Source organism: Dermacentor variabilis, chromosome 7 (assembly GCF_050947875.1).
Source record: "Dermacentor variabilis isolate Ectoservices chromosome 7, ASM5094787v1, whole genome shotgun sequence".
Taxonomy (NCBI): Eukaryota; Metazoa; Arthropoda; class Arachnida; order Ixodida; family Ixodidae; genus Dermacentor; species Dermacentor variabilis.
In genome coordinates, this window is record NC_134574.1 from 144,709,519 (window position 1) to 144,815,959 (window position 106,441).

Below are 106,441 nucleotides of genomic sequence, written 5' to 3' on the forward strand. Positions count from 1 at the left end.
CATGCCGTTGCCGATACACGGGATGGGCCTTACGGGCACGATCGCGATCGAGCTTACGATCGCGTACGGCAGCCTCTTCTTCTGCCGTGCGATGCACCCGCGGCCTACCCGTGGTGGCGGCCGGGAATGCATCGCGTGGCGCGCGTAATGCAATGCATATATGCATTGCATTACGTGTACATACAACTGTGTACATGTATGTATGTACACAGTTCGTCTGGTTAGCGCGCGTTTTCCCATTGGTCGAGAGCATGACACTGTTCCCATTGTTCTTATCGGCACAACTGCGAATGTAAAATGTAGTTTTCTACGCAGATGTGCAAGTTGGCTTTCCTGCAGTGCGTTTTCGGCGCTCACGGACGAATCAGTGAGACATCGAAAGCTTCGCTTTCAAAAGACCTTGGTATTTACAAATACGACAAAAAGGAAATCAGGGGGGAAAATCTGTACGATAACACAAAGCACAGCGCCTTCCTATTTGAGGCCAAGAGTTGAGTGCCTGTAAGGACGAGAACATACCGGAACAGATATTCGCAACAGGATGAGGTATGTGTCGCCGCGAAAATTCGGGACAACTCGGCACATCCTCGTGGAATGCGAAGGTTACCACCCAGCGAGGTACCCGTAAGTGTTATAACTTCCACCTTCCAGAAGCACTGGTATTCAAAGCGGATGGAAGCATTAACCGCGGTCAGGAGTCGACACAAGCAATAGACACTTCGAGTATTGGTGGTGAAAAAAAAACGGGGAATAGATTGATAGAACCGGAATCACTACAAGCACACGTTTACTGTAACAGGTAGAAAGAGGTTTTAACGAAGAGAGAAAACATTAATACAAGATAGGCAAAAGACTGGGATAATGAGCATGTATAGCACATTATTAGCTCAAGGAGGCTGTCAGTAAATCGTCATCAGTTATCAGCACGGAGGAAGGACCAAATAAACTAAGGAGCATGATATGTGACGCATCTCCGTTACTGCGGCGAGCGTAGGCCTCGACGTAACGGAGCGAACGAGCGCAAAAGCGAAGGATGAAAAAGCGAACGCGGAGCGGGAGATGAAAGACGCGAGCCGCGAACGGCGGGGGCCAATGAGAGCGGTCCCTTCAGCGACGTGCGCGCGGGAAACTGGTGTCACGTGGACCCGCCCGACCGCTCGATGCGTACTCGTATCTGGCCTCAACCACCGCAGCTGAATAAAACATTGCAACGACATATGGTTCGCCCTCACGTGACGCTCCTTGAAGTACCTTTTTAATATTCCGCATAATTAGCTAATAGATCACTTACGAAAAATTTTTAATATTCCCTTTAGGACCAAGCGCGTTTCGTTACGTTGTAGAGAGGATTCAATTTCTTGTGGCAACGCGCGTGCTGGGTCGTGACTTTTTTTTTCGGCGTTTAAAGAAATCCCGGGAAATACGAAACAAAACCACGTGACTGCGCCCATGCGCTATCTTATTGCAGCGCTCTCAACCATGATTCGTGCGAGAGAACCGTGCGCGCAGACCGTGGCGAAGTACGAGACGGTCATTTGAGGGATCTGGCGACGTCAAGGGCCGCGCCTCTAGGCATCGCCTTCACAGTGCGTCAGCACCTTCCACGGCGGAACGCGGAAAAGGTGGGCAGCCCTCTTTGATAAGCGAATGATCCGCGCGTACGGTTCTTTCGCTCGAAGCGCGGTCGAGAGCGCGGCAATACACCCTAAAAAGTTTACACCCTTTGGGGTATGTATCTGCCACTTAACAATGCACTCCAAAAAAGTTTACACCCTTTGGCGTGTATATACTCAACACAACAATAATCGTAATCTGCCTTGCTTGAGTTTCTAGAAAACGCCACGCCCGCTACTTTCCTTTCGGCAATGCTGTAAGGGTTGGGGTCGGCATGAAATAGATGGTAGCTGGCCCATGCCGTCGTCCAACGCATCCACGCTGAGGACATTGTTGAAGGGAGAGACTTGTTCTCAACGAGAACGAGGAATATGGGATTTATTTACAGTATCTACATGAGAACGTTACAGTTCATCAGTGTAGCATGACTGAAGGAGGAATGCATGCTGAATCAGCCGACAACGACTGCTTAAATACACTTTGTCCTCCCTAGATCCCTAGGTGAGGGAACACGGCCGTTCAACATACGACCAATGGGGGCGTCCAAAGTCATCGTAGACGACCCGCATTTGAGGGGGAGGGTTTACACACTCACTTCCGCACGTTTCACAGAACACACCGAGGTGAATGGGTTCTCACAGACAGACGTCTTGACCCGAGCAGGGGCCTCTTTGATCCCAGAGCTGACCCCGCAGACAGTGGCCGCCGCGTCTGTCCATTGACTGACGTCTTCTGCGGCCCGTGAGACCGCACCGCAAAAGTTCTTCCAGGAGTTCCCCTGCTCCAAACAAACCGTGACGGCGAATCCACTAACAATACTTGGTCCACCGACCGCGTCTAGACACACCGGCGCCGTACGGCTGTTGACACGGCGCATTGTCGTCTTTACAAAGCGAGTCGTCGCAGCGGGGTAGGAAGGCTTCGGAGGTCGCTTCTCCGTAGATCGCCAGCCTTCGCAGGCCGATCGTAACAATGCTACGTCATGCTGATAATGCTCATGCCGTTCGTTACTGGGAAGTACCGCGCTCGCAGCGTTAAATAAAGGAAATGCGGACAGGACAGATGCCGTTTATTGTTGCGTGGCAAGATACGACTCAAATGGTGTAAACGTTTCTTAGAGTGTAAGATAGCGCAGGAGCGCGGTCACGTGGTTTTATTTCATATTTCGCGGGCTTTCTTTAAAAGCCGAAAAAAATCACCGCACAGCATGTGCGCTACCACCAAAGTACGGCTCGGTCGTTTCTGAATCCCCTTACAACGTAACGAAAAGCCTTTGGCCCTGAGGTGAATATTAGAAATTTTGCATAATTGATCTTGGTTAATTAATATGCGGAATATAAAAATGCTCTAAGGGGCGCCACATGACAGCAAAAGCATATGTACCCTGTATATGGCTCTCAAATAAGCTACTAATATGCCAGTAGGACTTCTGCAAAACCCTTGCAAATAATGTAACAAATTCACATCATTTGTAAATTGCTAAATCAAGTTTGTCCGCTTTGATTGCTCTAACGGATGCAGTTTACAGAACTCCAATATGTGTTCTTATTAGAGAGCACCACCAAAGTATGGTTCGGTCGTTTCTGAATCCCCTTACAATGTAACGAAACGCCTTTGGCCCTAAGGTGAATATTAAAAATTTTGCATAATTGATCTTGGTTAATTAACTAACTATGCGGAATACAAAAATACTCTAAGGAGCGCCACATGACAGCAAAAGCATATGTACCCTGTATATGGTATGTAAAATGTAATTAATTGTAAACTTCGTGCTTCCATTTTTTCTACACTTACCAATCTTTAAAAGTTTCTTTTAAGAAATTCGGGCCCTAATTGAAAATTATGCTTCCGACAGACACTAGAATTTAACATTCTCTCTCAAATGCAACAAATTTCATTAAAATCGGCCCAATGGTTATCTCAGAAAAGCGTTTCTGTGTTTTACATGTACTTGAATAGGCGTACTTGAACTTGAATAGCTAAATCTTCCTCTTAAAGGGGCCCTGAACCACTTTTTGTCGAAGTGGAGAAAGGCATTTGAAGTGAAAAAAATTGGAGGACGCTTAAGCTTCGCCTTCAAGAGTGGAACGCGACAGCGTTCCCGTCGACCCGCCAAAGGGTGTAAGACAATGCGCTACGGCGCAGCGATCACTTACGAGGCGCCCCGCATAGGACTGCACCCACCAATCACGCGGCGAGCGCCGAGCAACGCAGCGTTCGGCGCGGCAACGCAACGTGCGCCTGAGCAAGCGGAACGAACCAAATAACTCGCTGTCTCGGAGGGGGAAACGATCTACGCGAGCCAATCGTCGTGATCGGCACGGACAGCCGAGCCGCGACGCGCCTCGCACCGGTCCCCGCACAGCCCTAATGCGCTCAAACGAGACGAAGGCGAGAAGCGGGCGAGTGGCGCGCCACCTGTCGGGGCAGCGCCGTACATTGCGAGGAGGGGGTCTTCCGTGTTTGCCGCAAGATGGCTCTGCGTGTGCGCCAAGCGCAGAAGAAATGTAGCGGAAACGTACTTCGCTATGCGTTTAACTGCTACTTCTGCAATTTACATGCTCGTAATTACCGATATACACAGCAGTATAACTTTCTACGGCACGTTTTAAAGAAACACCGCATTCACCAGAGGCGCTTTTGTCCCACTTTGAACCATCGAACTCATGGCTGAGTGGTAGCGTCTCCGTCTCACACACCGGCGACCCTGGTTCGATTCCCACCCAGCCCATCTTGCAAGATGTTTTCATTTATGAATTGCCTTCCGGGATTTTTCGCTCACGGACGACACCGGCTTTTCTGCGAAACGAGCTCCTTAACGCTCTCGCGGTAATGGGCAAAGTATTTCATAAGTACTTTGCCGCAAAATAGTACTTCAATGCGTACTCCCAAGCTACGGTGGAGTGGGGCGTGCCCACAACGCTCCGCCTTCTAAATGCCATCGTGGCGCGCAGTTCAAATTTAGTTTTGGATGTTAACGTAGACCATTAGAGGTTGGATTGCGCACCATTTAGCGAGACACACAGAAGAGAAACACACACCACAGAGCGTCTCGTCAAAATCTTGCGCAATCCAACATCTCTAATGTTATACCAACACGCCCAGCCTTCAACCTTGGCAAATTAACCTAGACGAAAGTAGACGCCACGACTTCCGATGTTGGTGCCTACGACACGCTAAACGCAAGCCAAACGCGGTTGTCCCCAGCGAGTCACAGTGCGCTTAGCCAGCGGACTCGTGGCGGCACCCCGCGGCAGCCGCGGTATCTACGCTACGTAGCAGACCGCAGCTACCAGTAGCAGCCGCGTACGGAACAGGTGCACTTAATTCCGAAGGGTAGGCAATGCGGCCGCTAACTAGCAGTGCAACATAATACTGATATCAAGCTAAATAATTCATGCTTGACAAAACAGCACCATGAGAGACAAGAGGTACGTAAACAGCAGTTTGTGTTGTTCTTTGTCCTCGTCTGTTTTTGCGGTTTTGTTACCTACGAGTGTTCACCAACTACCCAAAGTTTCCCCGATACTGAAGCTAAATAGCATCGATCCGTGGCTATCGTATAGATACCACTAGCCCAATCCTCAGTCCTGTCGTCAGTTATGTTCTTCCTTTAGCCATGAATCTACATTGGTTAGTACAATCGCAGAGAGGACTACCTAGCATGCAGTCGAGTAGCCCACCTCAGTCTCCGAGAGTCCTCTGGCCTGCTCTAGATCCGTAAACATGAATGGGACTCTGCGCTTGGCTATCCACAGCTTGGAGACAACTGCAGCAATGGCCGGACTTTCAGCACTGGCCCAAGCCATTGGCCCAATTTCTCAGGCTAGGCTTGTTTCCCCGTTTCTCAAGAGTTCTCATGAAAACTGTCAGTGGCAAAAGTGACATTGCATGACTAATGGGCGCCATCACACCCAAGCGTCAAGATGTTGAGGCAGGCCACTGTAACTGCCCGTTGCCAACTTCAGCTGCAGGGGAAATCTCTCGATCACTTTCAACAGTATCACTTTTGCGCGAAGTAGTACGCCGCACGTTATATGATTCGAGCGGTTTTACTCAACCAGCCAATCGGCATGCACTAAAAGTGATACAGCCGAATCTCGCTAATTCGAACATTCGGTTTATTCGAACTGACGTTGTGGTCCCGTCAAAGTTCTGTGCATTCCAATGGGCGCAAACACCCGGTAATTCGAACCCGCAAGAATTTGCGACGGTTAATTCGAGCACACTGCGCTCCGACAACGCCTTCAGCAGCGCGCCAGATCACGTGGCGGCGCCTTCGACCATCATTCCTCTGATCCCGCCATGGAGAAAGAGCTGAGGAGAGACTCCTCAACGCCGCGCGCAAAGAAAAAAAAAAAAAGCCGTGGCGGAAATTTGTGCGCAGGCGTGTGCACGCATCACCGCTTACTTCTGTTAGTGTCGCGGCACCGCCATGTGTCCCGTAAAGTCAATGTAAAGAACGTCTGCAATTTCGGCCGCAAAGAAACCTTCGCCGGCTGACTTCCCAGTCTCTTTGCCATGACCGCAGGTCCGAAACAGCATTAATCGAAGCCACCACCATCGCCATTTTGATCATAGCGCGGTCTCGAGCCGGCGCTCTCGCACGCAGACCCTCTGGCAGCCGTAGCCAGGCCGCGGTAACGCTAGGCCTAGCTACTTCGACGCTCGCTACCAAGCTTAGTGCTGTTCGGTGCCATGTTTTTCATTTAAACAATTCGCCGCTGTTAGCAATGGCGCCGACTACGCCTTCGTAATCCTCGCTAATGGCTTCGGAGCACGGAAAGCATGGCGCGTTGCATAATGCTGGTTCCCGAAAGTCAACTTCGCCCAAATACAGCAGTCTTGCATGGTGAAGCATACCAAAAGTTCGGAGGGGCAATTGTCACGGGTCATGGTAGGTTTCCTTCACTTATACACGCGTGCACCCGCCTTCTCCTGTCGCAGTACGAGCACCAACACGCCTAATAACTAATTTGTTAATACGTCTCAATAAATCTTTTAGAACTTCCAACTCGTGTGTTAGCTCAGTGCACATGTGCCAGTGCAGGTAGGTCCTCCATTACATTAACTTCCTTTATTTCGAACTTCTTTTAATTCGAAGAAATTTTCGGGCCCCTTCGATTTCGAATTAGAGAGATTCGACTCCGAGAGTCACTGTCCGGGAACATGTCCTTTGGTAAGTCGCGAGACGACAGTGAATTGAACCGGGCCCACTTCACCGCACACCGGGCCAAATGTTGTACAACTCAGTTGTGTTCAAGAATTTCTCATTTTGTTGTCAACACACCGCAGCAGGCAAGACTACAGATTCTGGTGGCAAGGCATTCTGGAATAAAAAAAATTATAAACTGCTCCGGTAAGTGACCCGACAGTTTCTTTACTCAAACGGGTTCCCAGCATGTCTTTCCTTCCCTCTAGCATTTTAACAACACACAGAAAAGCTGCAGAGTGAGTGTGCTTAAGTGTTTTGTCTTTATTTTCCTTCGGTAATGATTGGTGCCCATACAGACACACCTTGTGCACAGAACTTCCTGGCCCACGGATACACACGGTCGTGCAACGAATGACTTGGTCGCTCCGTCACCAGCTACCACTGTCGAGACATTTTTATTTGCAGAGAGCGCACACTGCTACAACAGACACCGAGACCCTCTACCGGACTTCAGCCCGACAAGCAGGTAAGTGTTCCAGCTTCATCCGCTCAGCCAACATGGTCAACAGCAACGCAAGCAGGAAGCCTTTTCCTCCCTTCCCCAGGCAGCAAAAGAAGCTCAGTTGCTTGCTTGTGCAACTCTCCCACAGTGGGTCAGCAGCACAGATGAACTACGGCCACTGCAGTTGCCCACCTCCTCAACCATGCAGAGGAACGCGATGGCGGATGTTGCTAAGCGATCACAGAGTTGACAGCCCATGGTAGTAGTGTACAGAGTCAACAAAAAACTCCAAAAAACAAGTGTCAATAATACATGCACAAGAAAAAACAGGATCTTAAAACTCTCTTTCAACAGGAACACATCATTTGTGTGCATAGCACAGAAGACTGAACACCTGACATACATGCTGACTAGATAAGGGCACTGCGCCCCATGCGAGGGGCAGCCGAGGGAGCAGCAACATGTGCGCAGCACTGCGGCACATTCAGTCTGAGTCATCACTCGTGGCAGCAGCGGCGACGGCGGTAGCACTTGCTGGCGGCTCGTATGGGGCAGCCTGCTGAGCTACGGCAGCCAGACTAGAGATTTCAGTCTCTGAGGGGGGCACTTCACCCGTCTGCAACTCCAATTCCACCCGGTACTCGTGCTTGGACGAGTAGCGGACGTACTTCTCTGGGGGATTCTCGTTCGACACGGAGATAGATCGCACCGTGGTGTGAGACACACTGGTTGCCGGCATGGTGAACTCGACAAAGACGTATTGCTCGAATGAGGCGGGGATCTGATCAAAAGAGGTCAGGTCCAGCCGTAGCAGGAACAGTTGACTTGTGTAGGCACCTGTAGCAAAAGGTTAAGGTTTAGAGCGCTTGCAAGCGAATGTAAGTGCCCTACCTATGCAAATAAATGGTGTTGTACTCACTGGGCATGCTCTGTATAGAGCTTGTATGGCTTATGTACAATATTTTAGCCTATATCGTTTTGACAACTTTAACCTACGTAATGTCGACACATGCTAAGACTTTCAAGTATGCCAGGACCACGGAGTAAGACATTTAGGAGGGGAAACTCCCGTCAGCACGAGCGAGCGCGACCAGATAAGGTCACAATTGTTGTATGCGCCGACGGGGCCGTATACAGTGGCAGCGCCATGCGGCGCGTCGGAGAAGCCGCAGCGAAAAAAAAATAAATGCAGCGCCTGGGCAGGCGGCTCCGGCGCGCTCTAAACGGCGGCAATTTCTTTCCAGGCCGCCAGCACGATAACGGCTCCACGGGCTTGTGACTTTTTCTGGTCACCGCAAACAGCGGAGTTTCCACTCCTAAATGTTTCTTGCTCCGTGGCCAGGACCCATAGATCCCACTGCAGCGCTAGCTATCCTGGTGGCTGTGCTCTCATTATCGATCGACAATAAATGGTGAATTAAGCTTTTACTTCCTCTCTGTTCACCTGAATTACAATCAAGGTGGCTAATGCACCCATTCCCAAGACCGTTTGGCAATTCTAGCATCCGTAGGCCTGACAAAACATGACACAAATAGCAGGAGATGTGCAAATGGATTGTCGTGACTAGGACAGGTTTTACAGGAGGCTCCAGATGTTTTCCTGTCTGCTAAGGGTTTCTTTACGTTTGCACCTCCCCAAATTAAACTAAAGGTCTTCAAAGGTGCATATCATGACCTCTCGCAATGTGCCTGCATTTAATGTATGTAAGGCACCGAGAGCTATTCTAGAACTGTATAATAACCAATCAGGAGTCACAAGCACCACCAGAAATTGCATAAATGGGCATATTTGTGGCTGGCTTGGAGAGCTTAGCCACTTTTACTGTAAACGACACCAAGTTGTAGAACCCTCTTTGAAAGCTTGTCACTAAGTTTTCATAAACTGACTTTTCTCACAAATAATGGACCTCAACGGAGATCAAGCTACGTGGCATTGCCATTAGGGGAAAACATAGCCAAGGAAGATACTAAACAACCTACATACAACTGGTATGATTACACCTTGCCTGCTGAAATGGTTTACCAAGTATTGCTCTTTGATGCTTTATTTTTACCTTAACTGTGCTTGTGTTATCAGAAGTAGAGAGAGACTCATTTAAACACAGAGCTCGTAGAAAGCACATGCTGATGATCAAAAATGGACACAAGATCATACGTCACTCACCTTGACCCTCTTTGGGCAACCGAGGAATGCGCCATACTACTGCCTTGTGGGCGTGCTCGTATTTGGCCTGTCCTGTTGAAACTTCTATAAGGCTAGTCTCCAATGGCTGGGCTGTGCCCATGATTCGCTCCAAACCCTGCACAAAATAATTACAGCAGAACTCATCGCATGATGACTGTCGATGGTAATGCAAATCAAATCAAGCCATGTAGCGACAGACCACATTCCTGAAGTCACAATTATTAAAGTGGTAATTCTGAGACTCATTACTATGGCTATATGCCAAATACTCTGATATAGCCCCACTTTGCTATGGCACTCACATGCCAAGGTCGTGCCGATGAGCATGGAGGCATGACGACAACTGTATGATGCTGAAGCAGTGACAATGGAATGACGAAAAAGGAATGATATTGATCGAATGCCAATTACGACCATGATATAATGACGACAACGTAATGATTATGACATGATAACAACCGGATAAAGAAGCGGGAATGATCACGGTGGCAAGACCAAGACTGCATGACGATGACGGTATGACAACGGATGAATGATAGTGCTTGCGTGATGAATTATGGCATGAGGACTGCGGCTTAATCATGATTGAATGACGGCAGCATGATAATGCCACAGTTATGAACAAGGAATGATAGTGCTACGGGATAGTATTTCTAATGACGAAGAGCCGAGCAGTAAGAAGACGACGACGACGATTAGAAGCTAGCGCGGGCTGTTGCCTCTTGGCCAAGCGCAGCGTATTTTATTGTAAATATACTTGTACATAGCTTTTCGCCTGCGTCTTCCTCTGTAACAATATCGACGGATCGATGAAGGTTGTATCATGATAGCATGATGATAACAGGATGACGATACTGAATTGATGATGATGCTGAAACGACAGCGTAACGATGACGGCATGACGACAATGGTATGACTATGGGAGCATAATGAGAGTTGGATGTCAAAGTTATAATGACGACAATGGGACAACCATGACAGTATCCCAACAACATGACAATGAATACATGACGATGACAGCATGACAACGAACACATGACGATGACTTCACGACAATGATAGCATGACAACGGCACAAGGACAATGGTATGACCAGAGTTGGGTGATGAAGCTGGAGTGACACTGATGGCACAACTACGATGGCATTACGACGATGTTCAGACAATGGCAGCAAGATAGCGATTGTCCGAAGAAGACGGCATGACAAGGGTGGCACAATCAGAATGAATGACAACTGTATGGTTACATTTCATTGACAAAGGAAGACTGATGTCAGTGGCGGCAGTCCTCCTTCCGTCAGGCAGCATGACAATGGGATGATGTTACTGAAGTGATGACAAGGACAAAATGACAGCGTGATGACTGCGCAGCCACACTGGTGTGATAACGGCACGATCAGAGTCAGACGACAAAGCTGGTATGACAACAATGCGACAACCACGATGGCATCACCAGCCCGAACATGTACTTAGTGGCCCAAGTTATTAAACAACTTGGACCACTGTGTTGGAGGAGAAGGCGCGACGATGACGGTTCAATGACCACAACAGCATCACTATGGTGGTGTCGCATTGAACGTACGATGACTGTATGACGACGACGGCATGACAAACGATGGCATGCATGACCAGTGTCGGATGACAAATGATGTCGATGCAACGACCACGAGCCCGTACCTAGTGGCCCAAGCTATTAGACAACTTGGGCGACTGGGTCGGGGTAGGAAGCATGACAAAGATGGCATGATGAGAGTAAGGTATCGTGAAGGTGGAATGACAACTATGGAATGACCACGACGGTATCAAAACCAGGAGCACATACTTACTGGCCCAAGCAGGTAGACAACTTGGGCCACTGGATCGACGAAAGAGGCTAGATAGATAGGCTCTAAATGGCTAAGTAGCCAAGGAATGCTATGCACATTAAAAGGTATGAAGCAGACACTTGAATCCCACGAACAATCTGACATTTCTAATCCATTTTTTTCCATGGCCAGCACTAAACCGGCCAGTCCAGAAGAGGCCAGAGTGCAGGTGGCTGGCACTCTGCTGGCCACCTTTCGAGTAAACGTTTTGACAAGCTTTTCATAGATGGCAGCACACTGCAGGCTATTTTCTATTTGTTTTAGGTTTCACACTATATAGGTGCATACCTGTCCACACTTTAAGCAGAAGTTGATAGTAAAACAACAGAAAGCTCCCCAATTGTCATACTTCTGTTGCTGTAGCTGTTACAACCAGAGAAAAAGGCTCGAAAAAAAAAGTGCACAAGCTTCTGAGTGTGGGCCCACCTTTTTATCATATACCAGTGAACACTAACAGAATCTTTGAGGTCGTGCTTAGTTTTCAAGGGCCAAGTCAAAAAGTCCAAGAAGGCATTCTGAGCGCAAAAAAATGCAAAGCTTTACTCCGTTGCTCCTGCATGTTTTAAACTTTTTGTACTCACTTTATATTCTTTTTTACTGCATCTGATGCAAAAACCTCCTGTAAAAAAATTAACCAGATATCTTGTAAATGTGACGTCTGTAGCAGAATTTACAGCAAACTTTCTTCAGTGCGGAATATGCTGAAAAGAGAAGGAAAATGCATCGTGGAACACCAGGCGTTGGGAAGCGCCACACAGGCGGCACCGAAGGGGTTAAATGATTGCAGAGACATATTTTCAAAGTTGTAGAAACTCTACCACACGCATCTCACCTGTAAAAGGATGGTACATAGCGAGTACAAAGGTTGGGAAACAACTAGTTTTCATTTGATACTAAAGTTGGTCTCTAAACACTGCATCCAGCGTTGACATTATCGTGACACAGCAAATTTGCTGATGTCATGTAGCAGTAAGGCTAGGCACAGTGATGCTGCTCAAAAATATATACAAGGATGTGGCGTTGGGTTCCCTTTTAGCTATGCTCGCATGTGGAAGCCAAAGAGATATCAAAAATGGAATGAGCCAGTGATGTCACAACACATACATTTGCCAGACTAAGGAATCAGTTCACAGAAACAAGTGCGGTCGAAGCCACGTACAACGATCCCACAGATAACGAATTATCGGTTATAACGACTACATTTCACTGCATTCAGTTTTTTAACCCCGTCTATTGAAACTGCGTCCATATACAACGAAAATTTTCAGAAATGCAGTACTGTTGCAACACTTCGAACCCGGTCATGGTAAAAGGAGCACGCACACGAAGATCCCAAACATCAAAGCGCTACCAAACTGGGCGCATAGCAGCACACCACATGCTCCAGTCTAACTGCAATGAAGACCAGCAAGATGAGCGAGCACAGCATGCAGATTTCTGAAGGCGCATAGAAAGTCTCTTGATTTTAACCATGGTAAGATAACCATTCTTTCAAGGCATGTCTTTAGCGTGCTTCAGGGCGAGGCAGTACAGTGTACGGTGGCCTCCAAGACAGCACTGGCGCACACGCTGGTGCTATCTCGAAGGCCACAGCTTGCAGCACTGCGTGCAAACCTCGGAGGCTATGACAGTGGCACTCTCAATTTTGAGCAGTTCTCCATGTGGCACCACATGCACTATGCCTATTCGGACGATTTGGACCAACGGTCACTAACGTGTCGCTATCTCATAGTTGCTGTCAATATGTATGCCGCCCGAGCATCACATGACAGTAGCATGACATATGCTGCCACGCAAAGTTGCAAAGAGTCGGCGGTTACAACACCTTTATTGGAAGATCGCAGTTCGTTGTCGCTTCGCATATGTTGTTGCTGACGACAGTTTGCAATGCCATTCTACGTTTCGAACTTGGTACTTTTTTCAGCCGAAGCGATATATAATACATAACTTCGTGGCTCTCACTGCGCACATGGCTGAGCTGCAGCCGTATAACAGCAAGAAGTTTGCAAAATGCCAGTATGCTACAGTAGTTCCTGCTTCCAGCCAACTTGAACACTTCACTATTGTATGCAGAATTCACTTGTGTCCCACTGATAGCAAAATATATCACAAGCTCTTGAAGGAAACATGGTGGCAGATGCACTTGTAGCATGGTAGAATGGTAGGTAAAATGGTAGGTATAGGAACTGGCTGGGTGCCATTTCGAAGGAGCCACGACAATGCTTCTTGTTTTTTTAGACGATGCTTTTAATGGAAACTTGCAGTTAGATGCAGAAAATAGCTGGCAACAAAAATGAAGCTACTGAATTTCCTATTTTCATACCAAAGTGGTGTTGAATCGTAAGTGCCCACGCCAGCTAGTGTCGTCCTTCGAAACTTGAATAAATGGACAAGTCCACAAATGACGAACTACTGGTACAACAATCAATTTTCGCTGAACTATTCAGTTTGTTATAAAGGGTTTCGACTGTGCCATAATAAATTATATAGGGTGCTCTGGTGTCTGCCAGTGTCATAGCCAAGGATTAGAGTGTTCAGACCTTCATTTCACGCAATAAATTAAGTAACAAGTCAAAAATTTTAGGTCAGTGCTTCTTCAAGGATGGGTAAATGACATTACGATAACTTCTCCTCCAATTCATGAAATAAGACTTCCACAAGAATACCCCTTTGGAAAACCATGTTGCCGGGCGATTTGGTTGAAGACTAGGGGGGTACCCATTAGTATGATGAGAAAACAAGGACATAAGCAGGAGGGAGTAGGAAGGAACATCTTTAGTACATTGGGCCCCTTTAATACTTTCACTCCTCATCACACCAATAATTTGTGTCACATTGTGCACGCCTGTCAGTGAGGGTTTAGTGCCTGCTCTGTTCCTTCCTAATCTCTCCTAGTAAAGTGTTTCCTTGGCGCGCTAATATGCATCCCTTTGGAGTTGTGTCCTCTCTTCCCTAACACTCGAGGGACCAGCACCTGTCAAGCACAGGAACCACATGCGTGGACGCACCTTTATCTTTCCGGGCCTCCTTGCGGCCGACTTGAGGGCCCCATATCGGAAGTGCTTCTCCACCCTGAACAGGTAGACCCAGCACTCTGGAATGGGGAATCGGATCTGGACATCCTCGCAGGGCACCTGGCCATGCTTGCGACTGTGGTAGCCGGGCACTAGGACATCCGCACGGAGCTCCACGTGCCTTGGCGACACCCGCATTACGACCTTCAGCTGCACGAAGAAGTCGACCCAGCGTCAAGACACTATCTGGCAAAGGAAAGACAACGATACACTAAGGGGTGTGTATCGTTGTCGGAATACACCCCTGATGTTTTTACTTGGTTGCACTGAGAACCCTCTCCTAAGTTAAAAGGTTGCGAGTAGACTGGGTGCTGTTCTTTTAGAATGACAATAAATATATTATCTGGCAAAGCGTCAAACTGTTTTCCCCCATGAAAACAGAATTGCTATTAAAAGAGAATACCAGAGATCAAATACACGCAAGTTCTCATGATAGATATGTTGCCAGCAGCATGCTCGTGCAGTGCAGTAGGTGGAATACCATTGGAAAACACAAGAAAGTTGTATTTTCAACCATAATGCGAAATAGTGAAGCAGTACTATATGGTGCAATATTACATGCCACATGTCTTGCACTGTTTCATGCTGTATTGGTCAAGAGTACCAGTTGACATAACCAGCAATCAGCCAAGCTGAGGCGCGCAGACTGTGGGCCTCAGGTTCGAAGTGGCACTCAGGTTCACTGGTGACCAGCTGTTCACACAGGTTTGTGCACTTAAAAGACACATTGGCAAATGCTCACACACAGGTGGAAAGCTCCTAAAAGAGCTTGCAAAACACTGCCTTAGACACTTACTAAGTAGTAATAGTGCTACATCAGTATAGACTGATAAAGTATTCTTTCAAAACTATTCTTACCCACTTGGGAGAATAAGAGTGTTTATTATTACTGTGCAAAATGAAGGCCAAACGTTTTAAAATTTCATACTATGCTTGTGTGATGTGATTTCGAGATATCTTCCCACTTATAAGCCATTTTGGCACAAGGATAGTTCTCGAAACTAGTCTGGTTAGCTCTAGTTCCTTTAGTACGTAATGAATTCCTTCTTTATCAATAAACAATCATCTATGCAGAGGACACAAGGAGCACAAGGGCAAGGCAGGAGGCCTCTGCCCTCATGCTCTCCACAATCTTGGCTCGAGCACATCTCAAAATTCGAAATCCAAGACATCACAGCGAGCTGGAGCTGAAAAGGGTTGTTATCCTCATCCAATACGGCCCATACCGACTGTGGCCTATACCCAAGACTTGAGTGAATAAAGCTAGAAGCTAAATTTCACCTGCAAATTTGCGAGAACTGGTAAATTTAATGTGACAGATATAACACAACAAATGACATAATCTGAATTGAAATATCACTACTCGTATTTCGTTCTTGTGCCCTTTTCTGCCTCGCCAAGGCTCCTCTCGTGGTAAGAGTGGTCATTTCACAATTGCATGATTCACCATATTTTACCCATATCTAACGCGCACCTTTCTGCACTTTTCCTGATACGAATGTTGGGGGACATGCTATACAGTAAAACCTCGTTAAACCGTACCCGCTTAAACAGTAGTTTCGGTTTAAAAGTAGTAAAGTCAATTCCCCGACTCAGCGGCCATTGAACATAATGTATTTTGTATCCGCATAAACCGTACCAGCTTATTGCGTACGCATCGGTTAAAACGTAGCGTTTCCACTTTTCGTCGCGCAAACACGGCGGTGCGTCGTCTCCATTGGGCGGCCCGGCAGAACAACAAGCCTCAGAGATCGGTACAACGGCCTCCAAGCGCCCAGTGCGTTTGCACGTGAAGCCGCATCAACATCAACATCATTTCGACGCCGCATGGACGCCGTGCCAGAGAGCGTTGTGGTGTCGTGCAAGCGAGGACTCGCGTCATGCCGAAGCTAGGATACGAAGCTAGTGCCAAGCATGCCGAAGCTAGTGACACGAAGAAGTCGGCGCTGGCCCGCGACATGGATCTGCTGTTGACTACAGTGTGTGGCATTTGGAATGCGAAGTTGCTCGGCAGCGCAGCTGCGACCCCGAAGAGATGTCGGCTACGAGGTTCGACTTTTCACCATCGTTGCCGCTGTTGTTGCCGAAGTGTCAACTAGCGACAGTGATGAGGACGACACGGAAAGCGACAGCACGGGCTATTCAGGCCCGACAGTGGCAGAAGCTGCGCGTTACGTCAGCCTCATGAATGCGATCGTCGCAAGGAAAACAGGGGCGCAATAACGTAACTATTCCAAACGAAAAGTTTTCCGAACTCCGGCACCCGGCAATGAAAAAGGCGCCCCGGGACTTACGCAGCACTACTGCGCGCGTGCACGGAGAATACGTAACGCCAACGAGGCATCTGCCGTGCGAGTGTTTGCCGAGAGGAGGGGGGCTGGCTCAGAAGCTGGCATGCAGCTTCAGTAAGTTTGAAGCCGCTGTCGTCGTGCTAGGCCGCCGCGACATCAAACGAAAATAACACTTACGTCCCGCGAAGTGAATAAATACTGCATGTTTTTTCTCCTTTCATTGCACTCTCTCCGAGTTCGGTTTTCGACAGGTAAGTGGGCGCTCTCATGCTATTTCGCTTAAACAGTACTACCGTTTAGTACGTACTTTTTCCGAGCTCCGGCTGACTACGGTTTAACGAGGTTTCACTGTAGTTTTCTTTTATAAATCGGGCCCCTGTTACGTTCAGATGCTCTTTTACGTTACTTTAAACAGTGAAAATTGCGTGCATGTTAGATTCGGGGGCACGGTACTAATGCGAATTGATGGCCTTACTTTAAGCTCACAAAAATTGGGTGCGTGTTAGATTTGGGGGCACATTAGAATCGTGTCAATACAATATCAATGCCGATTAACGGTCGTATGCAATATCCTCACTTCAAAGCATTGTTACGACTTACAACAAGCATCAAGCTGAGCAATGGCTATGCAAAACACTTCTGTTGCCTTAACTGTGGCAAAATTTTCAAGCATATAGTATTTTGCTGAAGCACATAACTGGGCAAAGCATGTAAATGAGTTTTCTGTATTACTGGCATTGTAAAAGAACTACAAAATTTATTTTTACCTTAGTTATTTTTTTTCTTTTTCAAACATCATTCTCACATTTTTATTGTCTCTTTTCTAGCACAAAATATTGTTCGGTGACTTCAGTCTACACCTGTAGAAAGTTCAAACAGCAGAAGTACTTAACATTTGAACATCTATAGTGTGAGTGGAGCCACGAGTGACAAGAACAGTTAAAAGAATGTTTAATGAAAAGGGAGTCTACTAAAAGAAAAGTGTGTCCTTTTGCTTCGGTTCCATGTCCACGTCTCTCAGTGTGATCACGAATTCCACTGAAGTGAAGAGGGCAAAACGCAAGCCGCGTCGAAGGAAGCAGCTGCAAAGTGCGATCATGCCTGGCGGAGTCCTTGCTCATGCTTCTCGCTCTCTTCACCGTAAAACTTGTTGCTGGGCAAGTTGGTTGAAGTCAAAGGAACGCACATTAGTGCAATGTGGAAACAAAGGCTTAAGAAGATGGGAGCATGAACCATTGTTAACCCTTTCAGACGCCACTTTATCCCGTTGATTGAAAAGTTGATTTCACCACATCTCTTGCATCTTCTATCTTCAGAACCGTAGAAAGTGTACAGCTGCAGAAAATATTTAGAATTTTTAATTGTTTAGTGAGTTTTGTCAAGTTTAAAACATTTTGACTCCATTCGAGAACTCACAACAGGCACACAGAATATGAGAACATGTACTATTTCGTGTTTTGAAAAGCTTGAAAAGCACTCATCCAGCCAATTGAAAATTATGCCTGATGCATGACTGTAAAAAACAATGAAAGAAGTGAACCCGCTACATACTGAGACAGAGTAAAAACACCCAGCCGTCTACCTTCCCACTCATTTTGCTAAAACATTCTGCACATTATTCAAAGTTGGAGCACAGTTCCAATAGTAAGTGTTTCAAAATGTATGAAACACATTTTAAATACCATTACTTTCATCAGTGCTTTTGCTATTTATGCACTCTCCTGCTGTGCACAATTGTATAGACAGCGTGTCAAAGGGTTAAAGAACAATGGGTCAAGTGCACTTAGAATGCCTGCGAGTGCGAGCTAGTGCTTTGCGAGATTAAGATACTGGTAAGAAGTAGTGACACGTTGGCACGAAGATTGTTGGAGGCTCCTCGTTTTAATGAATAGAGGCACAAATTGCGCCATTTTGGCAGCATGTTCCAACTGTTTTGACACGTTGCTGTGATCTTTTCACACAACCGCTGCATGCATGTGGATCTGGTGTGTCCTTTGACTTCACTCTCTGAATAAACCATTGACGTTTAGCACCCACCTAGTATCCTTCCTACTCCCGTCTTCACATTTTGTCTCCTCGTCAAACTAAAATGCATCCCTTACTCTGTTCCCTCACTAAAGCATTGGTGGAGCATTCGTGCTGCCATGGTGACGTTCACAATAGTAGTCAGCAGACAGAAAATACAGTCCTAAAACACTATTTGCTGACTGCCAAGCACAAGCCAGCACCAAGGCCACGCTCATTCCGGAACAGCAACATTCTCTAAATGCCACTGCTGCAATAATCGCAAGTGGCGTCATGGCAAGCGCTAACAAGCCAGGCTGTGCAGACCCTCACCTGCAACGGTAGTTCCCGCGCTTTCGGTGGTCGAATCCGAAACCGCATCAATTCAAACAGGCAGGCATCGGGAGGGTGCAACCTGGGGGGCAGCAGGGTTTTCAAAAGTTGCAGTTAAGCCCATGCACTCAAAGGGACAGTTAGTAGTCGCAACAAACGGAGCCAAGTAGTATAGCCAACACGTCTTAATTCGAACTCGGATAACTCCACAAGTTACAGTTAATTCATGCAAATCTCAAAACTGATAGACCCGCAATGCTTTCACAGAACATTGAAGCTCCTTAATCCTTTGCTGTGGACGAGTCTTACTCGGTTAAAAATTTTTTTTGCAATTAGTGCCAATGACGACGCCCATGTGTTTGGGCGCTCTTTCCAAGTGCCAGTAATGGCCAGGCTGGTTCAATTCATTTTGACATTCTGGCGAGTTCCCCCTTTGACCACTAGACCTACAGACTGTTCGTCTACGTTCATGTGGTAGAGATTTAATAAATGGCGCCTGCCAGTCGAGTGCCATCGCGCTCATCACGATAGTGCAGCTTTCATTTGATTTAGTCATCAAGCTCAAAAGCTGATTTGCTTCTACACAAAAGCATTGACAGTGACAGCAGTGTTTTCTGTGCTGTAGACACATCCAGCGACTCTGATGTAACCGATTGATGACAGTTTTGATACAACGTGGCAGTGAACAAAGTTAGATGGAACCTTCTGCCAGCGCCACCTCATTCTAAATTTGCACATTTTCAGACAAGTTGAGAATTTACTACCCCGATGTCATATATATTTCAAACCTGGCAAAAAACTTAGCTATGCAGATGTGCACTAAAAAATATAATTTTCGGAACAGATTTTTGGATTTCTTGCCAGCACTCAAGGGTTAAAACTGGAGCAAGGTTTTACATTAATTTGATTGTTTCAAGCACTTTCGCACTTCCCTCCCAGAGCAGAACACTATGACCAACAAATGGGTGAAAGGGAAATCTGGAAGCGGGGAAGGGGGGGGGGCAGTCATAAGAAATGTATATTCATAACATGCAGACATATTTGATATCGAGGCTGCTTTGTATGTCTGACCGGTGCAAATATGAGGTTGCACAATGGGAATACTAGTGATCTTGAATGTCTGCCTGTGGGGGATTCCCTGTATTGAAGTGCGACCCACAAGTGGTGGTACGAACACCGTCCACAGCTGAAAGAACTCGCAACAGATACCGCTGAACTATCTACGGTCCTCAGCAGCTTGAAATAACACGTGTTGGCTGTGCACAGAACCCACATCACAAGCAGAAGTGCAAAACATACAATTTCGTTCCCAAAAATAAGCTAGTATTATGTTGCTTCCCAAATTAACTAGCTTTGTCTGACTTGTATTGAGGAACAATTCACTGCCGTGACCATTACAGTGCAAATGTTCAAGGAGCCTTCCATGCTTTGAATCATCTTAAAAGCTTGTTTTCAGAAAAATGTATTTTCTGATAATGAAATCATGGGCATACATTCCACAAACTGATCTTCAGGCTGTAATGAAGTTAACTGTAGGGCAAAGGAAACTCCAGGAAATTTCCAATCACACTCCAGCCCTTCGCCACTCAGGCCAACCTCACACCTTTCAAATTTCTCAATATCACCACATCATGTAGTCTTCTGCTAGCCTCAAATTGAATTGAATTCTGGGGTTCCACATGCTAAAACCACAAGTTGATTATGAGGCATGCCCTAGTGGGGGACTCCATATTAATTTTGACCACGAGGGGATCTTTAATGTGCCCCCAACGCACAGGACACGGACGTTTTTGCCTTTCATGTGACCGCATCAAAATGCAGCCGTCATGACTAGGATTCCATCCCATGACCTCGACCTTAGCAGCACAACACCACAGACGCTAATCTACCCCGACGGGTTCCGCTACCCTCGACTGCTTCCTGTTTCTTGACACTCATTCTGCTATGCTCCAATAACCCACAGCTTTAACGGGAGTCATTGCAGTCAGTCTGCTTTCCTTTTCCACACCCTTAGGTTTTATGAAATGCCTACAAGAAAGATCTTCCAGCTTGCCCAAGTTTTGTAAACAGCGTGCCATTCGGCCAATGCAGTCCTCATGTTAATATATGCTTCAGGCAGGTGTTGTGTGCTTCAACTGCTCATCAACCACTCCTACTTGACTCTTGCCATTTGCAAGTTATAGAAACTATCACACACTTTTTGCATGTAAAAGTACAAGACCTAGCAAGTATGATGATCGGGAAATGATCATAATGGACCTCAAATTTGATTCCAAGGTTTTTCTGGAAATATCAGGCCCGGCGCCTTGATATCAACGTCATTGTGACGACATCATAACACAGAGGAAACAAAATGTGCTCTCAACATGCTGCAATAACACTAAATGTGGCGGCGCTTCTTGCGAAAGAATAAATGAGTGCGTTGCACGTTTCTTATGGCTATGCCCGCGAATGGCAGCTGCGGCGATAACAAAAACAAAATGAACCAATGTGTCGTGGCCTCACATTAAGTCCCATTAAGGCTATCACATCACCAAAACCAAAACCAGAACTGGTGAGCAGAAATAATTTGGCCAATTATTTCCAAATGCTTGCCAGTATACTGTTTATAGAATCTGGACCTTCATTTAATGAAAAAAAAATTATAAGTTGAAATTGTCATGTCTTTGAAACAAGCTTCTTCAACTTGTTGTTTGCCAGACTATGCTGGAACTCTCACTAACATAAAAGGAACGTGTAGAAGCATGCAAAAGAAAGACTGCAAATGCATTCGCAAGGCATGCCATTCACGAGGTTGACAGCTCACATGCCATGCAATGTGCCAGAGGCAAACAAGTCAGAAAAACTCACTTGATGATGCGGTTATTCTCAAACTCCTCCTGGAGGACGCATGAGTGGAACTCGCAGTTTTCCAGGCGGATCCACTCCTCGGTGACCACAGGCATGATGTCGTAGCGGCCCACGACTTCCTTGCCCTGGCGGGTCAGGTCGTTGATGCCCACCTCGATGTCTGGCATCCCTGGGTCACACAAGCATCGTTCCAAGCAGACATCAAACTTCCACACCTTTGCGCAAAGCATCAGCAAAAGAAAGGAACTAACGATCCATGCAGCTGACAAACACACCATACAGTCAGACCCCTCTCATCACAGGTCGATGTGAACAGGAATGATTCCTGAATGTACCGCATTTACTGTAACCTACACTTTGTGGGGTCCTCTCACACCCGTACTCTTGGGACAAAGGAACGACAGTACACAGTATGCAAACACTCACAAGGGCATTTATTGCACCTTTCATAAATCAATGCCTGCTAGCCGAGTTGCTATCCACAAAACATGCCGATGGGCGCGCGACAAATCCAGAAGTCTGACTCACCGCGACCGGAAGCGAGCGAATATGTTCGCCCCATGCTGGATCCCAACGCCTGGTCCTTCGCGTGTATGGTCACGCGAATCGTGGCGCGTTCGAAGGCGGCCACGCGAGGCGGTCTCGCAGAAGCATGGGTCGCCGCGCGCCAACCCGCCGGGGAAGAGGGTCGCTGCACGTGCGGCACGACCGTCCCGCTTCCCGTCTCGGACCCAACAGCCTGAGCGCCTTGTCTCCCGACGCCCGAGTAACCCCGCAGCGGCGCGACGCTCGCGCCATCTCTCGCACCGCGCTTGTACCACCCGACCGCCGCGGGCGCCAGGCCACGCGGCGGGCGAAGCCGCCCTGCAGGAGACGAGCCATGCGGGAAAACTAGATCTCAGGGGAGGCGTGAGAGTCACGCATCCCCACATCCCCCCAACCTTAAATCACTACATATTCCGGCGAGACATGTGACACGGTCTAACATCAAACTGTGCTTCGCAAACAAGGTAGAACATTAAACAGTGGTCGCGCCGAAGAAATGTCCGCACGCTGTCCATAACATGCGAGCCGACATTGTCCTTGGGTGCACCGCTGGCGTCCGCCGGTCACAGCGGCAGCTTTGCAGACTCGACGGCACGATGCCAGGCCAGGACTCCGGAGACGACGACGCAGTAGTCGGTACGAACAAGCGTCGCTCGCGCCGACGCGCCCTGCTGGGAAGAGCCGCCGTAGCTGTCGGTGACCGCCGGCTCTTTTGTCCGCCACCGAGGGTTGTGAGCTGGATGCAGGAGGCCGCCGAAGCCGCCGCGCCGAACTGGCCACAGCATCACCATCGCCCGGGGTGGCTCGATCGTAGTCCGGGGCAGCAGCAGACGATGTGCAGGTGACGGCAAACCAAGGGTGACTCCAATCACGCTGCGTAAACTCAACACACTCGGCAAACACTAAAGTAGTGCAAGGGAGAGGAATTATGCATGCGCATCGCCCACGTGGTACGATGTTCAACTCGGCTAGCAAAAGATCGGGCAGCTACTCAGATGCTAAGTTCACGTGAACGAAGCTCGCTTTCTTGAGTCGAACGAGTAATTTCAGTTCGTGCGAGGCTAAATAGAATGAGGGAAGCGAATTGCAACACCTCAACGCCACGGTCCACCAGGTTGTGTCCCTCCACGTGCGACAGGCAGCTTCGTAAAGCCTTAGGCCTAAAGCGTCGCTACCCTGACAACAACCGGCATCCAAAAACAACACCCAAAATGGGCGCAAAACAGGCAGCCGCGAGGAGACGTTAGCTCTGTGAGGTAGTCCTACTCCGCTCGGTGCACAAAGCATCCGAGTTGACGGCGCCCACCGTCCCAGACGGTGTCGGAGCGCCCGGTGCCAGGCCGCAATACCAGTCAGCCCGTAGTGGCACCCGTGGCCCGCGGCCACCCGGCTCCCAGAGCCGCGACTTCATCCGAGTCAAAGAGATAGAAGAAGCTATTTACATAAGAAATTCGGATCACCCACGAGGCTTCCGTACTCACTCGCTTCAGGCTTGCCACTGCTCTGCGGGCGCTCAGCCTCGCTCTCCCAGGATGCAGACCACGTGGCTCTCGTACCGACGAATGCCATTAAAAAAAACACTTGCGAAAAGGCTTAGCATGTTGACATGTTCAAACACACTACAGCCACCATCACCTCGCTCAAGAAAGCACACCGCCGACGCTAGCGATCAAAATTCGCGCTAGGCCTACGCTTCGGTTCAAACAAAGGTCTCGAACGAAGCAGAGCTGTTAAAACTATCGTCCGATGCCCCAAGAGGCCCCACGTTGGGCGCCAGATGTGGGGTCCGATGTGGGAGATACGGCGTTCTCCTCCGTGCTCTTGGGACAAAGGAACGACAACACAGTAGTGCAAACACTCACAAGGGCATTTATTGCACCTTTCATAAATCAATGCCTGCTAGCCGAGTTGCTATCCACAAAACATGCCGATGGGCGCGCGACAAATCCAGAAGTCTGACTCACCGCGACCGGAAGCGAGCGAATATGTTCGCCCCATGCTGGATCCCAACGCCTGGTCCTTCGCGTGTATGGTCACGCGAATCGTGGCGCGTTCGAAGGCGGCCACGCGAGGCGGTCTCGCAGAAGCATGGGTCGCCGCGCGCCAACCCGCCGGGGAAGAGGGTCGCTGCACGTGCGGCACGACCGTCCCGCTTCCCGTCTCGGACCCAACAGCCTGAGCGCCTTGTCTCCCGACGCCCGAGTAACCCCGCAGCGGCGCGACGCTCGCGCCATCTCTCGCACCGCGCTTGTACCACCCGACCGCCGCGGGCGCCAGGCCACGCGGCGGGCGAAGCCGCCCTGCAGGAGACGAGCCATGCGGGAAAACTAGATCTCAGGGGAGGCGTGAGAGTCACGCATCCCCACAACTTTAAGAGAAAAGTCTGTACCCTTTGGGACCTACCTTGTCACCAAACAATAACCATCTACCTTGCATGCCTGGAATACTCCCAGGTCATAAACAGCATGTGTATTAGGACGTCGCATAGCATTGTTAACAGGAAACGAGCAAGCAGAGAGTTTTCAAGAAAGGAAATATAAACAAGACAGATGAAGTTTACTGTTTGGGGCCAAGATATGCCCAAAATCATAAGAACATATTTTATGGTGCATTTAGCCTGAATCGAAAGTGCACCAAATGTTATAGCAAGAAAAAAGTATATAGCATGTCTCCAATTCTCACTATCAAAAACAGAAATATTCCTGGACACAATTTAAGTTCATAAAATTAAAGTTAGGTTATACGGACTCTCAGACTGGTTTCATTGGTGTGCATATTTTATGTTTCAATGCCGAACACAAGTGTATTTATATTCTTTTGTTTTCATATACAATGGACTTCCATTAATTCATACCGTGGCACCCATACATTTCTATCAGCTCAAACTTCTGTTATTTGGATCTCAATATTTACCTTCGCCAGATAAAATTGAGCTTGACTGGTCAGCTTCGCCACAATGCAATTGTATTATGCGGAGAAGCACACAAGGAATGAAAAGCGGCCACTGGTATGGGACATAGAAAGCGTTTCTTACTTGTACAGCTGCGCATGCACCGTCTCCGGTGACAGTAAGAGCACCTACATGCCTAATCAGCATACTGACAGCCATTCAGAGCTGTTTCTGATGTTGCTGTGGCAATTTGTGCCCTGGTTTCCTCCCACCATGTGTCTAATATATGAGACCGTTAACGGAGCCAAGTATGTGTTCTTTAATTATACGCAGACGCACGCGCCACCTGTGTTTTGGGAAAGCTAGCGAAAAGGAAGGCGGTAAGATGAAAAAAAAGTAACTTGCGAAGCCGTGGAGACACTTAAAGCCAACAAAAGAGTGAGGGTCTATATAAAATCCCGAAGGTTTGCCAGTAAACTTACTAAGTGTATCAGTGCTTGCACTGTGACCAGAAATGGCGCATGTGGGTGCGTGAACTAAGGAACACATGCTATTGCGTGTGACAGTGACAATTTCTCGCTTGGTATGCTTCACCACGCGATATGTATTGCGGCGAAGCTAACGTTAAAGAGAAATAGTGCCAAGTGAACCAATGGCATGTTCTAGCGTTTTTTCTGCCTTTTGTTTAATTCGACCCGTTGGATAGTTCGACCAGTTGTGCCGATCCCATCAGAATCAAATAAACGGAAGTCATCTGTATTCTGTCCTTGTGTTCTGACACATTATTTGTACCACTCTGCTATGACCCCTAGTGCTAGAGCTAGCAGTATTTGAAATAAACAAATAAATACATAAATGAACAAACAAACAAACAAACAAGCAAGCAAACAAGCAAATAAAACATGTCTTCCATACAATCCACTGTGTTTGATATTCTGCACTTGAATGGCTCTGCAACAATTGCATATGGAACAGTTGCCAAAAACTTTGTAAGTTCATCCTGTGATGCGTCCAAGTCTCCTGAATGCCAAAAACGCACGATGCAAAATTGCTTATTTTTACAGCGAAGCTGGTGGCCTTTTGTTGGTCGGCATTTTTCGAGTCCGCGTTCTTGGGCAAAAAATGTGGGCCAATCCTAGAGGTAGTGCAATACTGGGCCAACCCGCAGCGGAGTTCACGTGAAGCAGGCTTCAAGCACATGGCAAAGTTAAGTAAAAAGTGCATATATTCTTTGGAATCAAGCATGCAACATATAGTACTTTTTTTTTTCAATAAAAAACAAGCATAATACAAGCATCCGAACCACATACTTGATTACTAGCCTGCGAGAAGTTCACAAGGGCGTTCTAGGCTGTTTCTGGATGCATGCGTCCACAGCATAATGCATCGAGAAGCGGCACAGAACGCCCTTATGAATTTCTCACAGGTTAGTCATCAAGTATGTGGTTCAGATGCTTGTATTGTGCTTGTTCAATATCGGGCTTGTGTACTAGAGGTCCTGTGTTCGAAGCCTGCCGTTAAACATTTTTAATAATGTTTATTTGTTCATTACACAGTACTTTATTGAAAATGACGAGTTTACAAAGCCACAAAGTACCTCGAAGCAAGAAGGATGAAGCTGAGGCAAATCCATGTACTTCCCATAATTCCAATGCTGGCTGAACCACCCCGACTGCAGCTCCCACAGACACTCCCGTTGCAGCACTGCTACAGGTAGGCCGTGCGGAATTAGGGCTCCCGAGTCACCACAGCAACCACAAAGCGATTATCACTACCATTACTCTAAAGTCATAAAACCTTTAATACACCCATCCGCAGGTGTAGTGGTTTTGTAACAGCTTCTCTGGACATCCGTTTCCGCAGGGCCGGGATGGGGAGTCAATTTTTTTTAGTGAGATGTCATAATGAAAGCGGCCACATGGTTATGGCCAGGCTACACGATGACTTGTTCTGTTGCCATCTTGCGATGACAATGCCAATGATGCTGGCTGTGACAGTAGGCTGTTGCCAATGCCACAAATGCAGTTTCTGAATGCAATGAACAGGCAGCTTTCTTGTCTATTTTCACAGCTAAATGGTGCATGTTATAATTGAGTAAATATGGTACGTGAGGCGAGGGTGAGAGAATGCCTAGAAAAATAGGGTCCAGGATGTGGGGAAAGAGGGCCTATGGTGCTATGGTTGAAGACATACATTTTGGTGGTTTCGTCAGATGAGAACAAAGTGTAAAAGGGGTCGCACATGCACTTCATTGCCATTTTGTTACCTGCTTTGTGTAACTGCTTTTAAATTCCAAATATCCGTAAACATACATTTGCTCATAGCACTATGAAAAGTATTTCCAGGAGAGTGCAAAGTAAGCAAAGTAGAGGTCAGGGATGAAAAAAAATATAAGGGCAGCTGCCCAACCTCTCCTGATAACAGAAGACTGCAAAAGAAGAGCATTAATCATCCGACACTGCAGCCATAGTTACAGCCATGAGTCAATCCGTTAATTGTGCAAGCATAACCAATGGCAAATGCTAACAAGTGGAGTTACAACAAATAAGTGAAATGGGCAGGTTATGCAATGGCCATTTCAAATTTCTTCATAACACCACTAATGATGACTGGTGATAAAAATAATGAATAGGTACAAATGGGCAAATGGGAAGTGCATGTAAGGGCACTACAGAAATTAGATGGAGAGAAGAAAACATGAAATCCAGAGGCACATAAATGGGTTCAGCTAAGACGGGGCTAGGAAGTTTGGAGACCTCTGGGAGAGTCGTCTGTGCTGCTGTGTTCATGAAGGTGATGGTGAATAAGGGTATTAAAACGCAAGTAGTATGGCAGGAATTATTCGAAGCAACAGGTGCATGAAGCAGCTAACCTGTTCTTCCTCTTCTGCCCTTACAGCGACTGGACATATTCCAGCTTGCCCTACTAAAGTACCACTCCTGCAAATTTCACATCCTTTACGTATGTTTTCTGCACAATTACAGGAGAACCCTGCTGTTATGTTTCTCGTTCATACGCTTTCCAGGGTAAATTGTCACTAAAACCCAGTCCCTACAAAAGGCTCGTAGACAGCTAGATATTATAATCCCTTCTGATACGTCGTTGTTTCAGCAACATTGCTGCATAAAGCATGTTGCAACCTTGGTGTATTTGGTGTATAAGTGTGCCATCTATAACATAATAAATCTAAATGAAAAATGTCGACCACTTTAGACATCCTAGCTGTGCAAATGCTGACCACCACCAACATGCACTTTTGATGCACCACAGTCGATGTGGGAAATTTCCTAATTTCGGACAGCTTTGACGATTTCTGACTTCGTCTGCATGACCACATGCCAATTTAGCCCCAGAAATGAGTGAAAATAGTCACGCTTTGGTTTTATGTTGCTGGCATGGTCACTGGCCATGTTGCTGGCTCCTCACCGAAACCAAAACAAGTGAAGCCTAGTCAATCCAGTAGTCAACGACTGCGCCCAAATTACCCTAACAGCAAGACAAGCTCAGCCACCAAGCGTTCAAAAGCTGCATCAGCTACATTTACTCTGTTCAGAGAGTTCGGATGGGAGCAGCATTTTTCATTTGAGTGTTAAATTGTCATATGGTCCTGGGCAACCTCCTAAAGCAGTTTCAAGTGGTGCGAAGTCTACTCTCAATGCCTGCATCGACAAGGGTGCTGATTAAGAGAAAGAACCACCGGACAATGACTGTTACGGAGAAACGCGCAATCATTCAGCTATCGGAGCTCAGTCGACTTCGGTCATGTAGCCAGGGGATGCAGTGTCAGGGCATGCATTGACAGCCCTTTCATCTATCCATAGTGACAGCATGAGAATGGTTGAAATAGGGACTGACCAGGTCGCAGACAAGCGTAAGTACGCACAGTAACGTGCAGACAAATTTGGGCTGTATTTTCAGACCATCACTTTAGAAGATGCTGCTTTCAGTTTTGTAGCAACAGGCACATCGGCTAATGACTGTAATCCTGGCACTGCGATAAGACAGCGTGCTTGCGGCTGTGCCAAAGAATGCCACTGTTCGTAGACACCAATGTGTCCAGCGCTGGTCCCGCAAAAGTGAAGGTTTCCCCAAAAGTGACCTTGTCTGGCAAACAGAGTACTTTAGACTCCTAATTATTGGGAGTTTTAGGTAGCTACTGACAAGTCTAAATAAGCTGCCAGTGACTGTAAATCCTTTAGAGGCTGAGCTGTGTGTAGTGTTGTTGTTTTAACATTCAACAGCACCTTAGCATAATACATTTACCGGGTATTGCATTTTTTTCTTGCAGCACCGTGGGAAAACATATTAGAGGGGTTCTACTGTATACCTGGATTACAACTTATTGCAAGAAGTCCATCAATGCAACATTTAGATATACTACAGAAAGCTTATGAAATCCGTACACTGCATAGAGAATGTTTAAAAGATGATATTTCACAACTATACAAGGTAACTCTGCCAATAAGGCAAAGTGCCCCAGTGAATGAATAAAATGAAGAAGCAATAGGCAGTTTGCAACTGCTTCAGATGCTCGTACATCTCTAAAGGGCATACACAAGGGAAGTGGCGCACTCACCAGTAACAAATGCAAGGAAGAAGACCCGCACACGAGCCTTCTGCTTCCACACGTGTCCCGTCTTGTCCTGCTCAACAATAAACTCATCCTGCACAGTCACCTGGATCTCTTCTGTCTTATACGTAAGTGCTCGGTCTCGATGGATCTGTAGCCGGAACAAGGCATCCTCCACAACCTGCATAGTGTTAGGCTGCATTAAGCTCAGCTGTTGCACGATGTCGTTGTCATCATCATCCAGGTCACCATTTCTTAAAGCCACAGCAAGTTGGTGGTGTGACCATCCCTGTAAGTTGACCCACGGCAAGGGCTTCTGCCACACTAGTGCCGAGTGAAACAGCAGTTGAAGCAGCAACTTCTTTACGACAGAAAAAGAATGTGCTATATCCACTGCTTCACAAAGACAACAAAGCAATTGTCAAAGCAACAGCTTGTGAGATGAAGGTTCTGCAAAAAGCCACATTCCAGGCCTTTGTGGCTGGTCACATATGCTAGCACAGCAGAACCTCATTATAACATGGTTGAACCAAACATGAAAACACCCTAATTTTATTCAATATTTGTTATAAACATATGATATACTTGTTAAATACTGATATCAGCAAGAAACGCCATAGATTTACATTGTTTTGTCCGATAATTCATTAAAACTATATTTGTTACATCGAGGCTTGACTTTACCGGTGCTAAGTCTGAAATCCAGGCTGAGCGCCCAACCATGGGTTATGTAGAGCTTTTTTTCTCAGATCTGTACCCAATAAACTTACAACACCGACTGAACTCACCTCCTGTACCACCTTATATTAGAAATATAATTTTGCACTAAGCCCAGTCTGATTTTTATACATGCCTGCAAGCTGAACACTTTGCAAGGGCTCGTCCACTACAGTGAGTGCACAGTTCGCAGTCACTTGCACCAAAGCTAAAAAGCAAGTAAGATGTTACTGTTTTCTATTCCCCATCATAAATGGATGAGAATGTGGTACTTCTTTAGGGAGCATCCTTATTTGTGTGTGCTTTGTCTTCGTAGCTTTCCCTTCATTGGCTTAGAAAGTTGTCCGCGAGCATAGCTCAAAGTTAGAGCACAGCAGTTAAGGACCACGCAAAGGGTAATGGAATGAAGAAGTAGGCATAACGCAAAGGGAGCGGTTTGGATCAGAGAGCGAATGGGTATAGCCTATAGTCTAATTCACATTAAGAGAAAAAAAAATGGAGCTGGGCAGGTCATGTAATGCACAGGTTAGATAACTGGTGGACGATTAGGATCACAGAATGGGTACCAAGAAACGCAAAGCGACAAGGTGGGGCGATGAAATTAGGAAATTCACAGGCACTAGTTCAAATCGGTTGGCACAGGACAGGGGTAATTGGAGGTCACAGGAAGAGCCTGACCTGCAGGCCTTCGACCTGCAGTGGACATAAAATAGGCCAGTGATGATGATGATGGTGATACTAGCACAGCATGCACACTGTGGAAGATGCGAGTTTGGCTCCCACCTATGGCTGGTTGTTTATGTCCACTTTCATTTGCCTTTTCCTTACTTCTACGTTTCAATCAAAAAGAGAGCCGTCAATTTCCCCCATGCTTTCCCTGCCTTCATCGTCTCTTGGCTTCGCGCAGTTGCATGTAACACACCTGGCAGAAGCTCTTGAGGTCCTCGCAGCTCTGGGTGCCCAGCTTGAGCAGCTGCGAGACTTGGGGTGCGTGCTCCAGGGGCAGGCCCAGCTTGGCAAACTGGCCAACGCTCGTGATCTGGCCCTGCATCACCTTGGAGATCTGGCCCGGACGCACACCCACCCGCTCCTTATAGAACACATACTGCAGCTTCACCGTGAAGATCTTGCCATAGGCATCAAACTGCTGGGCACCCATCTCGGACAGTGAGTAGCAAGCCTGCACATTGGTCATCGTCGTTTCGTATAGCAGAGGACAACCTCCCAAAGAACATAGCGCATAACAGCTGGTAGACAAAAAAAAAAAAAAAACTTTTTTAATGTATCACTGCTTGAACAACTAGAATAGTACAGTACAAGTTCTGTAAATGGAAATCACCAAAACAGAACAGCCTCTAATTTGGTTGGTTTCTGTATTTGGGTGTTGCAAAAAAACCTTCTGGCAATGGGATCCATAACTTTTATAAATACAAATATAGCTAAAATAGAAATGTAGCATGGTCATGGTGGTGCAGTGGAGACATGATGGCATAGACTCATACCTAAGTATGAAATACCGAAAGGTATACATGCAAGCAGAATCTTTTTGACACTGCATCTAACACACAGAAACCTTCTTTCAATAGAGAGCTTTAGATTGGCATTCAGAAGCAAATGCAAATGCCTTACATGCATGGAGAAGTACTACCATCCTCACTGCACATGCTCTGTATGCTACTGTATCCCTCTGGCTTACATATGCTAACATACATTTGGCGAGATTAACCTACATAATTTTCACATACGCTAAGAAATAGCATTGTAAAACATAACGGCACCCATGGCTCCCACTTAGTGCAAATTGTCTCAACAGCTTCACTCTCGCTATCGCTGATCATGAATAAATGGAGAGTTAAGCTTTAGCTTCCTCACAACTTGACTCGCAAGTTATGAGCGGCTAGCATGCCCGATTTCTGAGGTCATTTGGCCATTCTGGCATTTGCAAGCCTGACAAGACGCCTCGGCATAGGAATGGCAGGGTTTTGTCTCGGACAGGTTGGACATGCACCAGGTGGCACATCATCCACAAATGTTTTAGTTACATTTGCTTTCCCGTACATTAAGCTAAAATGTCCTCATTGAATTCTCACCACAGCATCATGTGAAGTACTTGCATTTAATATATGTAAGGCACCGAACGCTATTCTAACCTCCATATTCTAGAATGCTTCTCCACTCAGCACTATGTCTTGACTCAAGGAAATAGATGGCAGTGCCACCCTTCGATAGTAGTGATCACTGCTCTGCACTGCAACTCCATGTCAATTCTTGAGAAGTGTAGTGTTTTCTCTAGCTGAGAGGTGGCGCTTTGCACAACTCCATGGAGTGGAGGTAGAGGATCGAGTCTAGATTCATTTGAAAATACGAGGGTGAAACTGTCTAATGAAAGGCACTATCCAATTTAGCTGCTGGCATCAATGTATCAGCAGTGCAATATCACCATGAGATTAGTCCTAACTTTTTTTTTCTTTTTTTTTTTGCAAGGTGGGCCTTAACAAGAATGTTCCTGACATCGTTGAGCACACTAACACAAGATATCAGCACCGGCAATGACTTACAACACTAAAACAAATGGTTTAGCTTTCTAATGTTGCCACATAGGCGAAAAGATGTCAAGAGCAGACTACTGACATGTTTGATGTCCACTAGCTGAGCGAGGAAATGGTAGGACAAATTGAATTTACCGTATTTTCCTGTCTGTAAGTCGCACCTTTGTATAAGCCACGCCCCTCTCGAAATGCCAAAAAATCGTATATAAGTTGCACCGGTGTATCAGATGCACCAGTTCATTCAGTAAGCAATTTTAAAAAATGCAGTGCCGTTTCTCTTCATGAACGCAGGTCACGCGCAAGCGTATCGGCGCCGTTCCTATAGAATTGCCAATGATATGGACACTCCAAGCACATTTGTGTCGTCGTGGTCGCCGCAATGTTTCTTATAGGGTCCGTGGGCGATAAAATTGTCCCTGTGCACCATGTGCTGTATGTGCGAGTGAAAGCATGCGACGGTGAGCCGAACTGCGCGCAAGGGTGGAAAGCACCGTATCTTGAAAGCGATCTGCAGATGCGACAACTTCAGAGTCTGTCGACTTGAAATGGGCCTGCTACCACATGCGTTGCTGCTCAATCCTTCTCGCACGGCACTTGGCAACTCGATCACGAAAAGAACCCGCTACCTCCATAATGCGCACGCAACCCATAGAAACTGCCGGAGGTGGTCAATCCAGTGAGCTTCGCGTGGCCATTAGCATTCAACCCAATTTTGACAGCATTCTTATAGGGGGAAAAGAAAGAACATATATAAGTCGCACCTTTTGATAAGATACGCTGCCGAAAAATTAAGAAAGAAACACGGCTTATATACTGGAAAATATGGAAAATATACTGGAAAATAGCCCACCTTTCACATCAAGAAGTCACCATTTTTATATCAAGAAGTGACTGCAAGCATTACTCAAACCTGAGCACAGCATTTCCTTTGTTATTAGAATGAAACAGCCTGCAGTATGATCTGCACATGAATGTAAATGCCTTCATATTAAAAATGCCATCATTTCCCCACTGCCATTGGCATGGAAGAAGGTGTTACAAACAGCACCAACAAAACTGAAGGAAATTTGCCACAGGGCAAGAAAAAGTAGCTTCTCGAGGGGCAAACAAGCAAGCTCCACATCAACTGATAGTTTGAATGAGCAACTACAGTATAGCACTGTGATTGTAAGTGGCAACTTACCTAAACTTAGTTACACCCCCCCCCCTCCCACAGTGCTTGAAATGGCTTTTGACCAACCTTATGATACTCATACTGTGGATTTGCAGTATCATGTTATGTGCTTCAACATTTGAACATCTTCCATGGCTTTCTTTAGCATGAGCGCAAGAAAGATGTGTGCTTAGATTTGGGAAAATACAGTACCTAACATTTTCAGGCATGCGAGCATACTTTCACAACATAGTGATGGCCAGCAACCAGTCAGTGTGAAACTGCATCATGAATCTAATGCTTTACTGGGCAAACTTGTGCCAAGAAAAGCAATACTTAAAGCACAGTAATAGCGGTGAGCCCAATCGTTGGTCATCGAAATCTGACCTACAAGTCAAGCACTCATCGGCTATTTACACGACTCATTGCACACTCCAGCGTAATTTCTGGTGTTCACGTACATTTCAGAATGTACACCACTATTCCTGTCATGCACACAATGTGACTAGAAGTGATTCTTTTGCTACAGAAACGGCAGCAACATTTGGGAATGTTCCGACACATACAGGCGCGACTTGGACTGAGCAAAATCTATTTAACAGTGGTCACCCAGTGAAAAACGGGCATCCAAAAACTATAAACAATGTGTGCGTGTCAGTATTTGCACTGATTTCTCACCTGAAGCGGAACCTCTTGGAAAGGGTCAGCATCCTCCCTGCTGTTGTGTAAGTAGAGGATGTTCTGGTCAGTCATGCGCACAAACACTTTCTTCCAGTACCGGTTGCCCGTGATTTTCTTCTTGTTCGGATGTCGTAGCATCATCTCCCAGCCGTCGCCTTCAAACTTTGGCCGAAACTCCTCAAGTGGCTGTGATGTATCTTCATCGAAGAGTGGTGTCGATGGACTCTCCGCTGATTCGCGCTGCATGGTCGCGGCATCTCCCAATGCCGGTGTGGGTCCCACCTCGTCGACCACTGGCTCATCTCGAATTGCTGCACCCCGGTCGAATGGGTTGAACCGAGACCGCACGGGTGACTTCGGTGGCGGCTGCAGCTTGGGCGGTGGCTCAAGACTGACCAGATCCGGTGCAGCGACCTCCCGCATTTTCGGTCGGATTACAACAGACAGGTCAGGTCCCACATCATCATCGTCAAACGAATCTTGCGAGACTTCCTTGACAGGAGCCTTTGGAGATGCCTTGGGCTGCGGTGGCACCTTAGGTGCAAAGGGGTCAAAAATGTCCATGCTACCGAAGCCTGCATCATCATCTTCCTGCAGCGATTGTTGGTCGAGGTCGTCAAATGCGGGTGCCAGGGTGGTGTCCTCAAATTTTTCAATGGCCTGCTCAAATTTTGCCGCGAATGCTTCAAAGGCAGTCGTATCTGTGAAGGGAACAGCATTCTTTGCAGGCTCAAGCTGGATGCTGCTTGTGTCAAAAGGGTCAGGACCAGGTGGGGGAACCATCGCAGCAATGTTGCTTGCACTGAAAGGATCATCATCGGTTGCCATTCCAACTGCAGCAAGGATGTCGCTAGTGTCGAACAAGCTGTTGCCACTTGCCAAGGCTGGAGCGGCAGTGCTACTTGTCTGGAACGGATCATCGCTCGCTGGTATGACAGGAGCACCGAAGGAGCCATTGCTGAAGGAGGCATTAGCGACAGTCGTAGCAGGGTCGGCTGCATCACTTGTATCGAAGAGGTCATGACCATCACTCACCACGGATGTAGTAGCAGTGACATCAGCCGTATGAAACGGGTCACTGCCAGTGGCAACCGAAGCATTTAAACTGCTAGTCGCAAAGATGTCGTTACTGGTCATTTTAGGCTGAGCAGCCACTCTGCTTGAACTGAATGGGTCATCACTAGATGGCGCAGGTGGAGAAGCAACATTGCCTGAATGAAACGGGTCATCAGAGGCTATCACAGCTGAAGTAGCACCTGAATCTTTTCCGAAGAAATCACACTCTGAAGATGTAGGTGGCACTTCACTGGTAGCAAAGTCTGCAAATGGCTCAGGCTTACCATTGGCTGCAGCAGGTGCTTCCTGTTTTTCGCTGGGCCCAATGTCAAACGGGCTCACATCCTCCCTCTGTGGTGTGATGCTGGCCAGAGCAGCTGGAATGGGCTCCTGGCTCTCTCGGCTGAGGTCTGAAAAAGGATCAAATGAGCCAATAGGCTCCACAGGCGAGCCTCCAGCTTCCTCTGGAGACGTGTCAACAAAGGCGCCTCCCGAAAGTCCACACTTGTCGGGTGAGAGGCCTTGGTCAAAGCTTGCCTTGCCAAAAGCAACCTGGAAGGCATCCGGTGCCGTTTCATGCTCACCCACAAACAGGTCTGACACAGGCTGCTGCCGCTGCTCAGTCTCGCTGGACTTAAAGGGATCGCTACTTGGCGGTTGGTGCACAGTGTCCTCGGACTCACACGGAAACGTTGCTGCAATGTCCTGCAAAAGGTTACTGGCCTCACTCTGCGTCGCACTTGCTTCTTCTGCACCCACAAGGGTCGCCTGAAAGAATGCCAAGTCTTCCTCGAGGTTGTCAAAAGGGTTTGTGCTCGACCTGCGCGAACCTGAAAAAAAGTTCGGGACATCGGGCGCAACGTCGCCAACATCACCAGTACTGAAGAGAGTTTCACCAGTCGTAGCAGATGCATCGGTGAGAAATGGGTTGCTCATCTCTGGGCTGGCTTCACTGTCGTCAGCCTCAACAGGTGGTGGTGGCACCTCCTTGGCAGCAACGCAGCGATCCACAAATGAAGTGTCAAAGGGGTCAGGTTCGGTGCTTGTTGTGAGTGTGTCAACAAATGACGTGTCAAAGGGATCACTGACGTCTACGTGAAGGGTTTCCGAGGGCTGCGGTTCCTCAACACCAAAACCACTGAGTAGGTCAACGTGAGGTGCGTTTGAAGGTGGCGGTGGAGGCGGCTCCTCGATGCCAAAGCCAAACTCTTCGAGGAGCTTTCTGGCCTGGTCGTCGTCAGCGGCCGGCTGAGTTTCCGGTGGAGAACTAACTGATTCGCTGACGAGCTCACCAGATGGTTCGCTCACAAGGTCCTTCACCAAATCTCCAACCGGCTCCTTAGTCTGCTCTGAGGTGCCTGTGGAGGGCCCCGCTACTTCTGCACCCTCACTTTCCTCGAAGTTCACCCACGATCTGGCTGGGCTGGCAGGATCGGTAGGCGCGGCAGCAGATTCGAGGTAGTAGTCAGGCCGGGTGAGTTCGGTGATGGCAGAGCTCTCTTTTATCTTGATTAGGGTGGTTTGGGTCTTGTGCACAGTGTCCTGTACGCGCTGCGTCAGCTGCTCAAAGAAGCGCCACTCCTCGCCGGTACGCTCCTTGGCAGCACCTTCTGACGGCTGCTGTGACTGCTGGCCCTCGGCTAGCTGCTTGGCATAGATGGCCGCTTCAACCTCGTCACTCTCGGGGCCTCCTCGCTTGTGGCCCTTGATCTTCTTTTTGAGGAAATTCATCTCCTAACACTACCCTGCAAAAAGAAAAAAAAGGGAAAAAAAAGGAGTTCTCACTTTGTCAACTCATGGCTAATGGCACAAAGGGCAACTGAAGCCTAAGTGACACATTTTAATGTTATCAGCAGGAGCCGTTTCTTCACCTTATACAGGGCTATACATAAGGTAAGTGTAGTAACAAGGTAATCATAGTGATAAGTCGAAGAAATGAGCCACAGCAACAAGCCATGCAATAACCAAGTGGGGAAACAAATACCGCTTGTTAACGCTGACACCAAGGTTCTGCATTGTGACTGTCTGCACTTTCTTTTAACTGGAGCACAGAGCTTATACGCTGCGCTAACTACACAGCATAATAAACCGAAGTGTTAAAAATTAAATAATGAGGTTTTACGTGCCAAACCACTTTCTGATTATGAGGCAAGCCGTAGTGGAGGACTCCGGAAATTTCGACTACCTGCGGTTCTTTAACGTGCATCTAAATCTAAGTACACAGGTGTTTTCGCATTTTGCCCCCATAGAAATGCGGCGGCCGTGGCCGGTATAAACCAAAGTAATACCACCTGAGATTCACTGTGTTACAATTCCCCTTACAATGTGAAGATTAATTAACCACTACTATTTGCTATTCTTGTGTCTGCAACTGCTGCATACTGTGCAACCTTGTCGCATATTATCCCTTAAGAGAACATCCTGACCTCAGCCCTTAAGTTGTACCAGCTACAAATACCCGACAGTACTTTTCACAGTGTTCACTAAGTAAGGAATAGCACCTTGAATTATCAAGAACATTCAAACTTTATGCTGTCCCTGTGGTTTGTACACAGCATGGCTGAGCAATACTTGAGAAGCCCTCTGAATGTGATTGAGCTAGCAATACTGCAAATTTGCTTTCAACACCGGTTTCTCTATTTACTCAGAGAGTGTCTGTGATACCACATGGTCATAAATGGTTGTATCTCAAAAATGCCACCAGGCATATGTTCACAGCATCTGAAGTACCGTCTTTTCACGCGTATAACTCGTCGCTGCACGCGACCCTAACGCCCAATAACAACCCTCGGAAAACGAAGAAAACATAGGAGGAGGAGGCCAACCATCTAACCTGTGCAAATAACCACATACAACAATGCCCAGGCACTTGTAGATATCTGTAAAACATACAAGGAACAACTGATACTCCAATCAAACCTCAAGAAACAATCACGTTTTGTATGTTCAGTGCTTTCACTGTTAAAACGCGCTTCCGCTTCAATGCTGAGCGCGCCTTCATATTCTGCTTCACTGCAACGCAAGTTTCGCATTAAAATGCGGCTTCGCCGCAACAAGATCCCCACTGCCGTGAAGCCGCATCTACAGGCGACACTCTCATTGCTGTGAAGCTGCATCTGAAGGTGAAACGCGTATAACAGCGCCCCACATAGATTTCGAGCGAAACCGCACTCCGCGAAACTTCACACCGCGCTTGAAATTTTTCGAAATCTTCATGCGGATTTCATTCAAGCGAAAAATTCGGTTAGCACGCGTGTAACCACTTTCGGGAAGCTGCAACGAGCGCCACAGGCAACGTTTTACGCAGAGCTGGAATTGGCAAACGCTGGTAAATCCTATCAAACTGACTTAAATTAAATTCCAGCTTTCCAAGAGGCAAAAACAAGGATCTGATTACGAGGCACGCCCCAGCAGGACACTCCGTATTAATTTAGACCACCTGGGTTTCTTTAGCGCGCACCGTAACTAATGCACGGTACACTAGCGTGTAGTTCTGTTTGTTTGTTTGTTTTTCTCATTTCTCCCCCATCGAAATGCGGCTGCCGTGGCCGGGATTCGATCCTGCTTCCTGGAGCTCAGTAGCGCGAAGCCGTGTACCCACTAGGTTACCGCGGCGGGTTGGACCAAGTGTTGTTAATATTCCCAATGTGACTGAATAGAAATCGCCTGTTCGTGATATTAACTACACAACTGGTTAGGAACCAAAGCATGAACTAACACCAAGCGTAATTTTTCAGGACTACGCTTACAGTGCTTTCACCGCACAGTAGCACTATTCTTCGGCATATAAGGGCCATGTCCTCGGCTATTGCTCCAGTATCGCTGGCGTTCTTCACATGTTCACGTGCTGACCGCAGTCACGTGAACGTGACCGCAGAAGGATTCACCTTCTGTGCACTACTCGCTGCCAACAAACCGACTCGCTGCACATCGCATATTAACGTCGGAAACCTTTACACCAAGCCTCTACTTGCGAGGTTGCAGTTTGGGCAAGCACGAAGGTCACCTTCAGTTGTGAAACGAAATTATCCCTTCGGCAACTCGGCGCAGAGCAATACTGCGAAGCCAACCGCACTCGATTTCGCGTCAATTCCTATAGCGCCTCCCCTGGACACGAGAGCACTCCCCTGCTTTCATCAACTGCATGTCAGGGAAGCCCGCAAAGCATCAACGGCTTTTGTGATCCATGTAGACTCGGTTGCGAGTCCAAGGCGCGAAGAAGTAGGTGGCTATATGGTCAACCCAGGCTCGCCCAGAAGGAGGAATAATATGTTGCTGCACATGAGGAATTTAACCCATCTTCAAACATGTTTTGAGGAAATTAAGAGCAAATTTAGGAAGTGCAATGTTCAAAGGGGCTACCTCACGTGTGGTCACCCCTTTCAGGGCTGATGTCTTTTGTGCCGGCATTCTACCGGCGGCAACCAACAAACCCAACAGATTATCCAGTCTTCCTTACACGAAAGGGTCCAACGAAGCATTTCTGCGCGAGATGCAATGGCCCATGCATGTATGCCCTAATCATTGATAGCAGCAAACTAAAGTGGGGGGAGGTGAAAAAAGCCAGCGCCGCACATTTCCGAATCCCTTCCGCTCTTCAACCGAAGGTTTCCACATTTATGCGTTACGCAGCTACGCGCGCGTCGACACAACCTCTGCAGAGTTTTCACAACCCTTTCAGGAAAAGGTCCTTTTCTCTCGAGGAGCAAAGCATCACGACGGATCCGGGGGAAAAAAAAAAGAGAGAAAAAGGCTTATTCCGCAACACCAAGCAAGCCCCGACTGCGAAATCGTAGCACAAGGCACAGACGACGATCCGCAAATCTCGACGCCGAGGTCACGCTCCCGAAGGGGACGATCGACACACAACGCGCGCGGTATACACGTACGTACCGGGGAGGATACAGGACGACGCGTCGTACACAACCTCGGATGATGAAGATCCGCGAATGCGCGCACAAGCCGGGGCGACCCAGACCGCACCACCACGGGGTTACCGGAGTGCGAGCTCGCCATCTTTTTCCCGATCGATAACCCACAGCGCGCGCGCGCGATCGCGCGCCGGAGACCACAAGCACCGGATAAGGCCGACGGCACACGCCGATCGTCGTCGACTACGCCGCAGCCCGCCGCGCCGGGGGGAGCCGCACGGACGGTTATACCTCGCTCGCTCGCTCACCCGTCCTGGTCCCTGCGGCGTGCCGTCGCGCACAGAATGAGGCATGCCGAATGGAGTTGGCCCCCGGGTCTCGTCGAAGCAGCAGCAGTTCAGAGGCGGCTCCGCAGCTAGCTTATGACATGGCTGGCGCGCCCCTCCAGGACGCGCGAAGAACAACTTCGATCCGCGCGCAGCGCCCCGCTACCGATACTTCGCCGGCGATGCTGGCGGCGGAGACGGGAGTCGGGATGCGCAGCCGCCGAACGACGCGCGCGCCGCCGCTACCTGAAACCCCAGACTCATCCGCGCGACGTCATCGTAGGTAGATGGGTGTTCCGTGGTAGTACTACCTGCGCGCGCGTGCCAGTAAGCACGACGGCAGTAGTTCGCACTTCGCTCGGCGCCCGTCCACTCTCCCTGCCGGCGAGTGGGGAAAATGGGGAGCGAGAATGAGGCGGGAAATAGGGAGTAATTCGCAGATTTTGCCACTAATGTGTCGTTCAACCTGACAAAAGAACACCCGCCACCCACGCTGTTTCACCTAGCTGGGTCAGGCGGACTGAATGGCACGATCTAAAATGGGGCCTAGCATTTTCTTTCCTTTCCTGGGAAACCTAGTTTGTGGTACAACACAGTCATGATATTGTGGGGCAATGACGTACCACGAAAGTAAACGACAAGGAGTAGAATACGTAGACAAGTGCGAGAGAAGTGCCCTGCACAAATGCACATATGAGCACGAACAGCCAAAGCAGCGCTGCATAAAATCAAAGAATGCATACATACACAGGGATGCACACTGCAACAAGAGGAACCGTAAGCATATGAAGGCTTGGAAGCGGCTTGGAGCATGAGCATGCTGCTCAGACACATGCACGTACACACACTGTTTAACAGCCCACACAGAGGATGAAGGCTGATACCCGAGGACGCAAGGTGAGGGAAACAACGATGATTAGCATGAAAAAAAAATCAGACAATCAAAAGGACAAAACACCGACCACAGACAATTTCGTAAACTTAAAATGTTTCAGCTCCTTCACAGGAGCCTTGTTCACAAACGAGATTAAAACATGTCAGACACCTAGCGTACACAGGTGGCAAATTTCCATCGTTTTGGTCGAGTGTCTGCCATGATTTGGATATTAAGCCACTCTAGATAGAGACACATTGTTGGTTCTTTTCTTTTGCAATCATACATGCCTAATACTAGGTAATACTGATACATGCATATTGTGTGTTTCTTGTGGACGATGCACGCAGGCGCCCAGACGAAGACGACAAACGCTCTCTGGCTCTCGAGCACTTGGCTGAACTGGTCGGCGCTGCAGTTATCTTTTGTAAATATACTTTGTAAATAGTCCCCAGTTCTTAATCCTTCATTCGCGTAACATTTTGGTGGAGGGTGCCTTTCCCCGTCCTCGCCACGGAGCTCCGCAGTGGCCGCACCGTCCTGCTTTCCACCATGGCTCCCCCAGTGATGACACCTCGTCTCCTTCTACTTCTGCGACTCCAAGAATGTATGTTACAGTTACTAATCCCCGCAATCCTGGCATATTCTCCGGCCAAGATAATGTCGACGTCAAGGACTGGATCAGCCTGTACGAGCGTGTTGGCCGAAACAACCGCTGGGACCTTACCATTATGCTAGCAAATGTCCTATTCTACTTGGGTGGAACTCCTCGAGTCTGGTTCCAGACACACGAGGACGAGATCTCTAGCTGGGATGCTTTCAAGGAAAAGCTCAGCGACCTCTTTGGAAATCCCACCAGTCAGCAGCTGCTTGCTAGAAAAGAGCTTGCTACCCGAGTTGAGTCTTCTACTGAATCGTATCGTACATACAAGACATGAGCACTCTTTGCCGGAAAGTCACCGAGAAAATGGCCGAGGTTGACAAAGTCGGCCACGTACTCAAAGGGATCGCGGACGACGTGTTAAACATGTTGGTCCCCGATCGAAGTCACTGTCAAGGAATGCCGCCGCTTTGAGCTTGCCAAAGGCTGCCGCGTCATTCCACAGTTCTCCCAGTTCCCCAACATGGCTGCGACATCGACTGCTTCACCACCCTTAAATGAGCCCATCACACGTATTGTTCACTGCGAGCTTGAGGCTACAAGTCCTGCACCGTTACATCCACACCCACTTGAACCCGCCATTGACCAATCAGCCCCAGCAATCTCTCTCATTCAGGTAGTTGTGCGGCAAGAATTTGCAAACCTAGGTTTTCCCGCTGCCTGCTCCATCTCCCAACATGACGCCCAACTGGTGCTGCCAGCTACGTCTCACAACGATCTGTACTGCCCTCCCAGGTACCGCAACCCTACAGAGTGGAGAACTCTGGGCAAAAAGCGAATTTGCTGCCGTTGCTTCCGCATTGGCAACGTTGCTTGCCACTGCCACACCTCCTGGACGTCACCGTATTCGAGCTCCTTTTTCTCGTCTCCTCGCCCCATACGCCGACCCGCGCCATTACTTGCCTCGCCGTATGCCTCCTACCTCTGACGCATACGTCAATGACAGTCGTCCTGCTCATTCGCCGTCACCTCAGCACCGTTGGTCCCCGTTGCCCCAGCCACGCCGCTATTCATCGCCGACCAGTTATGGACCCTCTTGGACGGAAAACTAGACCATGCAGCTCCTGGGGGTAGTGCTGCATTATCTTCGTCGAGACGAAATCCTCTACTGACGCTCCCAACTAACCAGAACTTAGTTGATGTTCATGTTGACAGTGTCCCTTTGATGGTGTTAATAGATACTGGAGCCCAGGTTTCAGTAATGAGTTGCAACCTCAGTCGTCGACTGAGGAAGGTTCTCACACCTCCTACTACTCAAGTCGTATGCATGGCCGATGGCAGCACTGCTGACGTCACTGGAATGTGTACTTCCCGTATAAGTATCGCCGACTGCCACATTCTGGTTCTTTTTACAGTGCTGTCCAATTGTCCCCATGACCTAACCCTTGGACTCAACTTTCTTACGGCGCATTCAGCTTTGATCGACTGTTCTGCCGGTACCGTTTGCCTTGAACTTCCTCTACTTGCGCACATTCGTGCCGAAATGCTGAACAACATTATTATGACCGCCTCCATCTGCCTGCTGCCTAAAGCCTTGACTTTCATATTTTCCACATTGGCCATGTCGCCATCTTTTCATCTTTTCCGGTGCCCGATGGTGATTACGTCACCACACCTGTTCCCAATGTCCTTTTTATGCATAATATCACTGTGCCCCACTCCGTCGTCACTGTCGCCGATAACCGAACATGCCTCCTTGTCGTTAATTTTGGCCAGACAAAGGAAGCTCTACCCAAAGGCATATTGGTTGCAATGCTCCGTGCTATCGGAGATGGCCACGTCACAACATTTCCCGTAGATGTCTGCTCAGATTCTTCACCATGTCCACAGGATGCTATTTGCCCTGACGCACCATTTCGTACCATAATTGCTACGGGCCTATTGCCTGAAAAAGCAGCAGCTCTGTGTCGCCTTTTGATTTCCTACCATGACTTCTTTGACCTCGACAATCGCCAAATGGGGCAGACTTCAATGGTTAAGCATCACATCAGTACTGGTGATGCCAGTCCCATTCATCAACGGCCATGTCGAGTTTCTGCTTCAGAGTGTAAGGTTATTCAAGATGAAGTGAACAATATGCTTGCCAAAGGCATTGCTGAATTTTTGTCAAGCCCTTGGGCGTCGCCCATAGTGCTTGTAAAAAAGAAAGATGGCACATGGTGCTTCTGCATAGATTATTGTCATCTAAACCGCATTACCAAGAAAGATGTCTACCCATTGCCTCGCATTGACCATGCCCTCGATTGTCTCCACAGTGCCAACTACTTTTCATCAATAGACCTTTGGTCTGGTTATTAGCAAATTTCTGTGGATGAAAAGGCCCAAGAGAAAACTGCATTCGTCACCCCTGATGGTCTATATCAATTCAAATTTATGCCATTCGGTCTATGCAACGCCCCAGCAACGTTCGAACGCGTGATGGACTCCTTGCTTCAAGGGTTCAAATGGTCAACATGCTTCTGCTACCTAGATGACGTTCTCGTATTTTCGCCTACGTTTGAGACACACCTTGAGCGCTTATCAGCTGTTCTTCAAGCCTTCCGCGAAGCTGGGCTCCAACTAAATTAATCGAATTATCACTTCGTTCGCCGGTAGATTACAGTGCTGGGCCACCTTGTCGATGCTCCCGGTAGTCAACCAGACCCGGAGAAAATTCGTGCTGCCATGTCTTTTCCTGTACCTCAGTCTGTCAAAGACGTCTGAAGCTTTGTAAAACTCTGCTTCTACTTCCGACGCTTCATTGAAGACTTCGCAGCAATTGCCCGACCACTTACTGGCCTTTTGAAGAAGGACATGCCGTTTACGTGGGGCCCCGCTCAAACTGCCGCATTTGCCCACCTCACCAACATTCTCACCACACCACTTAGACTGGCCCATTTTGACCCGTCCTCTCCTACAGAGGTGCGTACCGATGCCAGTGGTCACGGTATCAGAGCCGTGCCAACAGCCCAGCGCCAACAGGGCCAAGATCGTGTTATTGCCTATGCTAGCCGCCTCCTCACAGCTGCGGAGTGCAACTATTCGATTACAGATTGTGAATGCCTGGCTCTCATCTGGGCGGTTCCCAAATTTTTCCCGTACTTGTATGGCACGCACTTCTCTGTAATTACGAACTACCACGTGCTCTGCTGGCTTAGCTCACTCAAGGATCCTACCAGCCGGCTTGGTCAATGGGCGCTGCGGCTGCAAGAATATTTTTATGCAGTAGTGTACAAGTTGGGCCGATTACATGAAGACGCAGACTGCTATCACCCTATCCAGTGGACGAACCACCCGCTGGCCCTGACCCCGAAACTGACGCTTGCTTTTTCTCCATTTCTCAGCTGCTACACGTTGCCAATGAGCAATGCCATGACGCCACCTTGCATGCAATGATCGACGCCTTGGAATCTTCGCCTTCTGATTCATCCCTTCACCTGTTTATTCTCCGGGATGGTGTATTATACTGCCACAATGTACGCCCCAACCGTCCTGCCCTACTGCTCGTCATTCCCAAGCACCTTCAATCAGCTGTTCTCCAAGGACTTCATGATTTACCAACGGCAGGTCACCTTGGCGTCTCTCGCACCTACGATTAGATTCGCCAAAGCTTCTTTTGGCCAGGCCATGCCCGCTCCGTTCGGAAATGCGTTGCGGCATATGAGAAATGCCAGCACTGAAAAACACCATAGACGCTCCCTGCTGGATGCCTTCAACTGCTCGACATTCCTTTGGAGCCGTTCTTTCGCGTTGGCTTGGACTTGCTTGGCCCTTTCCCTCTATCGACGTCTGGCAACAAGTGGGTCGCTGCGGCGACAGGTTACACCACGCGCTACACCATCACCAGCGCTTCCAACAAGCTGCGCCACAGATGTCACCAATTTTTTTTTACATGACGCGATTCTGCAGGATGGTGCTCCACACCATGCTCCACACCAACTGCTCACAGACTGTGGTTGGACATTTCTTTCTAAAGTCATCGCCGACATCCTTTAGTCTTGCTCAACCAAGCACAAGTTGACTACGCCTTACCATCCACAGACTAATGGTCTCACAGAGCATCTGAATCGCACCCTAACAGACATGCTTGCGAAGTACGTCTCGTCCAACCATACTGATCATGGCCTGACAACACAATGTTCAGAAAGTGCACTTGACAACATGTGTGGCTTCAACTGACATTGGTGCTGCTTCAGCCACTTCTCAATGTGCCCACTTTTGCCGACGTAGACACATGGACACATCGCCCCTGAAATAGCATACACTACAACAAATTTTTCACTCTTTAGTTTCATTCACATTCACGAGTTCATGTCAAAGACTTTTACTTGGCGCATGGGCAATCTGCATGTCGTACAGGCGGAGAATGCGTGTTATGGCTTTACTTTAGTCTGGGACATAAAGAATTAGGGCCCTCTTTCTGCTTGAGAACGCAGATGGTGCCAGTAAGCGGGAAAGCCTGCACTTCACAGAGCTGGTGAAATACTCGGGGGTATTTGTTCTTGGCATACGAGAGCAGCAACATCAGCTTTTTTTGTCGTCAGCACTCATGCAGATCTTTCCACTCCTCATGATGAATGAGCTGGAGCACATCTGAGAGGTAGGGTGCACAGTCAAAATAGACTTTGGAAGAACATGGACTGGAGCATCGATGAGCACTCATTTGAGAGTGGAGGCATCAGAGAAATTAAACAACTTCATCCCTGCAGCAAGTTTTCTCTCATCGTGGCTAAACAACAGCAAAGAACTCCATGCCTTAGTGAAAGCATAGAAAAGCCTGGAACTACACAGCACGGTTTTGCTATGGTTACATTATTTTTAAAAAAATTTAATTGTGGGGATTTACGTGCCAAAACCACGACCTGATTATGAGGCATGCCATAGTGGAGAGGACTCTGGAAATTTGGACCACCAGGTGTTCTTTAATGTGCACCTAAATCTAAGTATTGTTACATTATTATTCATGCATAGTTTTTGACCCAAAAATTATGGACAAACATGTATCGACTGCTAAGGCACGCAGCTACACTTTCACCAGCACAGTTGATGTCTGATATAACGTAGACATTTTTCACAACTTCAAAAAGCTACTGACACCAACACTGTAGCGCTTGCCCCTGCGAGAGTGCTTTCGCACTTTACCAGGAAAATGAGAGTCTGTCCAGCAAAATCGCTGCGGGCTAAGGAATAAAATGGCAACAAGTATTGGCCAGTTCTACAGGTTTTCCCGCCCAGTTTAATTCAAACGCCATTGAAAATAATCCAGGTGCCAGCCAATTTAATCTGCGCGCCAGCATTTTTAATCACAGTGCCAATAACTTAATCCCAGCGCCATACGAATTAATCCGCGTGCCAACTCATTTAATCCTTGCGCCAGCCATTTTAATCCAAGTGCCACACATTTTAATCCCAATGCCAGTCAATTTAATCGTGTTGGAAAGTGATTGAGAAACGAATAATTCTTGCAGAAGAGCTCGTAAAAGGCGTCATGAATGCCGTATATTCATTGATGTGATAACTATATTGGCGTCAGCACTATAGGAGCACAGTTTCCACGCTACCAGTATTGTCATGGTTTCTTCAGAAACACTTCCGTGTGTTATACCGCTCGCTCATTTCTTCCTTTTCAAGTCGCATTTCCGAGTGACAAGAGACTCACATAAGTGAGGCAGAATCGTGACGGATATTACGCGACTTGGGTTGCGATCATGACATGCGATTTCCTTCCCTATCGTCTTGCATATCGATCGACATTGTTCGCAAGGGTAAAAACTTGCTCACCATTACTCAGGCACTTGGCTTATATAATCACTAAGCAATTCAATATAGCTCACTAATCTTGTATTTTGCATGCACTCTTATGCTTCCGTCATGCATACCAAATGAAATGGTTCCGAGAATGCAACAGCTTATCCTTGTGTGACATGATTAGCTCACTTGTGACTCGCTCGACGCCACCGCCTTCGCACCTCTCCTAACCTGCCTACTAACATATCAAAGGAAATCGCTTTCAAAGCTCAAAAACATGCTCCCTATCAATGACTCAAGTGACGGCATCACTAGTGATTGGCGTGACATCACCACGCTTCTCACGCATGCACTATCCTAAACTGCCGGCATGCATATCAAACGAAGTGGCTTATAAAGGGTAATAACCGGCTCACTATCGCCCAGCCAATGACGTGATCACTAGTGACTCCCATGACGTCATCATGGTTCTCACCCAACCATGCACTCTCCTAACCTGCCAACATGCATATCAAACGAAATGACTTTTGAAGAGCAACAACCTGCTCATTATCACAAAGTCAAATGAGGTGATCACTAGTGACTCACGTGACGTCATTAAGGCTCTCACCCAACCGTGCACTCTCCTAACCTGCCGACATGCATATCAAACAAAATTACTTTTGAAGAGCAACAACCTGCCCAATATCACAACGTCGAATGAGGTGATCACTAGTGACTCACGTGACGTCACCACGGTTCTCACCCAACCATGCACTCTCCTAACCTGACGACATGCATATCAAACGAACTGGATTTTAAAGAGCAACAACCTGCTCTATATCACAAAGTAGAATGAGGTGATCACTAGTGACTCACGTGACGTCACTACATTCGCACGTGAGCGTCAACTCCCCTTACCTGCCGGCACGTACAGCAAAAGAAATGGTTTTCAAAGGGCAGGTAACTGCTTACTATCGCTCATTAACATGACGTGATCACTAGTGACTTACAATGCGCTGTTCCGAGGAACTCGCTCAAGATATCGCGTTAGAGAAGAGACGCATTGACACGCGCAAACCGTGTTATGATGGTGACTCACATGATGTCACCATGAAGACTATTTAGCACACGCTCTTAATTAAGGGCTGCAATAATATTAAAATATTTTTAAAAGGCGAAATATGCGAATTGAGTCACACCTTTTTCTTACAAATGAATTGGTCATTATGGAACGGTGGTTCTAATATTGCCAGAAACCTTGTCATGCTACCGACCTCGAAAGAAAATATCCTTGTATAGGCTTGCACTTTGATTGTTGCCTCGCGTTAATGAAATATAAGTGGAAAATTGACGAATAGCTGAATCTCGGATGCGTGGGATTGAGTGCGCATTCTTTTCTCCTAAAGCTCGAGGATGGACGGCAAGAAGTACAACCGAAAAAACAGCGCCGTGATGTATTTTATGAGACATCTCACTCGACATGAGATGTACAAAGATACGGCGAGACTTTTGAACGAAAATATGTAATTTATTCGATGCAGTATTTAAGTTCACAAGATACCAGGGCACTTCCTGAATGGTATTATAGAAACAAACCGAGAACAACTACATGCCCTCCTCTCTAAGCGCAGCCTGAACAAAAGAAAAGCGCAATCCACGCGTTGAACAAGTGCCATTGCATGTTGTGCAGCATTTATAAGCAACGAGCGCCTGTGCTCCTTTTTGTGTGACTCCTTGTGGAGTCACCAGCACTACGTCGCGCTGCTCACTGAGGTACTGTTTAACTTGACATTTAAACTTGGAGAAAACTTCCTCAATGGGATTAAAAAAAGGGCTGTATGGCGGCAGGCGCTTGATGGAATGGATCGAGCTGACCAGATTTGCCTGTTCTGCGCGATTGTGAGCGGGAGCGTTGTCGAAAATGAAGACGGCCTCTGTATCTGGCTCCTCAGAGTCAACCTGGGTGGAAGAATCGGCGAGAAAGTCATTGAATACAATCCAATAGACTCTTTCGACAATTCGCCAGTGCATCACACCGTTTGCCGACATGCAGGCGGTGATGTTGGTGTTCGCGCCTTTCGTCGAAGTCGTCGTCTGGAGCGCTGCCGTGCCCTTTTTTGCGCGGCCGAATTTTCTTGAGCCCCATATATTGTAATTCGTTTCGTCGACGTAAAAGCGGCAAACCCGGGGCCCATTAGTTTGTAACCATTGCGCATACTCTTTTCGCTTCTTCTTCACGTCGCAACGGTTGCGGTCCACCGGCCTCTGAGTCGCTAATTTGATGGAGCTGGTGTGTGCGTCGAGGAGGCGGTCAACAGAACTGGTGCTGATTGTGAGGCCAGGTATTTCTTGTTCAACGGTTCGCTTTATCTGTTTCAGCGTGAATGCTAGGTTCGCGTCGACAGTTCTTGTTACGATGGGGACAACGTCGGCACCAAACTTTCTGATGGAACACCCCTTTTTCAGAGACACTTCACGGTCTGTCGCTGAAATCGACCTTAGAGTTTTTATATTTATGCCCAGCGTCTCGGCGAGTTTTCTCAAATCTCCGCCGTGGCTTGAGGCATCGACGATTCTTGATCGGTCGACGTCAGACACCTTGTTGTTTTTCCTTCGTGGCTTATTTTGATCCTTGAACGGAGGACCCCGCTTTCGCACGACGCTCGCCTGTTCGTCTTCAGGAGTCCCACCTTCCATGGCGGTCAGCTCAGGTAAAAATCAAGCACAGCTGTAGCACCGGGAGCACATAACAAAAGGTCAGACCGCCACTATTAGAGAAGCGCCGTGAACGCCGTCTGCTGAGTCCGCTTGGTTACGAGACGATATCGTGTGCTTTTCAAGCGAAAAGTCCAACGCGCTCGAAGACGACAGGGAAATCGTGGAAGTACTAAGAAGAGTTTGTGCTCTTTAGAATTACATTACTGGAAGTATTTCTGAATGACATAGAGCAGTAGAACAGAAAAAGCTAAAACAGACAAGTATCGTCTGCGTCACCGCAGGCGAAATTGCACACGCCGTTCTCCTGCGATGGTGGTGAAACAAAAACAGAGGACTCAGCAGACGGCGTTTTCATTTCATTTGGTATGCATGACGGAAGCATAAGTGTGCATGAAAAATACAAGGTTAGTGAGCTCTAATGAATTGCTTAGTGATTATGCCAAGTGCCTGAGTAATGGTGAGCAAGTTTTTACCCTTGCGAACAATGTCGATCGATATTCAAGATGATAGGGAAGGAAATCGCATGTCATGATTGCAACCCAAGTCGCGTAATATTCGTCACGATTCCGCCTCACTTATGTGAGTCTCTTGACACTCAGAAATGCGACTTGAAAAGGAGGAAATGAGCGAGCAGTATAACACACGGAAGTGTTTCTGAAGAAACCATGACAACACTGGTAGCGTGGAAACTGTGCTCCTATAGTGCTGACGCCAATATAGTGATCACATCAATGAATATACGGCATTCATGACGCCTTTTACGAGCTCTTCTGCAAGAATTATTCGTTTCTCAATTAATTTCCAACACAATTAAATTGACTGGCATTGGGATTAAAATGTGTGGCACTTGGATTAAAATGGCTGGCGCAAGGATTAAATGAGTTGGCACGCGGATTAATTCGTATGGCGCTGGGATTAAGTTATTGGCACTGTGATTAAAAATGCTGGCGCGCAGATTAAATTGGCTGGCACCTGGATTATTTTCAATGGCGTTTGGATTAAACTGAGCGGGAAAACCTGTAGACTGCAGAGCTACAGCAGTCAACATGGTGTTTACGTTGCTTGATGGCTAGATTGAATATTTAGGATACCACAACATTACAAAGCTGCAATGTAGCTCTTCAAGAGGTAAAAAGGTAGATGCCCCACTGAAAGCCATTTTCCATTGTAGCTTACACAACTGAATGCAAAACCTCCATAATGTCTTTTTAAGGCTCATTCACGTCCATTGTTTTCTCATAATGGGTTTTCTCTGCATATGTTATGCAATGCACAATGAGAAAGCAACTGCACTTCCTATACACAGTAGCACACACTTTTTTTTTTTTTTCGCAGACTACCTTGTGCAACAGCTATCTTTGCTCTGTAAGCAAGGCAGGAAACACCTTGGATATGCTCCCATGAGAAGTAATAATCTTCCAAAATACACATGACATATACAGGTTGTCCCACATAACTTGAGCCAAGAATTTAAATATGAAAGGCATGTCGGAAGCGAATTGAACCGAACGCATACTGTTTGCAGTAGCCTATAGTAACTCAGACAATTGTTTGTTTTCCCTACAACTCACTAGTTAAGTTTAATTACACAACTTTTTTAATTATTGGTTGAGGACTCCAAGTATGATGTGCAGGTTTGTAGAGCACCTTCAGAAACCACCGATCGAGTTGTTTCCTGTACAATCTCACATTGTCCTTTTTTCAGGGTTGCAAAGAAAGCCCACGAAATATGAAAACAGCCACATGATGGAGCATTTGCGCAGTGGTATTGTGCTGCTCTCAAGCGTGTGTTCGGTGAACAAGATTGGCTGCATCATGACTGGTGACGAGGAAGCGGCAGGGAATTCTTTATCTCGTCGGCAGCGTTCCGCCAGCAGCATGGTGGTGGTGGTGGTGGTAGAAACATTTATTGCCAATGATAGGAATGGTGGGGGCATTTTCGCCGTCATCTGACAGGAGCCGACCTTGTTCGCTGAACACATGCTTGAGAGCAGCACAATACCACTGTGCAAGTGCTCCATCACGTGGCTTGCAACGGATAGGATCACTTTTTCTTACCTGCAGCTCGCCCTGGCAAAGTTGTTATTGGCGTCCCTGGTCTGTCTATCACTTTCTAGTTATAAAGAAAGTCTTAATCCTACTGTGCATCACATTTAGCCCATGCAAATTGCCATAATTACTTGATTCTAACATGTCCCCATATGTAACGCATGCCCACTTTTTTACTGCCAGAAAGGAAGAATAAAATGCCTTCAATCGTAACAGGCACCCCGATTTTCATTCTAGAAGATACACGAGGGTAAATCAAAAAGTAAACGCAATTTCATTTTGTCGCAGGAATAAATGAAGGCTATGTGTGCCTGACGTCACCATGTGTACACTTGGGGTGACGTGGAAGTAAGGAGTGTCCATCTTTGCACCATTTACTCGAGTTTGTCGCACAGGAAAAGGGTGTGACATATGGATGCACCACTCCCTAATTGCATCATCAAGGAGGAGCAGGCCATAGTGCATTTCCTGTGTTCAAAGGGAGTCCAACCGGCGGACATCCATCGTAGGCTGTTAGCACTTCCCCATTCTTTGTACAGCGCTTATCTGGCGCCATCGAATTACCACATCTTCGGCCTTTTGAACAAGACCCTGCACCATATTCAGTTCAGGTCATAACGAGCTCCACAAACATTGCTGACATGACTTCGTGAGCAATCTAACATTTCTTTGCAGACGAGTTACCAAAGCCGATTTCACAATAAAATAATAAAAGTTACCTTTACTTCTTATTTAACATCATATTATAAATGAGGTACTCCTGATATTCCCCTCATCATCTGTTTGCAGTGACAGAGCGATGGGATTTGTCCTGGTTCGGAAAAAAAAATAACACTGCGTCTGAGCTCATGGCCAACTCTGATTTCCTTATTCAAGTACATGTAAAATGCTGAAATAGTTTTTATGAGAACTGCTGGACCAATAGACCACATGCGAAAGTGCACATGCAGGCTTTCCCACACACCTAACTTTCGCTAACTGATAGGGCCGTGTTTTGCTACTGTAGCGCTGTTAAAGCTGAGACACACATTTTGAAAGCTTGGATGGTACGGGGCATGAACGGCAGCAGGAATGATGTCGCCATCCTGCATGTTGACACTATAACCTATGATTCTAGCCCAAGGTTTGCTATCTTGGTTGCGTCAAAGGAGGTTTGTGGTGAAGTGCCCCTTGCAGGTTTTACATATTGCCTATTTGAATGATATTTGTTGCATTTCAGAGAGAAAGCTATATTCTAGTGACTAAATTTAGGAAGCAGAATTCTGACTTAGAGCCTAAAAGTATTTACTGGTAAGTTAAAAATAAAAATAAAGCATGCAGTTTACAAATCCATAAATCTGCATAAAAAACAAACTGCAGTTATATAAACTGTATCTGCTAAAGCGTCGAAAGTGGACGAACTAGACATATAAATCTACAGCTTATGCGATTTGTCACAATGTTTTACAAGTGTTTGCAGAAGTTCTGCTCAGAAATTAGCGATACAATTCAGAGCTGCGTGTAACGCATCAAATTTATCCGCTTTAGATGCATTACTAGGTTCTGTTTACAGAATTGTGATATCGTGTTTTTTGTGAGTTAGGGTATTGTAAACTTTATGTACAAGATTTCTTTAATTTTTATTATTTTATTATTTTGCACTTTTCCAATAATTCTTGCTAAAAAATATTTATGGCCTAAAAAGAAATCTGCTTCCAACAGTCACTATATTACAACTTTTTCTTCCAAATGCAACAAACCTCATCAAATTCAGTGCACTGGGTTCCTAGAAAAACGATTTCTCTACTCTCGTGTATTTAGATAAAAGCTCCTGAGCTGAAGCTTCCTCTTAATTAAAGGAATATTGACATAAAAATTTCGAAGTCAAGAATATTTCTGTGGGCACGTGCACATAACTGACAAAATATAGATGGCCAAATGTAGCTTAAAACATTTAACATTCGTGCCACACAGGCACAAAGAATGACACACGTTCGTTAATGCCTTAAGCTCTTTAATGACATTTTTTTCAGCAGAGCTGCCACATGTTCAAATTTAAGGACATTTGATGTGGTGATGTCGATGACAGCATCTTCTGAAGTTAGCAATATTAAAAGCGAGGAGCAAAAAGAAGAAGAAGACGGGGCCTGTGAAAATGGATCCTGCGATCCTCGAGGTCTGGTACGAGAGAATGCAGGGAAGGAATTTCGCTTGCATAGGCTCGACGGGTCGAGTGGAGAGAGCATCTTGCTTAGCAGTGGAGCCCACCTGCTGAAACCATAAGTTCGCGGCACTGAAATATTTCTATCTCGGCTATTATTGAGCCCAGTTGAAAATTTTTTTTCGGCAGAATGCTCCCTAGAGGACACGTAACAACTTACAGCATATAACCAAAATTTTCTATGGGACCTATGGGACCTATGGGACAGCAGCCACCGGAGTAGAGCGTTCCCCTCCTCTTTGCTCCCTCCCCCCCTTCCTGTGTCTCGCACGCGAAAGACGCTGAGCTTCCGCCCGGCTTTCATCCTTCCCTCCCTCGCGCGTGCGTGTGCAAGATATTGAGCCACAATTGTCAGCTGACCCTCGCAAGCCAGTTGCCAGCCCGTGTCGACACGACAAGGCAAAAGTCCATTTTGTGCGCCCAATTTTGATAAAAATTGTCACTAATTTCATCCGCTATAGCCAATAGTCCGTTGTAGCACAGTGCGTTAAAGGCGAACTTCGTTGCATTAATAAAATAGATAGAACAAACTAAGGCTAAAATATGGTCCGTTATATCCGAAAGTCTGTTGTATGCAGGTCCATCGTAATGAGCGTAGACTAATATTTTTCATTTCTAAAATGCTTGCTCCCTAAATAATTTTTTAACTTATTGTATTACGATTGGCAAGCTACTGTTTACTGCTACTAACAACTAACTACTAACAGCTACTAACAACTGTTTACTGCAGCTGTTGCCATCACAACATTTAATGTAAATAAGTACGCGCATATAGCAGCGACCGAAATATAATGGCATTAAGAACCTTAAGGCCTTACGCTTTTAGCAGCATTAACCTCACCCGTGTGGCACGGGCAGTTTTGAAGCACTTGCGTGCAGAAAACCACAAAGTCCAGCACCTGGCGACATTGACATCAACAGCGCTACGTCACGAGCTTGTGTTGTCTGCCATGCTCCTTATACGTGCCCTTGCTCCTTCCATGACCTAGCACTTGATTGCCACCCTCCCGGTCTCCCTCAGTTGTTAGTCATAGTGGGATGCTCTCCATGTTACTGCAACAGTCTTTATCGTGTCCGTTGTGATTTCTCGCAACGACGCTGTCGCTCACGTGTGAAAAGCAGATAACCAGCCATGTATGGACCGTAGACATTCTTATTACCTGCACTTAACTGCTGCAATTAATGTGAAATAAAGACAAATGGCTGGCACGGGCTGAAGTAGAGCCCACATGGCCCACAAAATTCCGATGCGCATCCGACAGTTACCCATGCATCTACACTTCACAAGGATATCAGGACGCCAATGTGGTAACGGGGCTGTCAGCCATTATGCAACAGGTCTATCACCGGACATACTCGACACCACCATCAGCACACCTTAACTCCATATTTTGCAAAAACCGACACATTCAAATACTTTTCCACACACCATTAATGACAAGAATTGCTTAGACTATGCACTGTAACATGTCTCTGGCTGTATTTCTAAGGTGTTACTAATTCCTTTTTATTAATGTGTTCTCCTTTTTCATGTTTTCTTTTACACTTTCCCTGCTCAGACCGTGATTGTACAGTATGCAATAAAGAAAATAAATAAAATAAAATGGTGTTGGCGAAACTGTCGGCGATTTAGCTACTTTGCCACTAGATGTAGCTGCTTTTTGTAATAATATAGCTATGTAATATGGATTGTCTTGTTTGAGTAGTTCAATGGCTACTTCAGCAAACTGTAGCTGGAAACCAAGCAACTTTCACAAGCTTTAGCTAAAAAATTAAAGCTGGCAGCTTTACATTCCAAAACCATGATATGATGACACACAACGTAGTGAAAGAATCCAGATTAATTCTGACCACCTAGGTTTTTTAATGGGACTGGCAATCGCCCAGAATCTGTCGTGAAACGATGTTGCAAATGAAAAGAACACGATTTACAATGAGCACATGCTGTTTTTGATTTAAGTAGGAATTATAATTTTCAATCGGCATAGAAAGCCGCAAGAAATGGTGTGGTGACGTGAACTGACAGCGAATCCTTGGTACTTGAGATGCACATAATCAGCTCACTGTATGCAAGTCAGCTGTTATTAAAAGCACCTTACTTATTTGAAATCGCAGTCTTTATATATTACACAGATGTTTGTGCTTCATTCTATGCAAATTACAGGCTACAAAAAAATGGCAGGCAACCCTAATCTTTGGCTTGGGTGTCTTAGTGGCACTCGCACTTCGTTGTTTGTGTACTTTAGGTTAACTTTAGATGATCGCAATGCACGAACCAAACTCAGAGGCAACTGTTTTCCATTAATTAGCCAGTTAAATATCATGCCACCTTTATGTGTGTGACGTCATTACCGCCACTTTCTACTTACGGGTTTCCAGGAATTTCGTCAAAGTCGTGCTCACGTGGCAGGTCTCTTAAAGTCTACGATTCTTTGCTTTGGTGGGCGGCACTCAGTGATTTCTAATTAAGTCTAATTATTCCAGACACTTGAGTAACTCAATTTGTAACTAAACTTACGCTCTGGTATCATATCGATAATGAAACCCATGAATATTGCGCTGTACATTTTTCTATTTTTTAATTTGCATTAAATTTCATCCCTGGTCGTCTCAGTGATTTCTAATTCTAATTATTACAGACACTTCAGTAACTCAACCTGTAACTAAACTTATGCTCTCATGCCACATCTATAATGAAACCCATGAATTTTGTACTGTACTATTGTTTGTCTCTCTCTCTTTATTTATTTTGAATTTCCTCCCTGGTCATCTGAGGAGGTTGACCAGAAGTGCTGCTCAAGAAACAAGAGTAACTTGATGCTAGTGCCACTAAAAAAAAAAAAAAAAAAAGGGAACACTAATGAGCGGCAGTGCCTTTGTAGCAACAAGTGGAGCGCCAGAGTCGTGGCGCCCCTCATGGAATGTCAGAGCACATGATCGCTTTTATACACACACAAGTCTGTGAGTGAGTACCCCTACCCTCCCCCTTCCCCCGAGTTCCGTGTTCTCCCTGCGATATGCAAAATGCCATCGACTAATAGTGCCGTAAATGGTTGCCACTACTACATGAACAGCACTACTGGCATATCCCACCGCCCCCGCCAAACGCCAGCGTGCAGTCGCTATCATGCCCACCTATCACTATTTCCAGTGCATGACTTCCAAGATCATGATCGCAACTGCATACTTAAAAAAGATTCAGATAAAAAATGTTCCGTGATGTTTTCCACATTGCCACTCCAGCCTTGGACACCCTGACCATTCTATAGTGCTTAAAAATAAACAGGTACCACAAAAATTGGCTGTCAGTCCCTTTAACATGCAGCCAATGCAAGGTACACGAGTGTTTCTGCATTCACCATCAGAACATAGCCACCGTGACCAGCGTTGAAACCATGACTTCGTGCATAGCAGCGCAATTCCATAGCCACCGAGCTACCATGAAAGGTTTAGCTTTAGCTAGCTTTCTCAATTAGCATAGTGGTTAAAATAGATTAATGTGGCCTTCTTTATCGATCATTCCAGGTGTGTAGATTAGTAGATTAGGCTTGTTGAATTGCTATCAAGCATGTGGCGGAAATTCAAGCAACATGGTCACAAGCTAGTTTAGCTTTTATCTGGTAATTATCTTTTGGATGTAACCACCACTATAAGTAGTCTCATCACTATTGCATGTCGACATATTACAGCACACACTATGAAAACATGTAGCACTCCCGACAATGTTGAAATTGTAGAAAGAATGCTATGTATCCAAAATTTGTTGGACAAAAGCGCCTCAAAATGACACTTAGCTATTTTCTTGCTACTTTGGGAGTAATTTCAGCAACTCTTATTTCCAGCAACTGATGTTATACTTTATATACTCCTGGACATATTTTATTTGTCAAAGGGCTTTTGTATTTATTGGCTCGGCCACTAGCCATCGACAAGAAAGTACCTCTTTAGGTACAATAAAGTTGTCGCGTTTCGGACAGATGTTCAGCTTTACTTCAAGCTGTACTTCAGCTTTACTTCAAGCTGTGCCACAAGTTTTACATATTTTCTTTGGCCACAAGATTTTGACACTTAGGAATATGCACTGGTGACAACGTATGCAAAAAGAACTTGTGAAGCTTAGAAAGATTTGGGGTAGTTGCAACTAGAACTTTGTTTTATGTGTGTTTATAGCATAAATATAATGTGACAGGATGTATAAGTCTCAGGTCCCAAGACAATTTTTACCGAGACAAGGCTGTCTCGGTAAAAACCAGCCTAAAAAGGCAAAAGGCGAAGAAGACAGTGGGTGCAATTCTGGGGGTCTTGCAAAGAAGACACACTAGGAACCAACAGTAGAGGAACAACAGTCCTTTGTCCTCTTGCTCATTTAATGTCTATCCCAGATATGCATCCTACTATGCTGTTCTAACAGGTCCTGTGGGAACTTGTTCAAACGATAACGACGAAGAGTCCTGCAATATCTGGGACAGATGGCAACCATATCTATGAGCTTTTCATGTTGCTTCTGAGTACAACAACTGTTCGAAAGCAAGCATGTTGGAACACAACGATAACTGCAAGAAGGTTATAAGCCAGCGTAGTTAGTCTAGGTCAACATAATGAACAGCACAGACAAGGGGTCAAGCAATACGAACAGGATGGACACACTATTTACTTGTCGTTTGTTCATATCACTCATCTCATTCTCTGCACTGTTAGTTGTAAGGAACAAGGACCAAGTAGCCCATCTTAGAACCCTCATGCAGTTTACTCCTTCAACACCAGTCATTTTAATGTGAAGCATTCCTTACCGAGTCAAGTCAGATCTTGTGATGTATCTCTCAGTGTATCAAGCTGTCCTCATGGGTCAATGAGCAGACAACTACTGCGATCTGCAGTCAAGTTTGCACCTCTAATTTCCTACGCTACCTACAGTAACAGCACCTCTGTCGTGGTCGTATCGCTCGTCCCTTCAGTTATCTGCACTGTTTGCTATGCTGAATAAGGAGGACACTCACGGTTGTGGGATGTGCTCTAGGAGGCATGCTCCGGGCTGCTCAGGGAGCTGCTCCCGGGAGATTGGTGGTGGCAGTCGCAGGCGCAGTCCGAGTGCGCGGCCTCCGGACCAGGGCAGTCACAGCAGCCGGCTGCCTGGCTGTCCTCTGAGCGCTTGCGGCTACGTGGGCTCTGCAGACCTTCCTCGCAAAAGTGGAGCCAGCTCTTGAGCGAGCTGCGACGAGGGCTCCGTGGCCCACGACCTGTGAACTGTTCCCCGGGCAGAAAAAGCCGGATCTTATCTGGAGGGCAGGGCTCCGGTGAAACCGCCGGCAGGAACGCCTCGATCGGTGCTATGTTGATTGGCGTTGTGCTCCGCGGGCGCTCGATCGGGATGGTCACCACCTCGAGCCGCTGCTGGCGAGTGGGAACGGGGCTGCGCGATGGCGGCGGTGGTGCCACTGCAGATGCAACTGAGAGAAACTCTTCAGACTCCACCGAGTCCTGAGCAAGCAAGGTCTCAAACTCATCCTGACTACTCTGCTTGGCAAGAACCGCGTCTAATGTGAGCTCCGACTCCGACGAAAGCGGCTCCGGTGATTCGCGGCTGCCCCGACGGCTGGCACTGGGGATGTCAGCCAGCGACTGGCACACTCGTTCCAGCAGGCACGCACGGTCGAAGGGGTCGTTGATTTCTAGGTCCTGCGGCCGCGCACGTGGCTCGCCTGGCACGCAAGCCGGCTTCTTGCTACTGGTCCCGTCTTGCCGTTTCTTCGGATTGCCCTGTGGCTGCTTGCCGGGCAAGTTGTCCGTCTGTTTATCCGGCTGCTTGTCCGGCTGCTTGTCTGGTCTCTTCTCTGGCGCCCTATCTGGCACTATATTCGGCATGCTATCCGGCACACTCTGCGCTGGGTTATTGGGCAAGCTGTCCAGCACACCGTCCGGCTGTTCGTCGTGCAAGGTGACTGAAAGGCGGGGAGCGGTAGGCACAGGTGATGGGCTGTGGGGTGAAGGGCTGCGGGGTGACTTGCGGCCACCAAGCTTGAGCAAAGACGAGAAGAAGCCTTTGGTGGGCTCGGGGCTAGTCCCACCGCTGCTGCGCTGCGGCGAGCGACCACGCAGGAACAGCTCAGTCCAGGAGCCCTTGCGACGCTGGGGCTCTTCGGGAGTGAGTGAATCCGTGGAAGGCGGCGGTGGTGCCTCCAGCAGGGGCGGTGCCACGGGCGAACAGGGAGACCCGTTGGCCGTTGGCACCGAGCCACATGGTGTCAGCGTCGCCAATGAGTCAACATCCCCTTCCACCTGCACAATAGTGCAAATGCACTTGGTTATCAAAGGGTCTGCATACAGTAGCCATGCACTGACAAGATAGACAAAAAAAATTGCCTTAACTGTCTCAGATTGATTATAACGGTGATTCTTGGCAAGTGTTAATTGCTTCGATTTCACTTCTCACAAGTTATTACCTTAAATTAGTACATTTTTGTTCGATTTCACCCCTCACCAACCAAGAACTCTATACCCAGAGGCTCCTTGGCCATTCTCCCATAGTGGGTGATCGCAGTATATTGAAGAAAACGTATGCAAGCAGAAACAACATGGTGGCCTTCACTCTAGGAGATTGCTGCTGTTGCAGTAAATAATTTAAAAGCCGATGGAATCCGTGAAGTCTGCTGCCATTTTATTTTCTCATCCAATTCATCAGTAATCACTTGACCCATGTTCAATTTGGCCTTACCATCGAGTAGATGCTGCAAAGCCTCATAACATGGAGGAACAAATTAAAGCAACACATTCTCAGCGTAGGCCAACAGGGTTCAGCGTAGGTAACATGTCTCACCAAGTAGATGACTTATTTAAGTATTGAATGTTGCCCAACTATGTAGGGCTAGTGAGTGGACCTCTTTTCTGCACAACCAAACAATACGTAAATCACAACGTAAAACATATGTATCTAATGTTGGCTCACAAGTACCTCTTACGCACACAGACCGCCTAATGGAATAGCACATGATATTTAATGGCTTCGTTGATCTTAAATTTCTTATATTTGGGCTGTGCCATTCCACTGTCACTGGGTGCGTGTCATTGTGTCAAAAAAAGAAAAAAAATACACAGTATCCTTAAACACATTTAGATATGATTCATACTTCTCTGGGCACGCAGATCTCATCCCCACTCTTCACTAGAGAGGCATTATACACCGTTGCATCAACATTGTTGCATAACACCGTTGCATCAACATTGTGGCCGATGCCTCACACTGCGATTCTTGAAACAGTGCAGGCCAGAACGCAACTCAATGCTATTTGTTACTTTGTTCACCTGTTTTAGAATCCCGCTCACGTAACATTTTCTCATCACAAGCATACACAAGGAAAACTATCCGCTTTCAATGCAACTTTGGTGTTCCCTTTTACACTGACACACAGTGTGCATCTGCTTGAAATGGTGCTTGCATTTCTGCACAGATTGCAAACAGTAAGGCCCATAAATCGAACCCTTTAATGACAGCACATATACTCGAGGAAAACGTTAATTTTCTATCTAAATGTCGAAACCACATCAAGAATAAGCATAATGAATGAAAATAAAACAATATTTTGCTGACGCTTTCTCAGCAATAAGGGGAGACACCAGACAGATAATTGGAACTGGCATCACCTCAAGCCACTTATGGCTTCGTTTGGAATTTGTACAGTCAGTTATCATCATATGTGAACCATAGGTGCACACTTAATTTACTTTTGCATCCCATGTGCGAAACCCCTGTAGCTGGAGATCTTGCATCAATCCGTCTCCTCTGACCGTGCCTTCAAAAGAAAGCAAGTCACGTGCCAAACTTCTTTGTCCTGTGTTCTTGCTCCAAACCAACAAATGACACTTGCTACCTGTCATTTAGTGTTGGCCGAAGACATTTAGCCATGAACTTTGTACTCAATACTGAAACTCGGCAAGAAAAACAACAAACAACGCTCATCCTTGTGTTGCCCCTATTCTTCATCCCTGTTTGTTTGTTTGCGCACAAAAAGTTTTAAGATGAATCTGTTCCAACTAGGCCGACTCGCAGTTATACTTCTGGTGTGTTGCCTGTGGGCAACACTCATTAACGAAGGGTTAAACACTGCACGAGGTTGAAGTTGCAACTTGTACCGTGCATAAAGATAAACATTGGACAATATTACACATTGCAGAGGATGAAAATAAAGAAATGTACACATTGGCATTAATTACCTGCTTCACTAAAGCTTTGCTTCACATGTACGTTGGATCTGTACAGATTTTATTTTCTAAAATGCTGACAGATCAGTCCAAGCTGGTCTGCAAGGATGAGAAGAGGGGATGCAAAATAATATTGAAGGATTATGATGAGTATCGGAACAAAGGGTGATTGGTACATGATGGAAACACGGACATGTTGTATTAAGGTCACAACCTTATCAAAAGAGGCAGTGCTGCAGTTAGCTGTTAAAACAGCAAGGGTTACACGTGCTTGTGTTGAATGCCCTTCCAAGATTTGCAGTGATTTCAGGGATCCAATGAGCATCTTCCTGTGCCCCATCACCACAGATCTGTCAGCCTCAAAAAAAAAAAATAATAATAATCTTGAATTTGGCGAAAAAATACTGAAAAAATGTTTTACTGCTCAAATTGTTGGCTGCGAATTTGCAGATTTTGTCTTACACTAGGTAACTTTGAAAAGACACTCTCCTTTAAAGTTTCAGCTAGAATAAACTGTGCTACAGACAAACAAAAATATTCACAACTGTTATTCATGAAGTATTCTTGCAAATGTGGCCAAAATAGTGGTTTTATACCGTCATTTTATGGAATGGGCCAAGGTCCAAATATTCGAGTCGGTCTGAAAAATTAGGCATTGAGAGATCTGTTAGCAACGGTACCTGCATTTTTTTTTACATCAGTTCTGCTCTAAGGCGGATGGAAATCAAAACTTGTAAAACTGCTGATGCCATTTCAACAATTGTTAACTAGTTCTGAAAATTTGGGCAGTTCATGATTAGATCATAAAAGTTGGCAGGTATGTTATTTATTTATGTACTATAGATACTGCGATCTCTATCATGAGATCATAACAGGGTGGTACAGCTCTGTAACCATAATACAACGAAAAAAAGGTCATACATGTGCAGCAGGTTGTTTTGCATACAGATATACACATATCACTGTAATTGAGCCACAAAGGATGACATGTCTCAGATCACAGCTTCGTTATTTAATTGCAGTTGGTGATGGTCCACAGGAAAGAGGATAACTTAAAGTTGTTTCTTTCGGTTAACAGTGAAATAGATCTAGAATATTGTTTTCTTGTAGCGTAACAAATTCGGTAAGAGAAAATTAAGTTTCAATATTGTAACATCCATTATTTAGCTGATAGAGTAACTTTAGTCTACATGTAGATTTTGAGTGGCTAACTGATGGAAATCCACTTTTCTTTATGAGTGTACTGACGGATGGTCTACCATATGAATTACAGGATGAACTGTACCACCTTTTCTTTTCTTATTTCCATCTAGTTTATTAATGTTAGCGTTAGTAATGAGGGTCCCAAATAATTACAGTATACTGCATCACAAGTTAAATAATAGTGCAACATCCAGTGCTACCAGCAAGTACTAGTGAACAGGTCACTGAGGCTCGCCTACCTGTGGCGTGGAGACCTCAGAGGGCACGAGGGTGTCGGGGCTGCGCGCCTCAGGGCTGCTGTCCTGGTCATCAGTGGGCAGGTCCTCGAAGGAGGCCAGGGGCGCCGGCCCAAAGCGGCGCTGCCGAGAAGGGTAGCCCCCCTTCTTGGGAGGCGCCGCCATCACCTGTGCAGAGCACCGTGCGGAAAAGCAGGCGTCACTGCAAGCCGAAAACTACAAATGGCGCAAGTCAGTTCTGCATAAATCGGCATGGCAGAGGAAGTTTCATGAAAGGGAGTAAGTGTCATCTACACGAGAGTATTCTGAAGCTGGGAAAGTAGCCCATTATTATATAGTTCCTCGGAAACAAAACTTAGCAGTTAAGGAATTCATCCTAGTCAGGGAATCGAACCTGGAACCAACGGCTTTCCTGGACGGTCACTCTACTGTCTGAGCGAACCAGAAAGGCTATGACAGATTGCAGAGCAAGGTCAAATTAGTTGACAGCTCGAAGCGCGGGGTCATTGAATGCGGCAAATCAACCAATCTTCCATGCTTGAGGCTCTGTGCTTCCAACTGCCAATTAATTTGACCTCACTCTGCGACCAGCCGACCTTCTGGTTGGCTAGGATGATTGCGTGACCGCCCCGTTAAGGCTTTCGTACCCGAGTTCCAGACCCAAACAAGGACACATTTTTCTTCAGCTGTGAAGCTTCCTTTCTAAGAAAGCTGCATGGGTTTCCTTTAAGCATTATGCTTGACGGGATGACAGTGTCTTCCCTTACAAGGAACCTACAACTGTGCGAAAGCCCCCGAGAGAGCAACAAGTCACTGAAGAAACCTCGCAGACGAGTGCTAAAATGGCCAATCCAAATTGCTCTCTTTCTCACTCTGCTCATGACATTGCTTAACTATGGAGCTCACCAAAGCCAAGGCTCACAAATGTATGGGAAATGTTTACTGCACATTCTGCTCCATGGCCTGGCCATTTCCACTGAGCTACAGCGACAGAGAGCATTGTTTATACACAAATAAATGGCAATGTTTCATGTCACACCTTACAACACGCTTACTGCATCACGAATGTTTGCCACCCTTCATATTCCCCGAGTGAATCAACACTGCTGCACTTGCAGGGCTTCGAAAAGGTGTCGCTTGTTTACACCCGTTCCAAAACCTATGCAAGAGTGTGTATTTGTAGTTGCTGCTTGACACTTGAAATCTCTGCCAATAACGGCAGCCATATGCTGCTATATATGGAGCCACAAGAATGGTGCAGCTCAGCACAGCCTGGCATCGTTTACGTGTCTTTTAGTGTAAATATGCAGACTAACTTAGCCAGCCAAACAGCTCTGCATGCTGTGCAGAGCAGGTTACGAGAAATACAGAACATTAATTTCTTGCTCAAGTCACTTCCACTCGTGTGGGTAAACTTCTGCTATTTTTTGCTAACAAGCATTTATTCTGGGTGCACTGAGGCATGCCTGTGTTTGCACTCCTCTGGCAGCAACTACTTTCATTTCTGGACAGCACAACTCAAGAACAGAGACGCCAAGTCAGACACTGTTTCCCGTATTCCTTTCTGCCCCAAGTCCAATGAGAAAACCCAGGAAATGTGGACCATCAGTTCCAAGCGCAAGTTCACGTGTGCCTCAATTCCTCCTCTCTTCACCAAGTGCAGTCCTCGTCAAAACTTTCAGCGCCACTAGACACATGAACTGCGCCCAATGTTTGAGCCGCCCCTCCATTCTGGAACTTTCAGTGCTTCAAAGCAGAGCTACAGCACCACTGGCTAATTAAATTCAAATTGCGTGGTTTATCGTCAAGAGATCTGCACAGTGGATTATGAGGCACACTGTTGTCGAGAGCTCCAGATTCATTTTGACCACCTGCGGTTCTTCCGTGCACCTAAATCTAAGTGCATAAGTGTTTTTTCGTTTCACCCCCTAGGAATGCGGGCCAATAGTCAAACTCGCAAACTTGTGCTGAAGAGCAGAACATGATTAGCCGCTTCGCTACTGCAGCGGGCAACGCTCCTCTGTCTCCCGAGTTTCGGAGCACTGGGTGTTCTACGCAAGCCCTGCAAGGGGACCCAACAACAGGCCTTGTCACTCAATGATTGACTTTGGAAGCTCTGACAAAGACTACAGACGTTCTTCATGTTTGTACACGTCACTGGCACATGGACAGGAACGGCCATCTGTTGTTCTTTGTGCAAAGGCGATTGGTGGCAGCAATTATCTGCGGCTTAAGTAGCAACTTTTACTACGACAAGGAGCTAATAAAATGTCGAGCACCTGCCAAAAAGCGATCAGTAGTAGCATCGGACAATAGGCATACGTATTCATGATGCAACGGCATTCCATCCTATAACCACACCTCTGTTAGGAGATCATAAGTGCTTGATATTCACTATTTACTGGCCATGTCAAACATGCAGTGATTAATTCTTAACTGCCACAAAAACCTACAATTAACTGCCTTTTTTTTTTTTCTTTGAAGCTCAAACACTTGAAACGAGAAATGGTGGTTAGAATCAAATGAATGCAGTCAGTAATTCTTTTTTCTCTATGATATGGTAGTCGACATAGTGAGATGCTTAGCATTATGGGGGTGCCTAGTTTCACATTACCACAGTAATTACAAACAGCCCCAAATTCCAATTTCGTGTTTCAATCTTGCACACTGCAACTTGCCAGGTACTGTCAGGCATGCAGCCATGTGAAGCAGCACTTCTCTTTTCCTGACCAGATTTCCATCTATACAGATGAACAAAAGATTTAAGAAGCCACGAAGGAGTAGGAACTGTGGGGCGAGTTTTCCAATGCAAACACACAGACTCGTTAGATTTCGCTAGTTGTTGGCCTGAATTCTGGCACATCAAACTGGCTATTTACAATGCTCTGATTTTGAAAAGCGCACAATACACAGACAGCCTGAAACACAGAAAACACTGCCCCAGAGTAGCTGTATGACCAGGGTATCATTGAGAGCACACAGGAGGTTATCATTGATGAACCATCACTAAGAATAGCCAGCAAACGGATTCCTACTTTCGGAGGGTTCGAGAACTATCATAACACTTTCGCTTTCCCTGAAGTATCGGTTGCTCAGATTGACTTACATCTGCACTTTTCTTTTTGTTACTGTTTTCGCACAAAAAGTCTCAACACAACTTTAGCACACCCAGGTGTGTCATCGACGTCCTTTTCTGTTTCTGCCATGTCTCCCACACACACAGTACAAACCAGTCAGTAAGTGTTACCTATCCAACCTTTGCACTATTTTATAATCAGTGCAATGTAAGAATCTACAAACAAGCTCCTCCCACAGAAACACAGTGCACTTTTCTTTCACCTAAGGAACAGAGCTGAGCCTGCTATAATCCGCTCACAGCATAATGACTTTGCTCTGCTAATAAAAATGCCTGGCTTATTGGAAAATAAACGCTAGTTGTTTCACGTTAAAATATTAACTATGGCCAAGTGATATCAAGATCACTCATAAAAGTTGTCCTAGACGTTCAGGTTTCATCTTGAAATTCGTGACACAAAAACCCATTTTGTGGAGAAAACAGTTGCTTTAATAAACAAGGGAAAGCACTTGGCATCAGGCTAATAAGTGAACCTAATTGGCTGAGACATCTATGCGAATTGCATTTAAGTTGGACAGTGTAAATTCATAGGTTAAAGTATGGGGTTTTATGCGCCAAAACCACGATATGATTATGAGTATTGGGGGACTCGAATAATTTGGACCACTCAGGGTTTCTTTAACGTGCACCTAAACTTAAGTACACGGGTGTTTCCGCATCTCGCCCCATCGAAATGCGGCCACCGTGGTCGGGATGTAATTCACAAGTTGTCACCGACTGTACTGCCACATACCATAATGGTGTACGGCACCACACTGTCATTACTGGAACCTTCATTACCAAAGAATCAACATTTTAGTGCTGCTACGGCCAGCAGCACTAAAGAGATTACTATGAGTCGCAGTGCCAATACTACGGCAAAAGCAATTTTAATAGTGCAAGCGAATAATTAGCCGACTCATTCAGCTCACAATATTACGAGACCCTTGGAGTCAAAAAACCATTGTTTCAGCAACAAGCGGCAGCAGCATGGGAGAGAATTGAAACATTAGTGTTCTCTACTAGCCGTGATGTTACTGTTAACGCTACCCCTGGTAACCAAGCAACGTGTCCATGACTCCTCTCCAACATAAAGTAGTAGCTTGTTCAAAAGCAAAGGCACTGGTGGTCAATTTTATGGCTTCAGGCAAGCGGCATGACTGCTGAGCACTCTTGACCGGTAACAGTGTTCATTAAAAGTAGGCAGCAAAGACACTCAATTGAACCAGTGCGAAAGACTTGCATGCTACTTCAGTACGCTCATCGATCTGAAACAGAACCGAAATGGTTACAGCAAGCTTAATGTGGCTGGTATAGTTAATTTCTAGTAACAGCGCTAACAAAAGCGCGCCAGTCTGGTAGCTGTACCGTAGTGTTCGAAAATCCGACTGCATTTGAATAAGCCGCGCTGCAAAAAGTGAACACGGAGCACGAATGAACGCGCTACAGCGAGTTCAAAGCACAAATGCCTCATCAGCTTTCTTTTCTAAATTCTTATATGCAAAAAAAGAGAGAGAGAGAACCGCTGACGTTCAGAAAGCGACACGATCGAGTAGCCCAATCGTCGAGATGCAAGCATTTTGCAAACCACAGAATATATCCTTCGCCGTCGGTTCCGAACGCACTAAACTGTGTGTAACTACACCTTCCAGAACGGTACCCGCGGCCTTTACGCTGGCATGTTTACACGAAACATTGCAGAAGGTTCGCCCGGCGGTGCAACTGCGCTACGTAATTATACAGCAGAACGTAACGCGGTCCTCACCTGTGCAACCAAAATCGCGCGCATGTCGACTCGCGCGGCACAAAGACGCCAGTGGCGTTCCGCATGGCTACGCTCGAGCCAACGCGTTCACAGGTGGAACGCTCCGCCAAGAAACGCAAGCCTGACCCGCCCCTACGAAAAAAAGCCCCGGGAAAAAAAATTAGCGCACGCTTCTTAACTGCCGGGCCGGTGCTACTTTAAAAGCGCCGAGAGAAACGCGCAAGCGACTCGCTCCAGCGCCTGCGCGCAGCTGCTGCTTAAAGGGAAGCCGCCAGCAACATATCTTCCATTTTCGGTGCGTGGTATGCGTGCATCGCACCCGGCGGCGGCTCGCTCGGTGGCCGTGCGAAACTTCTCTAGGCCTAAAAGTTGTCGCTCACCGCATCATTCCGACTGTTCCAGGGCGTCGCTTCCAACGGCAAACGTGCAGCCGCTCACTGCACTCGATGGTGTGAAGCCCGCTTCACATCGGACATTACTCTCCAACGGACCCTGATGACATTAACGAAACTAGAACAAACAAACAAACATACAAAAAAAAGAGCGGTCGGAAGGGTGCGAGGGAAGGATCCCACCGCACCTCTCACAATCCAGGCGGCGCACCTTTCCGCTGCTGTGCTCTCTCCTCCGCTGTTGCCGCCGTTTCACTCGCTTGATGTTTCCTTCCTTCTTCTCCAAAGTGCTTTTATCGCACTAGTGCAAAATTTTGCTTCAAAACCAACCACATTTACCGCTATGGATTTCACCGTTCTTGAATACATCTGTCGCTTTTGAGCATAAAAGTAAACCAATATCGCAAAATAATAACAAAAATGTAAGATTAATAACTTTGTTTATTCACCGATAGGTGCCGCAACAACTTGTATTTGACAAAATTTGCGTCAAGTTTAGTGTCACTTTTTTGTTGCGTGAAATCAGTGTGAGAGCAACTACATACAAAAGCTCCGCATTGATTAGCTCCGCAGAGTCGCATACGCGTGCAATTTTCCACTGTTCGTTCGCATAGTATACTTACGACAGAAACAAAAAAATTGTTCTAATTTTCTTGTTCAACTAAAAATACGAACCGATGGCAATTTTGTTTCCTGCAACGGATTTTTAAGATAACGAATAGTGCGCTCGCAGCGTGCCCTGGCGACAAAGCTTGGTAACTGTGCCTGTGGACAATCAGCTGTGTCCTCCGTGAGGTGATTATTCCTGCAAATTTGCCTCGGCTTATCATTTCTAGGCCGAAATGCAGCACAGAAGCTTCGCTAACGACGTCGTGGACGCAGCGCCAGGGCCCACATGCTGCCAGGAAGTCAAGGCGAGTGCAAATTCAAGTCTCCCGCGTGTTCTGCGAATGTCGCTCCCCTGCACGGTAGACGCGGTATGCAGGAAAGCCTATCACGTGGGTTATAAGGTGGTTTAAAATCAAAGTTGCAGCTATCGTTGTCAAACATAGGCACCAGTGTATCAGCTGCTATCAGTCATCGCCAGCATATAAGCAAGTTAAATCACACTAATCCGTACAATGTGCTACCTTCAGTGAGTCAGTGACGCTGGTGAAACGTGCGAAGCTAACAGATATAAAACACAGCTGCGCTTTCTGCTATTTATTTTCTGTTGTACAATGCAATGTGTGAACATTTGGCGCTTGCGTGTATCACGCTTTGATCCATTATGTTTGAAATAATTACAGCTCAAGCCGCTACTATTCGTGTAAGCTGATGGACCATCAGTAGCGCAGGGGACGCGGACACGTTTAAAAAGCTTGATAAGTTGCAAACAAACGTCACAAGGCGGCGAACCAAGGCCCGAGAAAGGCCTAAAACAACATGTGAACTCTATTCGCACTCCCATCCCAGCAAAGTGCGCGCTTGCACGTTCTGGAGTGCCTGTGCGTGTGTCGGTGAAATGGTGGACGGCGCGCGCCGAACGATCGTCCACGGTACCTCGCCGTTTCGGCGAGGGATGGCGTCGCGACTCGCGGAGAGGAACAGGAAGAAGGCCGGTCCGCAGCGTCTTCCGGGAGACTCGTGTTGACGTCGGGAGTGACGTCAGCGCCCGGACGTTTCTGCACTGAAGATGGCGACGGGTTTAGGAGGTGTGAATGGATGTCCCGATCCCGATATTGGAGATTCTAGGAAGAGGCCCCTGGATTCCGAGCTCGATATTGGGGCGACGAAAAGGTCCCACCATGGCGGAGGTAGCGTACCAATTTGCGTCTAGCGGGGCGTCTCATGTCCGCTGCCCAGCCAGCGCAACTGGGTGTGACGTGGGTAGTACCATATGACACAGCGGCCGGACCCAGGCAGGCAGGGCTCGGTTTTCGCGAGTTCCCCCGTTTCGACCGCTGCGTGATGGCTTGGATGCGCGCTTGGTCTGACGAAAAAGCTCCTTCTCGGTGCTTCGAAGCCCTGGGCGGCTGCCCAGCAGGTTCCGAGTCAGGTACGAGTAGTGGGGCGACGTTTTCTTGCTATTTTTTTTATCGCCGCTGAGATGGCGAATTATCTGGGTCCCATCAGCCGGCGAGCACTGTCTTTCGCTCCTGATATTGCGGTTCGGGGATCACGGGCTCGGAAAGTGCCGTCCATTTCGCCGCTGCTGACAGCCGTGAGATCTACTTGCCAGGCCCGCGACGTGCATTTTTTTTCCTCCGAAGGCAGGCCGGGGAGGGTGCCCGGCGAGCGGTGCTCGCCTCTTTTTGTATATTTTTTTTCTCTTCGTCGCACACCTTATTACATGGTCGGCGATTTCTTTTTCGTCGAGTCGAAGCCCCCTGCGTGTTTGGTAGCCGCGACTTTCTCTTCCTCGATGGCGTAGCGCCGGGCCCGGTATGTGGGACAGCGGACTTTTCACCCGGTACCTGCTGCAGCAGCGAGGTGCCGAGCAAGGTCGACCATTTTCGCGTCGTGCTGCTCGCCGTCCCGAAGGCAAGTGTCGTCGACAGCCTTTCCTGCTAGCCACGGCCCGTTCCGTTTTTTTTCGCCGACCCGTGGCCCGTGAGCGGAGCTTTCCGCCTCTCATGGCGCACCCGTGTTTTGTCGGGTCGGGAAAGAAAACGATTTTTTCTTTCCGTCTTCTTCCCCCACACCCCACGGCGGCGGTTCGCCGTGTTTTCGGTCGGGTGTGTTTTTCCCCTCTGCTTATTTGCTTTGCTGCGAGACGGGGGGAGCCCGATCGGACTCGCCACTGCACGGAGGAATGTGACGAATCTCTCCGATGCCTCACGCAGCGTACAATTCGGTGTATATCTCGTGGCCGAAGCGGACCTTGCATATGGTGTGTTGGTCGTGGAGAGGGGGCTGAGCCAGTGCGCCGGCTCACCCTGCGCAGCGTAGCCTAGGCCTATCTTGCAGAAAATTTCGTGCGAATCTGCCTTTGGCAGACGACAAGCGTGATCCTCGAGCACGCTTTGCGAGCGCTTGTCTAAAGAACTGAGCTTTGCCTAGTTTGAGACGGGGTGAGCGCGGCGGAATATAATTTGCGGTCCGGGTTTTCGCCGAGCGCATGCCAGCGGCCGTAGTTGTAGTAGTAGTAGTAGTAGCAGCCGGCCCCCCTCTTAGGGCATTTGCCGGAGGAACGGAGGAACTGCCGCCCCCCTTCCGCCCTATGCTTTCGGCCAGTTGGTTGCATGCTGCTGGCTCGACCTGCGGAATGCATTGCTTCCCCGGCGATCTGGGGTGCTGCCCCGACGTGTCCTTGCCGTTGACCCGGCTGCCGCGACGACGGTCGCAGCGTGTGGTAATCGCATTTATCGTCTCCTTCGCGTCGGCGCAGCCCTTTAACACACCACCTTGCATGTGCGTGCGGCCGGCGGTGGCCGGCTAGATGCATCGTCGCGGAAATTAAGTGCGATTCTCTTTTTTTTTTTTTCCCCATTCCTTCTGCCGCCTCGCGAGTATTTAGGGTCGCGTGCGCGCGTTATTAAGCGCGCGTGAGCAGAGTTGGCGCATTTCTCCTTGGATGGCTCGTCGTCTGCGGTAGTGTAGCGGTGTTAAAAGCGACGAGGGAACGGGCCTGATACGCCGCGATCCAGACGTCATCGTGTCGCTGTGTAGTTCCCCTCTCGACCTTGGTTCTGGTCCCGTTTACGCCGGTGGTGGTCGCGTTCTTGTTTCTTGAGGGGTCCGCCCTCCCTTCCTCGTGGCACCGATCTCGACCGGGCAGGGGAGGGCGGGTGGCGGCCTCCGCTTTCTGTGACTAAACTTGTTGCTGCTGCTTTTTCCATCGGCGATAAGTTAAAAGAGGACTGATTTGGGGCCGCGTACTGAGCTTTGTTCCCAGACCATGCTCGTTAGCCTGTAGCAGTGGTTGGGCCTTTTTTGCTCCGCCCTGCCCGACTGTGGGGTCCGATTTGTTTTTTCTTTTCTTTTTTTTCCCCGGCACGTGGGGGAGCTGCATAATAATTTTCGCCTCTGTCCATTGCAGATTTTCTTGAGTTCCAATAGTCTGCGTTTCCAGGGTTTCACACGGTGTACTTCCACCCTGTACCAGCTGCTGTTAGGTCAAATTCTTGGCACGTAGCAGACTGCTTGTAAACTTATCACCCCAATGGTGATACGCTGCTGGGCTAACTAGTAGTATATAGTGCGCTTCATTTCCTAATCGCATCTGGTAACATGTGATGAGAATTTTTTTCTTGTTCTTTTTGTATACTGGCCAGCTTCGGATGATTTTTTTACATAGGTTATGCTCTTTAGCCTTAACATCCACTGGCTTTATGGTGCATGTTGACAACTGTGCCACCTACCTCTTCACTTTGATTACCAGTTGCAACCACCGAAAGCCTGCTGGGAACTCGTCTAACATATACAATAATGGCTATATTATTAGGGATTTACCATGAGGGTTCCATTGTGCAAGTATTTCTACCATTAGCAACATGCAGAACTACAGAACTACTTGTTGGAAACATGAGGCTTTTGCCTCGCGGTTGCTTGTGGACCAGTAGGTGCTCCAATTCTTAACCGCACATATCGTTGGTAGACATTGTTTCGGTCCTAACTGGTGTCGATGAAACTCGGTCCTCTTTACGTCATCAGTGCATGCCGAGGGATGTCATTACCAGACATAATGCTCTATTCCGTATAATCGTGCCACAATTTCGATGTTCCTCATTGGCCGATGCAAAAAGAAATCTACATTTCACCCTAATATGACCACAGTCAGGAATTCTTCTATAGCATATAATCGCATTGTACATGTTAAGAAAAAAGGAACAGAGCTATTTAAACCTTAACGCAAAAGCGAAATTGCAGACGCGAGTGACTGTGCATCGGCAACTTTGTATCGACAGCCTATACATACTGTAGAAGCACCTGACACGTCGTGAAGATTGCAAAAGCTTTTGCTGGTTGAAGCAAGGCTTGCGGGACATACTCGTCGAAGCCGACTTACGTAAAAATCTTTGCACTTGATTGAACTGATCTCGTTGCCCATTTTCCAGGCTGCAGCTTTGGGCATTTTGTCTCTGTTGAGAAAGTACACAACGATCTGCTAGGTGCATCTTTGGCGGTGCACATAAAATAGTTTTACCCTTGCTGACCTGCAGCATCTTGCCTTTCTTTAGCTTCTCGTCTCGAGAACAGCACTGTTTTGTCTAGTGCTTCTTAGCTAGGACTAGCTTGCTTAAGGCATGAGTCTCGCAGAAGAGTGCGAGGTGGACGGTCTTCTTGGCATTAAAACTCGAGGTTTCTGTTTGTGCAAGGTTTAAAGAACAAGTTGTGCCCTGCAGTGGCCACGGGGCGTCGAAAAAGAAGTGGTTGTTCTTGTGCTGCGGTTTGGGTTGTGTCAGTCTGAAGCTGCGCCCTCCCTGTCCCTTCCCCCCCGAGACCTGCCTGGGCTCCTACGGTGGTGGTGGCGGGGCTTGTCGGTTCCTACAACCGGTGTGTATGTGTCTCTTCGTTTGCAGCCTTGCAGCCCTTTTGACGGGCACCACTAGCCGCCGGGTGCGCTATGCTCAGGCGAAAGAAACGCAGTTAAGAGCGAACGGAAGGGGGCACGCGCACACGTTTGAGAGAGAGCGGAAAGAGCCCGGAGCCCTTCTTCTTCCCCCACTCCCCGCAAAAGCTTTGCAAATGGAGCAATTACGAAGACGAGCGTCAGGTACGGCCTTTGTTCTCCCCTTCTTCATCTTGTCTGTTGGCCGCTTGCTGCATCGTCGTAGCGCCATACTACATCACGCCATCTCATTCACCCGCCCACCGCCAAGGCTCATCGTGGCCTCATCAGGATTCACACGCCGAAAACCACCCTGGCTTTTTTTCTCTCCCATGACTCATACATGCACCGGTAGTCTCGCCCTGTTTGTCTGTGTGTGTGTGTGTGCTGCCAATTTCTTTTTTTTTTTTTCCAACAGTGTGGTGTGCGTGTATGCACAGTGGCGTCCTCCCCTCTCTCCTTGCAGGCAATGGGACGTTCCACTTCAAGATTCTTGTACCCGCTGTGGCTGCCGGGGCCATCATCGGCAAAGGTGGTGAGACCATTGCACTGCTCCAAAAGGAAGCGGGAGCCCGGGTGAAAATGTCCAAGTCGAACGACTTCTACCCAGGTGAGGCCTGGGGACAAAACTGCACCCTCTAAACAAAGAACAGGGCTGCGTCACCCAGCATAGGAGGGTGCCTAGTTAGGCCTAGAAGCAATGTGGGCAAGAAAATCAAGAAAAGTGAACAGACAGTTTCTCCTTTTGCTATCAGCCGCTATTATTGATAATGTTTGGCAGGAAACAATTCAAAGCTTACCCCAAATTATGCCCCATCATAATTACACCAATTTCTCCAACTTCTCTGTGTGCACACATCCCTGGATAAGAATTGCCTGCACTCTCACCTGCACTGAAACTGACAACAGGAGCTGCATCTTCACATTGTCATGCTCTGTATCAGTCCCAGCTACCTGAATTGTTGCACTTGCTTTTGGTGTACTGTTAGTTGCAACAGATATTCAGAAGCCACAATACTTCTGTGTGACCTAGGTATGTACTACTATACGGCGCACATACCGTAATATCCAGAGAGAATGCACACCTGAAATATAGAGCAAATTGGGTGAGGAAGACATGCGGGCTAACTTTTAGTGCACAATCAAAAAAAGAAATTGTAGCCAAAGCTTCTGAAGCTTCTGCCAAGGTCACGATTGCAGCGAAGGGGCATGAACCAATGATGACTGTGCTTCCCGGTCATCATTGTTTGTTATCTCCAGATGCAGCTAACTTATCCAGTTTTGCTGTGTCACCGTTGGTGACAGCAGAAGCAGCGCCAACCCCCCAAGATTACAACAAGTGGGCTTTCTTTCAGGTGCTAGGGAATCTCTCGGGATATTGTGGTGACAGTAAATTGCTTACATTTGAAACACACTGGAACAGAGATAGAAAACATTCAAGTAAATTGCTTACATTTGAAACACACTGGAACAGAGATAGAAAACATTCATTGTTTGGCAGACCGTGCATTGTATGATGCTGCAGATGCTATGATGCACAGACACTTGGCATCCTATGGTGTTGGGCTGCTGAGCACGAGGTCGCGGGATCAAATCCCGGCCACGGTGGCTGCATTTCGATGGGGGCGAAATGCGAAAACACCCGTGTGCTTAGATTTAGGTGCACGTTAAAGAACCCCAGGTGGTCAAAATTTCCGGAGTCCTCCACTACGGCGTGCCTCATAATCAGAAAGTGGTTTTGGCACATAAAACCCCAAATATTATTACACTTGGCATCCATACAAACCATAGGGACATGTGGCATGTGCTTCAAATGCGGAGGGGAGAAATATTAAAGTGATGTTTACTCATCGATTAAATATCTAGGTCAGATTTTCTCGTCAACTTGGTTCATTACATATTTAAAGTTGGCCGATTTAAGGTATGTCGATCCAGTTGTAGGATTCTTGAGACTAACAGCAGTTTCTCAACATCTCTGCCTAATTTTGCGTAGCATTGATGCTCTAAACATTTTCTAGCAACACCTTTCTCGCACAGCATAATACAAAGCTAAGTGGGACACCAGTGCCTCTTTAAAGGCAGACTGCAACAAAATTTTGTTGTTAGAAAGCCAAGCAGCAGTTGTGGTGTGCTGAAAACAAGTTGCAAGAGGGCTATTTAAAAGTGCTGCTGGTTTAGATTTCTACTAAGGAGACACGCCAGTAGCATTGACCAGCTTCAACACAGTAACTGCAGTATGTGCTAAATTGACTAAAGAACAATTGGTGAGTACCAGAACTGCTGAAGCATTCCGTATAATTTTCTGTACAATTCCCTATAACTTTTCATATAGAACTTGGAGAGTTTATATGGATTCCATATAAATTTTGTGTAGTTTATATAACTATCGTATCGAAAATGTATGGAATTATCGGAGTGCATGTACACATTTCAGTAGGGAGTTATCTGATCAATAGTAATCGCACACTTCTGAATATCCACTATTGCTTATGAACTGTTCAGTAAAGGGCATTATGATCTCCACTGTCCAGAAAACAATGTGGAGGGTAGTTGTTGGCTGCAGCCAGCAGTCGCAGCTTCAATTAACATGTGGTCTTTGGCAACTAGGCTGGTAACTGCCTTCACAGTAGCTTCCACGTGTGTCGCCCTTGCAGGAACTACCGAGAGGGTGTGCCTCATCACCGGGAGTGTCGAGGGCGTTCTACGCATCCACGAATTTATCATGGAGAAAATTAAGGAGAAGCCCGACCCCACAGCCAAGATTGCCATAGACTTTGACCACAAGCAGCCAGCTGAGAGGGAAAAGCAGGTAGGGAGCTCGTTCGGCTGAGGGCTACAACATAATGATCGAAAAGCTCCTAAACGTAAGAGTTGAAATGGAGGGACTCCGCATTTGTTTCTATAAAAAATGGGTTGCTTGGTACTTGGACTTGTTTTCTAGGCGTAATGCATACCTGCCAACTCTCCCGAATTTTGTTCTCATTCTGCAATTTCACTAATGTTGCATTGTGTGTTACGAAAAATAAGTTACGTTTGCGAAACGTTTGTGAAGGTGTTCAAAGATGGGATGGCACAAGATTGCAAAACATGCATTCAAAAAAAGTGACTGGTGATGGTACTTGCACTGCAAGATTTCGTATACCAGTTGGGTTCTTCTTGCTTCGAGCAAGTTAACACAGTGGTTCCTGAAGCAGGCGAAATCGGAGACAGCAATGTTGCAGAAAATGTCGGTGCGATCTAAAGACAATCTGTTGCTTTTCATTCACTGCTGTTCCAAGTTTGCTGCTGCTTGTGGGCTGCGTCTACAGTTAAATCATTGTAAATAAATCGCATACATATGCAATGAAGGTGTATGTGCTCAAGGTACAGTTCTATTCAAAAACGTGCCACTGGCCTGCTTGTCCGTGGGATGTTTGCAAACATTTGAAGCTTGCAGGTTGGCAGGTATGCTATGGAGGCACTGGCTTTCAACTTTCACCTGGTTTATTTCACCGTGTCTTGTACCATGAATTGGCTGCACCTTGTTGAGGTACTGCATGTGGTGTTACGTCCATTTGAATTGCTGTGAGGATTGTCACTGATGCAGTTAGCCCAAGTTTGGCGCATGCTCACTGCACCACTTTCCTACAGTTAGTCATTGGTTCTCTTCACTGTTAATGCATTAAAACCCATACAGCTAGTGACTGTACAAGTGCAGTGCAGTCGGTGGCAGCCGCTGTGATCGGTTTCAGAGAGCCAAGCATTATGCGCACTCACATTTGTCAGTCCATCCAGCATGGGCAAAAGAATTTGGCCTTGAGCGTTGCTGAGCTACATTGCATGCATGCACGCAGGTGAAGATCCTGGTGCCCAACAGCACGGCGGGCATGATCATCGGCAAGGGGGGCAGCTACATCAAGCAGATCAAGGAAGAGAGTGGTGCGTACGTGCAGATCTCTCAGAAGTCCAAGGACCACGCCCTCGCCGAGCGCTGCATCACCGTCATTGGTGAGATGGACAACAACAAGAAGGCCTGCCAGCTCATCCTGGCCAAAATCGTGGAGGACCCGCAGAGCGGCAGCTGCCTGCACGTATCCTACGCTGAGGTGACCGGGCCCGTGGCCAACTTCAACCCAACGGGCTCGCCCTACGCCAACCCGTCGAGCGTGCACTCCACGGTGAACAACTCGTCAGCCAGCTACAGCTCGAGCGGGAGCCTCAACAGCCTAAGCCCGACGGCAAACTTTAGCGGAGCCGCAGGCTCCATGGTGCCAGCACCGTTTCCGGGTGCCAACGTGGCGCAACTTCTAGAGAACGTCAAAGCGGTGCTGAGGAGCAACGGCTACACGGAGCAGGCAACGGCCGACATTGCGACGGCCATGGGTACCCTGGCGACGTATGGTGTGCTGGGCTCCAGCCTCGGAGCACTCCTAGCGGGTGCCAATGGGGCCATGATGGGACAAGGCCCACCGCAGCCACCGCCACCGCAGCAAGTCTACCCGACCTCGCCGATGGACGCCACGCCACCAGTGGTTGCCAGCAGCTCGGGTATCTTCGGCCCCGTCGGCAGCGGCGGCTTCGGGTCACCCCGCTCGGAGCGCTACCACAGCGACATGGTGTTCGACCCATTCCGGCGGAACTCGCCCGCGCTAGGCTCGCCTGGTGCGGCGGCCAACAACGGTGCCGGGGGAGGCATGCCGGTCAACAACAACTCATTCGGGCTGGGCACAGCACTGGTGCCGTCGCAGGGGGCCATGTGCAAGTCGCCGCCGCCACCCTCCGCGGCTGACAAGTGCTCAGACGCCGTCAAGCGAGACCTCGAGGTGGGGGAGAACATTGTGGGGGCCATCTTGGGACCGGGGGGGAAGTCACTGGTTGAGATCCAGCGCTTCAGCGGCGCCGCCATCCAGATCTCCAAGAAGGGCACGTTTGCACCAGGCACGCGCAACCGCATCGTCAGCATCACAGGCACGCCAAATGCCGTCTCCACGGCCCAGTATCTGATCGAGCAGCAGATTGCTGAGGAGGAAGCCAAAAGGTCACAGCAGAATGCTCTCGGGGTGCTGCGCTAGGGTGGAAGGTGTTTATTTTTTTTTTTTCTTTCGGCTGACTCCCCATCCCCCCCTTTCCCCTGCCCCTTCTTTACCGAGTGTGTTGCAAAAAAAAAATGTGATGTTACAGTAGTGGAATAATATAACATACGGATATACATAATGTATATACATATACTACACGCATGTCTGGGTGTGTACAGGTGCAGAAGTGTGGGCCATTTCCACGTCGTCGGACTTGGGTGTGCGCGCGCGCCTTCGCTGGGTTTTTTTCCTCTTATCTCCTCGTTGTAGTGTGCCTTGGGAAAAAAAAGGTTCTCTTCTTCGACGGCCGCTGTGGATTGTTGCCTCCCCCATCCCGAGAACAAGCTGTAGCACCTATGCAACGCGCCCCTGCCTGCCGCCAAGCAAAGATGGGCGAGACCTCCCCCTCCAACGGCGTGTCCAACCCCTTTTTACCCCACACCCCCATCGAGAACACACACACGCGCCCCCGTCTTTTCGAGAGCTGCAGGGAGGCAGAGGGGGAGGGGGGGGGGGTCGGTGCCTGCTCGGTCGGACTCTCGGGGAGGCGGCCTGCTGGAGCTGTATCCCGCGTGCTCATGTCTCATAGCATTATTTATTTTGAAAAAGCCCTGCTCTTCCCAACTGCGTGAGTGTGCGTGTGCGTGTGTGTGCGTATGTTTGTGTGTGCCTGTGTGCGCCTACTTGAGAAAGGGCCTTGTTAATGTTTTTTCAGTACCGGGGAGAGGGCTGCAGTTTGCATTTTTTTTCCCCCGCAGTGCAGCTGCGGACAAAGCCCTTTCCTCCTGGCAATGCTTTTTTTTTCTGTGCGTTTGAGGGCCGCCACCACCACCACCATCCCCCACCCACTCTTTTTCCTCCACCTCCACTTTTTTATTCTTTTCGCCACTTTTTAAAAGCAAAGCCGCTGCCGATGCAGCGACGTCACCTGTTTGTTGGCCACGGTGTGTTTAGTGGCTCCACACTTTTTCTTCCTTTTCCTGTGCATATGCATCCTGATGCGCGAGAGGAACTGTTTAAACAAAAGAGAAAAAGATATTCACAACACGGTGTGTGCGTGTGTGTGTCGCGGGCATCCGCAAGGAGAGAAGACGGAAATACATATACCGCGGCCGTGCGGCCACCGCCGCTAGGTGCAAGTGCTTCTTCTGTTAGACGCGTTTTTTTTCCAATTTTTGCCATGTGTTTTTGTTTTACTTGTTCCTAACACACATAACAAGGGTTGCATGGACATTTTGCGAGCATCTCTTCACAGTGTTATTTTCGTTAATTCTTTGTCCCTCCCCCCCGTCTCCCTGATGAGTTGTTTTGCACTCTTCTTTGCTAGGAATATTCTAATTGTGGCTCGTGAACTTGGGACACACACCAAACATTTTTTTCTCGGGCCAGCTGAGTGTTTTGGGGAAGGGCAGTACTTAGGGCGCAGGGACTGTGATTCTCTAGGTGCCCCCTTTTGAGCCTCTAGTCTCCAGCCGCAAGATACGAGAAAAAGATTAAAAAAAAAGACAAAAAAATGTTGTTGCCTGTCGAGCGCCGCTCGTCATACACGGGAGCACACACAACACACACAAAAGTGAGAACAAGGGGCGTGCCAGAGGCTGGCCACGAGGCCCACCACCAACCACACCCTTTTTTTTTTCTTCGTCTACAAAGCGAGGGGTCAGGGAGAAAAATGAATTAAGCTGCTGCAAACCATTATTTTTTTTATTGTTGTAAACTGTTGTATCACTGCTAGAGACACTTAATAAAATGGAATAAAGAAAAAAAGGGAAAAAAAAAACATCCAACTCTCTGCAGCAAAGCTGCTGAAATGGAGTCTCTCACTGTCTTGTCTTGGGGATGAAAAGGCTTCCTCGTGCTTGGTCAGGGCCAGAAGCCTGGGCAACGCTCGGCGAGGCTTGTTAGCTGATCCGCGACTGTCCTTCCATCGTCGCGACGGCGTTGAAGTCTCGTTTTGTACTGCCGCAGCTCTGCGGAACCGTGGGGGTGGCGTGCCTGCGTAGTTTGCAGAATCTGTGTGTGGGCAATTTTGCCGGACTCGTATGCAGTCAACATTTTTTTCATACATGGGTGACACTGTGGAAGGATATCATGCTACATGTTTCGCAGTGCAGCTGTGTCTGACCTGTGGCACTTTCTGTGTAGCATCTACTTGACTTATTTCAACTTGTGGACGCAAAGTTAAATCGTGCATTTGTGTGCAACATACTACACTGTATCTGACGTACTGTGTTTCAGTAGGAAGTGAAAATGGTGCGTCGTGGCTGCATCACTCTATTCGTTTGGTGTCAGATAGGTTCAGATATCCAGTGCCTTCCACGTAATGAACACATTGCATTTTGTGACATAAGGTACAGTTATGATGTTACATGTTGAATTACCTGATGCGAAACTGCGTATTTCACAAGGGACAAACTATTTTTGGGGGGTCACAAATGCAGGCTGCAAATGAAGTGTAACCTCCGTAGCGTTGCCTGCTGTGTATAAAATGGAGTTATAGAGTCGAGCGAAACATTGTGCATAGCCACGTCCCGGGCTCGCTTTCTTTCGAGGAATCCGAGGTCATGTAGGTCGTACCGTAGCAGAAGAAAGCATTAAAGTCGAATGCGATTCTGAGCATTCTTTGTTTTGCACCATTCTGGTTCGAGCCGGGCCAATGCACCCCCCTTGGGTGTCCGTGCAGTGTATTGTATTTCGAGAGAGCAGAAAGTAAGGGCCATATTTTCGGTCTACCAATTTTGAGGATATCGCTGTCACCGCACACACATCGCATTAGCCAGTGAATGCGTTTTTCATGGCTCCGGTGAGGCGTTGTGTTGGACACAAGCGTCGCGCACGAGTAACTTGACCGACAACGCAACCCCAGAGTGCGTCTCTTGAACCTTTTCGAGGAACAAGACCTGTGGTGACGCAGTGCCTTTTAGCAAGAGCAGGTGGGGGGCCTTTCGACTGTTGGTTTTTGTAAAACTGTGCTGCAGAATTCCCGCACAGAAAGTGTAATTCTGCGTGCAGCTTCCTCGAGCACATTAGTGCTGCGAAAACTGAGCTAGGAAAAGTTTGCATGAAACTACTGTTGCAGTTGCCTTGGATTTTGTCAGGGGGTTTTATCATAGTGCCCTGCACAGCGAACTGAGCCTAGCTAAACATTTTTTGCACGTGGATGTCGAGCGTGATTGCCATTCCAGCACAAAAGCGTTAAAGTTTCTGTAGAACTTCTTGTCACCCTTTAATGCATTATTGCGTTGGCATAACTTCTGCTCGATGTACGATTAACACCAAAGCGCTTGTCTCGGCAGCGTGGGAGGGAAAAGTGACTGACCACAAAATGGGCGGTTGGAAAATTCCAACTGTTATCCTGCTGTGCAGCCTGGCTTGTTGATGAGCTTGGCTTGTACTTAGGCCTTCAAGGCGCATGCTATGGGCTTAGTTGACAAAGTGCATTCCAAGTAGCCTATTGTGTGCAAATAAGGGCCGGGCATGCATCTGTCTCCTCTGAAGGAAGCCCGCAGTATCAAGGTGCATTGTGCGAGTGAGTGTTCGTATCCTCCTGCAGCTGAGTTAATGTGTGTGCTTGCTTCTGCACAGCCTAGACAGTTTGCTGTGTGTTATTTCACTGACAGATTTTTTTTTTTTTTTTTGGCAGCTTTGTTCTAAAAATGAGAGGGGAAAAAAGGATGTGGCCAAGCGTATTGTTTACATTCGGACGTTGAAATTGCACTAAACGTTCTGCAAAGTTCCCTCATAAAATAAATGTAAAAGAGAAGACTCGTCTTTCTTTCAAAAAGCCATAGTGCCTGACACACATGACCCCTCTTGAAGTGTTTGGCAAGGCTAAATATTTTACAGGAAAGCTATTTCTGGCGTATTAAGATGCTAGGTTTGAATCCGCAGGTCACGAGTAATCGTTGTTTAACCCGGTAATTGCGGAAAATTGAAACAACTTGCTCATTTTTATTTGTGGCCATTGAGAGGAAATATGTACCGTAGAAAACAACACAATATTGAGTTATAGCTGAATTAGAATAGCAATTATTATTTGGTTGAACTATCCTCATCTGAAATGTCACTCGAGCATATGAAGAATGCAACTATGGGCTTTTGTGTTAAGCTTCCCACATATGTTATAATCTGGAGGCATCAAACTGGCGTAGCGTATACGATAGGTTGGGCATTACAGGATTAAAATGAATTTGGGTGTTCCCTCTTGCATTCCATACTCTCTAAAATAAACTCTGAAGTGGCCATGCAATATATTCATCGCGGATATGAGACAAGCAGAAATGTATGCAGTGGTTTCAACGCATTCTCTCTGAGCTTTCAAGAAAATTGTCAGATTTCATCTGGACAGTTGTCACAGATAACAAAAAGCACCAATAAAGCGCATTTCAAATGCTGCTGTGGGGACGTGAAAATTCAGGATGCGGCATCAACAAGGATTTGCCGCACCACGTTACGCCTGTTCAGCAATGTTGCGATTGCGTAAGCCTCTCTGTTAGGCTATAAAGAATAGTTTTTGCGACATTAGAGGATCGTTACGCCTGTCACATATATGTAGATGTTGCTTTCAGCATCTAACCATGGTAGTATATAAACAATAAATTAGTTTCTCACATTCGTGACATACCAAAAGATAGCACGAACAGATTTGAAAAGGAATAATATGCCCGAGCTGTTTCGGGTCTCAATTTTATGATACATTTTCATATTACAGACAGCATCAACAATTCATGGGGCATGGGATCTAAGACAAAGCTGAATATTTCTTCAACTTGGAGACATAGCCTGGATTTCGCACTTGCTACCTGCATGAGTGCTGCTAAAGTAGTGTTGTACTGTTTTACTGGCTGCATATTAGAGCTGACCTGAAGTTCGGCTTCATTGCGGAACACTCGTCACGCAAACTTTTGATGCCTACCGCAGATGTGCTGTACTGTGGAATACTGCCTGGAATACCTACCTATCTGCAGGAATTGAAAAAGCCATGGAAGGTCTCTATTATGATTGAAAAGCAATACGTGACATGTTTACCCGTCGAGAGAGCTGCTGCACTAGTGTGAATGGAATGCACAGGACAAGACCAAACACAAATGAGTTGCTGTATCTTTGATGAGGAATTTCATACAGGTGGTTTCGAACTGCTCCGCAAGCTGCCACAGTCGTCACAAGCAATTCCCTGAGAGGCGGTTGACAACCGCGGAGCCATTGTCTGGTGATCGTGCTAGGCCTATCAATCATTTCGGTGATTCGCCTCACATTAATTTCTCAATACCTGGCAAAGCTTTACACAAATCGCTCGAGACATCCTCAGCCTCACTACTCCCTGACGGGCAAGGTCAGTTTTGAGAAAATCTAGACCCCACAAGACTGGGTTTATAATGCTAACTTTTATATAAGCTTGAGCACAGTTTCCAAGGGATGAAAAATATGTTCAAATAACCAAATACCATCACTCATGCACTAGTGCACGGATGTTGCTGCAAACCTTTAAACTAGTTAAATTCAGGAATTGGTAGTGGACAAAGGCAAACAGGAACAGATATCCACTTACGTGTGTGTTACATGACTGCAAGAGGATGTTTATATATATATTTTTTTTCGTGCAGCTTCAGCTAGGGACATCCACAATGCCTGCAGGTCTGACGACGTTGACTGCTAATGTTATCAATACGGGGAAAAGAATCGTTGCACCTTGTTCACTAGGACCTTGCTTAATCGCAATTTAAAAAATGCTCTGAAACAACTGCAAAGCAACGTTGAGTCAACATTGTGTTTGTGTGTTTCTTGCGTCTGCATTTACGCCTACAAAAGCAGACGTCAGCCACATTTCTGGCAACTTTAAAAGGTAAAGTCGCAGCAGTGTACCAGTCTACACTTGCCCTGATACGGCAATGACACACGGACCTACACAAGCAAATGTTTCAATGAAGTTGGTGCTGCAGAACAAAGCGAGATTGTGTTGCACCTGTTTCCCCTTTTATTCAATAAAGCTGCAGTCAAAGAATGTTTGCATGGTCAAGCTTGTATGTTTCATTCAATGAAACGACTTGATGCTAGCAATACAATTTCAATAGAAACAAGCATGCAAACGTTTGGGGAAAGCGGGGCTAATTTATGGAATAGTTAATATTTTCATGCGAGTGTTCGCATATTGAAAGGTCGCCAATAATCGTCAGCAGCAACGTAATTTACCTACGTGGCAGGACGAAGGACTCTACGAGTGAGTTACCGATGTCTTGCGTCAGCTAGCTGTGATCCAGCGCTTGCGCTTTTCCTAGTTTCACCACGCATCACAATAAAGTAAACAAGCGGCCTGTGAACATCTTGGCTAAAAGTTGTACACAAGTACAGTCGACTGCGTTTTTATTTCCAAGAGCTAGTTTCCCATCTAAGTGAAGCATATTCATGCGCATCTACAGTTTCTGCTGCAGATGGTAACTCTTGTGCTACAAGCCAGCATACAGCAAAACATCATAACTAAGCACAAACTCAACAGCTGTAAGCATCATGTTGAAGCTTCAAGTGCAGGCAGAAGTATGCGAAAACATTACAGTATTTCATCAAAACACAACACCCATATTTTGTAAGTTTGGTCACAGCAAGCTTGACATGTTTGGTTGCACTGACAAATTTATGTACAGTGGCAGAAGCTCTTCAATTCACTGTGTCAGTTCTTAAATGTTATAGTAAGAAATATGGCTAAGAGTTAGTTGTAGAGAAATTTCTTTGGGGCGGTCATTTAAACCATACCACATGTTCCCCTGGCTTATATATTCCTTTCAATCCCTGAAGTTACTAACGATTTCCAGAGAAATGGCACTACAGTGCATACAATGATTCACATAATGAAAAACATACATTGCCATTGAGTATTTACCATGCAGTCATCCGCTATGTAGCTAGCAGAGCACAATTGCTGCAGTATACACAGTTGAACCTCGGTATAACAAACACAGATATGACAAGCTATTGGATATAACAAACTAAATATAAAATTTGATATTTCTTGCATTAATATAGACATGTATTCGTATAATGAAGGCATTTTTGTAACAGGTGCAACTTCGTCACAACAAGGTTTAACTGCACCTGCATTCTCGATGGTGACAATATTGTGGTTTTTTGCACTGCGAGCGCAAGTGAAGAGGGCTAAACAATTGGCCAAGATGCGAAGACACCGTGCACCACATTGTGGCAACGTTCGACACAACGCTTCAAACCTCTCGTCTACTTTAAGTAGGTAGGTTTATCACTGGTATTAGTGTACCAAATCACATTCCCCAATACAGGATGAGTGAACAGCATGAACATGCTTTGACGTGATGAAACCAGCTACCCAATTAGTGCACTGGCAACAGATGGGCCATTGTGTTTTGACAACACGTTTATTAAGCTCTGCATAACTCTGTATGTGTGGCTTGTAAAAAAGAAAATTTTTAAAAAGCGTATCCGCGGACGTCGGCGATATTGCTCCAGATTTGAACTTGTCTACTATAATGGCAGCAGGCTCTTGCAGAGGACACCAGCATCTTGCTTGTTTGCTCCTCAAATAACTGTGCAATCTTAACGAAAGCAACTTCTTTGTGACGCGCGCATTGTCATCTTCATCCACTGTTGTATTTCTTGCCTGTGCCCTCCATAATACATGCACAGGCACCGCCACTTTTGCGCATCTACGTGGTTAACAGTACCCCGCAGAAAATGCCAAGTGTGAGTTCCGCACGATAGCTCAGTGGTCAATGTGTCCAGCTCCCAACTACACACTGCCGCAGGAGCACGAGTTTGAATCCTCGACGGCGGTTGTTGGCGAAGTTTTGTTTTTTACCATACGGTGGGGGAGCTCGACGACAACTTGATAACCACGGCACATAACAGCTACGTAATGGAAAGGGTGGACAGACAGACACAGTGAACACGTTTGGAACTTTTAACTGGTCACAGTAACATTCAGTGATGCCAGCACTTTTTTGTTGTACAGACTTGTGTCAATACCATAACGGGGCAGCCAGTAGCTCATTAAGTAGCTAACACCAGCAAAATCAATATCGAGCCTTTGGCTTCTCTTGTATGTCCTGTCCTCGTGATCCGCTCAATGTATGCATCCCTGGGTGGTCATAGATAGATCTGTCCAGTCTATTCACTGGCTCTGTTTCGCAAACACTGCCAGGGCTGAGAAGACTTGTTGACAAGCAATGTCGGGACGCCAGGAGTGATAACAAACGTCCTTTGTTTTCTCAGTGGGCGATAACAAAGATAAGCACTAAGACGAGCAGGCCCATTGCATGCTATCGCACCCGTGTCCTACAACAAGATGAGAATTACAAGTGGCACAGTCACGTCAGTCAGCTTCAGCCTTTGAAGACTGCTATTTGCCTCCAAATTATTTTAAACCTGTTGTCATTTTTGCTAAGCTGTTTGATAGCTCAAAATTTTTATTTCAGCATGGGAAACTTAACGCACAGCCTATACTAGCGTTCTTGATATGCTAGAATGAGTTTTCACGTTTATAGATGGTTCTGCAAACCAACTGATTAATTTGTATACTAGTTTAGCGCAGGACAGGGGTAATTGGAGATCGCCGGGAGAGGCCTTTGTCCTGCAGTGGACATAAAACAGGCTGATGATGATGATGACTAATTTAGCTTTTACTCTAATAAGATTTCATTTTCTTTTTTTCTTTTTTGCATAAATGTACTTTGCACAGACCGAAATTAGGGTGAACACGTTTTCACAATTTTCGTGATGTGAAACTTTGGGCATTACAGGGTTAACATAGTATGCAGCATGATGTGTACCATAACAGCAACTCTGAAAGCCTGACTGGTCCGGACTGAGTGACTGAACGATATCCCCGGTGGACTTTCTCTTCTTCTTTTAATCTTTCCGTCCCCTTTTCCCTTTCCCCAGTGTAGGGTAGCCAACCGGGCTCAGTCCTAGTTAACCTCCCTACCTTTCCTTATCATTTGCTCTCTCTCTCTCTCTCTGAAAGCCTGACAGCAAAGATTCTAGCCTAATAAAAAAATGTGTATGCAAGCAAGTAAGCAGAGACTCAACCTGAAATTTTTAGAAAACTTTCCTCTCATAAAAACAGCAGGGACTGAAAATGCCATGAAATTCGCAGCTGACTTCATAAGCACCGTGGTTAGGGCAGAAAATTAAGCAACAGAAGCTTTGTGTTCATCTTTCCAGGCAAGAATATGCCTTCTTTGACCAAAGAACTGTCAAGATTGTTTTGAAAAATATATACTGACACTTTAAATTGGCCCGGCAAAGTTTTCTATTTGGCATTCCTTCGATGATATAAGGCGCGCACTTTGAGGATTCCAGAATGGTGCTAAGCCTGACCAGCACAAGCATGACAGTACCGACACCAAATGTAGGCCTTGACTGCAGAACAAACAAAAAAATCATCAGAGTCATTTGCTTGGCGAGTTGGCACATATGATAACCATGGCGAAACCAGTGAAAGGCGCAACGTAAGAAGACTTACGCAGGACACGCGCTGGTCTTAAAGGGACACTAAAGGCAAATATTAAGTCAATCTATAGTGATCGATTAGTGCTCGAGAATCTATAAGGCGTCAACATTATGGCAACTTAATAATCGAGAAATTGAGGTAAATGCAGGTCATGATTAGAGCATTGCCATTTGTTGGGCGTGTTGGTAAACTGAAAGCATATTTAGTGCCAGCAAACAAGGACGGAAGGGAGACGACACCACAATGCGCTAACTTCGACAACTTCATTTTTCAGGAAATACAGCTATACAGCCCATGCACAGTGGCGCCACCTCATCCAAATCTTAACCATCCAAAAAAGCCGTCTCCTTATCTAACAAGTCGACCGAAGGGGCACTAACACACGTATCACTATTTCGCCTGATAGCCTGAGCCTCAATAATCTCTTGCACGTCTTTATCTTTGTGCTTCGCAAGAACCCGGCAGGATCCATACACCGGCGCACAGCCGCATTCCTGACAGTGAGTTGACAGATGACCGTATTGCTTATTTTTCGCGTTTAGGCTATGTTCCCGTAATCGGTCATTAAGACAACTCACTGTCAGTCCGATGTATTTTTTCCCACAGGACAGCAGAAGCTCATACACAACAGCTTCTATGCAACCCACTGGTGCTTTTCGATGATTCGTAGAGCATCCGGCAGCTGGCTTACGGTACGGGTCCGTTAGTCGACATATTTTTGCCAGCTTTTCTGGTGCTGAAAAGATCACTTTTGTGTCCACCCGGCTAGCCATTTTCTTAAGAAAATGGGTTATGAAAATGGTGTGCATGGGTTATATAGGTGTATTTCCTGAAAATCAAGTTGCTGAAGTTAGCGCGTTGTGGTGTCGTCTCCCTTCCGTCCTTGTTTGCTGGCGCTAAATATGCTTTCATGATTAGAGACTCCCCCAGGACATTCAAGTACTTGCCCAATGACGAAAGCACTTCTCAGTTAAATTCTGTTACTAGTACTCAACCACTTGTAGCAGAAAAATATCTTTGTATTGTAGTATAAGATGAAATAAAATGATACTTGCCCAGTTCTTTTTATTTTTTAGAAAAAGAACACAGTGTAATTACCTTTGGCAATGACGCAGGTGGTCGACAGGTTTCATTTTCGCTGGACCCTGTGCTACCCGCACTTTAGCGTTTCAGTAGTTTCGTTATCACGTAGTGCTGTGCTGGTTTTGCTGGCTCACGAAACTCACCGAAACTGCAAGTTGCAGAGAATTCATCTAATTCAACTTCCATGTGATGTCGCAGGACGCCCGAATAGTCTACACCACTTGACCAAAAAGCAGCTGCAGCGGCGAATCAACCGCTCTGTCTTGGCTCAGTACCGCTGTCTGTCGGCTGCTGTCTTACTCACCGACAGCAGCAGAGGGCAGTGATGGTGTACACAACGTCACCACTCCCCCAGTTAGGCGGCGGGAGATTTGAAATTCGAAAAAGGTATTCAGACTCTTCAGATGCAATTTTCTCATAAACTAAGTCTTTACTTGACACGAAACAAGCGTTGCGAGGTTTCTGGAATGGTATTTAAACAGTCAACGTCAAGTTAGTATTTGCCTTTAGTGTCCCTTTAAGTGAAGCACTTAACAATGCAAAACTTACAAAACTTAAATAATAAATCATTACAATTAAACGTGTAGGTGTGTTAAGCAGAAAATGCTGTGACACAATACCACGTTCAATTCCACATTCTGACACCCCCTATTCCTATATGTTCCAAAGGCTGCACAGTCGACAGTCAGAGCCGTTGCGTGTCATATCAGAAGTCACATGGTGCCATGTGTCATGCGCTTTAAGCTTAAAAGGAAGCTTCGGCTTGGACCGAACTCCGACGCAGCCTATTCAAATACATGTAAAATGTAAAAACACTTTTCTGAGATGACCCCTGGACCAATTTTAATGAAAGTTGTTGCATTTGAGAGAGAAACTTAAATTCTAGTGACTGTTGGAAGCAGAATTTCAATTTAAGGCCTGAAGTTTGTTAAAAGAATTTTCAAAAATTCGAATGTTTGAAAAAATAGAAGCACAAAGTTGACAAATTAATGGCTATACATTAAGAACAGATATCAGGTTCTGTAAACAGTATTCATTAGATCATTGACGGCGGACAAATTTGGTATTTCAATTTATATCTTACGTGAATTTGTTATGTCGTGTACAAGGGTTCTGCAAAACCTGTATTTCAATGTTACTAAATTTTTTTAGATTCATGAGTAACAAATCAATTTTGTCCGCTTTAGATGTACTGTTGGATTCAATTCACAGAATTGTGATATCATTTTTCATTGCTGAGTTACAGAGTTGTAAACTTCATAGTTTCGTTTTCTGAAGAGTTTCGATTTTTGCCAATTCTTACATACATCACTGATGTATGTAACTGATGATGAAAAACTGATGACCTAAATAAGAAATTTGAAACCAACAGTCACTAGATTTTAAGCTTTTCTAGTAAATGCAACAAACCTCGTCAAATTTGGTGGAGTGGTTGAGGAGAAAAACCCAATTCTCCTGTTACATCTATCTACATAGGAGCACCCGAGCTAAATCTTTCACTTAAGCACCATATAAATGTGTTGAAAGATGGCATGTTCAAGTTATGTCCAGATCACTAAATAATCTGGGGGTTGACATCAAAGTGACTGCAGCCACGTTTACTGAGGAGTGCTGATGTAGTGACAACAGTACCACCGCAGCAGCTCTAGCCAGGTCAGGCAATGGCCAGATAACTCCTGTTGCATATGTAAGGAAGGAAAGAGAAAAGCAGAAGGGCAGGGAGGTTAACCAGAATAACGTGCGGTTGACTACCCTACACCGGGGGAACGGGAAAGGAAAAAACAAAGATGACAGGGAGAGAGGGGAGGGCAGGAAAGAAGGAAATTAGCGGTGTGTTCGCTGACGCAATGGTCTAATAGTAATTGCACTAATAGTCGCACACGTTCACACAAGCCCGTCGTCCTCAAGAAGCACAAAAGTGCCTTCACCACTTTATGGGACAACGAGTGATGGGGGGCAGTGTTCCAGCAGCACCTGCACGGAAAGTGGCCGATGGTCCAGTTTTTTGAGAGCATTAGCAAGTTCTTGTCTTCCTGGAACATATCGTGGACAGTGGCACAGCAGGTGGTCGATGGTAGAGTGTATAAGCGCGACTGAACGAGGACGTAGAAAAAAACAGATACACAGACGTTTTCTACGTCTGTGTATCTTTCTACGTCCTCGTCCAGTCGCGCTTATACTCTACCATGGATTCTAACCAACTAGCCCGCCAACGTGTTTTAACCAGGCGGTCGACAATTTCTTCGGTGCCACAGACCTCGCATGCTGCACTGTCGGTCACTCCAATTAATGTAGAGTGTGCCTTTGTGAAGGCAAGCCCTAACCAAAGGCGACAGAGAAGCGCAGCTTCACGTTGAGGAAGTCCAAATGGAGGTCAGAGTTTTGCAGTGAGGGGTTTAATCGATGCAGTTGTGTAAGTCTTAAGTTTGGCGTGTTCCACTCGGTGAGTGAGAGACTGTTGTATATGTAATGAATGGCTGCTGCACACAAAGCAGTAGCCTTTTATCATCACGTGCTCACAACCTACACTCACTGCAATAAGAACACTTGCCAAGTGCAGCAACTTCAAAATGCGATAAGTCATCAGAGCATAAGCAATCAGGAAAAAAAAATGCTGTGCGCCCAAAATTCAGTACCTTAATCTCAGTCATGCTAATAACACACCGCACAAAGTACTGAACACACACACACAAAGAAAAGATAGATCTTCATTCATTCTGACACATTCATCTCTAAAACCTTTATTGACAGTATAAACCCAAGCCCTACTTGGCTATTAGAGAAGCTTGGCCAGGGCAAATTTTGACCGACAGTTCGTGGCCAATGCAGGGAACTGCTAGGACTCTTTCACTACAACCTACACATAGTCTCACAAACTCTGACCACTGCAGCAAAGCCTAGGGCTCGCATTATGCCAATCAGCTATGAGAGTGGGCTACGAATTTCAGAGAAGAAAGGATGGCGCACCTATTATGTGCCACTGATCTTTACATCAAGCTTGCATTCAGTAAGTGAGTGATCAGCAGGAGCCAATGGCACTTTATCTGGCTTGCTGTTCTGATTGGCTAACATAACCCCTAACTTTTGCTGCATTACACATGGAGTTGCCGAGAATGGAATATAGAATATCCTTCAGTACAGTGATGTAATACAAAAGCTGTCAGTGTCTACGTGACAGGAGAGAAATAGACTTGCCATCTAGCCACAACTGGGAAACAGACTTACCAGCAATGCCTGCCACAGCAGAGGCTGTTCTTCCTTCTGCCAACGAATGTAAGCCTTCAGAGCACGGTGCTGCTCGTTGTCTCTGGGAAGCCACTGTTGTGCCTGCAAGATGAAGTGGATTCCTTTATTAAAGAGTCCACCCTCGTTCATCATTATAAGCCTATATTATGTCCACTGAAGCTGAAGGGCCTCTCCCAATGATCTCCAATTAACCCCGTCTTGTGTCAGCCAACTCCACCCTATGCTATAAAGCACTAAAGGCCTTCAGAATGTCTTTTCAAAAGTAATGGCCAAAGATAAGACTGGCAATCTTGAGCTGCGAGCATTTCACCTGTCAGGTGCGCAGCTACAAACTGTCCCAAATCATCAGTTCTGGTGGCAGTGGTGGCAAAATGCCACATCATCTGCCTCATATGCAGGAGGTACTCAGCTCAAATCCTAGTGCCATGGGGAATGCAGAGGTTTTTTTCAAAGAGGTAGAGATGTACCCCAGGCCGTAGTCGTGGCCCAGGGGGTAGGAGGCCCGGCTCAACTGTGGGAGGTGCATGGTTCGATCCCTACCACCAGATACCGACCAGATTACAAGACAGGTGGGTACAAACAGCTCCCTGGCCAGGCGTCCAGTTTCCAAGAGTGAGTTGCTTGGGAGAGACTGCTATGCTTGCCGTGCAAGAACAAAGACAAAGAAAACGCCAAACAACTTGGGATTGCTGTTGGTTCCAATCTAACAATTTCTCATACCGTGGGTGTCCTTCTGAAGCATTGAGGACCCGTATGGGCCAAGCACCTGACCAGGAGTGCGTTTGTACCTATTTTACCAACAGGCACCCGGCCTCTCACCTGCCTCTCACAGCCGGAGTGGAACCATGCTGGATTAGCACTGGCAGCAATCCTTTGCAAATTTCTATAAGGCCCCCTTACGAGATCAGGGCCAACTACAGACAACTGAGCGCCGGGTCAGAGGACCTGTCTAAATATTAGAAAAACAGGTGAATTCCCAGCACCACTGGGATTTTATCTGAGTACTTCTCGCATACGAGGCAGATGCTCAACCATTTGATCACTGCTGCAGTGCCGAAATGTATCAGTCCTGCAAAGAACTGATATTTCGCATTTTAGTGAAAAATTTCGTGTCATGACTTGACCTTGTCAGAATGTTTTCATCTGTCCTGGAGTGCCGCCAGGCTAAGATCAGGGCCAGATATCCATTCTCAAGGCAGGCGCACTATGCATACATCTCGAACAAGGCGAGTCGCAATTGCCCCAGTCTCCTCAACCTCTCTAGATTTTGTACTCTCCTTGCTCCCAATGCGCTAGGGAAGAAAGTATTCTCTAATATTATGAGACGCTTACAGAGAGATAGTGTAACTGTATATGGAGATCATCGTAGAAGGCTTTAAAGTCAAGCTGCATGTATGCATAAAATGAGAGAACTTTCTCAGGTAGGTATATATTAGAGAGTTCTAGTTTACGGGATGCAAGCGGCTTGCGTAGCAAGAACTAGGGGCGACGGTACTGCGCACACGCTGACCGCTACGTCTACTTGCGTCCTTGGATTGTTGGGGTGGCCAAAAACATCACTGCCCCTAAGAGGTCACGTTACTCACGTGAGTCTTGCAATGTACAAGAACTTACGAGAAGTGAGACCAGCCAAGTAGAGTACACTCCAAGCCGAGACAAGCCACCCATCCGCCCACACAAATGGAGAACATGGCTGCGCCGGCGAGGACGCGTGCACGTGTGCATTTCATGGCCGACATGCTAAAGAAGCTGGTCGCAGAGCACGACGGCATATCAAAATTTGCAGGAGGCTCTAAATAAACAAAACACAGACCAGAACGGATTAGGCTGCACGAGACGCCTAACTACAGTTTACCAAACGTATGTTTGGATTGCCTCGGCTCGGCCTCAGTCGTAATGTAGGCGCGTAAATAATCTTATACATCTTTTGCCTAGTGTTGACAGTCATCGCTTTTATATATTAACTGCTTTCAATAAATATAGTTTAGTGTAATTTACTTTATATGCTTGAATGCACATTTTAAAAAATATAACACAGCAACGATCAGACACTAATGGCACTGCGAGCGCATGCAACCTCAGTGTGGCTCGCGTTTGGGGCTGCTAACATGTAACGTGTTTCTGCTTGCGTACCCAAACGCAAACGCACCCAAGCGCTAGGGGACCCAACGCCTTGCGTCTCCTAAAGTAAAGCTCTCTATTACCAAATTGGATAATGCCTTTAAAGATCTAGCAGCCAAGTGTTCGCCCTTTCTTTTCGGGCAGCTGGTGGCTGCAAAGGGCTCTGCAGTAGCAGAGGAGTATTTCAGTTGCATTTCATCCCGGCCCTTTCACCACCACTGGAGAGAAAGCACACATGACAAACTGGATTACAGCCACCTATACTACTGCGGCAGATGTGCTAGTTAACAGCTGTCTTTTACTAAATTACGCAATAAAACAACAAACGCTATCTAAACATCTTCACTACAACACTACAACAAATATATGGCTTTCAAGTGTTAACAGCCCACAAATACATACATAATACAGACATGCAGGAATAAACAAAATAACAGGTTTTATATATATATATATATATATATATTGCTGCCCTCATCCTTGTGTTTTTAAGATCACCCTTTATTTTTTATTTGTGCTCATCTCTTATGTGGTTGTCTTTACTAAAATTTCTTTCTGACCTACCAACCTATAGGTCCCAACCTTCTTAACCAAAGAGCTGGCAACCTTCATTGGTTCTGGCACCCAAATCTTGGAAAACCAACTAGCTCCTTACGGGAACAGGTTTTACTTGTGACACCAAGTTATACTTGGTGTTTGCATTTGTTTGTGAAGCCTCTTAATTACCTGAAGCCTCTAGTGTATCATCTGTGCTTCTAAGACGTGTTAATTGCGGAAAATTTTACTTGCAGTAGCTAGCTCTATGTTGTGGTTGTGTTGGTTCGTGTAATCTTGTCTGAAGCCCCTTGTGTGTCATACGTATAATCATGCAAAAAAATAACAATATATAACAGAAAAGGCAGAAGAAAATTCAGAAGGAAATGCGGGAGTGTGAGCTGAAATCTTGGAGGCAAGAGCCGTCGTTCTCTAGGCGTGCATTATGCCCTGTGTGAAAGATGCCTGAAGTTGCTATCACAAGTCACTTCATGCCCGAGCCACATGGGCACAAAAAAATAACTGCTTAATGCCTTAATGTTTAATGCAACTCACGCGATGCCACACGGACATATTTGATGGCATTAAGGCTTAATGCAATTTGAGGCACATTACATTCTCACAATACCTTCAGCTGTCAAATACATACTCTTGTTATCAATGTTTATAGCCACAGCTGCACTTGAAAGATGTATCTCTGAAGTAAACTAAAATAATTTTATAAAAAGCATGCCTAGTAAAGTTTTCAGTGTTACTTGTTGAACGTGTGCCCGCAAAATTTTTTGCGTGTGTGATACTAGGATTGTGAAACAAACTTGTTACACTTGCTGCATCTGTTGTCATGGCGACGTCTAATGTCATTAAAAATGTGCACGTAGCAGCAACTTCAGATATAATGGCATGAAACTAAAGGTCCCTGACACATGATGACATTAACTTCACACGTGTGACATGCGTATTAGTTGCAGTTTTAGGAGAAGAGCCTTCAGCTTTTGTTTTTCTCTTATATATGCATTTAGGAATGCGCACAGGTGTGCCTTTGTTTGCACTTTCACTTTTGCCTACGCCACAGCATTATGTGCCCAGGAAATATGTTCAATTTGTTCTGTAGGCGTAAAACAAACCACAAACTGACCCGGTGCAGCAAGGATGCATGCTGCTGCATAACGGTCGCGAGACTCTTGAAGCTCAGGCGCAGTTGTGACCACGCCAGCCGACAGGATTCTTGCCCGGCAAGGACAGGCTGCTGCTGCTGCTGCTGCTGACTGTCTTGCTTCTACAACACGGACAGGATACAAAACATTACATGAGGTGACACAACAGGGAATGATAGGACACGACATACCACACAACATGGCCCAACGCAGCACAATAATACACGACGCAGCACTAAAAGGTGCGACACAATCTGGTAGAATACAATACACAACATGATGCCAGGATACAATGCAAAACACGATGTGACAAAATACGATAGGATACAGCACATGACGTGACCCAACACAACCTGATATCATACAATACAACGCGACATGAATAACACACGCAATAGTATATGACAACACATGGCATGGCATGATATAATACATTTGCATTTCATTCCCACCAAAGTTACGCAGAAACGTGTGGGCGAAAGCTGCTCTAGAGAATAGCATGAAAGAAGCTCAGAGCTCTTTCTGTATAAATGATCAGTGACACCAGCATGCATTGCATGTAACGGCACAACAAATACATATGCACGTCAGCAGATACCAGAGTAGGTCAAACACACAGAGCTAGAAGCACAACAGACAGATATGTAATGAAAGAATGCAAGGACAGCAGCAGGACTTCCGTAATACTGAAATTGGAAAAAAGAAATGACAAGCATGATTTTTTCAAGGATTTCCCAATGTATACAATATGTTAATTTACAAGATTTTGTAGTGCATATAACTTAACACAATAAATTATTCACCATAAGCAAGATTAACTTTCATTAAAGGAAACAGTTAAGCCATCAATACTCAAGCAGTTGCTACAGGTCTCTTTTGAGCTTATCCGGTGTCACTAGGTAACAACACATGCAACACACAGAACAGTCGCACCTAGTTCTCCAGTCAGTGGCACCTGCTAAAGCTGTAGCACTTGAAACAGTTCCTACAGGTTGCTCTTACAGAAAAAAGGGAACGACGGGGTGCTTCTCCAGGCTACTATATATCCCTTCTTGCTTACATGCATGCAGCAAGATTTAGCAGCAAGCACTTTAAAACTGTCATACCTTTCAACACTTGTTACAAGTTAATTATTGCGTACTTCCTACTAATATCAACACGACTGAAATCAAGGGCGGTTTCCCACATCACAAAGAATCGGATGATCGCTTCACCAATCAACAGCAAAAGGAAACAACTCAGAAATCGCGGTTAATATTACATGCAGCAGAAAGGTTTTCCACACTGCTCAATAATACCAGTGCTAATTAGCTGGTGCATGGTGCACAGCAGCAACAGATTCAGTTTAAACTGATTAGAAAATCGGGTTCCTGCCTGCTGCACTGTAGAAACTGCTGCAACTTTTTCTCCATGTCCAGTCATCGCTGCTTTCACTGATTCTGTACGCCCTGCAGCTTCACAGCAACACAGTGCACGCTGCCTTAAAAGCCACACATGGTGGCAAACCCTGTGTTTCAGATTTAGGTTTTCATGAGGGGTTTAGGTGCGTAAAATTAAGCCTCCAATACATGCTGGCTCCATACCTTTGTGTCATTGCTGTCAGCACGATAACCATCAAACCTACTTTATGTTCACTTCAAGAAAAATGACAACTCCCAGTTATCTCCAGTTACTAATGTCACTGCACAAACTAGTTCCCTGCCATTTTCTAATGCATTTGCCTTCCCTTGGCACCAATTCCGTAACTCTAGTAGACTAACGGTAATCTACACCAGGCATTAGGCGACCTTTCCAACTGCGTTTATCCATACCAACTTCAGCTTGAATATTCGCTACCTAGTTTTACTTGCTGATCCATGCCGCAGTCTTCCTGTTTGTTCAAGTAGCGCCCGACAGTTTTTCGTTTTGTCACTCACCGCAAAGCCCTTAGCAACCTGCTCAAGTTTCTATGTAATCTTTTAAAGGTTGGCACTCGTACAATGACGGCAGTACCTGCAGTATCAAAACTACTACTGTTTGATCAGCATGTACGTGAGCGCGACAAAATATCACCTTGGCTACACCAGTTCCTGCAGGAGAAATGATTCGTTGCAGCAGAATCAACAAGGCATTTTCTCGTGCCACAAGCCAGCCGATCACCAGCATTGCAACGAAGTTTGATGATGGTTCAAACTCTGCAAAAGTATGGTATATAGTATAAGTATAAAGACCATAAAGAAACAAAACATGCAAGGTTTACAAAAGAAACGATTGTCATCACTACTGCCATGACCAAGGGTTCTACGTAGACTGTTTTAAAACTAGCTTAAGAGTGTTTTAAGCACACTGACAATGAGGACAAGTGAGTGGACACGTGTCTACTTGCTTGTTTTCATTGTCAAGGCGCTTAAAACAATCTTAAGTATGTCTTGCCAACAAGGCCATACATCAACGCTTGTCAAAATTTTAAGCTAAAGCACTTTTATTTTACTAAACATATTATTTATTTTTGCAAGGCTCTTCAGCAGCCTACCTGCTGAAGGTATTAATGTTGCAACGGCATAACTATGCTGTTTTAGCATTTCCTTCCTGAAAAGCTGTATTACGAGACCATCTGTCTGGTCAGCGTAATAGTAAATTATAAGACAAAGTGAAATTTGAGAATTAAAATTCTGATCTCCCAGACACCACATTAGGTAAGACTGTGGCAGCTATATTTATTGCTTTATAGTGCCGTTGGTTGCCATGTGCCCTAAGGAGCAAAAGTTCAAAGACCACGGCACTGAGAAAAAAAAAAATTAATATCTTGTGGCACAGCCATGCAATGTGGAATTTAGACAGGGATTCACATTCAATGTGAAATTCAATATTCAGTCTGTGCATTGCACTGGTCAGACACGCAGATGTGGGCTGTAACATCTTCATTTTCACCTCCACGCTTATACTATGTTTTCACACGTAGGAGACAATGCTAAAAAGGCTAGAGAAACTTATCTCAGTGCCTGCATTCATGTTAAAGATTTATCATGTCACATATGAATGAAAGACATAAGATACGCTTCATGTAATTCAGTGTAAAATTAGATTTCGTACTTTCAGGTCGCAAAATATGACCCAATTATTGCATGGATGGGACTGCAGATTTGAACCTGTTTACCGCTGAACAAACAGTGAAACATTCCCACAATCAGCAGCTATAGTGCACCGCTTGAGTTTGTGACCTATATAGAGTAATCGCATCCTGGAAGCACGAAGGTGCCAAAATAATATATTTGAAGATTTCACATAGTTTTACATCTACAAGTTGTAGCTGTAATATATGAAATGGTAATTTCATAGACAGTGTTGGAAAAAAAGAACAGCATTGCATGATGCATGGAGTTCAATAATCTCACTACTTTTGTAGCTTTTGCAACACTGCCTGCTAAATATGAAACGAAGTACGGGGTGCAAAAAAGAAAATCATTCTTTTTTCTCTATGCTTGTGGTCTCCAGACTTTGCTAGCGATATGTATTTCACATGTAGTCCATCATACAATGTTACTTTGAAGTATGATTGCATTTTCAAGTTGCACCACTTGTGCCACAACTTCTTCAATTTTTTTTTTCTTTTCATACCATCAGTGACTTCTGGTACAGGATTTGTCCAAACTGCCCGTTTTTTTATATTTAAGTGCAACGTAGTTAACTTTTTTGTTCTCAGCGGTTGACTGCACCTTATCAATTATAAAAGAAACATGCTTACACCATGCTTTCACAGTGGCAGCAAAAACCTTCTCCTCATTACTCAACTACACATTTCACCTGGCATGGTTGGAGTCACACCTCCAGTGACTAGTGCTTCAAGCTGCTGCAGGACATCTAGGAGGCCCTTGTCCTGCAGTTAAACAGAATACCAGCACATGATAATTGCATACGCATACCCTGTTTTCCAAGTGGAAAAGCATCAAAATTTGTTTTTGGTGGACTGCACTAATGTCTGCAGTCTCACTAACAGTTGCTTCAGATGCGTGTAGCTTGTTCATTACGACCATGCTTGCTTTGTAGGATTTCAAATGTGTAGGGCTCGGCCTCTCGGTTCGATGTACTGCTCATAGATGGCAGTGCTATACTGTGCTGGCAGAATAATTCTTAAGAAAATTTTAGTAGGGCATGGTTGCTTCATAATGTGGCCTGCCAACACGGAATTGAAGACGAGTTTGATGTACGTGGAAAGCAATGGGTATAAGCTCATTCTCGCTCTGGTAAAATTGCGCACACAGTAATGATGGCTGTTTCAGATGAGTGCAGCTTGTTTGTTATGATATGTTTGCTTTGCAGTGTTTCAAACGGGCAGTTCGATGAGTTGTTAACAGGCGGCAGCACCATTCCATGTTGGTACAACAATTTAGAAGGAAATATCAGAAGGAAGTGGTTGCTTTACACTGAAGCCTGCTAGCATAGCATTGCTCATGAGTTGAAATAGGTGAAAAAAAAAAGGAAAGCCAAGGGCACATGCTGTTGCAATAAAAACACAATAAGAACACATAAATAAACGTGAGATCCAGTCCTATCAACAAAGCACAAGTAAAATGTATAGACCACACGCACACAAGTTGCTGAAGCTGTAATGCCTCTTCAATAAATTGCATTTCTGCTGCTTTTAATGCTGCCAGCTTTTGGAATAACAAAGGAAATGAACCAAAATTTTCAAAGGGTCGAAACTGAAGAAACAATATAGATATGCAAGATGTTATGCTAGGTCTCATATCCAAAATTTACAACACCCTCAAAGAATGATCAAGTTTAAAGAGTGATGAATCTGAAAGGTACCTGTGGTTCAGTGATTCTGTAAGGGCAATTTCCTGCGAGAGGGCTTGACTATGACAGGTACAAAAGTAATCAACAACTGCAACTGCAGTCAGGTTAAATATTTTGAAAATCAGAGAGATAACATAAAATTACAACTGCTGCTACCAACACACAGCACGAACAACAGGGCAAAAGACAAAAACCAAAGCGGCAAGCACAGCAACCAAGGTGCCATAATGGGCCACTTGATTCGTATACATGAATTAGTGCAAATGGGATGATGACACAGAGAAAAAATAAGTACACAGGAAAAGCACTGAGCTAATAACTGACAGTTTATGCACTCTGCAAAGAATAAATGCACAAAAAAAAATGTCTGCATGCCCACCCTCGTGCTATGAACACAGGCTAAATTTTTCGAGAAGATTGATTTCACAGTCAAGCAGGGTGATAGCTCGACGGAACCAAAATTCCAGAGCATCAATGATTCCATGCACTTTTTTGTGTCACTGCACCTTTTGCGCTGCCATCATAATCTATGTGAACTAACTAACCCAAGTTCACACCCTATTGTAAGCTGTAGACACTCTATGTCTATATACTGCTCTGGAGGGTACATGAAATGTATGTGCATATGCGAGACATTAACCAAAAAATCACAATCAAACAATCTGCAATCACACTGCTAATGACCGTAGCAGCACCACAGCACGTATGTTGTAGGTCAATTTTTATGTTAAGCACAGAAAAGGACGTGGAGACTTGTTTAGCAAATGCACCACTCTACCCGGTAATCTTCTAGCATTAAGGGCACCGTGCACCTCCCACACAATTTCCTCTGTACCTATAAATCTGGCCAACGAACAAAATCCGATAGTTCGAAGTTAGCACTTGTCCCCGTGTGTCTGTTTCTTTGTGCATATGTTTTAGTTCGCGCTGGTATAACCTCAAGATGCAAAACCAACTGGCCCAGTCTTTCAGCTTACTAAGACCCATACAAAGGCGTACATGCGTGTCTGAGGTGCTCCTCCGTCATTGGGGGTAAAAAAGAATGTTGCCAAAGAAAGAAGTTCTTGCTCTGACGAAGACAAGCCATCCTTGTGAAAACACTTGCTCCAGTGACATGCCTTGTTCAACATTTCTTCGTAAGTTCGAATCTCCACCTTCCTTTGCCCCTCTGCCTTGTTCGGCAGTCAACTACAGAATCTTATAACGGCTGTGTCACATTTTACGAACAGGGTCATCGTTCTTGATTAGAACTGTTTCTCCTGTTTATTTTACCATTCACCTTCATTGTTCCTCAGCTTCTCGGCATGTAACATTTTCCTCTACATCACTAAGTTACCTTTCTTTGGTGCAGTGAATTTTATAATAATATTACTAGTGGGAAGCCTGGTGTTGCAATTTATCAGTCACCATAAAAATAACAAACAGTAGAGGGACTTCCTTGTGATGCCACATGGCTTTGATTATGAAGCAGGTCATGGCTTTCATTATTGTTTCTATAATAACCTTAGTAGGTTCAATGGTATAGCTTAGGTTAAATGGAACGTAAATAATTGCTTGCTAAAGTTGAAGGTGAAAAAACAGGGTCGCCAGTGTACGAGACGATTAGATGTGGGGGCTGTTGAGGCCGCAGGGAAGCGTTTCAGTGAGCTTAGTGAATTTGTGTGATCTCGTTGGTGTTCACATGTCCATAGCGTCACAAAGAGTCGAAAGCAACTCGATAGTGCGTAATGTAATTCAACACAGGCTGGTGTCCTAGCCCCACATCATATAATTCTTTACCACAGGTAATTGTTTTATGCTCGAAACTAATTCATCAATCCGTTAACGTACATAATCTATGCACTTAATAAGTCTTGACACTCTTCTGAGTAAGCGCATATGTCGCTATAACATTTAGGCAGTAACACGTACTCACATCGGGGGACATTTTTGGCATTTCAAACAGGTCTTATTCTTAATGTTAAACAGTACATGGGTAGAAGCTACAGGCTAAAGGGGTATAATATCATTGCCACGCAAGATAAGCATGCAGTTGACATGTTCTGATTGGAATATATGCAAACTCATTTACACAAGCGCATCATGTGCAGCGCATCGAAGCGCGCCGAATAGTAGTGTGACGTGGTTGATTCGCGTCTGATATCAATCTTTTGATACGTGTTTTTACTGTGCAAACGTGAAGCACGCAAGGTGTTTGGACATTGTCTAGGCGGCTCGGGCCACACGAAACGAACAGTGAGCCCATCGAGATTATAGCTCACTTGAATGTATGTATATGGCCGAACCAAATCATTAACTATGAGCAAAACAAATCACGAACGCTCATCTCGGAAACTCCGCGAATAACAATGAGAATCCGAAAGATGAAACCAAACTCACGCATGGCGCCGAATCGTTGAGAACGTCGATTTCCGATGGCATAGGACAAAGGCCGCTCGCTGCCAGCATCTCGAAAAGAGAGGGAAACTCTAGACGCGAAGTGTTCATGATTTCTTTCGCGAACAAAAGAATTTCCTGTCAACTCGTAACCAACGTCAGCCAACAAAATTTCTAAGCGAACCGCTCGTATGTATGATACATAGAGAGTAACAATGTGTACGCCTACCGCGCTAACTAGAGAAATAAGCCATCATGGCATCTTCTTCCCCTTGAAGCAACAGTTTTATCCACCCACATAAGCAAAATAAGAGAAGTTTTTGTTTAGTCGTTCTGAAGTTTAGTAGTTGTACCAATCAAGGATATAACAGAGTCAGAAAAGTTTCGAGATCGAATTGACCGCATACGATTGCGACCCCTGCATAGCTCAAGGACGTTGACCTCGACTGTAGCTCACCTGTACTCCTTACGCCGTTTAACCAATATAGCGTGAGGTGACAAAATGCTGCGTAAAAACTCATAAATACTGCAGTCATACTCCCGAGCTCATGTATTTTTATTCTGTTCTGCTTATCCAATGATCCTCCATCCTGCGTCTCGCTTATCGCATGGACGGATTCTCGCGCAATAGGTGGAATGTTTTAAAGTCTTGTAAACCAAATCGTCATTAGATTAAACGCCGTGACATGGATTTTAAATAAGGTTTGCGCGCATCAATGTCAAGATTCCGTAGGTCC

At 46.4% G+C, this 106,441-nt stretch overlaps 4 protein-coding genes across 9 annotated transcripts; 1 reads left to right on the forward strand and 3 right to left on the reverse strand.

Moving 5' to 3' along the window:
- Nucleotides 1-7,072: 7,072 nt before the first annotated feature.
- Nucleotides 7,073-60,578, reverse strand: stnB (stoned B). Of its 2 annotated transcripts, none has more exons than XM_075699516.1 (9): nt 60,440-60,578; nt 34,976-37,779; nt 31,518-31,775; nt 29,885-30,059; nt 21,873-22,041; nt 19,023-19,104; nt 14,329-14,544; nt 9,436-9,571; nt 7,073-8,108 (listed from the first exon to the last, which is right to left on the reverse strand). In XM_075699516.1, exons 2-9 carry the CDS (start codon nt 37,763-37,765, stop codon nt 7,756-7,758), a joined length of 4,179 nt encoding a protein of 1,392 aa, XP_075555631.1. In that variant the 5' UTR covers nt 37,766-37,779; nt 60,440-60,578; the 3' UTR covers nt 7,073-7,755. The 2 variants fall into 2 exon arrangements, with proteins under 2 accessions (XP_075555631.1, XP_075555632.1); XM_075699517.1 differs by lacking the exon at nt 60,440-60,578 and adding an exon at nt 41,214-41,322.
- Nucleotides 60,579-61,582: 1,004 nt separating this feature from the next.
- Nucleotides 61,583-70,260, reverse strand: LOC142588070 (uncharacterized). The gene is made up of 4 exons (XM_075699525.1): nt 69,958-70,260; nt 65,081-65,245; nt 63,651-63,737; nt 61,583-61,718 (listed from the first exon to the last, which is right to left on the reverse strand). The coding sequence occupies exons 1-3, from the start codon at nt 69,979-69,981 to the stop codon at nt 63,723-63,725; spliced, it is 204 nt and encodes a 67-aa protein (XP_075555640.1). The 5' UTR covers nt 69,982-70,260; the 3' UTR covers nt 61,583-61,718; nt 63,651-63,722.
- A 1,729-nt stretch (nt 70,261-71,989) lies between these two features.
- On the forward strand, nt 71,990-82,747 carry ps (RNA-binding protein Nova-1-like protein passilla). Of its 2 annotated transcripts, XM_075699519.1 has the most exons (5): nt 72,455-73,683; nt 75,854-76,047; nt 76,349-76,492; nt 78,537-78,691; nt 79,716-82,747. In XM_075699519.1, the coding sequence occupies exons 2-5, from the start codon at nt 76,020-76,022 to the stop codon at nt 80,931-80,933; spliced, it is 1,545 nt and encodes a 514-aa protein (XP_075555634.1). In that variant the 5' UTR covers nt 72,455-73,683; nt 75,854-76,019; the 3' UTR covers nt 80,934-82,747. The 2 variants fall into 2 exon arrangements, with proteins under 2 accessions (XP_075555633.1, XP_075555634.1); XM_075699518.1 differs by lacking the exons at nt 72,455-73,683; nt 75,854-76,047 and adding an exon at nt 71,990-72,145.
- On the reverse strand, nt 82,325-106,200 carry LOC142588069 (uncharacterized). 4 transcript variants are annotated; one of them, XM_075699522.1, is made up of 6 exons: nt 105,708-106,164; nt 102,333-102,405; nt 100,602-100,723; nt 98,531-98,671; nt 94,720-94,821; nt 82,325-82,931 (listed from the first exon to the last, which is right to left on the reverse strand). In XM_075699522.1, exons 1-6 carry the CDS (start codon nt 105,813-105,815, stop codon nt 82,800-82,802), a joined length of 678 nt encoding a protein of 225 aa, XP_075555637.1. In that variant the 5' UTR covers nt 105,816-106,164; the 3' UTR covers nt 82,325-82,799. The 4 variants fall into 4 exon arrangements, with proteins under 4 accessions (XP_075555637.1, XP_075555638.1, XP_075555639.1 ...); XM_075699520.1 differs by lacking the exon at nt 82,325-82,931 and adding an exon at nt 89,957-90,320 and having other exon boundaries at nt 105,708-106,194; XM_075699523.1 differs by lacking the exons at nt 82,325-82,931; nt 102,333-102,405 and adding an exon at nt 89,952-90,320 and having other exon boundaries at nt 105,708-106,200.
- Between the last annotated feature and the right edge of the window lie 241 nt (nt 106,201-106,441).

Bases quoted from the DNA above. Each gene is read 5' to 3' on its own strand.
- stnB (XM_075699516.1), bottom strand. From the start codon at position 37,765: ATGAATTTCCTCAAAAAGAAGATCAAGGGCCACAAGCGAGGAGGCCCC. The intron at 30,060-31,517 runs GTGTGTTACATG...AACACTATGCAG, and splicing joins ACCTCAAGAGCTTCTGCCAG to GTTGTGGAGGATGCCTTGTT. The intron at 22,042-29,884 runs GTGAGTGCGCCA...TGTGTGACCCAG, and splicing joins CTTCCTTGCATTTGTTACTG to GGATGCCAGACATCGAGGTG.
- ps (XM_075699518.1), top strand. From the start codon at position 72,025: ATGGCGACGGGTTTAGGAGGTGTGAATGGATGTCCCGATCCCGATATT. The intron at 72,146-76,348 runs GTAGCGTACCAA...CTCTCCTTGCAG, and splicing joins AAGGTCCCACCATGGCGGAG to GCAATGGGACGTTCCACTTC. The intron at 78,692-79,715 runs GTAGGGAGCTCG...GCATGCACGCAG, and splicing joins CAGCTGAGAGGGAAAAGCAG to GTGAAGATCCTGGTGCCCAA.
- LOC142588069 (XM_075699520.1), bottom strand. From the start codon at position 105,815: ATGAACACTTCGCGTCTAGAGTTTCCCTCTCTTTTCGAGATGCTGGCA. The intron at 100,724-102,332 runs GTGAAATGTGTA...ATACTTTTGCAG, and splicing joins TGTGACTCCAACCATGCCAG to AGTTTGAACCATCATCAAAC. The intron at 98,672-100,601 runs GTGATATTTTGT...TCCGTGTTGTAG, and splicing joins CAGGAACTGGTGTAGCCAAG to AAGCAAGACAGTCAGCAGCA.
- LOC142588070 (XM_075699525.1), bottom strand. From the start codon at position 69,981: ATGCGCGCGATTTTGGTTGCACAG. The intron at 65,246-69,957 runs GTGAGGACCGCG...TGCTCTGCACAG, and splicing joins GCGCGATTTTGGTTGCACAG to GTGATGGCGGCGCCTCCCAA.